The 144,179-nt window shown below is 41.4% G+C and overlaps 2 protein-coding genes and 1 non-coding gene across 7 annotated transcripts; 2 read left to right on the top strand and 1 right to left on the bottom strand.

Moving 5' to 3' along the window:
- The first annotated feature begins 25,529 nt into the window (after positions 1-25,529).
- Positions 25,530-86,222, top strand: LOC148016579 (uncharacterized). Of its 5 annotated transcripts, none has more exons than XM_087664534.1 (3): positions 25,530-25,781; positions 26,102-26,220; positions 85,834-86,222. In XM_087664534.1, the coding sequence occupies exons 1-3, from the start codon at positions 25,636-25,638 to the stop codon at positions 85,875-85,877; spliced, it is 309 nt and encodes a 102-aa protein (XP_087520660.1). In that variant the 5' UTR covers positions 25,530-25,635; the 3' UTR covers positions 85,878-86,222. The 5 variants fall into 5 exon arrangements, with proteins under 5 accessions (XP_087520660.1, XP_087520661.1, XP_087520664.1 ...); XM_087664535.1 differs by lacking the exon at positions 85,834-86,222 and adding an exon at positions 84,816-85,176; XM_087664538.1 differs by lacking the exon at positions 85,834-86,222 and adding an exon at positions 57,593-57,627 and having other exon boundaries at positions 25,531-25,781.
- Positions 86,223-92,062: 5,840 nt separating this feature from the next.
- Positions 92,063-92,135, top strand: TRNAA-AGC (transfer RNA alanine (anticodon AGC)). The gene has a single exon. It is a non-coding gene; the product is annotated as a tRNA-Ala (tRNA).
- A 5,641-nt stretch (positions 92,136-97,776) lies between these two features.
- LOC148016577 (DNA ligase-like protein) lies at positions 97,777-105,049 on the bottom strand. The gene is made up of 12 exons (XM_087664616.1): positions 104,113-105,049; positions 103,958-104,012; positions 103,761-103,860; positions 101,000-101,216; positions 100,803-100,901; positions 100,649-100,708; positions 100,404-100,537; positions 99,675-100,284; positions 99,443-99,548; positions 99,298-99,359; positions 99,042-99,185; positions 97,777-98,406 (listed from the first exon to the last, which is right to left on the bottom strand). The coding sequence occupies exons 1-12, from the start codon at positions 104,800-104,802 to the stop codon at positions 98,128-98,130; spliced, it is 2,556 nt and encodes an 851-aa protein (XP_087520742.1). The 5' UTR covers positions 104,803-105,049; the 3' UTR covers positions 97,777-98,127.
- Positions 105,050-144,179: the final 39,130 nt, after the last annotated feature.

The raw sequence follows: 144,179 nt of genomic DNA, 5'->3' as shown, positions 1-144,179 counted from the left end.
GGAGGAGCTCAGCACGCTGGCAGAGAGAGAGTGCATGCGCACACCCGGACAAGCAGGGTTCAAACGGGCATTTTCTACCATAGACCACATCTTCACTCTCCGTTGTCTGATCGACCAGACACGAGTGAAGAAACATAGATTGTACTGTTGCTTTGTGGATTTCCGCAAAGCCTTTGACATGGTTCCGAGAGAGAGGCTTTTCAGACGCCTACTTGATCTGGGGATGGATGATGACATGATGTGGGGTATTTATGCACTATATGAGGGGGTTACTGGCAGAGTCAGATGTCCAGGAGGTATATCAGATCCCCTTGTGAGCACCATTGGTGTGAAACAAGGATGCCCACTCTCACCGACTCTATTTGGGCTATACATTGATGAGATAGCAGAGTTTATTCAACAGCGACCCGGTGGAGGTATAGATCTCAGTGGAGCCATAGTTCATATCTTATTATATGCAGATGACATTGTGTTGGTCTCAGACTCATCTCAGGGATTACAGCAGCATTTATTAGCATTGGATGATTTTTGCATACAGAGAGGCATAACAATGAACCTTGGTAAAACCAAGGTTCTTATATTCCATACATCAGCTCACATACACAGACAGAGTATTTTCATGGCAGCAGGAGGGAGTATTGAGGTCACTGGATCATATGTATATTTGGGAGTCACCTTTACAGCAACTTCAGGGACTTTCTCAATGACACAGGCAGCTCGTGACTGCCTCACTAGAGGATACTCAGTATTGGCTCTTATGGAGCGACAGTGTCATCAGGCACATTTCCAGGAGCCCCGCACCAAGGGGTGGCTCTTTGATACTCTAGTCACTCCAGCACTGATGTATGGAGCAGCTATATGGGGGCCAGGCCTTGCCGATTATGTATGGACATTGATGGAGAGACCTCAGGTGATCATGATATCTAGATTGATTCGCAGCAAGGCCTCAGTCCCACATGACATTGTGCGAGTAGAGCTTGCCACACCGCCCATGCTAGTCGAGGCATTATTTCAGACAGTCTGCTTCCTACACAGATTTCAGGATATGGACAGAGATCGCATTGCATACAGAGCATATATGGCATCTCAAGAGATGGCTCGAGCAGGGGATACCACATCATGGTATGCACAGACTAGAGCTTGGTTTGACAGACATGGGCTGGACATTGATAGACTCCCACCTCTTATATATGATTCTCAGGCTCCCACTTACACCCTCTCTCTCTTTGAGAGGAACAGAGTCATCAGACAGGAGATATGGCATATTTATATACAGAGGACATGGGTCAGCCCTGCACAGCCACCACTGCCATCGAAGATGGCACATTATTATACACAGTTCCTGAGCATATCAGAGCAGGGATTCATAGAGATTCCGAGATATATGCAGATCTATATGCCACATCGATTGAGAGTTCTTATTGGACAGCTCAGGGTATCATCACATCAGCTTATGATTGAGAGTGGCAGAGCCAGTGGCATCCCACGGGAGGAGAGGATATGCCCCCTTTGCAGATCAGAGGTGGAGAGTGAGGAGCATTTTGTTCTCAGATGCTCGACATACTCAGAGTTGAGATCTAGATACACATTGAGCAGCTCACTTTAGGGATGCATGACTGATATGGATCAAAGATCATTTGGCCGTTTTCTGGGAGAGGCATGGCACATCAGAGAGCAGAGCACACAGCGGGTCCCAGTCAGAGAGGGGCCCACCCAGACGACTATTACACGGTTCTTTCAGACAGACAGAGTGAGAGCTACTGTATCAGCCTCCAGCCAGACCTCCGGGCTCACACTACAGCAGGCTGAGGACCAGCGTACCCGACGCCGCACGAGGATCCGTGGGTTTCGGACCCCACAGCCACACCGACAGGAGATCCGGAGGATTCTTGATCTACATCGACAGCAGACTGAGATCCGACGACACTCGACACATTGGATCTCAAATCTCCAGTTTGCTCTTTCTCCACCGCCGATGTACCACATCCTGCATCCAGGAGGGATCACCTGCTATTAGCGACTTCGACGACTGCTACTATATCCCAGGATAGTATATCTCCCTGCATCTGTTACATATACACATCGCACCACTTTATCACAGCCGACAGTTGTTCCCCTATCACAGCCGACATTTGTTCCCCTTTTGTAGCCATTATCTAGAGTACCAGAGCTACATACACACATACACATACACGACACTTATCACACTCACAGCACCGTATTTTCAGTTTCCAGTTTTTAGCTTTTCATTCAGCACTTTTATTTTGGATAGCTGGACCTCATCAGTTGTATCACAGTTTGTCTCATAGGCCAGTTTTGGTCTTTAGAAGATGTTAATATAACTTTCTTTCTTTCTTTCTTTCTCTCTCTCTCTCTCTCTCTCTCTCTCTCTCTCTCTAAAAGCAAGAAAGCAAGTGCCAAAAGCTAGCACACACAAGAATAGCTTGTTCCATTCTTTCTCAACCTTTTTATACAAGTTTTTAGGGTTAGTGTTTCCCCCTCCCCTTTCGACATTCTAGCACTCTTTTTGGCCAAGTGACCGGTCACTCCTCCATGCATGCATCTAGAGCTATTGATATACATGCCTTTAACTCCAATGCTACACATTTATCAATACAATTTTCTCGAGAGGCAGCCCCAATCTCTTTGCATCCTTCAAAATCATGATAAAAATCAAAAATTTAAACAAATTTGTGGTTCTTCCAAGATCTTAATTTCTTCATGTCTTCACATTGTTAACATTTTACCCCTCCTCCTAGTCGAGTGCCAATACCATGGCACTCATGTCATAGTAACAGAATGTAGGGATGGCTGGGTGGATTGATGAAGAGATCTTGATGGAAATGGGTTCTTTGATGGTGCTAGAGAGAGGTGCAATTGGTGGTGTTCTACTAGTGATGATGAAGAAGGGAATGGTTGCCACCAAAGGTGTAGGAGGTTGTGGAAAGCAAAAGATGTTGGCCATTGATCTTTATGGTTTTTATGTAGTGTGGGGTATGCTGCTATGCCACTAGGATCAGGGTCGAGTTCAAAGTATACTCAAAACATTGTTCCACACTTGACGACCGAGTTGGTATAGGGTTGGGCGTGGCACTAACCTAGGGTGACAAGTCGAGCATGCTCAAGTTGTCTTGCCCTTGATGTGCCTTGAGGTTATGCAATGGGGGCAGGGGCTAGATGATGGACCCCTAGGTTTAGTGAGTGTGTCATTGTGCTACATGACATTGTGCGAGCAGAGCTTGCCACACCGCCCATGCTAGTCGAGGCATTATTTCAGATAGTCTGCTTCCTACACAGATTTCAGGATATGGACAGAGATCGCATTGCATACAGAGCATATATGGCATCTCAGGAGATGGCTCGAGCGGGGGATACCACATCATGGTATGCACAGAATAGAGCTTGGTTTGACAGACATGGGCTGGACACTGATAGACTCCCACCTCTTCTATATGATACTCAGGCTCCCACTTACACCCTCTCTCTCTCTCAGAGGAACAGAGTCATCAGACAGGAGATATGGCATATTTATATATAGAGGACATGGGTCAGCCCTGCACAGCCACCACTGCCATCGAAGATGGCACATTATTATACACAGTTCCTGAGCATATCAGAGCAGGGATTCATAGAGATTCTGAGATATATGCAGATCTATATGCCACATCGATTGAGAGTTCTTATTGGATAGCTCAGGGTATCATCACATCAGCTTATGATTGAGAGTGGCAGAGCCAGTGGCATCCCACGAGAGGAGAGGATATGCCCCCTTTGCAGATCAGAGGTGGAGAGTGAGGAGCATTTTGTTCTCAGATGCCCGGCATACTCAGAGTTGAGATCTAGATACACATTGAGCAGCTCACTTCAGGGATATATGACTGATATGGATCAGAGATCATTTGGCCGTTTTCTGGGAGAGGCATGGCACATCAGAGAGCAGAGCACACAGCGGGTCCCAGTCAGAGAGGGGCCCACCCAGATGACTATTACACGGTTCTTTCAGACAGACAGAGTGAGAGCTACTGTATCAGCCTCCAGCCAGACCTCCGGGCTCACACTACAGCAGGCTGAGGACCAGCGTACCCGACGCCGCACGAGGATCCGTGGGTTTCGGACCCCACAGCCACACCGACAGGAGATCCGGAGGATTCTTGATCTACATCGACAGCAGACTGAGATCCGACGACACTCGACACATTGGATCTCAGATCTCCAGTTTGCTCTTTCTCCACCGCCAATGTACCACATCCTGCATCCAGGAGGGATCACCTGCTATTAGCGACTTCGACGACTGCTACTACATCCCAGGATAGTATATCTCCCTGCATCTATTACATATACACATCGCACCACTTTATCACAGCCGACAGTTGTTCCCTTATCACAGCCGACATTTGCTCCCCTTTTGTAGCCATTATCTGGAGTACCAGAGCTACATACGCACATACACATACACGACACTTATCACACTCACAACACCGTATTTTCAGTTTCCAGTTTTTAGCTTTTCATTCAGCACTTTTATTTTGGATAGCTGGACCTCATCAGTTGTATCACAGTTTGTCTCATAGGCCAGTTTTGGTCTTTAGAAGACGTTAATATAACTTTCTCTCTCTCTCTCTCTCTCTCTCTCTCTCTCTCTCTCTCTCTCTCTCTCTCTCTCTCTCTCTCTCTCTCTCTCTCTCTCTCTCTCTCTCTCTCTCTCTCTCACACACACACACACACATAAATTTGACATGTATTTCCACAACTTAGAGACCAACCTAAGCACATGTTGGAGCCATCCTTTATTAAGCATATACATTTTTAATGAGCTACATAGCTGGAGGCACAACTCTGGAAAGAAGGGGTGGGTGCAAATTCGAAATTTGTTGTCCATCATATCTTGTGAAAGTTCCATGTAGTAAGAGGGAAGAAGGAGTGCCCTTGAGGTGTAGCCTATCATTTCACCTTGGTCTATACGTTCATTTATATCAAAGAAAAGTAGCAATAGCCTCTCCTCATATGGTGTGGTGGGTTGTCGAAGCAATGTGATGAGGAGGCAAAGGTAGTTGCATGTGGTTATGAAGGAAGGATCTCAACTATTTGTAAATTCCCTCACAAAGTACGAAAGATGGAATGAGATCAAATTGCTAGAATAAATCTTTTCTTTTTACTAGCTGCTTTCACATTTGGAATCTTTGAAAAGTTATATATGTGAGGTGCCTCCTCCAACAGACCCAGAGAAGTCCTCTTAGTAGTCGACCGAAATTCATATCCATGCACATCACCATCTAGTCTCCCCATGGGAATCCTATGACTTAGTTAAACATGGGAATCTCAGTTCTACTTCACAGGGGAAGCGTGGACAAGTCACCCCTAATAGCAATCCAATGCCCACCTAAGAAAGACCACTTTGTAATCAATCAAAGGCAAGAGTGAGGTTAACACCGCACTTGGTTCAAAGAGAGTGAGAGATGGGGGAGAGTGTAACTCGATCCCCCTACCCATAAGGTAAAATCTCAACTCTGGACCCCTAAAATGGTGTTGAACCTAGTAACTAATCCTACCGATTTTGGGAGGGTCACGATTTAAGCAGATTTATCTAGTGTTGAAAAGTTACCCAACTTATCGGGACCACTCTTTGGTTGGTTCTGAGTACTCTCTGGTTGTTGCTACTTTTCCTAATGTGTTGTAGTGATGATCTTGACCATATATCTAGCCTTGATGACTAGCTCTGCTATTTGTGCCTACAACTGTTGCAGTTGCCTTATCTAGTTTTCCATTTGGCTATGTAGTTTAAGCAAAAGAGTCAGGTCAATTGATGGAAGCTCTTCTACTTTCTCTTTTCCTCTTTTGGAGTTGCCCTCTCCTTTTTTTAATCAAGATATTGCCCAAATTGCTTGTGCAAGGACTCTTCAAAGGAGAGCCTTATAACTTGATGACATTCTTATTACTCCCTTCTTAGTTTTTCATGTCTTTCTTGTTCCCTTCTATCATACTCCTCTTTGTATTTTTTGAGGGCTTTTTCTAGTAGTATTTTTTCTTTTTCCTCCTCATCCTCTTCCCTTTGTCTTTTTCATTGCTTTGGCAACCCTCCTGATTCCTTTTGCTATTGTTCCTTTTCTGGCTCTTGTAGGCTTGGTGCTGGAAGATGGACAATGTTGGATCTTGCTTATAATCCCATGTGAGTAGCTATGGGTGGGATAGAGCACACCCATAATTAATGATAGTATTCTTAGCTTCCATGCGATTTAGCTTGCTAGATGTCTCTCATGAGTAGACATTATGGGTCTTAGTTAGGGATTCTATGACGTAGTCGATCCATAATGCATTCAAATCTTACTTTGTATCCATATTGAATTAGAGTTTAAAGGCCTTTAATTCTAGGTAGAAATAGAAGATGTAGCTTCATAGAACAAGAAGTGGATGGGGCTAGTTGTTGCTCTGAGCTAAGTTTCTAATTCACATGTTGATCTTAGTTATCAAAATAATTGGTAATGATACACTAGTGTCTTGATGTTGTTTGTGGTTTGGAATTGGACATAGCCCATTTCATACATGTTTACAGTAATTCCAAAATTGGCACACTATTGGGCAATGAAAATGGTCCTATCCTTGTTAAGGGTATCTTTGACAAGGACAGGCTTGTTCCATGTTTGTGGTTGTTCTACATCTTGCAAGACCAAAGAAGTTCTTGTGAGTTCTTTAAAAATTCTTGAGATGGTCAGTTCTTATTCGAAGTTCTTCAAAAATTCAACTTCCCAATTACATTAATACTTGGGTACCATTGCATGAAGAATTTTGAAATTCTTGCCTATTTTCTTACAATCATTACAATAAATTGGTACTTGGTTGGGAGCCCTGGTTGTTGGGCTTGACAAATTGCTTTATTTAGTTAGGAACTTGATTTCTAGATATTGCAAAGATTTTAAGATCTTAGTATCTTTGGTGGGTTGAATGAGGGAGGAGATGGCCATGTGGTGACACCTATGAGGTTGGGAAAGGTGACAGGCTAGTGGAGCAATCAATTGTGATGCCTTATTTGACTATTTTACCTGTATTTGAGTTGTCGTGGCCCTCATCCAAGTCATCAAGGCTTACCATCCAATTTGTGTGCCTCTCATTTGATTCCACTCATCCGATTCTACTTGAACCGATTCTACTCTTATTGATTAAAGAAAAAGCAAGACCATGGCAAATGCCTTATTGCCATCCAAATGAAATCAAGGCCTTATGGCCTTTGAAGATTCAACCCTCAGCATGGCCATCCAAATAAACCATGTAGCCTTAATGGCCTTAGAAGATCTGGCCCTCAACTCATCGTGATCTTTTAAGGCCAATCCGATGGGCCCTAGTGGTCTAGTTGGCAACATGGAAGCCAAGTAGCCAAATTATCATTGGCAAGTATAACAGAGCCAAGTGGCAATCAAAAGGAGAGGGGAGGGGGAGAAGGGGGTTGATTGACTTAAGCCACCCAAGGCATTTTAGGCTTATGCATGGCTTTATTGACCATAGCAAATCAATTGTGAGATAAAAGGCCTATTGGCCCACTCCTCTAGTTTAATTTAGTTGGAAACTTAAGTCTTTTTAAGCCTATAGCCTTTTGTGAAAGGTTGATCCAAACTCATGATGGTCAAAGGCTTGAAGCCTTATTGGCATGGAAGGCTCAATTTGTTTCTAAGTCCATTGGCCCTCTCCCAGAAGCCAACACGGCCAATATTGTCATTCTTAGGTCTACTTGTTCAACTAACGAGAATTGGTAATGAGGAAGGATTAAGGCCCTACAAGACCAAGTTAATGTCCAGGGCCTTAATGGCTCAAATGCAGAAACTGGAGGCCTAACCAAGGTGTAGTGATTATGTGTGCCAAGAAGGTGGAGCCTTTGTTGCCACAATGTACCTTTGCTTCCTTTGTTATATTATCTCACCTCTTCCCTTTTTCTTTCATGTGCTTCAATCTCACACAAGCCAAATTCTAGGTCCCTGTGACAAGAAAACAGATTAAATATGCAAAGTGTAACCTTTCATTCATAATGGAGAAGCTTTGGAGTTATAGGGCTATGCAAACCCCATGCTTGGACTTGCAAGCAGGCCTCTATCTTTCCCACAAGGTATTGAATAGAGACTAAAATTTTAGAATTTTTAATGGTTATTCTTGTCTAAGTTTTATTCCTAAGGTTGTATTAACTCTGTAATCTACTTCAAATCAAAATTTTCAACCAAAATTCTTCAAAAATTCTCACATTCCATCCTTCCTTCTCTATTTCACACCTATTTCGAGCTCCACTCCTAATCCGTTTCGGAGTCCATAACCCTATTCCATTTTGAATAATGCTTCTATTTCGATGCACGACAAAGAGAATATTTGTCTTCACGGATGATTCTGTTGTGTTCCGACAATGGAACCAAAATGTCAAAGCTTTCATGAGCTCAACTGCCAGACTTGGTAAAACACTTATTGTGTCAAATGCTTTATTTGACAGCTACCTCTGATATAGCCTACACATCCTCTGAACTCATTGATTTATCAATTCTTCTCCCAAACCACACAAAAGTAAGAACAAACAAATTGACAAGGGTGTAGTGAACTCACCACCTTACTTTCTCCTCAACGTTGTGAAGTAGAGGCTTGATGGTAGCTCCACAATCCATGCAATGGTACTTAATTTGCAACCTCTACTCCATGGCTACCAATTTGATCCACAAGCACTCAGTCCATGAGAGGAAATGTGAAAAAGAAGAAAGACCACTGGATCCCTTCTCTAGTGTGCCTCTCATCCAAGAAGGGGAGGAAGAGAAGAGTGTGTGCAAAGAAGGAGCTTCACCTCTCAAGTCCCTCCCTCTCTTCCTCACTCTCCCTCACTCTCAAGATGGAGCACAAGTAGATATAATAGGAGTAAGAAGAAGAAGCATATTCATGAGTTTGCACACTACAAGAATGAGCTTATCCCATCTATTGCATGATTATCCACCTTGAAACACATGCCTCATGAGTTCCAATCATGCAAAAACTAGTGCATGTCCAAAATCCTGCTCACCAAACCAAGGAACCCAATCTCTTAAGAGCCACAAACTTGGCTAACCCAAAGCATGACATACCTCAAGTGGCTCATTAAACCTTCATTGAGCCCCACACGCAGTTCTAGGGTCACCAACCAAAGTATGATAAGAAGTATCATAATTTAGTACCCAACGAAGGGGCATGATTGCGAGTATTGCACCAATGACCATGAGTAGTTCCCCCTAGATGACCTCTAGTAGATGCAAATGGAATGCTTAGATTCAACCGCCTGATGAAGGGTTGAGAAGAATTCTACGTGATTGAGTAGGATCAGTGTAAAATCAAGTCACTCAGGCCAACACTAATGTGGTTACTCAAGATGAAGCATAGCCTTAGAGCTATCCATTGCAACACTCACAAGTTGGTTCCGTGAAGGTAGGAGTATGTCACCTCCATATTGAGGAAAAAGACTCTATCCACCATCTTGAGCCACCTAAAGGATAATTGCTATGCGTCTTGTTGGAAATGTCAAAAACTTACTTACTAGGAGTAACTAGCAAAGGGGGGAAGTTTGTTTTGATATAATAAGAGGTGCTAATTTAAATTGCAACACCCTCACTTAGAGTGCAAGCTGCATGCCATTAAATCCCCTCAAGAATACACACGAGGGCCATTCTAGTTGCTCTATTAAGGTTCATACAATAGTCAAGGGAACTTGATTCACACCAAGATGCATGACTAGGGACTTCCCCCACTGTGTTAAGGTAGTGTTGACACTGGAATAGTACTTGATTGATTCTTGCACTCATCAAAGGCCATGCACTTGAAGCTTGTGTGATTGCTAGCCACAATCCACATGTGAAGAGAGCTTAATGACATACTAGGACCTAATAGAAATCGAACAACGTGAATAAATTTGGCACTCTTGAGACTTGGATAGTGTCTAGATAAGGGCATACCTTTAGGTCATTGCATCTACCTCTTGCCAAGTCGTGCTCCTTGTCATCCTTACTCCTCTAGAAGCACCATATGATCATATTTTCCACTTTCTTATATGAAAAGTCAACCTTAGCTTGTGAATCATTTGAAAGACATGGAATGAGCAAGAAACCTCCCTAGTCATTGTAATCACTTGAACCTTGTACTTAGAGACCCAATAGTTTAACCCCATATTCACCTTGTTTTGAGGCAAAGTGAGCTCGATTTACTATCTTAGGCTTAACAAGAAGTCTGTTGTAGCTTGTTAAAGGATCCTTAGAAGTATTGATACAAACAAAATTTTTGAGAACAAGCTTAAATTGTGCCACCATTTTGAAAATATTACTATTCGGGCTTTTTTTTTTTTTAACAACCTCATGAGACCATCAGGGGTAATCAATGGGCATCATCACATCAATAGTCTACATCTAAAGGTAACAACTCATCTGGATCCATGCACTACTTAAACATTCTACATGAGAGCCAAAGCATGTTAGGCCTTGAGGTTCATCCCCACAAGAGCTACCAATACATGAAATAAAGTCACACAAAACATTGCTAAGGATACTTAGAGGCTTATTGCACGATATAATCCATCCCAAAACTTCTCAACTTTTCTTCAAAAAACTTGTGCAAGTAGTGTTTGTGTGAGACTAGATACATTGTCTTAAGAGAGGTTGAGTACCATAAAATTTGTATACTTAAGATATTGAAAGACCAGGATCCTCATTGTGGGAAGTGTTGTGATGTGAAGGGAGAAGCTCAAGTGAGAGCATGAGCAAGCAAAAGCAATGGAAGAGTGAGCTATGGAAAATGGAGCAAGAGAGCAAGAGAGAGAGACTCATGATGTGGGAACTCCAATGGTCAACATATATGACCGGCCTTTCCTTATTCAAATTCCACTAAAAGAATAAAGAATGAAGTGACAGTGATGGGCCCACCACCTGTAGTGTACAAGTGTGAGAGCGGAATTTTGGTGCCGAAAAGTGCTTAAAAATAGCAAAAAATTATGAATATCAAGGGAAAAATATTCACTGTCAAAGGCGGCGGCTCGATCTAGGACGATTTTAAGCGCCAAAGTGCTTTAAAGGCGCCCGAGCGACACTTGTTGATTTTTCATAATTTTTCAGACAGTCGTGCGGGTTGACATGAGCTACTGGCCAATGCGGGATGCCAAGCCGGACGCCCAGGAATTTTCAGAGCTCAATTCGGAGTCCGGACGGGGAAATGGCCAAGGAAACGGTCAAGATATGAAGAGGTGGACACTTGGGAGGCCAAATTTGAGCATGCCTTTTGAGTTTGGACCTCCCCCAAAAATTTTATGCACCTTATGAAGCAAAAAACGTGGAGAGAGAATGAAGAGGAATGAAAAAACGTGATCAACAGAGGGCACCGTTTTTTTCGCCATGGAGGATGGAGAGGCAACTTGCCTGCTACAAACAACCCCCCCAATGGATTATGGGGCTTCATTCCCTCCTGAATGCTGACTCTATCGCCGCCCTTCGCCCGTCAATTGATGGCCTGAATGCTGAGATAGAAATCTAGTCTTTCTCTCTCCTCCCTCTCTCTCTTCTAAGGGGGAATTCATGCGGAAAGAAGAAGGAAGAAGAAAGAATGATGGAGGCTTGTCCGGCATGGATCAGATTGCTCCACGGGCTGGAAATGATGATTGGTGATTGTGCTGGACATGAAGTGCTGCTGGTTTCCAAATCTACAGCCATGGACATGAAACCCGAAACACGCAAATAAGCGGTAATTTAAAATTTTCAAAGGAAATTTGAGCTTTTATGGCTTTTGATTGATGAAATGCTGTTCATGTGGGATAAAAATTGTTTATGTTACTGTTTTCTATGAGTTCTTGCTGGTCATAATCAAAAAATCAGAAAAATATGCATTTTATGGTTCAAAATAGTATGCTAAAACACGTAAGACATGAAAAAACAAGGAAAAATGATGGTTTTTTGCATAAAAATGAGAAAGTAAATAGGAACATCAACTAAACTTTCATTTTTCTGCAAGAAGGAACTAAGGGCCACAGCCCATAACCTATTTTGAATTTTCAGTAATTAAATAATGCATAAAAATAAGGGAAAATACAAGAAAATGGTGGAAAAACCCTAAAAAATAGGGGAAAAATATATTTTGGGTTTCGAAAAATAAGGATAAATAAGAGCAATGTTTGTGAATGTTTGTGGGGACCGAAGCATGAGGATTTGCCTTAGTTCAACCCCACCTTCTTGTTCTAGTGTGGTTTTTTCCGCTTTCTACACATAAAATGATGTCAAAATACCCTATAAACCTATCCAATGATGCACTATTTAAACGGGGAAGGGTAGAGGAGTTGAAATATGTCTAAATGCCGTGTGAAATGATGGAAAAGTTGTTGATTTCTATGCATAGCATTTAGGACGGAGGATAATTAAACTTAAGAGCTTAGTAGCACGAGGATCACCTCGGTGCTAGGCCCATGCAACGAAGCACGAACGGCAGTTGGAAACCATTAAAAGGATGTTTTTGCACTTGTGCACGATACTGTTTTACTAAATGTTTGAGCACTAGGCATCCACCAAATTCATGGAGCATGAAAGAGAATTTAAAAGTATCAGTGATCAGCTCCTGGACATGCATTGCAATTGGTTTATGAGGACATGACCTACGTTGAGAGGCAGTGAGATACCCATGCTGTAGGCTAGTCGTGGGATCCTAAAGGGGAAATCAAGTAAGGACAATGGTACATTCCTGGACACGCTTATTGGGTACCTTGAGCGACCTTTGTGCGAAATGTCTAAATGTTGAGCGACGCATCGAGGGGCCAATCCCCAAGGTGTAGGAGAGTCGCAGAGGGTTGACGGCATTTAGCCGTAGGAGGAACCCCATGTGTATGTGATTCGAGCCTTTTGACTATGTGAAAGGGACTCCCTCTGAGGAGTAATATTGGGTGAGAGAAGAGTGGACTACAAACGACGTATTACAAACGCAATGTTTAGGAAGGTAGAGATTTTGATAGATGCTCCTGGCCGCGAGGCCGAGGGGTTGTCTTGTGCGTAGTGACGAGGCCCGGCTAGTGCATGAGCCAGTGCCGGCCCGTTTTTTGGTCCATCAGTGGTGCATCTGCCGGGAGCTGCCGATAAGTGGCGGTCTCCGAATCTTGGTCTCATAAGGGACCTGTTAGTTTTATTGGTCGATAGCCGCCTTGAAGCGGTGGATATCAAGTTAGTCTGATAAAACTTATTTCACAAACTTAGGATCCAACTTATTACGCTTGTTCTTGGGAACATGGTAGAAAGCCTCACAAAAAAAGACACGTAAATGAGCATATGATAGGTTTTCCAAACCATACCTTCATTGCAACCTAATAATCAAGAGCAATGCATCGGGATCAATTAATCAAATGTACATCAATAGTAACTATCTTAGCCCAAAAGTGTTGTGGTAAGCATGCTCGGCTAAGCATACTATAGCCAAGAAAAACTTAGTTCACAAACTTAGGATCCAACTTATTACGCTTGTTCTTGGGAACATGGTAGAAAGCCTCACAAAAAAAGACACGTAAATGAGCATATGATAGGTTTTCCAAACCATACCTTCATTGCAACCTAATAATCAAGAGCAATGCATCGGGATCAATTAATCAAATGTACATCAATAGTAACTATCTTAGCCCAAAGGTGTTGTGGTAAGCATGCTCGGCTAAGCATACTATGGATTTGCTCCTAAATCATCATATTCATACATTCAACCATACCATTCTAGGGTGGGGTGTGTAGGGCAATTAACTAACACTTATTATCCCTCTCATCACAAAACTACTCAAAGGCTTTAGATACATACTCACCACCATTGTCAAATCATAGGCATTTCAGCCTTTTCTTAGACTGAATCTCAACAAGAGCAAGCTAATGCTAAAATGTAGCCAATAATTTTGACTTTTTCTTGATAGGATATGCACAGACCTTATGTGAGTATTCATTAATGAAAGTAATAAAATACTTTACACCATCTAATGACTTGCATGGCATATGTCCACAAACATCAAAATGAACAAGAGCGAGAGGCTCACCCATGTGTGTAATGCTAGACTTCTTATGCAAACTACAAGTCTGCTTGCCATAAAGACAATGATCACAAGAATCAAAACACTTATATTCAAGGGGCCAAAGATACTACAAACGAGTAAACATTTTCATTTCCTTGAGTGACATGTGCCCAAGGCAAGAATGCCATAACGATACATGTGGTATTGTAGCCACTACTAAAACATGGTCAATAAACCTGGATACAAGTAAGGGATAAAGAGTGCAAACTTGGGACCTCATGCCAGGATATGATTCCCACGGGTAAACTTCAACGAGGAATCACCAGAAGAGATAACATAACTGGTATCATCTAACTGTCTAGAAAAAGGTAGGCTTTTAGTCAAAGCCAAAACATGGTGTACATTATGCAAAGTAAACATACTTCCTGAAGAAAACTGTAGTTGGACATCCCCAATACCAACAATATCTAATGCCAAGTCATTGTCCAATTTGACAAATCCCATCATGCTATGTCAGGAGTGGAACCACTCTCAATGAGGAGAAACATAAAATGATGCCCCTAAATCAGTCTGCCAACACCAATCATAGGTAGACAAGGCATTAGTCAATTGTGAAACATCACGAGAAGAAGTTCCAAGTATGTAATCATCATTAGAATCGCTTTGTACGACATGAATCTCTTCTATCTTGACACTAGACTTGCTAGGAACAATGTTGCAATCCAATCTCTTCTTGTACTTTACCCTTTCCCTTTTCCTTGCATTTGTCATCACACTTTTTATGGCACTATGGTTGAATATGGCCCTACTTCCCACAATAATGACAAGTCAATGTGGACTTTAGCCATGGGACTTTCTATGAGACTATCCACATGAATAAGAATGACACTTCAGAGAGTCTGTCCCACAACAATCATTACTACTTTTACCATTATTGCCTTTGATTATCAAAGCACGAGAACTACATAAAGTATCAATATTCTTTCTATTAACCTCTTCATTCAAGAGTGTACTTCTATATCCTGCAATTTCAACCCATCGATATGCATATTTGTAGATATAGTTGTACACAATGTATCCTGTAACTCAAGTAATGTAGCCAATAAGAATAGTGGAGGAAGATTATCCTTAAATTCAATCCCCCATGAAGACAAGTGGCTAAAAATAGAATGAAACTCATTTAAGTGCGTGGACATGGAAGTCCCCTCCATAAGAAGGTCCATGAGTTGCTTCAGCCAATACATCTACGAGGCAAGGCTTTGCTTATCATAAACATTACGAAACTTATCCAATAACTGTCAAGTAGTCTACTCTTTAGAGACAACATTATAGCAGATGTGCTTAGGGAGTGACAAATGATTATAGATCTACATAACTCATCCAATTTCAGTTTAGTCCAATCCTCTAGATCAAAATGTTTGGCTTGACACCCTCATGTCTCGATGGCTTAATCTACAATTTCTACACTAGAACTTGCCAGGTTTGTGCTTTCCAATAGCCATAGTTTGTGCCATCCAACTTCTCAATGTTAAAGATAGCACTATCATTTGATCCACTAGCCATAATGCAATAAATAAAAGCATAGTCCAAGAAAAATAGGCTGTTGTAAATGACAACAAAATAGAACTGACAAACTCAATGTGTTAGAGAGAGATACATTCGAGAGGGATAACTATCATGTATATAGTAGGTCTTGAGATAACGGAAGAGAATTACTAGATACACAATTGATTGAGTAAGTATACAGAAGCTCAATACATATCCAATCAGGATGGATACATCACTGACAACAACCTAACAAAGATAGGTACCAACTCAAAGCATGAATCAAATCATCTCACTAGGCAACAACTCCATCCAAATAGCATCGAGAGAGCATAGACATAACTCAACCAAGTCCCAAAATCTCACTAAAGTAAGCTCAATTGCATAAACCTAAAGCTCTGGTCAAATGCAAAATAGCTAACTAGCTCAAGTGATTCCCATTGGAACAAAACCAAGTATAAAATGAGCAATGCAAGCTCAAAACATCAAGTACATGGCCATCCAAAATCCCAAATACATCAAGCGTAGAACTAGGAGCATAAAACCCAATAATATCTTCAAGCCCGTAATGTCAATGATCACTATAGCAACTAGCCAAAGCTCCAATACAGGTAACCGAGCTCAAATGTGAAGCTCAATATATTCCATAAGCATATTCAGGTGCATAGCATCAATGTCATACATCAATATATCTATTAGAGCACCCAAATAGCATCAAATGGCATAAGGCGTACTTTTTCTTGTGTAAAAGCTTGTTGCCCTGTTCATTACATCAATGAATGCCTCTGCATAACCTGAGCTATTACACTCAAAATAGCCCACAAAGCATCTCAAGACATCGCCCAAGCATCCTTGAAGAATTCAAGCACCAAAGAAGCATCAAACAAAGCATGTATAGGTGTCAAACATCGAGAATAGGCTGTTCTAGACCTATGAACAACAAGTTTGCTATTTTATATGATAGATAATAGAGGCTTATGAGCTCTAATCAATGTCCAAACTCATGCCAAAGGTTTTGAAAACAATGCCAAGTGATTGCCCAAGGCCGTGAGCAAGTGTCACAAGTTGGAGATGACGTTCGACTAGATCAGTGATGGGGTAGCAGCAACAAGCACAAATCATGCTACAATTGCTATCCTTATTGTTGTCTCTGCTAAAGCAAATGGTCACTATGGAGCCTCAAACAGGGCTCAGCCAAGCCTAAGGAAGCCCTGACACAAGCGCAAGAAGGCCAGAAGAGGAGCATCAATGGTTACCTTTGAATTTAAAGCCATGGTTGTCACGAATGAAGAGCTAAAGCTTTGCAAATCTGGGCTAAAGTAAATTGAAGAGAAACTCCTCAAACCACTGCTTTGATACCAGTTAAAGGGAGAAGCCTAAGTAAGTACGAGTAAGTGGAAGCAATGGAGAAGTGAGCTATGGTGGATAGAGTGAGAGAGCTAGAGAGACTCAAGGTGTGAAAACTCCAATAGTCACCATGTGTGATTGGTCTTCCCTTATTAAAATATCATTGAAAGAATAAAGAATGAAGTGACAGTGATGGGTGCCCACCACCTATAGTGTACACATGTGCAAGTACTATCAGTGTAGTAATATATGGGTGGCATAGGCACAGGTGCCTTTACCCCCAACATGATGAACCCTTCCAAGCTTCAAGGGATTACTTGAGTTAAAGGCATTCAAACTAGCTTGGGTTGTTATCACAATAGATCCAAATTATGAATGAAAAATCTAGGATATCTAGCTAATTAAGACATTGATACATGGTCTAGGCTATGGCATGCCATCTCCTTCTAACATCAAGTAAAAATCATTGGTATAAGGATTGTGATTGTGGCAACATAGTATTATGCTCACCTAGGTCATGAACTTGTGAGTTATCATAACCCCTTCAAACTCATTATGAAACTAAGGCATGCTAGGATGATCATATGACACTAGACACATCAATAGCCAAGGGTTAATTGGTTCATTTAGCACCAAGTAAGAACCCTGGAAAAAGGGAACTCATTGGACTCACATTATCAATAAAGAGGGAAATTCCATAGGTAAAATGACTATTTTGCAAGTGAAATCTGTATGCATCAGGCAAAACCCATGACTAGAGTCATACTCAAAGCTAGGCTTATTAGAACAATCTAGTAGGAATCGGCAATTACTTGCATGCCAACAAACACTCCAAAAACCCTAGGGTAGAATAGCACCTAAAAAAATGCAAGCCTAGCGAGGTTGCACTTCTGTGAATATTACTTGACTATGGCCAAAGGAACCATGCTCAAACTAAGGGAGTGCATTGTGCTTAGAATTGAGGTTAGAGACCGCATTGCATAAGACACACAACGCACAAGTGATTGGAAAGTGGAAAGCTTGATTGAGCACGAGTTGCACTTAGGGCACTTGAACTATGACTAAACGTATTTGTTAATAAAAGAAAAATATTGGTTGTACATACTCTCATTGTCACAAGACTTTGGTAATAAGCTACAAACTCCATTATTTCATACTAGCAAAATAGTAACAAGGAGACAACAAACCGAGGTGAAACGAGCATAGACACAACAAGGACTTACATGCCACCAAGAGCACTTAAAGAAACACAAGGCAAGTAAGAGAACTTCCAAATAAGTAGGCTAGAAAGCAAATGCACCTAGCAATAAGTCTTGAACAAAAAGACAGGGTAAAAAGGAGGGAAGCCCATACATAATAGCTAAAAACATAGACCATAGAAATCAAAGGGGCCATGCTAGTCATCAAGGGCAACTAGGCCACGTAGGAGCACCAACACACCAACACGAAATGAATCAACTCAACGACTCTAGTCTTGAATGCAACAAGAGTAGCATTGCACAAAGAGTCATAATTTTAATACACAATCCACCTCTAGTCTTGAATGCAACAAGAGTAAAATTGCACAAAGAGTCATAATTCTAATACACAATCCACACTTAATAGTGTAGCTAGGAGTTCAAGGATCTGAATTCAAAAGATCAACGTTATAGAGCTAGACCCAGAAGATGATGAGGTAATACCTCTTGCCTATCTTAGGGTCAAGCTTACTGCAAAAAGAGAGCATTTGTTGACACTCTCATTGATGAAGGAGTTGACTTTAATATTTTGAGTTATGATGGCATGGATGGAAATAGGCCAACAATGAGAGCTTACACTGACCAATGCAATCCTCGAGCCTTGTGGAGGAAAACATACTCTCTCTTAGGAAAGTGTAGAATTCTCACAATTATCAAAACCAAAAGCCTGCCCACCTTATTCCATGTAATCCCGAACCATGAGGACGTAGGAAAGGAACTACTTATGGGTAGAGCTTTCAGGCAAGCAACAAAATGCGAGGTTTATTATGTAATGCAATAGATACATTTGATGCTCTTGAATGTGAGGATAATTACAACTTTCAACAAGGGTGATCTTGCTAATCCTCCATAAGGAAAAGACAAGGAGTAAATCCTTGACTCAAAAGAGATATTGACTAGTGAGAGAAGAAGGGATACACTTGAGGAGTTTCTTCGAGCACAATGATGAAAGAGAGAGAACCTAGCAACATGATCCTTCTTTAGATGAAAATTTTAGAGAATGATACCAATGATACAAGATGGACTTACAAAACTCAGAGGAGACCACAAAAAAGGCCCAAACCTTGTTGGTAAAGATTTTGGTGGAGAGTTAGTATGCGATGATGGGTTCCATGATCCCTCTTGCTTACTCAAGGGTACTATGTAGGAAATCATTGGTTATGGCTACCTAGACCACCTGCAAGACACCACATATAAGTGCCTCCTCAACGAAAGAAAAACAAACCTAAACATAAAACAAAGCCTAAAAAGAAACAGTTGAAGGAGGCAATGCTAACTATGATCCTAAGGACAAGCCTTCCATAAATTGTTAGCAACTAAGCACGAACATCTGCCCTAGCACCCATAATTAACATGCCTAATGAAGGGGATATAGTTGAAAGGCTCAACTCTTCAAAGCAAGAGGCAATTGAATCACTACATCCTAGCAATATTGCTCACATGAGAAAGCCTCACAAGGAGAGAAAGGAAAAATTGTTCCCTAATGGGCAATCCAATGGTACAATTGCCAAACCAAAAAAAAGGTACATAATCTCCTAAGTCTACACCTTCATTGTCCAAGAGAAAAAAAATAAAGCAAAAGAAACAACAACAAACATTTGCTATTGCAGAAACTACAAAAATTGAATCCAAGGAAAAGAGTGAGAAGGCAATAGGCTTGACCCACAACCAATCTATAGGCATATCAATTCACGCTTCTCCCAAAAGCACTAAACTTGTGAATGCTTCAGAAAGTTCCAAACATTTCAAGCAACAGGTGCTTCCAGTTATTGCAAATAAAACTAAATCCATGATGTCCAATCAAGTGTGGAAATAAAATAGTCGCAACCATTATTTGTGACTACACTTGTCATGTCTAATAAGGAACAAGACATGGTGGCCACACAAGCTTTGGATAAATAAAATAATCTTGAAGCATAAGAAATCCTACACTTCTTCAATCTGTCCCATCTTGACTTGAACCTCCTACCAAGCTAAAGCTCAAAGTAACTATCAAAATCCAATAGGAAATGGCAGTAGAGCAAACATGCTTAGAAAATATGAATGCCATTGAGTGTCTCACAGAATTGGATGTTAGGCTGAAGTTGCTCACATGCATCTACATCCATGTTGAAATGAGTATGCTACCTAGAGAACATGAGGAATACCCAAAATATCTACTAACTTGGGAGAAGCAATAACATCTTAGTAAGCATTACGATGGGCTTCTAAGACAATCTTCTACGGCACATCTCAGACAAGGAAGTCGAAGAGTGCCACTTAATAATTGCGTTCAACAAATTGCTTTGTCAGCATGACGTGTTTGAGATTGAGGAATTCAAACAACAAGTTGAGAGCAAGATCATGCTCCATATACAAGTCTCCCTACATTAACATGCTCTTAACTGTTCCCTCTTTCTAAGGGCAAGGCACAATACAATGAGAAGACAAGTGTCAATAAATGGTGGTAGTTCTAATATTAGCCAAGACTAAATCTCCAATATACCTTGGCTTGAGTCCCACAAACCACTTCATTATTACTTTTTCAAACATCAATTGGGTTATCCCACTTTAAGAGCCTCCTTGGGTCTCTTAATCTTGTCGTATTCTTCTCACCGAGGGTGGAAAGTCCTTTTGTACTATATTGTATTTCAAAATAAATAATAATTTTAAATAATAAAAGAAAAATATGCATGCATAAACACGGCACCACACCTAGGGGTCCTTAAGTTAGGTATGCTCGGTGGCCTAGGTCGACCTGTTAACCCTCTAGCCCCTCTTTCTATTCCTCCGCGTAAGCTTAGGGCACGTTAAAGGCGAGGCACATCAAGAAAACCTTGGTTTTAGGCTTGCCTCCCTGAATCACCTACACAAGATCCTCTATTCTTTTCCAGTCTCTCCCAGCTCTACGACGACAAAATAGGAAGCACAACAACTAGTAAGTCATTTAGACATCACTTAATGTTGCACTCCTATTGAGCATTGTAATCTCTATTCATTAAATGGAACCTCCGCGATCATATCCACAAATGTGAGCCCCATTGGCTACATACTACTTCGAGGTTTTTCTCATGATGCCCCATTGACTTCTCTATCCCTTAGAAACAATGATATTACTTCCCATCACCTACCCATCAACAAACAATTGGTGCCCTACTTCATTGACAAACAACAAACAGAAGCCATCATGTTGTCTTCTAGCTATGTAATAGCCTATGTAAGCATGTGCACTCACATAATAATCACACCATAAGCTATACACATATTGGGTCCTTAAGTGTGGGACGACGCTTTGGATTTAGCCTTGAGTTCGACTCATCTCCCAATCCACACATATGTCTTGTGTATGCAAACAATTTGACACTCCCTTAGGGAGAGAGTACAAGAGGTCTGCCCTTGTAGGTACAAGCAAATGTAGTGGCTTGCAACGTCTACGTTGAGCCAACATCCTTTGTGGTGCCCAGCTTCAACTAGTCCATTTGATTCCAAAAGGTCTCCCACCAAGAGATCCTAACTCTATGAGTTGCATTGAATCCATATTACCACTTTCTGCTTGATATCCAACGTGCAAAACAATATCAAATTCCACAATAATCTTGCAATGACCTCAATGTCCAAATCAAGCTCCAACGACAACCACTACTTCCTTCCCAACGATCCCATAATATCCATGACATTCTTCATCTTCAATACAAGCTAAAGCATGTTATCTCTGACAAAGAGTACCATGGGACTAGCACTCATCTAGGGGGGGGGGGGGGGGGGTAATGTTAGCTATAAGATGGAATGTAATAAGACGACAAAGCAAATTGGCAAAGACAGGCAATGGAATAAAAAATAAAGAGAAATGCAAATCAAGCAAAAGGACAAGTGTATATAATTTTTGATCAAAGCCCACACTCATATAGTTAATTGTAATATTATTTTGAAAGCTGGGTGTAGCATCGTGCAAGTTGTAATATTTTCTACCAATTACAAAGATCCGTAGCTCACCAAGAGTGTGCACACAAGCTTTCATTCACTTTCATAACGATAAATTTAGTCTAGATATGTATGCATAAACTAGGAAAGACCGGCCAAGAGCCAAACAAGAGGGATGGGAGGCCAACTTAAGTGGAAGCCCAAACTCAAAACCTCATGTATAAAAATCACAAAGTGAATGGATAAGTTCATTATTGTGGCGTGCAAACTTGTGAGCATGCTTTTTCTTCTTGCTTCTATTCTACCTACTTGTGCTCCGCTTGGAGAGTGAGGGAGAGTTAGAGTGTGAGAGTGAGGGACTTGAGAGGTGAAGCTCCTTCTTTGCATGTGCTCTTCTCTTCTTACCCTTCTTGGGTGAGGGGCGGATTGGAGGAGGGATTTAGTGGTCTTTCTTCTTTTTCACAATTCCCCTTATGGATTGGGTGTTTGTGGATTAGATTAGGAGCTATGGAGTAGAGGTTGCAGATCAAGTATCATTGAATGGATTGTGGAGCCATCATCAAGCCTTTGCTTCACGGCATCAAGGAAAAGATAAGGCAATGAGTTCACTATATCCTCGTTGGTTAGTTTGTTTGTGCTTTCGTGTGGTTTGGGAGAAGAATGGATAGATCGATGAGTTCAGAGGATGTGTAGGCTATGTGAGAGGTAGTTGTTGCCAAATCGAATGTAGCGCTTGAAACAATAAGTGTTTTGTCAAGTCCAACAATTGAGCTTATGAAAGCTTCGATAATAAGCTAAGTTTAGGAGAGGCATTTTGATATTGGATTGTGTCTTTACACTCACAACCATTATTAAGGAGTGTAGATTCCATGGGAGATAGATGGATTGTTGCTTTGTGAATTTCTATTAAGCTTTTGATACGAAAAAAAGAGCCATATCAATGCACATGTTATATGGGAGTACCCATTTGGGGCATTTTGGCATTGTATAAGAGGGTGGCTTGCAAAGCACAAGACATGAGGGCCTTTCTTTCACTCCACCATTGAAATAGGGATGTTCTTTGCTATTTGGATAATATTAATGAGATGAGATATATAACTATATCTCTAATGGAGGGGATAGAGGAGCCTTGCTCAAAAGTATTTGGATACCCCTCTTGCCCCCTCTTGCTATATGCAGACGATATTGTATTTATAAATGACTCTCCACAAGAGCTAGATAGTATAATCTTATACACATGAGAATGGGCTTTCAATCAACCTTAGTAAAAACAAAGGCTATGGTTTTTAACATCACATCACAATGGGTTAGAAAGTTAGCACATAATCTCCTTATGGGCAAGGATTAAACATATTTCCAATTCACTAAATCAAATGCCTTCTCCGCATTATTTATAGTAATGTTGCCATTTGGTTCAAGGCTTTGGCCCATTCAAAAGCCATGAGCACATTGCAAACATTGTCAAAATCAGAGTTCTTCCTTTGATGTGAACGTGCACTAATGTGGATTTATATGTATTTTCAAAATTGGAGCTAATCTTTTTAGCGAATGCTTTTGTGAACATCTTATACAACACTCCTAAAAGGGAGATAGGCCTACAATGCTTGAGTTGTGTGTATTGTCCCTATTTGGGGATTGGGATAATGATGCTTTGACTCCACAATCGTAGAAGGAATCCTTACTATTAGTATTTATTAATGAAAGCAATTAGATTGTCTTGCATCTTGGGCCATAAATATAGCATTTCTATCCCTATTCGGGGATGGGGTAATGATGCTTGGACTCCATAATTCTAGAAGGAATCCTTCCTATTAGTATTTATTAATGAAAGCAATTAGATAGTCTTGCATCTTGGGCCATAAATATAGCATTGCTTCAACTATAATACCATCAAAGTCAGGCGATTTCCTTTTTCCCTTGTTTCTTGAGAGCTCTCTCTAACTCAATTGTAGTGAAGTTCTTCGATAGGCATAATGAATGGTTGTATGCTTCAAGTTTTCTTCTGTCACCTATGTTAATCACATATGTCACTTTGTTGATAGAGAGAACAAAAACAATCTTTGCCTAATTTAGACATTACAAATTTATCTATTATCCAAATGCTATGCCATTTTGGAGTGCTATTAAGCATTCTCTCATTCTTTTTTTCTTCAGCTATTGATGAAGTTTGGAGAGATAAACTGGCTATCATTGAGTGGTCTTTTGTTGAAGACGATAAAATTGTCAACTTCTCTCACAAGGGAAACTTGTCTTATCAGTTGAGCATGACATTGATCTTTAATTTCATCCTCTTGTAGCCTTCTACCTTTGACTAGGATGGGCAATCATTTAAAAACATATTTAGTCCCTTAGTGCCCAAATGGTGCCTTCCATCATATAGTTTTAGTTATTTTGGATGTAATGTCAAGCATCAAGTACCAACCATTTGTGTGTACCGACTAGCCTCTACAATTCAAAAGAGCAAAGTGCGAGAACTGTAGGAAGGCGGTTTGAAATTATGTAGTTGTAGTTTAATTGGGTTTCAATCACTATAACCAACCATTCACTTGCCTTAGTGGTATACCATTAGTCTAGTTGGGCCTAATAGCCTAGGCGAGTTATAAATTGAAGGTCAATTGGACTTCAAATTGGTGTAGGTAGTTCTTAACATCCACCAACCTGTGGCATTCTACGATTTCTTGCCAAGCTAATAGCTCCTCTCCTTGTAACTTGGTAGCATTGGTTGAAGCATTTGTGTCATCCATGATCGTATTAAAATCTCCACCAATCAGAGCTTTATCAGGATGTAGGTCACGGAGGGCATCCCATAGCAACTTCCTTAATCTAGGCTTGTTGTAGTTGTAAATATTGACCAAATCAAGTGTATCTTCTTCCAAATCCATTTGCATTGCTAAAATTCTATTGACATGAGAGTTTGAACTAAAGCATTGGATTTTTGCATGTTTGGGCAAGTGTGAGACACCCCAATTCATTTCCTACCATACCTCTTACAAAACAAGTGTACTCCCCAAGCAAGAATGTTTTGCCATTCAATGAGTGAAGCTTGTGCTCTTGGATTGGAACCGTGTCAACATTACTTTGTGTGATCCATCTCCAAAAGTCCGTCTTGGCATCACTATCCATTCCTTTTACATGTAATGTAGCTATTTAAAATTTTTTTTGGCGACATCATCTTGATCTTTGCTGCTTGCATTTCACTTCTCAAAACATCTGTCATTCCTTCAAAACTAATTGAAAAAATTTACCCGACGTCATAGGGTTGGCTTGTTTATAACTATTTGGGAAAATTTTACCTTGCGTTATAAGGTCTTAATGTTTCGCTTTCTTTTCAACAATGGGGATATTATTGATGGCATGTAATTGTCAAAGTAGCGGTACTTATGTTTCGACGGAAGCAAAGTCTCGCTAGGTAACATTCCAAGGGCAAACAACTAATTAACTAAGGTGGCTTTCATACTTTGTAGTTAGTTGAAGCGAAGTCTCTCTGGGCAACATTCCCAGGGCAAACAATTAATTGAAGGTGACGGTTTCTTTGAAGTAAGGTTTGAAGAATATTAGACGTTTCGTAGTATAATGTGATTTCAGGGTTTAGGCTCGCAAGGTTTTGGGATGGCGCGTGCCTCTTCGTCCACCCTGCTCAGGGCCGCCATGGCTTCTTGCTACCGGCCCGTCTGCCGTCATCCTCCCATCCACAGGAACCTGTTATCTCAACCGTCGTCACCGGACTCGCGCAGGCTCTTCTCTCAAATCTGCCGGTACATTTTTCATGCGTGCAACGGTTTTGTCTTCTCTTTATCGTTCTTCATCTTCGCGACAGTTTGAGAACAAGGCTGTGCATTGCTCTTTATCTAATTTTTATCATCCTTCACCTGTGCGACAGCAAGCTGTGTGCACAATAATTTGTACTATATTTGTTGTTCTTCATCTATGCGACTGTTTGAAGGACGAGCTTGCATAATCACTTGCCCTTTATCTACAGTTGGGAGGATGAGCGTGTGCATGATCATCTGCTCTTTATCTATTATCTTGTTTTGTTACCGGCTGACTCCTCAGTGATGTCCGATTTGTCTGGTAGCCTGCGAGGAGCCATTGCTTGCTTGGACTCCGTTCTACCAATGCACAGTGCAAAAGCGGAAGCTTTATTTGTATCCAAACTGTGCTCGGGAGCTCTTCACAGTCCCTTTTTGCTCCAAGGTTAGTGCTGTTTGTACGGTTATAATGTTTTAATGTAACTTGCAGAGATTCTGGGGCTGATTTACAGAATGCACATAAAAGTTTATTTTGCTAAGTGAACATGGAATTTATTGCTAGGGCAAATGTGTTGTTACGACTGTCAAGGGGAAAAGAACAAACAAACATATATCAGGGTTTTTTTGACTTTATCTGAGCTAAAGTGGATTCTAATGATGTGCACTTGATAGCTTACCTTTGCAAGGTTCGCAAAATTTGACATTGGAAATCTCTTTGAAGATTTTGTTTGTGTCGTGTTTGAATAGCCAAGAATGTAGAGTGTACACAGCACAACCAAGTGTTGATGAGGATGAGTTTAGTGCATAGTTATGGGAAATGCAAAAAATAGAAACAGAACTAGAAATGGGAACGGAGACGGAAATGGCAAAAATTTGGACTTTTGAGGAGTTTCTAGTAACTATAGGGATGTGAAAGGTAGAAACAGAATCGTAAACACAAATAGAAATGGAAACGCTGAAACAGCAAAAAAGGTGGAGTTTTGGGCCATTTCCAATAACTATGGTTTAGTGCTTGCTTAAAGCCATTAGATATTTTGTGCAAATGGTAGACCTCTCACTCAAATCCTTCTTCATTAAACCCGAAGGCAAGCTACATGGGCTTTCTCATACCAATCCCCTTCAAGGATGGTTGAAGCACATGCTTGTCAAAATAGGGTTCAACAATGAAAGTGCGAGGATACGCTGTAATAGATTGCACAAGCACAAGAGATAAGAGAAACACTATGAAGAAAGAACATTGCTAAAGAACTCAAAATGGAGATGCTCGCAGCTTGGAAAATGGAATTCACATACCAAGACAAGAGATAGTAGAGAATCAATTGCGAATTAGTAGCTGTGGGCATGGGCCCCTCTCTCCAATGAAACCTGCGATAATAGTGTATGCACAAGTGATAGGAGGGAGCACTTGGCTAATAAATAGGCCACAAATATGCATAGGTTGGCTAGCCCCAAATAGTGTCAAAAGATGACGTGCCAGCGAGACAGTAGGGTTGGTGGGGAGGAACACGGAGTGAACTCGGCAAACATGGAGAAGAGAAGAGAAGAGAGAAGAATCTCTGACGAATGGAAGGATGAAGTTCTGAATCATGGAGTGAATGTGATACAAGGGAACAAGGGTGCTGTAGCGCTGTAGCACAAGGAAGATGATGATGACAACCATGAACCATGAACCGCAATGTTCTCCTAAAGGGGTGTGAGGGTAGTGGAGAGGTTGGAGAGAAGAGGTAACGGATTGAATGAATCAGCCGTCGAGAATGAATAAGAGAGTGGCTTATAAATAGGCACAATCAGTCTAGGATGGTGCCCCTTTTTGGGGCTGCAAACCCTAAACGCAAAATGCAGAAACGCAAAAAGCGGCTGAAGGGTTTCTCGACAAATAGGGCCCATAATACAGGTTGGTCAGCCATAAAATATTGGTGCCTAAAATAATGGCAGCCACTTTGGCAATAATGCATAACAACCCATGAAAAAATAACCCAAACTCACACATACACCCTCGCTTAGATAATGGGTGATCTGGAACAATACAATATATAATGAAAATGAGAATGACTCATCATAGTACATATAACAATGACCACGAGAATTGACCATGGATACCCAAGAAATGGGTGATCAAGCCACCATGAAGGTGCCTTGCAGAGAACTTGATGTCACTGCCGATCGTACCAGCTCTTCAAAACAAAAAGTAGTCATAGCAGTGCTTTATTCTTGTTAACACCTTTGTAGTAGCATATGAAACTAGCCTTCTCTCTTGGAGAGAGTGGTAACGACTTGAATGGCATAGGTAATGTTAGATTGTAGTTTGGTATCGGTGCTCCTTTTGTACTTCATGATGTACAATATGTCTTGACTTTGATTAAAAACCTTATTTCAACTAGATAGTTGGATGATGACACCTATTCGGTCTATTGACCATATTTTGGTTGTGATCAATCTTCCACATATCTTTATGGCATCATTGCATGGGATAGATGTATTTGAAAGGAATGAAAGTATTGACCCATTTGTAGTATCTTCTACCCTTGGATTACTCTTGCTTTAATTCACGTGATCATTGTGTGTATGGTAGGAAGATTCATAATTTGCATTAGAAGTCTGGTTTTACACAGTGGGTGAGCCCCATGCCTTATCAATCCCAAGGACTCATAGTTACCAGGAACGGGGAACGGGAACGGGAACGGGACCCCCTGGAACGGGGGGAACGCCCAAAGCGAGGGAACGGGAACGGAGGGAACGGTATATATATATATATATATCCTCTAGAGAGAGAGTCAACACTAGTCTTAGAATCTAGAGAGACAGATCATATCTATTATCAACCATGAATTATAATTCATGAAATTAGACTCTAGAGACATAATAATCAAGTTTCAACTTTCAACAATAATAAAGATTCAAAACATTGTAACCAACAATGGATTGTCGCATTCATAATTCAACACTGTAATCAACAATGTTGCATAAGTCCAACTGGCAACAAGTGTGCATTGCAAAAACACAAAATATGCACTAAACAGTAAACTTTAAAGCCTAAATAGTAAAGATCCAAGTTACAAGAGCTCCAATTTCCAAGTCAATACTCTAAAGTTCCAAAAGGCTAGCTACTAAGTGCTCTGATTCATGGAAGATGGCTCCACTGTGCCTGAATGCTCATCCTGTTGAACAACATCCTGCCCATCATCATCACCATCATCATCATCGTCATCTTTTTCCCAACATATAAAAGAATCAGCCTTTGCAACTGATGTACGAGCTAGCAAGCGAAGATTGGAGCTCACATAAACTAGGTAATTCGTCTTCATTGTACCAAGACGATTTCTCTTCTTTGAGTGAATGTGATTGAAGGAGCTCCATAGTTGCTCTAAACAAGAAGAGCTAATTGTTTGGCTAAGAATACGAATAGCCAAACTCTGCAACTCTGGAGCTTCTGCCCCATAGTCCTCCCACCATAAGGCAGCCCCAATATTTGTCCTGTCCTCTAGTGCATCCTCTGTACCAAACATCCCTAATGTTTGTCGATATACAGAGAGCTGATTTTTAATTTTGCGTTGCATTTCATGGCTAGGATAAAGCCTTGCAAGCAATGTGTTCCAAGCCTTGACCACTTCAAGGTCTCTTTCTTGCATTTTTCCTTGAAACTCAGGATCAAGCACATATGCTACAGCATGCATAGGAGAGTCATACTCATTCCATCTGCTGATGCATAACTCCTTGATTTGCTCATACCTATCTGCATTTGGTTCCAAACTCTCCAACCTCTCAATCATGCGATCCATACCTTCATAGATCTTCCCAATGCATGGATCCATGCCATCTGCAAGCCTCAACATGTGCATAATAGGATCAACCATTTGGTTGGTGCGATTAACCTCATCCCAAAAATCTCTATCAGAAACATATGCATTACATAACACAGCAGTAGCAGTGGCAGCCCCAGTCCAATTTTCATACTCATCACTAGCAAATAGCTCCCTAATTGCATCTTTGCAATAGTGCAATCGACCAAGCATAAGAAAGTTATATGCAAATCGTGTATCCGAGTATTTAAGAAGTTCTTTGTCACTTCTCTTGCGAAACTCAGCATGCAAGTACTGATGATTACATATAAATGTGATAATCTTGTTGCCTTTCGCAACAAGAGATGCAATCCATGGAAAGTCCCCAATATCCTTTAACAAGTTATTCAAGCAATGCGCCATGCATGGACTAAAGGTGATATGTGGATACATTGCCATTAAAATGTTTCCTGCTGCCCTGTTTGTAGGTTCACCATCTGCCACAAACTGCACTACATTTTCTGCCCCAACAGCCTGCACTGCCTCGCACCACTCGGATGCCAATACATCTGCACTCTTTCCAGTCTCTGAAGCATCATGACTACCAATGAAGTATACATCTCCACGAGAATATGCAACAATACCATGTATGGACCTATGGCGTGTGTCACTCCATCCATCTGCTATCAATGTCACTCCATTTCTTACCCATTGATTGCGAATATTTGCTGTTGCAATCTCTATGGCTACTTTCTTCTTTTGAAGCAATGTAGTCCTGATAGTTTCTGATGAAGGGGGCTTATATGTGGGTCCATACTCTGCAATCTTTGTCACCATATTTAAAAAATAAGGTGACCTGGCTGATTTGAATGCAATATGGTCATGGTAAAAAAAGCGTGCCACTGTTGCATCTGTTTCCTCTTTTTTCTTTGGTTCCCATGAAGTGTGCAATGAACTCTGTTTAGCACCACGACCTGTTGCCATTGATGGCCCACGAGAAGGCTGCGTAGCCACTAATCCTGGTGGTCTTCTGCATGAAGCACCATGCCCTGCTGGTCTTGGAGTCCATGTTGTTGGATCCACTGCTATATTTGGCGTCCTCCTGGCATGTGAATTCCCCATAGATGTGGCTATGCGGTCAAGTAACTCCTGCCTTTTCTCAATTGATACATTGGTGCAAAAACGCACCTCTTTCCCTTCCTCATGTAGAAGATGGGCTCTCACTTTATCAGCCCCACTAGTGCGAGCATAAGGGCAAAGTTTGCATTTCCAAGGGCGAGCCCCTCCACCTCTCAATGGCACCCCTGCATCTACCTCATCCCACCATGACCAAGTAGTGCTTCGACTTCGTCCAGTTGTTGACGAAGTACCTGCTGAGGATGATGAAGATCCCATAGATGTCAATGCTGCCATCTATATAGAAGTGACAAATAATCAGTAAACTGTAAACTTCAATGAAATTAGTAATTACAGAAATTTGCAGCCAACATTTCAACATCCATGCGTCAAAGTTCAATGAAATTGCAAAAATTTCAACCAAGGTCCAAAGTGTATCGTGTGCCGCACGCGACGTAGCCGGGAGACTCAGAGGCAGGTGGGAGAGTCAAAGCCGAGCAGCCTGCAGGCGGAGGAGTAGGAGCAGGCGGGGCAGGTGCACGGAGCAGGCGGAGGAGCAGGAGCAGGAGTAGGCGGGGTAGGTGCACGGAGCAGGCGGAGGAGCAGGAGCAGGCGGAGGAGCACGAGCAGGCGGGGCAGGCGACAAGCGCAGGCGCAGGGGACAGGCGCAGGCGCAGGGAACAGGGGACAGGGCCCAGGCGCACGCGACAGGCGCACCTGGAGGGTTGCATACCCTCCACCTGGAGGTGGGAATGGTCACACGACTTCTAAATGTGTGTTGAGAGGAGGACCTGAGGAGCTCAGCTTGTCAAACCCAACTCTTCTCCGTGCGCCTGACTATCATTGCTTGTGTGTGTTGATATTATCTATAGAGGGTCACAAAATTCATTGTTTGTTTATGTACATATTTACGAATCCATGTCACTTCATGAGGATAAAAACCAATTGTAGAACTCTAGATTATACTGGAGTGTAGCATACACATCCAGTACTCGTGGCAGCTTACTCAATAACGATAGATATTTTGCAACATCGAGTAGCATGGCACCTTGTCCGAGTCTACTGGCAATATGTAACTCCTCCTCAGTGAGAACCTTATCCGCTAGAGAGTTCTCTTGGCTAGTTCCAGCTAAGTCCGTACCCCAAATGGCAGTCAGCACTTGAAAGGAAGTTGGTACCACATAGGTTGGGTCTCTTTGAGATCGCCATTTGGCCAATTGCTCCTCTAAGTCTGTCATAATTTGGGCTCCTAGTTCGGCCATTGTAACACGGTTTTCAAACCAACGTTTTTCGAATTGACTTCGACCCTCTGATTGTCGCTTTAGTTGCTCTATCTCTAAGATATTTGATTGGCAGAGCACGTCATTGAATGTTACAGTTAAGCGTAGTTCGTTGGCTTTCTCGTCAGAGGTGAGTCGCATGCGTACATGTAGGAGCTTGTCATAGTGCTCGTCAAGATGTTCTTGCTCTTCCCAGGATAGGAGAAATGACAAGTATTCTTCAAGCTACTCCTTAGGAAATGCGTCTATGTCTGCAAGGACATAGACACGTGCGAACACTTTGAGCTTAGCATCCAACTCAGTTAAGCATTCTGCAACACTTCTATGTTCAACGAGGGCTTGCTTGGTTGCTATCTCATGCAAGGTTCTAGGAGTTTCCCTAGGCTTTAGCATAGCCGGGGGCTCATGCCTAGATGAGCAAGATTGGTCAACGCTAGGGTTGCTTATGCTCTCGGGGTTTCCATGTTTCCCCTGAGGCCTTGCTGTTATTGTGTCATGGTTCTCCTTAGATGTGACCGGTATAGTCTTGTCACCTTGTTGTGACAGTGTTGTATCCACTCTTGATTGGTCAATGTGAGTTCTGTTGTCGGTGGATTGAGTGTTGCAAGCAACTGTTGATGGTAATGGTTGCTTTGATTTTTCAGGACACACGAATGTGTCTGAGGTTTCATCGCTATTAGGAGAGACATCAATGGGTTCCTTGGTGGATGGACTCAATGCTTTATTCGTCAGCTCTCCCAGCGCTTTTGCTCTCAATGTTCTTGGGGTCCACAACCACTTGTAACTGCTATTGTTTTCGCTATTTTCTCCTTTTTTTCTTGGTCAATGAAGGTGCATAACTTAAGGACTCAGGACCTTGAACTAGGTCAGCCGTTGATGTGCTTGGTTGGGCCTCAACTTTCCCCTTCTCTGGTGTGTCCTCATGGGACATAGCTGCGCCAATCAACAATTATAGCAAGCATAAAATTCACATAAATTGAAAATGCAAATGTTACCACTTACTTAATCTTGGACAATGGATAGTTTGTTGGTCCCAAAAATTAATGCCCCTTGTAGTATTTCTTTATCTTTTATTGCAAATGGGTGGAGTACATTGAGATTCTTCAATCTCCTTCTCTCTCCAAGTGTCTCTTGCTGTTATAAATGACCATCAAGCCCTCAAACTGATTTTGCCTCTTGGTTTGCTTAGGAATTGGCCTTCAATTGTGCTCCTTGTGTGACAAATGCAACCCTCATGTTTGTTGGTTGGATGGCTTGAATCTCTTGAAACTACCCCAATTTCAATGATTGAAATTCAAGTTTCTAGGCTTTCAATTTTTGAGCACGCTTATTGAGGTGGCTGTTAAACCCTAATTTTTGCTCTATAAATTAAGGTTTATAGTAGAGATTCACTAAAATCTCCATCTCCAATGGTTGAATCTTCTGGAAATCATTGAGGAAGGATGAATCATGAGAGAGAATGTTGAGTAGAGAGAAAATTTAGACTTCGATCACAAGCTAATGGAAGAAATCAAGTATTGCCTTGTCTACACAGTCATCAAAGTTGTCCACTAATGGAGCACACCTAATATGATGTTTCTTGGCTGAAACAATCATCAAATGGCTGTCATCTTTTGCTATAGTATCTCTTGGACATGTCAGCAACTCCTAGAGGGTCTTCTATTGGCTAAAAATGGCTTGTAAACTATTATAGTAGCAATAGTAGTTTCCTCTCTCTCCCTTTCTGTGCTTGCACAAGGCTGAAATGATTGAGTCTCCAAAAACGTTTTTCCCACTTGTACGGGCAAGTTTTGCCAAGTGGCTTCTTGTGAACTATTATAGCAACAATGGTAGCTTTCTCTCTCTCCCTCTCTCTCTCTCTCTCTCTCTGTGTGCGTGCTTGCATAAGATTGGAATGACCCTCTCTTAGCCTCCAAAGCATTTTTCCCAATTGCATGGGTTTTGCAATAGGAATTGATTGAAATCCTTTTCTTTGGTAATACATACAGCTGGAAAAAGTTGAGGGAGTTGAAAAATGGCTAGAGAATGAAAGAGAATGCTGAACAGAGAGAAAATTCAGACTTCCATCGTGAGAAAGTGAAAGAAAGCAGTTGTGTTGTCTAGATAGCCATGAAAGCTGTCTCCAATGATGTAACACACGGAATATAATGTTGTTTGCTTGAAATAGCCGTCAAATTGTTGTCACCCACTACTGTAGTCTCTTCAGGGCATGCCAGCTCCTAGAGGGTCTCTTGTTGGTTAGAAATGACTTGTCAACTGTTGTAGCAGCTATGGCAGCCTTCTCTTTGTCTCTCTCAGCTTGCACAAGGTTGGAATGACCCTCTCTCTCGCTTTCTTCCGGTCTAAAAATTTTCTTTTTCATTTGCATGAGCAAGTTTTGCCAAGTGGTAGTCTTCTAATCCCATTTTTCAGCATTATCGAGCTTATTAATTCTGAAAACAATAAATTTGTCAAGGCCCAAATTTGAGAGCGGATACCATCTAGTACCTTTCAGGCATAACTTATTATAACTTTTGCCTTTGGCACCAATTGATATCTCAAGGTCTTGGGCCTCCCATTGTGGAATAATTAACTTGCACCTCACATGTGCAAGTTACATTAGCACTTTTGATTAACTTTTAATCAAATGCTAAGTAAAGCAATAAAATTTCACGCCCTCATGATATTTAGCTCGGATTTTTAAAGGTAGATTCAACTCGTAAGTTAAGCTACTTATCTTCCTAGTAATCTAGAAAGAATCATAATATCTTGAAGATAATTTATAACACTTGTCGGTAGTCATTCAATTAGAATCCTTTGGGACTTTAAAGGTAAAGCTACATGCCCTCTTGGAGCTCTTGATGTTGGTTAGTATAAAATGTAGCACGATCTTGGGCCATTTTAATGCTTTTCCTTGCAAGTGTCAACATTTCTTGTATTTCGTACAAAAAGTCAACCATGGACTGCATTTTTACTTTCTTAAGCTTGAGGGCAATCGGTGGTTTTGACTCATAACCAAACATAAGTAGAAACATGCAATAATTGGTAGCTGAATGCTTAATACTGTTATAAGTAAACTCAATCTGAGGAAGATAACACTCCCAATCAAACTATCTATGGGGGATATATGTTCGCAACATATTCTTCATAGTTTGATTTGTTTCCTCGGTCTCAAGATGCTTAGAGGATGATATGGACAATCTAGTTTCCAATATTTGGAAAATTGTTTGCCAGAAATGGCAAGTGAATTTAGAATCTCGGTCACTGACTATTTCATTGTGTAAATCATAAAGTTTGTAAAGATGTTCAACAAAGAGACTAGCCAATCCGTAGCCTTTTACGGTCTTCTATGTAGAAATGAATTGAGCCATTTTCATCAATCGGACGAGTACAACCCATGTTGCATCATGATCTCAATTTATATGGTTTAATCCTATTACAAAATCCATAGAAATTCTTCTCCTCTTTCTATTGGGAATTTGTAAAGGATGTATGATCTCGCTTATTTGTGTCCTTTGGCTTTATCAAGTTGATACCACTGTGGACATCATGTACATAAGACTCAGTTATAGTCTTGATGTGTGGTCAATAAAAGTAGCCAGTAACTAAGTCCGATGTATGCGGGGTTGTCTGGTGCTTTGTCGTGTCATGGTAATCGTATAAAATTTTCTTACGGATATCTTGATCATTAGGCACACACACTTTGCCTTGTTTAAAAGGTAACCAGTTACAAGTGGAATACATTTCCGCTATCTTTCTCTTAGTAGTCAACTTTGGGGTGCCCAAACTACCAAAGATTTCGGGGCTACTAGGTCCCTGTTGAGCTAATTGCCAGATCTTATCAATGTGAAGATCATTTTGACAATGCTCTTTGAGAGAGATAGAAATCAGTTAAAATTTTAAAGATTGACAAGACATTAACTTTGGGAATCTGACTAAGGACATCAGTAACCATATTAGTTGCGCCCTTTTGATAACGAATCTCAAAGTCAAATTTTTGCATAAGCTCCGTCCATCTCATCTTATATCCACGGAGATCAAGTTGACACAAGTGTTTTAATGAATGGTGGTCAGTTTAAATGATGAACCAGGCATCGTATAAATAATGGTGCTATATTTTAAGCATATGAATGAATGTCAATAGTCCCTTCTCTTAGATGGTGTAATGTGTTTGGGCATCGATGAACTTATGACTCTCAAATGCAATAGATTGGCTGTCCTAATAAAGAATAGCATCCATAGCATAATCATCTATATCCGTATGAATCTCAAAAGATTTATTTGGATAGATAATTTGTAACATTAGTGTAGTGGTAACCAGTCGTTTCAATGTTTGAAAATATTGATCGAGCTGACTAGTCAAAAGAATTAGCAGACTAACGTGCTTTTTCTTGCTTCGGATACCCTTAAGCAAATGTGTTAAGGGTTCAACAATATTAACATAGTCTTTAATGGTTTTTTGAAAAAAACCTAATAAACCTTTTAAAGATTTTACTTATTTTATGATCTTCAGAATAGGCCAATCAAGCACTACTCAAACCTTTTGAAGATAAATTTGAATGCCATCAATTGAGATGACATGTTCTAGATACAATAGCTTTGTACAAAAAAATTTACACTTGGATAGTTTTGCAAACAATTGCTTACTTTAAGAGATGCAAGGCGATATGTTAGCAGATTAGTCAGCTCAGGGTGAGTCTGTGCTGCAGAGGTTACAACATTTTTGTAGTATTTTTACATGCATTTTCTGGTGCCCTTTTTAGGGCTAGGGAGCATTTAATGCTCCCCCCATTTTATGCCTATATATTGCCGGGCTCCTACTTCTCTTCTGTACTACAGCCATCATTTGTGGATTCTTCTGAGGAGAGAGGAGCCGGTGCCAGGGTGCCCACACAGCCAGTGACTCACTGTTGTATGCTGCTGTCTTGTGTTCGATATGGATTCCGATCCCGATTCTCCATCCAAGACGAAGTCCAAGGCACGGAAGGGATCCTCTTCTTCGGATCGTGGGAAGGGTTTAGTGGCCCCTTCCTCAGCTGCTTTCTAGTGGTGGTGATGCGGCCATCCCTCACGACTCTCTAGTGCCACAAAGAGAGTGTGAGAGGGTCGTGAGATGGGGCAACCGTGCCTCATCTATATGTCTATACATATGCACAGGATCCAGAGAGGGACTTCCCTGACGCATCGACCGAAGTCTGGCATGTACAAATCCTGGAGCTAGGATTGCCATCCAGGTTCATGATGGGCTGGTTACTTGACAGAGAGTGGGAGGCTTTCGTCTGGAGCTCACATGAGGGGACACTTTGGCGGTTTTGGCCGAAGGTAGGGATTCCATAGTCGCATGTTCATAGACATGTTTGGCAGATTGGTCTTGTATATTTAGAGTGACATAGGTGACATAACACAGAGAGCTGCTATGATCGACATCGATGTTAGATACTCTTGGAGGCATCTTGGTGGTGGGCTGGCCACTCATGGCCACTCACTGCTTGGATATCCATGGTTCTTCTGGTGGTTCTATGTTGTATAGTTTATGATACCCCATCATTGTTCTATTGTATTGTATCAGATCACCCTTGATCTGAGAGAGGGTGTTAGTAGATTAGTCAGCTCAGGGTGAGTCTGTGCTGCAGAGGCTATAGCATTTTTGTAGTATTTTTACTGGCATTTTCTGGTGCCCTTTTTAAGGCTAGGAAGCATTAAATGCTGGCCAACTGCATTTAATGCTCCCCCCATTTTATGCCTATATATTACCGGGCTCCTACTTCTCTTCTGTATTACAGCCATCATTTGTGGATTCTTTTGAGGAGAGAGGAGCCGGTGCGAGGGTGCCCACACAGCTAGTGACTCACTGTTGTATGCTAGTGTCTCGTGTTCGATATGGATTCCGTTTCCCAGGCATACATCTGAGTTCTCATCTGTATTTTGTGTTTATTCTTTCTCGTCTTGTGTTTCAACAGTTTATTTCAGCATGTTGTTTATGCTTCCATTGCTGCACCACTTCTGACAATGTAAATGGCTTGCATACTCTTTTAATGACTTACTATAAATAAGTATGTTGTCGAGGGAAACAACCATCCACCTTCCAAGATACGGATGAAATTAATTATTCGTTATTTATTGGAAAGTTACAGGAGGGAAAACGACTATCCACCTTTCGAGATATGGATGAAATAAATTATTCATTATTTATTGAAAAGTTACAGGAGCATTAGTTAATTCAAAAGGTAGGATAAAAAGTTGAAAGTATCCATAATGTTTCCAAAATATAGTTTTCAAGACATCTTATGAAGCTATCCATATGTGATGGTAATCGGACCTAAGATCGATCCTGGTGAAATATGACGCACCACAAAGTCAATTAAGGTCATCCATTTGAGATAACGGATGCTTATTTTTGATGTTTACCTTTCACCTTTGTACGCAGCATAGAAGTGCATTGTGCCATCCTTTTTAGTGAGAAGGACAAGTGTGTCCTGTGGAGATTTACTCAATTCAAGAAAATCCTTGGCTAGGTAATCATGAAATTGCCTAGTTGTCTCATCCTCCACTTTCAGGCTAGATCGATAAGGTTGCTGAGAGATGTGATAGCTATCGGGCAACGTCTTGATTCTATGGTCTAATATACTGTGAGATGGTGGAAGTCCGTAAGGTAATTTGGACTAAAAGACATTAGCGTACTCGTGTAGAATTAAATCCAAATATTTACTCATGTTTGAATTTACATCAACATTACTATTTAAAAAAATTGAATTATATTGTAAATCAAGATTGAACTTTTTCAATAAAATAAACATAAGTAACAACATTTGGATATGAAAAATATCTACTAAATTCCAAAGCTTATCTTATGTACATTAGTTTTGGTGATGTTGGATAGTGAATGACCCTCAATCACATGATTATGACCATCAAGTTCAAAAGACATTATATGAGTCTTATAGTGAATGTACAAATGAATATTTACATTGACATGGTGAAGGCTCATTGGTTGAAAGCCCTAGAGCTCATGGTATTGTTGGATCAAAAGATCCAAGCTTGGCACCATTTGATCCCAACAATCCACAGTGGGGCCCTTTGCATAGGGGACATGATAAGCTTAGTTAGCGGGTATAATGTGGAAATGCAATTTTTACATCAATTGAGAAGAAAGGAAATTGTGAGCAGAACCATTATCGTACCAAATTGTAACTTCTTGGCCATTAGTATAATTGATGATCTTAAAAGGTCATGTGGGTCAAATATAGATTCATTTATGGAACAACCATTACAACTACTTGCATTAACAAAACAATCTCTTAATAAACATTAAAAAGAAATACTTTGGAGCTTCTACAAGATTTACTGAAGCCTTTGAAGTACACTTTGCCTTCTAATTCTGAGAGCTTTCTCTATTACCATGATAGTGCCCTGTCTAATGGTAGGTAAAGCACTGTGAGTTACTTTGCGGTTACTCTCCTTTTTCTTATACAACTTCGAAGGCGATTGATGAGTTGCTGTCGGGATAGAAGGTTTCTTTGGCTTGAAGGTGGAGATAGTTCGATGGGAATGTGAAGATATGCTAGGGTTTGCATTATGGAAACACAACATGTACGACCGAGATTGAAATATAGACTTAGACAAAGACAAGTAAAACTCAAACCCTAAACTTTAAACGTCGAAACTCAAAACTCAAACTTAGAGATAACTAGGTTGATAAGTGCAGCTAAGTAAAGGAGTATGAAATTCCATATGCAATTTTTACATGTTTGTTATGTAACAGTTTTAGTGATGGTGTTTAGACATGTGACTACATCGTTCGTTTGCGAGATAATAGCATGATGTTGCATTGTGACTATAATACAGGATGTGCACATTGTTATTGTTTCAATGATGCTTTCACATTCTGTTGCCCAAGATGATTCAAAATTTTCTGTGTTGTACCAAGTTGTAGCAAAGGCTTTTAATGATGTTTTCTACAAGCCATAGTTTTTCTTTTTCTAGAAGTCTTGAGGGATTCCCTGTGACTTTGTTTTTGCATAGCGTCCATTGATATTGATGAGAACAATATGTTTTTATCATAAAACTATACTACACTTGTTTATGAAAACAACATGCTATACTTCGTAATTACAAATTTTAAACAATAATAGTACTTCAAAAACAAAAAAACTAAATGAAATGAGAAATATAGTTGTCAGGTACGAAAGGTACGATACGGTACGGTATGATAAAATAGGATACTAAATGGTACCTTAAGATTTTATAAGGTACGGTACGATATTAGTACGATACGGGATTGGATTGGATTGGATTTTTGAGGAAGAAAGGTATGATACGGTACCCATAGTTGTCAGGTACGATACGGTACGGTATGATAAAATGCAGTACTAAATGGTACCTTAAGATTTTATAAGGTACATTATGATATTAGTACGAAAAAAAACTTGATTATTTTGGACTAAAGATAATAGAATAGATATTTCAAGTCTAAATAGCAATGCTATTAGAGTACATAAGATGAGTACTTGAGGGTAACATGCCAAAACCTAATGCTTCATGGGCAACATACGCTACTGCTACCTATAACTTATAACTACATAGATGGGAGTGGATACATCATACATGCATGCTTATACAAATTAGAGAAGTGTGGGCTTGAGAGACAGAAGGTTGAGAGAAATTGTTTGAATCTCAAATAACCTAATCTCATGGGAGAATCATATTAATATAAGGAGCATTTAGCTAGTCCCAAAGTGTAGTTCGAATGGGAAAGATGTATCCATTAAGTTGGTACCTTATGGTACTAATACGTAAGATACGGTACCTAAAGTATGGTATAGTATGAAACCTTTTGTACATGGTATTAGTGCAACTATGGTTGAGAGAGAGAGAGGCGAGAGAGAGAGAGAGAGAGAGAGAGAGAGAGAGAGAGACAGAGAGAGGCTTGGGGAAGAGAAATAAGAAAGCAAGAAGAAAAAAAAAGAAAGGAGAAAGAAAAAAAGAAAGTTGTAGGCTTGAAGGAGAGTGGCAAAAAAGTGCTTATTTTTTCGTACTAAATCGTATGGATACATACCGTACCATACCATACGGATCGCAATGTACGGATTAGTCTGTACTATGTACGAAGACAACCTTGGAGAAAACATGCTATATAGCATGTTGAAGAGTTGGCATAAATCTTTTCGTAATTAAATAATTATGGGAGAAGGTGCCATTCCCACGTCCATTCAAAATATTTGGTTTGTTGAAGTTTTACATTTTCGTTTTTTTTAGTACATTCAAAAGTTTGTTACGCTTTCGTTTTTGCCATACGTTCAAAAGATCGTTAACAATAAAAGTGCTTCAAAAAGTTAAAAAAGAAAACTAATTGAAATGAGAAAACATTCTATATAGCATGTCGAAGAGTTGACACAAATTTCTTTAATTAAATAATTATGGGAGAAGGTGCATTCCCTTGTCCATTCAAAATATCTGGTTTGTTGAAGTTTTATGTTTTCGTTTTTTCCAGTACGTTCAAAAGTTTGTTACACTTTCGTTTTTGCCATACGTTCAAAAGATCGTTTTCTTTCATTTTAGTTTTACTACTATTTAACTAATCCTGAAATGAACGAATGACGAAGATTTGAATCTTACCTTTTGTCTTGCGAACGCAATGATCGAGGAACTGACGTACGCATCTCCACACACTTGTGTATGACCTTTCTCTCTCCTCAAATAAGAGACTAATTTCGTAATGGAGAGAATGGCCCATACTACTTAACTCTCCCCTTGATATAGGCTTAAGGCTTCCCAACGTTTAAAGCTTTTCTTTAAGCTTTTTAAAGCTTTTGTAGTTTACAAACTTGAAAAGCCTAAAAGCTTTCAAATATTTAAGCTTTTCTTTAATTTTGGTTGTACGTTTATTTTTTCATTCTTTAATTAAAAAAAAAAACCAAAACGTCACATAGCTGCACTTGTAAACACAAAGAGAAGAAACTTTGAAGTGAATGAATGGTGTAAATGAATGTAAGAGTGTATAGAATGCCCAAGGGCAGAGCAATGCAATGTCGGAGAGTGACGTTCATGGGAGATGGATCCCAAGTGCAGTAACCACTAAGTGAAGACGAGAGAGTGCTAAATAATGAAGGGCAGCAAGCTGGTCACCAAAACATAGTAGTTGGAGGCTGAAATTTGGTAAATGCAGAAGTCTACCACTAGAGAAGGCTGAAAATTGGTCATCGAAGATAGAGAACTGTTAGGTGACAATAAGAGAGGCATGTGTTGATATAGGCGGCCTGCTGGATAACAAAAATGCAAGTATTGTAGTAGTCGCCCGACACCCAAGGGGAGAGATGGAAGCAGCTTGTTGCGGGGCATTAAATGCTGAAAATGTAGGCTGATGAAGTGCTATGATGAGGTGGCAAATAATGACATACTAGCGAGACAGTAGGTTTTGCGGGGAGGAACACAGAGTGAACTCGGCAAACACTGAGAATAGAAGGGAAGAGAGAAGAAAATTTGATAAATGGAATGATGAAGACCTGAATCATGGAGTGAATGTGATACAAGGGAACAGGGGTGCCGTAGCACAAGGAAGATGATGAAGACAGCCATGAATCATGAACTGCAATCATAGTTGCACTCGTACGTAGTACGAACTGGTTCGTACTATACTTTTCGTACCGTACCGTACCGTACGAATTCGTACAAAAAAACAAGCACTTTTTTTTGTGTGTGGTTGTTGTTGTTGTTGGTGGTTTGGGTTGTTGACTGTTGTTGTGGTGGTGGTGATTTTGTAGCCTTCTTTGATCAACCAAGAAAGGGGGTTGAAGCTTGATTAGACTCCTCATACATGTTTTGTTATGATTTATCCTAGAGTCAAAGGCCATACATAAGGTATTTAAGCAGTTGTAAACGTTTCTAATTGATGTCCCATCATTTTTCACTATATGTTAGTGTCATCAATAAATAAATTCAGCACTATTTGAGAATCATCAAGTAGCTTAATCCTACCACGACGGACGGGTACCAACCAGGTTACACTAATCGTCAACGTTCCTGCTGGCGATTACGGTGGGACTAAGTCCCGCTTTAATCTTTCTGGTCACAGCCTGTGTTCCCATGTGACCTTACAGGGGGTGATTAATTACACCCATACCCAGCGCTCCTGCCGACATGCCGTGTTCCCAGCTGCTTCGTTCTTCGCGCCATCTCTACCTTATAGAGATCATTGACTTCTGTTTTATTTTGTAATCAGGGAAGTACCCCAACTTTGTACGCAAACTTCTTATATTTGCTTTCCAATTCGAGTGTATTGATGGAGGGGAAAGAGAGAGAGGGGGTAATCAAAGGCTCTAGTTCCGGGGACCACCCTATGGTAGATCCCCATGAAACAGAAATACAAGAAAAGCAATGGGAAGAATTTGCAATGGGAAGAATTTTTTGCCACACGAGAACAATTTGATGATAATCAAAGGCTCTAGTTCCGGGGACCACCCTATGGTAGATCCCCATGAAACAGAAAGACAAGAAAAGCAATGGGAAGAATTTTTTGCCACACGAGAACAATTTGATGATCTAACTGCTCGTGTGCAAGCACAGGGGGTTCAAATGGAATTTCTAACTCAAACACTCATCGAAATAAAATCTCAATTAACCTTATTACTAGAAAGGGATAAAAATAAGGTAGAAACCTCGGATATTCCATCTTCATCGAAAGATTTAGATGTGACTATGCGAGATCCTAGGGAACCCCACCAAAAGCTGAGGGATAACCTAGTGTTAAAATATATGAAACCCCCTCAGTTTCACGGGGAGGAAAAAGACAGAAATAAAGACACTATCTTTAATTTTCTCCAAAAATGGGAGGATTTGCACAAACTTAAAAATACTCCACCACATCTCCAAGCACTGGAGGCCAATTTAACTTTGGGGCCAAAGGCATATAAATGGTGGCGAACTTTAAAGGAGGCAAATAAAATACTTGAAACTTGGGCTCAATTTGAATCGGTCTTTTTGAAAGAATTCCTTCTTGAAAATGAAATGGAAAGAAATTGGGAAGATTGGGATTATGTCAGACAAAAGGGAAGACCCCTGCTGACATATCTGGAGGAGTATCGTGAGATAATCCTCAAATTGGAAGGAATAGATGAATTTCAAAAGACAAGAGGATTCATTAGGGGACTAGATAAGGCCTGTAAAAAGGAAGTGAAAAGGAGTTCACCTAAGACGGTTGAAGAGGCAATTAAATAAATTTGCATTAATCAATGAAGATAGTACGCGTCTAGGTACACTCACTAGTCTCACTGATACGGAGCCCAAGACTAAGGAATTTGAAACCTCAAAATTTGTAGGCAAATTTAAAAGGAAAATGCAATTTCTTAAGGGCAAGAAACAACCCTTTGAAAAGAAACAATATGTAAGGCCAAAGTTAAGTCAAGATGACTTTGATAAGGCCAAAAAAAAAAGGCTGTGTTTCAATTGCCTATCCCCTAACCATGCTGCCTGTAAATGCCCTCAAAGGAAAAAGGGGGAAGATAAAGGAAAGGATAAGGACAAGGGCAAGGGAAAAGAAAAACAAATCCATGTAGGGCAGACCCTGGAATTAAAGGGGCATGGAAAGTATAAATCTTTAGAGGTCTTGCACAAGGATGTACAACACATGTTGTATGTCAACTTCTATGTGGCAGCCTACCTTTAGGCCACATGATTTAGTTAGAGTGCATGGATTGATAGCTGGAAAGAGGGTTAAGAGTTATGATTGATGACTCTACTGTGAGAGTGCGCAGCGAAAGAAGAACACGAACACAGAGGAGAGGAGAGAGGAAGCAGAGAATGAAGGAAGAAAGTCTGCACTGACTGAGATGAATGCTGAATACACTGGAATGGACAGAACAGTCCCTGCACGCAGCCCGGAGCGTCAGTGAGGGAACCAGGACAGACTGGAAGCAGAGGCAGCACCAATGCCGGAGACGGAGACGGAGGGAGCAGTGCTGAACCTGCAGAGCATGAATGAATGAATACTGGACTGACTGGGGGGGCAGCTATAAATAGCCCCCAGCCAGAAAACTGGCCGACCAGCTAAACTGGCCGACCTGGCCAGATCTGGCCGACTATGGCCAGATCTGGTCCGACTGGCCAGTTCTGGTCCGACTGACCAGAACTGGTCCGACTGCCCAAAATAATGGGCAGTCACCCCAAAAACAGCCCAGATCTGGGCTGTAAAATGCCCAGGGCTACATGCTGCCTAAAGCAGCCTGAAAACACACTGACAGAGCTCCTCTGTCTCCTGTCAGACTCTGACAGGAGCTCACAACCAGGAGATGACAGACTGAGACTAAATAAGAGCAGGCTAACACCCCCTCTCAACTCCTGGGAGAGTCTGAAGACCCAAGAACCGCATGTGATGAAGCAAAGAAGCCTGAGGCAAAGGCTTCGTAAAGAGATCAGCTGCATTGGCCGCCGTAGGACAATAGACCACCACCAGCTCCGAATCCACGATCCGCTCTCGAACATAGTGATACTGAACCTCAATGTGCTTCGTACGAGCATGAAACACCGGGTTCTTGGCCAGAGCAAGAGCACTCTGGTTATCCACGCGCAGCTCCGTAGGTCCGGTCTGGGAAAAGCCAATCTCCGCGAGTAAGCGACGGAGCCAAACTGCCTCCATAGCGGTCGAACATAGGGCCCGATACTCAGCCTCTGTAGAAGAAAGTGCCACAGTAGGCTGCTTCTTGCTGCTCCAAGAGACAGCACCAGATCCAAGGGTGAAAGCATAACCTGTAGTGGATCGTCGAGAATCCACATCACCTGCCCAATCAGAATCACTCCATCCAGAAAGGGTAATCCCATCTCCATACATGATCCCAAAGGATCGAGTCCCCTGCAAATAGCGAAGAACCCACAAGGCCGCCTGCCAGTGATCCTGGGTAGGAGTCTGCATAAAGGAAGACAATAAAGCCACCACAAAGGAGATATCCGGCCGAGTGTGAAGCAGCCAGATAAGAGAGCCGACAAGGCACCTGTAACGGGTGGGATCGGTAAGAGGAACTCCAGCTGTCAAAAGCTTGGACTCAGGGTCCATAGGGCATGAGATAGGCCGACACTCAGCCATATCAAACTCCGAAAGAAGCTCGGAGATGTACCTGTGCTGCGAGATAAAAATGCCCTGTGCCATCTGATAGATCTCCAGACCTAGAAAGAAGTGAAGGATCCCTAGATCCGTCATGTCAAACTCCTGCTGTAGAATGGACCGAGTATGCTCCACCTGCTGAGTGTCGCTCCCTGTAATGATAAGATCATCCACATACAAGATGAGGAACACCGAAAGAGAATCCACAACCCGTAAGTAGAGGTTGGGATCATAAGCGGAGCGCGCAAAGCCACTCTGTAGAAAGAAGCGGTCAATCCGTTGGTACCAAGCACGAGGAGCCTGCTTTAGGCCATAAAGAGCCTTCCGCAGCCTGTAGACATGATCCTCCTTCCCCTGCACAAGAAAACCAGGAGGCTGTGAAACATAAATCTCCTCCTCAAGAACGCCATTCAGAAAAGCAGACTTGACGTCCATCTGATAGACAGGCCAACGGTGATGAGCAGCAAGAGCCAAAAGCACTCGGATGGTGGACATCCTAGCTGTAGGAGCAAAAGTCTCAAAGTAATCCAACCCTGCACGCTGGGCAAAACCCTTGGCAACAAGCCTAGCTTTATGCTTGTCCAAGGAGCCATCTGCAAGATATTTGGTCTTAAAGACCCATTTCACACCAATCACCTTCCGTTTCGCGGGACGCGGAACAAGCTCCCACGTATGGTTTCGCTCGATGGAGTCGAGCTCGGCCTGCATAGCCTGTCTCCAAATATCCTGTGCAAGAGCCTCCTCCACAGTGGAAGGCTCGGAATCCTGAAGAATCTGTGACATAAGAGCATAGTTCACACATAGTGAACTGTCCCGCTGGGCCTGTAAACGGGCTGATCAACGAGGACCTGTAGAAGGATCATAAGCGGAGCGCGCAAAGCCACTCTGTAGAAAGAAGCGGTCAATCCGCTGGTACCAAGCACGAGGAGCCTGCTTTAGGCCATAAAGAGCCTTCCGCAGCCTGTAGACATGATCCTCCTTCCCCTGCACAAGAAAACCAGGAGGCTGTGAAACATAAATCTCCTCCTCAAGAACGCCATTCAGAAAAGCAAACTTGACGTCCATCTGATAGACAGGCCAACGGTGATGAGCAGCAAGAGCCAAAAGCACTCGGATGGTGGACATCCTAGCTGTAGGAGCAAAAGTCTCAAAGTAATCCAACCCTGCACGCTGGGCAAAACCCTTGGCAACAAGCCTAGCTTTATGCTTGTCCAAGGAGCCATCTGCAAGATATTTGGTCTTAAAGACCCATTTCACACCAATCACCTTCCGTTTCGCGGGACGCGGAACAAGCTCCCACGTATGGTTTCGCTCGATGGAGTCGAGCTCGGCCTGCATAGCCTGTCTCCAAATATCCTGTGCAAGAGCCTCCTCCACAGTGGAAGGCTCGGAATCCTGAAGAATCTGTGACATAAGAGCATAGTTCACACATAGTGAACTGTCCCGCTGGGCCTGTAAACGGGCTGATCGACGAGGACCTGTAGAAGAAGCAGGAAAATGAGTAACACCTGAATCCTGCATGAGCCGGCGATACCATAAAGGAATCCTGGGAGACTCCTTCTGTGAGGGAGACCGGGGGGTCTCCGGAACCTGTAAAGCACCCAAATCGGAGAGGGACTCCCCCTCACCGAGTGAAGGTAAATCCTCCGCATCTGAAGAAGGCTGTATATCCCGTGAAGATTCCGAAGAGGCGGTAGAAGAGCTCGTAGAAGACGAAGGCACATCCACCAAAGGGGAAAGGGAAGCCGAAGGAGGAGGAATAGGGGGGGTGCTAAGGGTGATCCTGGAAGGAAGTGAAGGGAGAGAAGGTGGGGGGGGTCCGTCGATGATGAAGAAACATCGGAAATAGAACCATCAATCGGATCCTCAGAGGCCGAAGCCTCATCAAAGATCACATCCCTGCTCACCGCAACCTGCCGCGTCGTCGGGTCGTAGAGCCGATATCCCTTCGTGGTACTATAACCAACGAAGATAAGCTTTCGCGACTTAGAGTCGAACTTCGTCTTCCTCTTCTTCTTGTCCACATGGACAAAAGCATCGCACCCAAAGATGCGAAAATGGGACACGGAAGGCTTCTTTCCGAAGAAAGCCTCATATGGAGTCATGTCCTGTAACGCCGAAGTCGGAGAGCGGTTGCGTATATGCACCACTGTAGCCACCGCCTCACCCCAAAGGAAATGAGGAAGACTCCTATGCTCCAGCATAGATCGGGCCATCTCAATCATGGTCCGATTCGCACGCTCCACCACACCATTCTCTGATGGTGTGTTCGGATGGGAATACTCCACTCGAATACCATGATCCCTGCAAAACTGAGAGAAAAGGTGAGAAGTGAACTCTCCACCGTGATCAGCTCGAACACCGTGGACTTTGGAAGTTGTTTGGGTCTCCACAAACACCTGCCACTCACAGAAACGGAAGTACGCCTCGCTCTTGTACTCCAAGAAATAAGGCCACACACAACGACTAAAGTCGTCCACAATCAGCATCAAATACTTGGCCTTCCCAAGGGAGGCCGTGGCCATAGGTCCGCAAAGGTCGGTATGAACCAACTCAAGCGGTGAAGTAGCCCTCCTAGAAGCAACCTGCGGGTGAGGCTGCCTGTGCTGCTTGCCCCTCAAGCAGCTAGGGCACAAAGTGTGAAGAGGAGGGAAATCAGGAAGTCCCTCCACCATCTTCCTCCTAGAATCCCGGCGAAGAGAATCGAGGTTCAAATGACCATACCGAGCATGCCAGAGCAGCCCAAGCTCATGGGAAGTCCGCGCAGCCAAGGCTGTGAGCGTATAAAGCCCACCCTCCTGTGTACCTGACCAAAGGGCATCACCTGTAGAAGCATCCTCCACTGTGACTGCATCCTAAGTAAAAATGACGCGGGTACCTAACTGAGTAAGACCATGCACAGATAATAGGTTAAAACCCAAATCAGGCACATAGAGAACTTTGGCGGAGGAAGACCGCCTGTCAGAAAACATAGGTAAAGTCCCCACTCCATGAACAGGAACTGTAGAATTGTCACCAATGGTGACTATACCCCCTCTGGAACGAAGATCCTGAAGCCAATCCTGACGGAAGGTCATATGTGAAGATGCTCCACTGTCGACGAGCCAAGGCTTCTCCTGAGTGGTAGAAGCTAGGGCAGTGTCTTCCTCAACAAAGAGATGCACAAACGCAGATTCTGTTGTGGCTGGGGCCGCCTTCGAGTCCTTCTCCTTAGGCTTCAAATGGGGATACTTCTGCCAACACTTCTCCTCGGGATGAGTGCCCTTCCCACAATGGGGACACTTGGGCTTCTTCTCCTTCGCATCCTTCTTATCTTCCTCCTTCTTGTCCTTGGACTTCTCCTTCTTTTGTTTCTTCTTCTTGCCACCACCTGTGGCAGCCGTAAATGCCTTGGTGGAGCCACTGGCTCCCACCTCTTTGAGTCGCTCGTCATGCTCCAAGACAAGCGGGGAAAGCTCCTCCCATAGGAGAGTCTCACGGGTTCTCGTAGTGATGAGGCTGGTGTAGAAGACATCATATCGGGGTGATGGCAGCTGAGTCAACAGAATCATCGCCATATCCTCAGACGATATCAGACGACCAAGAGAGGCTAGCTCGCCTCGCATATCCTCCATCTTCGTGATGTGCTCCTTCATGGAAGAAGAACCATCAAGACTGAGCATCCGCAACTTCTTCTCCAGGGAAATCTTGTGGGCAAATGTCTTGTGCTGATACAAAGACGCAAGCTTTGTCCATACTTCCGCCGCGGTCTTTAACCTGTGAACATGTACAAGAACAGAATCATGGAGACTCATAAAAAGAAAGGAACGGGCTCGAGAGTTGAGCCTATCCCATAAGGCTGCACGGTCCATAGAGGTGCCATCGGACGAATCCACGGGGGGTCGGTCGATGGGCGAAGAAACAAGATCCCACAGATCAAAGGTATCAAGGATGCAAGCCACCTTGCATGACCTTAGGGAATAGTTGGAACCATCCAACTTGTCTTCCTTCGGAAAGGAAGGGAGAATCGGCACCTGGATAGAGGGAATCAAGGAAGGCATCCGCACAGTTGATGCAGTCTTCACTGAAGAAACCTTCGCAGTAGATGGAACCCTCTGAGATGCATGGACTGAAGAAGGACGAGTGCGAGGAGGGTCTTCCCGATGACGAACTTCACGATAGTCCCGCCTCCGCTCAGAGGAATGATGAGAAAGAAGCTCATCCTCTGAGTCTTCAAAGCCTGAAAACTGGTAAGACATCTTCCAATCTGCAAAAATACCAAGAAAGTTGTGCCGCTGACGAAATAGGACCAACAGTGTGGTCACCAACCACCAAGATGCAGGCAGAGAGTGCCTACAACCACCTAGATCTGCAAAACGCAAATAGATCTGATGCAGAACACTAGAATCGAGACCACCAGCACCGGGAACTTGCCCAGACAGAGGTCGCCTGCAGGATAGAAGCAGCCGGGGTAGAAGCGACCTGCAAAACAGCAAAACGCAAGCTGGAGGAGGGTCGCCCTGCAGCAGAAGAGGTCGCCTGGCAGCAAACGCAGGGTTGCTGCATCACTGGATGACGTGGCAGCCCCTGTGTACAGCAAACGCAGGCTGTACAGCCTTCTGATGCAGTCGCCTGGCTGGGATGGACCTGTTGGCAGCCGCCTGAAGGAATCGCCTGGCTGTTGTGGAACTGTGGGCAGCAGCAGTAAGGTATTTCTCTCGTCCTCCGTGCTCTCAATCAGGCGATGATACCATGTGAGAGTGCGCAGCGAAAGAAGAACACGAACACAGAGGAGAGGAGAGAGGAAGCAGAGAATGAAGGAAGAAAGTCTGCACTGACTGAGATGAATGCTGAATACACTGGAATGGACAGAACAGTCCCTGCACGCAGCCCGGAGCGTCAGTGAGGGAGCCAGGACAGACTGGAAGCAGAGGCAGCACCAATGCCGGAGACGGAGACGGAGGGAGCAGTGCTGAACCTGCAGAGCATGAATGAATGAATACTGGACTGACTGGGGGGGCAGCTATAAATAGCCCCCAGCCAGAAAACTGGCCGACCAGCTAAACTGGCCGACCTGGCCAGATCTGGCCGACTATGGCCAGATCTGGTCCGACTGGCCAGTTCTGGTCCGACTGACCAGAACTGGTCCGACTGCCCAAAATAATGGGCAGTCACCCCAAAAACAGCCCAGATCTGGGCTGTAAAATGCCCAGGGCTACATGCTGCCTAAAGCAGCCTGAAAACACACTGACAGAGCTCCTCTGTCTCCTGTCAGACTCTGATAGGAGCTCACAACCAGGAGATGACAGACTGAGACTAAATAAGAGCAGGCTAACATCTACTACCCACAATTTCATAAATTATGCACTTGTAAAAAAATTGAAACTTCCCCAACAAAAGAGTGGGCATCAATATGTTGTTCGTATGATGCAAAGTCAGGATAATAAAATATGGGATACAATGGTATCCAATTTGGAAATTGAGATCCAAGGATATAAATATAAACTTGATTTCCAAATTATGAATATGGAAAGAGCCGATATTGCTTTAGGGAGGGAGTGGCTATGGGGATTGGAACCATCCTTAAAACGTAGTTATCATCATAATACACTGGAATTTGAAAGGGATGGTAAGACTTTTGTGATTCAAGGTGAACATGAAGTATCTGATAACCCTTTGTTGTGTTCCACTAAAGTTTAGAAGCTGATAAAGAAGGAAGCTTGTGAGGTATATATGTTATGGTCTCTTCCTGTACAAAATACTTTAACTTTCTGTAATATAAAGCAACAATTTTCTTATGTTTGTGAGTTGAATGTAAGTAATGAATTAAATGGTTTGTTAGATGAATTTAAAGATGTGTTTCCTTCTGATTTACCAAGTGGCCTTCCACCAGATAGGGGTGATGTAAATCACCCAATTGACACAGATAGGGATACACATCCTATTTCTAAACCCACCTGATAAGTTAAGTGAAACACCGCACCAAGAAGTTGAAAGACAAATTAAAGATTATCTTGATAAAGGGTTTATACAACCCAGCAGTTCACCTTGGGCTTCGCCAATTTTATTGGTAAAGAAAAAAGACGGTTCTATGCGACTTTGTGTTGATTATAGAGCACTTAATAAGATAACGGTGAATAATACATTTCCTATGCCCAGAATGGAAGATCTTTTTGATCAATTACAAGGGGCAAAATTCTTCTCAAAGATAGACTTAAGATCAGGCTATCACCAAGTAAGAATTAAGGCACAGGATGTTCCTAAGACAGCATTTCGTACTAGATATGGGCATTATGATTTTTTGGTGATGTCTTTTGGCCTCACTAATGCACCAGCTATTTTTATGAAGCTGATGAATAGTGTGTTATGGCCCTATCTAGGACACTTTGTAGTAGTCTTCTTGGATGATATCTTGATCTTTAGTAAATCAAAAGAAGAACATTTGGAACACTTACGATTAGTATTCCAATTGTTAAGAACACATTCCCTTTATGCGAAGAAAACTAAATGTGAATTCTTCCCACAAGAGGTCAAATATTTGGGGCATATTATCTCGAAAGAGGGAATCAAGATAGATCCAGAAAAAGTAAGGGCAATTATTGAATGGCCATCTCCAAGGAACCTGGAAGAGTTGTAGATCTTCCTAGGTTTATTTGGATTTTATCGTAGATTCATTCGGGATTATGCCAAAATAGCTGTTCCAATGACAGACCAACTTAAAGGGAAAGGGAAAAGCTTTAATTGGGGAACAAACCAAAATGAAAGTTTTCAAAAACTTAAGGTAGCTATTGCTACAGCTCCAGTACTATTAATTGTGGATCCCAATAAACCATTTGCGGTTGAAGCCGATGCCAGTGATAAAGCAATAGGCGCGGTCTTATTACAAGAAGGTCGACCATTTGCTTTTGAAAGCAAGAAATTAGACTGTGCAAAACATAATTATTCTGTTTATGAGAGGGAGCTGTATGCAATAGTATATGCAATGAAGAAATGGAGGCACTATCTGTACGGTGTCAAACTCTTGATGTTGTCGGATCATGAAAGCATTAAGTGGCTTAATGACCAACCGAATCTACAAGGGCGTAAAGCCAGATGGGCCAAACTCCTTCAAGAGTTCGACTACTAAATAAGGTATAGAAGGGGGAAGTACAATATAGTGGCTGATGCACTCAGCAGAATGCCCATCATAAATGAATTGAGTTTTACTCAGTTCACTTCTGATTTACTTGAATCTTTGAAAGGGATATGCCAGGTTGATTCGGTATATTCTAACATATGGGAAGCAATAAATAATGGGGATCCAAATGGAAGAGCCTCCAGAGAGGAAGGAATATCTGAGGATGTTCATCAAGGAAATGGAGCATCAGGGGTTGCTCAAATGAGATTCAAGTGGAAGAATTTTACCATTGATAATGGTTATTTACTCTACAAGGGTAGGGTATGTGTCCAGAAAGATGAAGAAATAAGGCAACCGAATCTACAAGGGCGTAAAGCCAGATGGGCCGAACTCCTTCAAGAGTTCGACTACTAAATAAGGTATAGAAGGGGGAAGTACAATATAGTGGCTGATGCACTCAGCAGAATGCCCATCATAAATGAATTGAGTTTTACTTAGTTCACTTCTGATTTACTTGAATCTTTGAAAGGGAAATGCTAGGTTGATTCGGCATATTCTAACATATGGGAAGCAATAAATAATGGGGATCCAAATAGAAGAGCCTCCAGAGAGGAAGGAATATCTGAGGATGTTCATCAAGGAAATGGAGCATCAGGGGTTGCTCAAATGAGATTGAAGTGGAAGAATTTTACCATTGATAATGGTTATTTACTCTACAAGGGTAGGGTATGTGTCCAGAAAGATGAAGAAATAAGGCACCAGATACTCTTTGAGTGTCATGATACCCCTAGTGCGGGACATCCAGGAGTTAATAAGACTTATAGTCTTATTAAAAGGCAGTTCTATTGGCCTGGAATGAATAAGGACGTCCTTGACTATGTGGTCAAATGTAATAAATGCCAGGTTAATAAAGCTGAAAGATTGAAAATGGGAGGACTTCTCCACCCATTAGAGATTCCTTCGGGAAAATGGGAGAGTATCTCCATGGACTTTATTGTTGCGTTAGCGAGAACACAGAGGGGTCACGACTCTGTGTGGGTGATTGTGGATAGGTTAACCAAAACGGCTAGGCTTATTCCAACTTTAATTGATGTTAAAACACAAGAATTGGCTAGATTGTTCGTAGAGAACATATACCGATTGTATGGCTTTCCGACAAATATAGTTTCTGATCGAGATAGAAAATTTGATCCTCATGCAGTAGGACTGCATAAGGAAAAGGTTCAGGCAGCCAAGGACTTTTTGGAGGATATGAATAATATGTTAAAATTTGCTTAAGAAAATATTAAGAAAGCTCAAAATCGAGCTAAAGCTTATGTAGATCCTCATCGAAGAGACATCTCCTTTGAAGAAGGAGAATTGGTCTATCTTAAGGTGCCTGAACAAACTAAAACTATGAAAACGGAATGATGTGCAAAGCTTTCACCTAGGTATTGTGGTCCTTTCATAATACTTAAAAGGGTGGGAGAACATGCTTACAAGCTCCAACTACTTGCTGGTAGTAAAACACATCCAGTTTTTCATATAAGTAAGTTAAGGAAGAAGCTGGGTGATTTGGATAATCTAATCTTAAATGATAACATTGAGGAGCTATTAGATGACCAATCTAATCCACATGAACCAGAAAGAATATTAAATGTTCGTAATAGACGAACAAGGAATACTATTTATCAAGAATGTTTGGTCAAATGGAAATATTGTTCAGAAGAAAGCTCAACATGGGAGTGAGTAAGTACTTTAAGGAAAAGGTTTCCCAATTTACAGTTGGACCTTCCAAGTATCGTTTTCGAGGACGAAACCGATTCTTAAGGGGAAGGAAATGTTACATTAACAAATGTAACTTATGGGAGACAAGCGCGAGGGATGACCGTCTGGGGGGGCCTTGGGCACTCGAACGGGGTCAAGGGGAGTCTAGAGAGTAAGTGGGTCTAAGAATAGTAGGACTCACCTGAAGCGGACGGCTAGCAGATGGAACTAGGAAGAGGAGCCAACACTCTTCTAGGCGAGGTTGGGAGATGAAAGAAAGTATCACTCGTGCCATTTTGATTCACGAATAGATGGGCCGTTGTTAGAAGTTTGTCTACGAGCTACATTATAACTTGCTTGTCCATAGCAATTTTGGTTGATTTCCCCATTGACTAAGATTATTTGTCACCATAGATACACATTTAACTTTATCTCACATGTGCACAATTTAAGTGCTATAACTTAGGTGTCTAAAAAATATTTAAGTTATAAATTCACGTGTTTGTAATAGACTTATGAAAAATATTACTACAGAAGGGTAGTGAAACCCTAAAAAGCATGGATTTATTGCAATTTATAGCTAGCAATGATATCATAAAGTAAATGATAAATAGAAAATAACACTTCACCAATTCGGGCTAGATTGCCTACATGGAACTAAGATGAGCTGACACCCGATTGGCTCCAAAATGTCGGTGTTCCTTTTGATATTTATTTTCATAGTAATTTAAAACACCTGTTGTATAACTAAGAATTGACCAAGCGAATTCTCCAACAACATTTGGAATAATAAGCTATCCTTCATAACTAGCAACCACTAAGTTCAATTGGCCTCTTGTTTGATGTGTATTCGAGCACATATTGAGTCAAGAACACTTGTATTTAGCTCTCCAATGACTGGTTATACTAAGCTCCAAATTTCACTTGGATTATAAGCAGATGCGGACACAAATTGGTCTTGAATACTTGCAAGCAAGTCTTAAATGACTAGCAGCATCAAGCCTCAAATTGCTCCTAGTTGTTGCATGCAAATCAGCCCACTTATAGACCCTGAATCTCACCTATTCTGTTGTCTATTTACCAAGCTTGCATCGGCAATCTTTCTCAATCACAAAGGCATGCATGCATGTATTCCAATGTTGCCATGCGAACCCTAGTCCTTGTTGATTACACATCAAGATATACAAATCAATAACCATAACATAATAAGGTTTAAATTTGGGGCTCGAATCTTCAATTTTTATTGCTAGTTTAGTATGCATTTAACATAGATGAGGGAGAATGAACCAGCCAAGGATAGAAAATTCTGATATCCAATGCTTGAGATAATGACTATTAGTAATTATTTCCAAATTGCCCCTTGATTTGAAGCACATTCAAGGAGAAATTGGGTTTTCTCTTATATGTAAGCCAACTTGATTGTAGATGAACAATCTTTTTTAGATTTGTTGTTATCATTAGATTTTCAATAAATCTTTATTATACATGGTTAAGATTTGAAGACACGCTTCTTTCCAAAATAATTGAGAAACCCCAATTTTTGTAAAAATTGAGAGTTGTATCAGGAAATTATGATTGAGAGAATTTAGATTTTTTAAGGAAGGAGAGATGAGGAATAAATTAAAGAAAATCCTTTGACTTTTCAATAGAGATATACTTGCACAACGATCACCTTGCTATGCAAGCCCCAAAAAATTGTTGTAGATCGAGTCTTTTGGTGTCTTTGATGGCTTAACTACTCTCTTTGAACTCGTCACTCAATTGTTCATCCTTAGATCTGCCCGAAACAACCCAAAATGGGAGAAAAAGAGCCCAACATGAATGATACATTCGTATGCAGCCCAAAACTGATCCAAAGTACACATTTGATAGATTTCCATTTTTATTCGGCCTTCACATACAAGTTCAATCTGCATAGTGCTTTGGTCCTTCCCTCATTAAAATAACATTAAGTGGTATCCAAGCTCAATTTTAAAATTCTAACCTCTTTGATCTTGAAAGCGTTGAAACTTTTGTCAAATCTTAGTTTAGGATTTTAAATCATTTAAATCTTTAATCTGTACGCTCAGTTCAAAATATTAATATATTTAAATATCTAATTTCCATGACACCAAAAGTCATTTCCAAGGAAAGATTTAATATTTCTAACCAAGATCTATCTTAGAAATTCCATTAGTAGTTATTTATAATAACTTTTGCAATGTATCCCACTACCAAAGCTAGGATCTTTTGTCATTGTGACACACATTCAACTTAATCTCATCTATATCTCTTAGATGTACATAACTTAGTGTCTAGAGAGCATTAAGTTAAAAAAATTCATATCCACGTGAGATCTGTCGTAAGGATATAATTTTTTTCCTTGATGCTGTTTCTATACTTGAGGTGTGTACTTGTGCGATTAAGTTAAATGCTTGCCATGGGGATGGACAATCCTAGCTTAGGCAGTGGGGAACATTGGTGGGAGTTGTGATTGACAAGTGCCAATGGGATATATAGGTCAGATCTTGGTCAACGACATTGAATTTTCCCTCGGAAATGACTTTTGGTACCATGGGGATTAAGGATTTAAATGATTAAATGTCTTAAACTAAGGTTTGTGGAAAGTTTCAACACTTCTAGTTTGAAAGAGGTTAAAAATTTAAAATTGAGATTGGACACCATATAATGCTTTGAGTGTATCTTTCATGTTGAGCTGTTTTTCGACCACTTTGGGTTGTTTGGGTCAGATTTGAGGGTGGAGAAGTGAGTGTTGGGCTGAGAGAGATTGCTAAGTAATCAAGGATAATATAATACTTTTTGGGGCTAGGACAACAAGGCAATTGTCGAGGAAGTATTTCTTCACAAGAAGGTTACAGAACATTTTCTAATTTCTTGCTCATCTTTTCTCCCTTAGCGGATCTAAATTTTCTCAATCTGAATTTGCTAGTATAACTTTGAATTTTTGCAAAAATTAGCATTTCTTAGTTGTCTCAAGAAGGCTAACATCAAAACTCAGCCATGCAACAAGGGGATTTGTTGGAAATTCGAGAAACTACAGTAGATCTGAGAAGGATTGCTCATCTACAGCAAAGATGACTCGCATGTAAGTATAGAAGGCTGAATTGCAGGATTCTCTGTCTCTTGCCTTTTTCTCTCTCATATATGCTTATGCATGTGCCATTTGATAAAGGAAATCGGAGACTTGCCTCACATTTGAACTTGATTATATTATTGTTGTTGATTTGCTGATTTCAATGTGTAACTGGTAAAGATTAGGGTTTGCATGCTGACATTGGAATATCTACATGCATGTCTATGTGATCGGAGAATGATAATGATGCAAATTTAGTCAATGGACAACATAATTGGTGAGATTTTGGGACTATAGGTGGGTTGATTTGCATGCGGTAGCAAAGGGAAAATTTAGACTTGATGTTGGTGGTCATTTGGGATCTGCATGCAAGTGTGTTCAAGGTCTAATTTATGGCTTGCACGTGTTTGTAATCTAGGGATAATTTGGGGTTTGTTGAAGTTGGTCAATGGAAACTTGCATGCAAGTGCTCAATATCCAATATGTGCTTCAGATACGCATTCGATCAAGGGACATCTAAATTTTGTGATTGTTGGTTATGGGAGACAACCTATTATTTCAAATGGTGCAGGAGAGAAGAATTAGCTTGGATAAATTTTTATTATACAACATGCATTTGGAATAAATGTGAAAAGAAACACTGCAAAGGACCAACGTTTTGGGGCCAATGGGCTCATCTCAATTTTCTCGATGACAATCTAGGCTAAAGTGGTTTAATTTTGATTTATTTTTATTTCATGCCTTTATTACTTGATATATATTGCTGTAAATAAATGCATCTTAGGGTTCTACTATTTTGTAAAAAGCAAAGCTGGTTCCAAGCAATCAATGCACTAGTTGACCAGCCCAATCTTAATGTACCAAACATACTAGGAGCAATGGATGTATCATGAAACACGCCTATTTGCAACTGGGGGCCATTTCGATGTGATGATATGTTGGGATATTTTTCTCCACCAGCCAATCAAGGATAGATTTACGAATGCATTCCATGCATTCGTAGTTGCGGGCCAAGTATGTTTGTGCCATACATTCCAAAAGTACTAGTACCATGATCAACCAAAGCATGTAAGATGATCCACCGTCATGGTATCTTGGATGTCCCACCTTTGGATGCATATCTTGCTATCCAAAAAGCATAGTGATTGCATTGCCAACATTCCCGTGTAGAGAAACTACATTATTCCGTACAGTTTTCCTTTTTCATTCCCATTTTTGGTTTCAATTTCCAACCCTAGAAAGGCTTTCTTGGGTCTTTCGAGAGAGTCGGAGCGATGTACGAGAGACTGCAGTGGGCAAGACTCGAGATAGGTCGTTCCTATATATATACGACACATCTCCATTTTCAGTATCTCACCACCCTCACTTCTTTTGAGACTTTTGTCTCCTCTCTCTCCTCTCTCCTTCCATCATCTTTTTCAGGCGCACTGTCTACTCTTCATCAGGCTTGCGTTTGGAGTCCCAACTTGGCATCAGCTTCTCCACCCTGGTAACAGTACATCTCAGCCTGGCGTCAACGTCGCCACTTGGTGACAGCTTCCTCCTTCTCCAAGAGTCATCTCCACCTTGCGTTTGATTGTTTGGGCGGTTTTTTCTTCTTTATGCATCTTCATCCACTAGTAGACGTCATCATCAGAGTTTGATGAATCTTGCGTTTACAACTTGGCTGCTCCCTTTATTAGGTTTTACACTTCCCAACTGACATCATCATCATCAGAGACTGTTGACATTTGCGTTTTCAGTTTTTGGCTCTTTCGTCTTTCTTCGGTGTCACTCTCCAACAGCTGAGGTTAGTCTTTAGGCTTGCATTTGGAGACTTAGAGGCTCCTCACTCTTCGACAGCAATCTCCTTGCTCCATACATCACTTCTTCATTCTTGTGTTGCAGATTCAAAGGCTTCTTTGGCAGTCTCCCTGCTCTAGGTGACACCTCATCATCCGTGTTTGCAAACTCAGAGGCTTCTTTGGTAGTCTCCTTGCTCTAGGGCATCCTTTTTGCTATGGCACCCTTGTATCAAATTCACTTCATTATTTCATTCATTCATATGAGTTTCTCTTCTTTTCTCCTCTCACTGTTTGCTGTACACACTGTGTTTCTCCTTGCAAACCCTATTGTCTCTTTGGTTGCTCATTCATTTCTTGACATGGTATTAGAGCATACTTGTTTTTGTTGACACAGTATTAGAGCCAGAGGCGCTCAGTGGGCTGCGAAGATCCTCTGCATCAATGAAGGCAAAGACAAGTTGCAAGTTCGGCATCACCATCTAAATTCCTTACCATTTCTGTTGTCTCTGAGAGATATCCATCTTCTCCCTTCCACCCTCCCTTTTACAGGTTGGCAGTACAGTATCATGGCATCTCCTCCACGCAATAAGACACATCCGATTCGCACTAAGTTCTCATGAGTAGACGGAGGCATTAAGCCCTCACGAGGCGATAAGTCCTCCTGGAGACCCCTACACCGCGTGGAGGTTTTCCCTACTCATTTTCGGGTCTAGTGGCTCCCATGGCCCACGTCTCTTCTACAACCCTCTTTTTGTGCTTCTTTTTGGGCTTGAGAGGGGGTGTAGAGAAACCACATCATCTTGTATAGTTTCTCTTCATTCCCATTTTTGGTTTTAGTTTCTAGCCCCAAAAAGGCTTTCTAGGGTCTTCCGAGAGAGTCAGAGCGCCTACAAGAGACTTTAGTGGGCGAGACTTGAGACAAGTTGTGCCTATATATATACGACACATCCCCCATTTTCGATATCTCACCACCCTCACTTCTTTTGAGACTTTCGTCTCTCCTCTTCTCTCTCCTTCCATCATTGTCTTCAAGCGCCCAGTCTACTTTGCATCAGATTTGCGTTTGGAGTCCATTCCCAACGTGGTGTTGGCTTCTCCACCTGGGCGACAACACATCTCAGTCTTGCATCAACATCCCCACCTTCGCGATGGCTTTCTCCCCCTCTAGGTGTGTCTTTTGATTGTCTGGGTGGTTTTTACTTCATCAGGTGTCTTCATCCATAAGCAAGCATCATCATCAGAGTTAGTTGGATCTTGCGTTTTGCATCCTAGTTGCTCCGTTCTTTAGACGTTACACTTCCCAGTTGCTGTCATCATCATTGTAGACTAGTGATATTTATGTTTTCAGTTTCTGGCTCTTCTGTCTTCTTCGGCGTCACTCTCCAGCAGAAGCTGGCATTAGTCTTCAGGCCTACGTTTGCAGACTCAGAGGCTCCTCACCCTTCGACGGCTATCTTCTTGCTCCAAGCATCACCTCTTCATCCCTGCGTTACAGATTGAGAGGCTTCTTTGGCAGTCTCTCCACGCGACACCTCAATCATCCTTGCGTTTGTAGACTCAGAGGCTTCTTCGGCAATCTCCTTGATCCAAGGCATCCTTTGTGCTATGGCACCCTTGTATCAAATTCACTTCATTATTTCATTCATTCATATGAGTTTCTCTTCTTTTCTCCTCTTAGTGTTTGTCGTACAGATTGTGTTTCTCCGTGCAAACCCTATTCTCTCTCTAGTTGCTCAATCATTTCTTGACATGGTATCAAAGCATACCTGTTTTTCTTGACATCCCATGCATCAAAATCCTTTTCTTCTTGTTGCTTTTCAGCATGCCTTTGCATTGAAGTTCCAACTTCATCTACAAAACCAACATTTACAGCACGCTGCGCATGCTGAAAGCCTTTACCAAGATTAGACATTGCATTGTTTCCATTGTCTTTCAATGAGGCATCACCATAGTACATTCTTGACTGCTTGAAGAATACATGCTTGCTGAATTTTACCATAGCTGTGAATAATTTCAACAAATTTCTTGCACTTTTGGTTTGCAATTAGGTGGGTCCCAGACACTTGCTTGAGAGAGTTGATGCTTTCTGGTGATGGAACTATGAAACTAGTCTTCCCTTTTATAGAAGGGTGGTGAAACCCTAAAATGCACAGATTTACAGCAGCCTATAGCATGCAATAAATTTATAAAATGATAAATAGAAAATTTAACAGTTTGCCACTTAGGGCCCCAAAACATTGGCACCTTTTGTGGTATTTCTTTTCACATTAATTCCAAAACATCTGTTTTACAATTAATAATTGATCAAACCGATTCTCCAACAATATTCAAAATAATAAGTTGTCCTTTGTAACTAGCTAACCACCAAGTTCAATTCACTCCCTTGATTTGTCATGCATTCTAGTACAAATTAGGTCAATAATACTTTCATGTAGGTCTTCAATGACCAATTGCATGAAGCCCCAAACTTCCCACTTAATGGTGCCAACCTCCCTTGAAGTAATCAAAGAAGAATAGAAACTGTTGTAGGAGGGTGGTAGTTGTGCCAGAATAGTGACAACCATGCTCTTAAAGAGATCACCTTTCTTGCGTTGAGAATCTCGATTTGCAATTGTTGGAGTTTGTTTATGTGATTCTTCATTGATTCGGAGTTGTAAGGATCCAAGGTTCACATTTGCACTTCTAGAGACACCCACTTTAGTAGCATTGTACTATTATATAGTTGTCCCAAGTGTAGCCATATTTGTTTGGCACCCATCATATGCTTCACATAAGCAACGACAACCAGCTTACAAGCGAGGAAGGCGAACAAGTGAATGTGAACATTCAACTTGTCCTAATGTGCTTGGCCCTTCTACAATTGTGCTTGCTCAAATTGAGAAAGGGTGTAAGGATATTTGGCCATTGGAATAGTCAATGGATTCAGTCACGAGGTTTGCCAAATGGTAAGATCTTGTCGGACCATTTCCCTCTACAGCTTGAGATGCTTGCACAACCCATTGCACCTTTTAAGCAATTTCTGGATAGACTCCCTTTGCGTTTCAACTCGTCTTATTTGAAGCATTCAATCTTTTAGGGCTATATGCAGCAATTGATTGATAGATTCTTATTGGACTTCTTCTCTCAAGGCACTGCTTCGTTTGAACGATTCCTCTCCAATGTGCAGCGGGTTGTTCGGCAGTATGGGATCCATCATGGCTCTCTTTGTCGGCGGCGTCGACGAGTAGCGGAGGACCTGCTGGCTTTGGTTCGTTCTCTGCTGGTGGACACTCCAGAGGATGTAACAGTACAATTACTGACCCAAATCAAGCTGACCAGGAGGGGAAACTCTGCCCAAGTCTGAATCTTCTGGTTGGAGTGCAGAATTGACCATTTCAGCCTGCTGTAATTACTGGTTCAGACCTGTTCTGAAACATGTTTACAACTCATACTGTTCCCTGTACTGTTCAGCTCACTCTAATTACTGGTTCAGACCTGTTCTGACACCTATTCTCAGCTCATATTGTTCCCTGCACTCATATTGTTCCCTGCACTGTCCTGCATCATCTGGGCCAAGTGCCCCTTGATTCTGGCATCAATTGGGCTCTGAATTAACCTCTGAACAGTCCAAAATCCGCACTGATTTAGTGCTGTTTCAGACACCTGCTTGGTGAGATTACCACCCTCACCTATTCCTGCTTGTGGGCAGCAAACAACTGCTCCTGTTCCTGAAGAAAGGAGGCTCTTGCCTCATGCAAAAACAGCATATTCCACACAGCTGTACTTTCTTCAGGCCCTTGATTTTGAGGCATAACCATACTGTCAGGGAGAGAGAGAGAGAGTAGGAAGCAAGCCAGCCCTCTGTGCACCATAGACAAGGTAAACCAGCTCTCAAGAGCTCTCCATTTGCAGCAATTCATCTCCCTTTCACAAAAAATGAGCCCCCCATGCATTGAAACTCGTTTTTGTGCTGCCCTCCCTCTCTCTTTTGGGAATTTATGCCCAAATTGTGATACATGGCATACATGTAACAATTTTCCTGTTTAAACCTTTCGGTCTAAAATTCTCCATCCTCGGTTCAAAATTCGACCTCGGCACAGACCAGAGGATTAATCCTCGTACAAAAACGAAGATAATGACGCGAACAGATTCTGGGGTCCAAAAATAGTAACTCCCTAAATTTTAGGAGTTGCTTCCATTGCATCCCACTAGTCTTCTGACCATCTTTGCAGACTATAGCTACATCCAAATTTGTAATGTAGCTCAACTGAAAGTGAATTTCCACTGATGACCCCACATGGACTAATCTCTTGAAGATTTGTCCATCTTCACTTTGAACTAGTCTCTTCCAGGCTAGTTCTTCAACACACTTGTCCATATACACTTTCACAAGTCTCTTCCAGACTTGTCAATCTACAGTGCCAACAGTCTCTTCCAGACTTATACTGGACCTTAACTGTCCAGTCTTGACTCACTAGACATTCCTGTCCGATTCACATACTGGCCATGCAACTTAGGCGTTTAGATTTCAAGAGGGATCCTTCCAAAAAGAAAAACCAGATAAAATATGTAATAAAGAAATCAACAAAAAGGTAATAGTTGTCACAGTCTTGTGACACATACCATCACCATGCCCATGCCTGATCAATCCATACTCACGTTTGAAACCATTGTGCATACTTTTCGCATGCATAGTGGTCATTCTAGGATTAATTCCCAAGTGTACTTTGCTCCCCCACCCTATTCACCATATCTCCCCTACCTACATTATCCTTCGTACAACATTAGCACTCTTGTTGCTATAGCCAAGAATGCCTTCACGGATAAGAATTGTTTCAACGAGTCAAATTTCACCACTTGGTCGAAACTCTATGCAACAAATGCTTGAATCTTGGGGTCTTTGGGACCTAGTCGTTGTTCTTGAGCCTATGCCAGACCCTCTAACTAACCTTGAGCACATCCATCAATGGAGAGCCTGCAATGCCACAACCAATGTTGAGCTTATGTAGGGTTTGCTTCTTGATTTTCACTCTCAATTAGAGCATTTTCCCCTTGAGATTCTAGTGTGAAGGAAGAGCACTCTAGCATAGTGCTGTAGCCATCCTTTCGCATCAAACAAAGATGTGTTAATGGAGGTTTAAAATATTTATAATTATGTTTGGTTATTCAAAATCACTCTCTTTTATCAATAATGATTGGTCTTGTGCAATTGTGGGTGTGATACGGGTTTGGTTTTGTGTGAAAGTTGAGTGTAAATGCAATTCTTTGGTGGGAGGGAAAGTGTGACTATGCATAAAGAAGCACAACCATAATTTTGGGAAAAGACCTACCAAAGCTATTATTATGGGATAGTAGTTGTTGACGAGCCAGGCCTACACTGCACCTTAATAACTATAAGTTTATCTTTACAATTGCAAAGCTAGATTAAATTCCAAATCTACTAGTGCTAGACTTAAATTTTCAACTAAGACATCTAAGTGTTCGAGTCATCTCATCGAGCGCAATGCGACATGAGATCAGACTTCACGTGTAAATCTCAACTTTGAGCTCTAGGAGTTTTCCATTAAAGAAGGGGATAATCTAAAAGTCAAATTGGCCAAATATAAGCCATTACTCGCCGACTTCGCCATTGTTGGCTCACCAAAGTAAGACAATAATCAAGTTACGTTTTTCTTAAACAAACTACTTGAAAAATACTTCCATTTCATTCAGCACATCATCTCCTTGCCCTGATTGCCGATCCTCTATGAGTTCGAGTATTATATCTTGCGTTATGCGATGCTATACGATTAAGTCCACAAGAAGTCTTTCACATACTCTTATTCAAGGAGAGGTTCGGTTGCCTCTTCTTCGCAAGGGGAACCAGAGTTAGCAAGAACTCTCAAGATGCTAAGGCACCCCAAGACAAGGGTGATACCATTTCTTAGACGGAAATAAAGAAACAAAATCCATCTAGCAACAATTCCCTAAGAAAAATAGGTTTTGCACATTGCCAAAGATTGGGCCATATGGACAAGCAGTGCCATACCAGGGCCCAGTGTCTTCCTCCTAAGAAACCTCAAGGGACCTCTGCAACTACCTCCACTCTTACTAGACAATCCAATGGGGCTACACCTCCTACTGGTGCCCCATCTACTACTCCTAGTATACTTGCTACTAGACATGTGGCACATAGACAGCCTCTACAGCCCATATCTTTCACTACTCATCCATTGCACTATTTGCATACCAAGGGTTTCCTTCTACACCCCACCCTAGGCACCCTTGCCCACCTTGTCATGCATCTCATTGGCAATAACTTGTGCTGATGGTCACACACATTGGTGACTACATCCTTAGGCTAGTATCTCCCGAGGACTCTTTGGCACCCTAGGTTAGTCTAACATCCCTCTAGGTCTTTAGTCTTCTACTGCATTCACTCGTACACATACACCCATTGTACATCTTTCATTTAGCTTTATTTTTCTATTTTGTTTTGCTTTGGAGCATCTCATCACTAACCTTTTTTTGGCAAATTTTGATCTCTCTTGCAAGATTGTGTATCTCAATGTTGGGATAATAAGTAGGTTTGCATCGGTCCTTCTTGAGCTGGAAACATGGGATGTGCACCATTCCTTTCATAGTTTCATCTTCCTAGTAGATTTGCTCTTCTACCAGCATGGGGGCTTTCCCTCTCGAGGTGGATCGTGCAACATCTCTCTTGATGCATGGCAGTGCCTTCTACCTTGCTCTTCCAATCGAGGCGTTTTATCCTCATCTTTATATCTCATCACGGTTCTCGGTACCACATGAAGATTGACATCAAGCTCCTCTTTCTCTTTCAACCTCAATATCTAGGGTTAAGTGGGATTCCTGCCCTTTCTTAGAATTTTATAGGGTTTGGTATTTGTCTTCGACATCGTCCTCCGTTCCTTGTACCTTGCATTGCATGATCATCATCATCCTTTTACTAGGGCGCTTGGGCAAGTAACAACTTCCCCACGAGGGATACTATCCAAGTGGCACCTACTGCATGCACGTTCTCATCATATAGCACACCACTCTATGCATCTCATTGTGCAGAGTATACCTCCACACATGGGCCGGTCCTGAGCTATCTCCAATGACGGTTCTTCATCACCTTACCACCACCTCACCATACTTCATCACCCTTTCCCTCAACATCAACACCCTCAGGTTGTTGGGTTAGCTTGTTTGGTTTCTGATGTGTTGGATCTAACCATCCCTTTTGGTTTTTCTCATGAGGCACACTTACAAACCATATATATTCTCACCTTTACAAAAAAAAATTCAATGCGGTTTCATTTGCCTTTGCAAGACTTGATAGGCCATTGGGCAACCAACAAGCACCTTTTGTCCAATACCCTATCCTCTCTCAGGTGACTACTTGGACTTCTTTGGTAAGATAATCATTGCCTTTGTAGTCTTAGTAGGCCACTCAACAATTGACGTGCACCCTTTGTCTAATGTTATAGCTACTTTGGGGTGGAACGCATTGGGGTAAAATGAGGCTTAAGGTTTTCTTCTAGGCGCTTCTTGGTTCCAATTTTAGGCATAAGAGGGGGTGTTGAGCTAAAAACTCATTACCCATTGATAAGTTCTTTAAACAGCCCCAAAACAGTAAATTACCAAAAGTTTCATTAAACAAGGAGTGGTTCTAGAGAGTTTCCATGTCCCACAGGCAAAACCCAAATTTGGGAGGATCTTTTTGTATCTACAAATGGACACGCTGCCCACCATTGTCTTGCAGGTTTCGGCAATCAGCCACCTTCCACTAGCTGTCCAGCCCCCAATGACTATTGCTACCCGATCTACTTTATCGCCTCGCCTCCCACTATTGCTAGTGATCAGCTACCATCAGCTTTAGCATATTGTTTTTGTGATTTCGACACTTTTCTTCATCAGTCTTTGCTCCAATTGGTAGCTGTTGCACTCGGAATCTTGGGTTGATGACACACATCGACACCTCCCTCAATCCACTCCTACGACAACCACTGACTGTTAGACAACTCTACCCTTGAGATTGTGTGAATTCTCTCATTCATTAACAACATTGATTCATTCACTTTAGAGTTCTCTTTCTTCTTCGTTTGTGCTTGTGTTTTTGCGTTTTTGTATTTAGGGTTTGTGGTTATTGCGTCATTGTCTGAGTTATTGTGTATTAATTGTGTTCGTACATTCTATGTGTTCTCAGTGCAAAGCCTAGCGTACCTTTATAGAAGCTAGATTCTTATTGAGCTAAAGTATGAAACCATGCTCTTGCAAAATCATCTTTAGTTAAAGGACAAGCTAAGCAAAGGAAAGAGAAGAAACAGTATGGAGGGCCCTTCGAGCTGTTTTTTATTGCCACACACATTTGCTTTTGTGGGTCACCCATCCCCCACCATCTCCTCTAGTGGTTCCCTTGTATCCCCTATCTATTTCAAGAGAGGGATAAACTTGGAGACGCGGCTATGGATTTCTCGGCCCTCTGTTTCAAAGGGGGATTCTGAGAATCGTGAGGACATTATTCGAGGATTGCAATCTTCTGCAAGCCTGCATTAAAGAGCTGCTGTAAATGCAGTCAAAACAGTCCCTAGATCGCTCTTACGCGCTGTCCAAGAGAGTAGAATGGATGCTCCCTTATCTCAGGGCACTAGAACTAGGCATGCAACACATGATGTAGTGGGGCCCATCTGGCTAATTTTATGCAAGTACATAATTGTGATGAGCATGTTTCACGGGGATGTGAAATTTTTGAGATGCTTTAATCTTACTAGTAACATTTGATTAATTTAATAATCAAATCTGCAAGGTTGTAAGGCACATGTGATGCACATGGCAATTATTTCATAGTAATAGGCCAAGGATCCCGAGAAGTAAGTGGATATCAAAGGCAAAGTTCTAACAAGTTATGCCAACTTGGCTTTGATTGTCAGTTGGTGTCAATTTTGAACCTTGGACACTTAATTGGCCGTTAAGTGTTAGTGATGATGCTAGGAATTAATTAATACCAGTTTAGGGGTCAATTGAGGATGGGGACCACTAAAGGTTGCAAATGGCCTAGCCAATTTAATTATGAATGGGCTACAAATTAATTTAATGTCTAGAAATTGTTGGAGAATGGGATTAGAAGGCCACCATTGGGCAAAAATATCCATGCAATGGGAGAGAAGGCTGTAATGGGATGGTAGAGGCTGATTCAGTTCATTCAGTTGGGGGAGAGAGAGAGAGAGAGAGAGTGGCTGATCAGTTTTTAGCCCTGATTTCAGCCAATGGAGGCTGAGGACAGCAGCCTAGAGGCCAAAGCAAGCAAGCATCAACATTTACGAGGCCATCAGCTATTGGCAATAGCATTTAGAGGGAGGTGACAGCATTTTTGGCCTCTCTAGGCAATAGACAATAGGCTTCGGGCTGATCCAGGCAGGGCAGCAGCCATTTCAAGGGCTGCTTTGCGAAGAAATTTTGGAATTTCTCTCTCTATAGGCCTCTAACACTTCTCAGCAAATCTTAGCATTTCTCAATCATTCACAGTAGATCTCGTTCAAATTTGGTGAACAACAAAGGAATTCCTGCTGTTAACCCTAATTTATAGCAAAAATTAGGGTTTAGCAGCGACTTTGGGACCAGTGCCATCAGTCAAAGGCATTGCACATTGAAATCAACACTTGAAATTTAAGGAATTGTTAGGGATTTCAAATGCCAACCCATCCCATGTGATTTGGGGCATCATTTGACCAATTGATGGTTCCATGTGTACAAGTCTTGGGTGAAAGTCAAGTGGCAATTGACCTGAATTGTTTATTGATGAGTTGTACAGCAAGGGGCTTTTGGATAAGTAGAGGTTATTGTGAAATCTTAGCTTGTACTCCATCCATTAGTAATTCAAGTTAAAGAAATATGCAAGGTGCACCATTTTTTGGGGCCAACAAGGGGTCCATGTCCAAGATTATGATAGTAATATGTGCATATCAGTTTGTGTTCATTTGTTTATTGCTGTAATGAAGTGCTTGATCGGGTTTTACCACCCTATCCGCAAAGGTTGGCTAGTTTGGGCATGTGTCCATGAGCTCACTGCTAGATCATGATGAGTTGTCTTCCTTGGATGAAGCTCATCAAGATGTACACCGGATGCCGGCCATGTAGGAAGAGTTAGACTCTATTACCACTAACCCTACATGGGATCTTTTGCATTTAGGTAAGAAGGCCGTAGGCACCAAATGAGTTTTTAAACTCAAAAGGTTGATGGCATTGTTGACAAGTACAAAGCGTGGCTGGTAGCAAAAGCATATGCATAGAAGATGGGTATACATTATGAGAGAACTTTTGCTCCTACATCTTGTATGAGTACGGTGAGATGTGTGATTGGTATGGCTGTAAATTATAGCTAGGAAGTACATTAGTTGGACATTAAGACTGCATTTTTGAATGGGGATCTATATGAGGTTGTTATGTTGGACAATCTCTAAGTTTTGTGATAAGGGAAAAGAGCACATAGTTTGCAAGCTGCATAAGGCTCTTTATGGTCTCAATCAGGCTCCTTGTGCATGGTATTTCTAAAATTGATGCTTATTTGGTCAACAAAGGTGTAACGTGTCCACTAGTATCATCCAGGACACGTCTTAGTAGTCCATCGGAAAGGATGTCTAGAAAACTCCGCCCGGCACTCCCATGGAATGTTACGGGTTTTGCGATATAGGTCTTCTCGCTTCTGCCACGTAGCGGAAGTATCTTGGCCGTTCCCACTTAGGATCGACCGGAATTAGGGTTTTCCTGATTGGTCAATAGCTAACAGCTACTAGCATCAGACCCGAGCGAACTACTTTACGCAGAAACGCGAGGTCCGAAGCGGAATCACGCTGCACTTGGTTCAAGGAGAATGGGAAACGAGAGGGATGCAAAGCTCAACCTCTCTGCCATAAGGCATAGTTCCATTCCGTTCCCCTAAAACAGCGTAAATTGGGTAAGACGTAACTCTAGGTTATCGCTCTCGTTATTCGTTTTGATGATGATGATCATCCTGCTGTTCTTCGAGATTTTTGAGAAAAGTTGCCGGCTAACCGGGATCACCCAACCGTAGGACGGACCCATGGTCCATCCTCCGTACTTTCCTCGGTTTGTTTTAGTTATGTAATTATCTAACACATTAATTTAACATATAACAATCAGCTTCTTTAATTAATCCTGTTAAGCACTGGTTCCTTCACGTAATCTTATCACGTGACATAGAAAAACAATATCAAACAAATTCTTTATTATCATTTCATCATGTTATCTTTGAAATACAAGGAGTTCCGCCCGTAGGCTTGTCCATAATCCGCCCGAAGGCTATCCAGTAATCCCCAGGGATCACTATTCCAAGCTTCCGCCCGTAAACTAGTATGCGGGCCTCGAGATCCAATCTTGAGTCACGTTAGCCTCTTGTGCAGGTCCTGGAAGGCGAGGGATTTACGGCCAGAGCCCCCCCTGGCACCCAAGCGTCCTCCTACTCCAAGTAGAGCTCAACGGAAAGACCTCTCGCGGCCGGTTCGGTTCATGTTCCCGGCGCGGTCAACAACCCCCTTGGTTAGGGTCAGGCAGGCAGTCGGGGGTAACTGAAGCTGCCTCTCCCTTCAGGCCTTCAACCTGAAGCATTAGATATCTTTTCATCCTTTAGTTCTTTGAGCAAACAATGCAAACAGTGCTTTCTAAACTGTTACAAGCACAATCAATTCCAGTGGTCGTTTATTTGGCCAATTGCTAAGGAGTGAATCTTTCTCTCCGAATGCATCCAGCACTTGATTCGGGATCAATTGCGACTTGGTAAGATCCCGAAGGGTTTGTTTGTTAACCCTATATCCTTGGGTTAGGGCCGTACCCTACTAACCCAACTTAACCAATACCTTAAGTTCTATTGGTAGTAAATATGTTATTCCAATTTACTAATTGGTCTTTTGCTTCCAAGCAAATATCTAATCCTCGTATCTTGGTTACTTTACCCAAGAAAGGTACTATATCACGACGATTATTTCTCCTCTTGCAAGATAAACTTGCGTAAGAATCTGCCAATCTCATTCCGAGGAATTGGCCATTCCCTTTTGATCAAATCACAAGATCATGCGATTTTGCAACCTATTGCGCGAGTGTCGCATAAAAATCATGGGACTATTTTACCCATCGAATGGCGTTGTCTAATCACGAAATCATGATTAGATAGGGAACATGGTTAGGGAATCTTCATAACAATCCATTCCTGATTGCACTAGGTCGATATTGTCGGTCCTAAAGGTCCAAATCCAAATTGGGTTTCATTCTTTTAGCGAGCGATCCTTAGGGTAAAAACCCTAGATCGTTTCTCGCAAGTGTGTCCTATTTTCGCTACATTTCGTGAATGTGGGCAGGTCTTTAGGGTATGAGAGTTTCAGCTTTGGTAATAAGAGCGATTAGGTCACGTCCTCAATGTGCTAAACCCTAGTTAGCTCTTTGGGATATGTTGCATTGATTTAACCCTTCTTGAACGAGTTGCTTGCGGTTTAGGTGTTTTTAGGGTAAACCAATTTACTTATCAATTCTTGAAGGTATTTACGATTCCCTTCTCGTAACCTCATGATTCATTTCCTACGTTTGAGTATATTTACAAACCCTACTTTTCTGGTTAATACCAATGCATATGCTAAGTTACGACATAACTTCTATTGATGCATTTAAGATTCATGCTACTAAGCGATAGGGTTTTATGTGAACCAAGCAACCTTTTTCTAACTTCTTTTCTAAATGAGATTTTCGTATGCTGAATAAGCATTGTACAACCTTTCGTAACTATTTACGTAGTTGATTGAGATTTAAGCCAATTGACTAGATTTTAATCTATTTTACGCAGTTTTAAAAACCATTTCCATGCCTTGTAAATTCCTACGGATTATTAGCGACCTTCTTTTAATGAATCATTTCGAAGGAAAGATGCCTAATAATGCGACATATGATTTATTCTTTCCCATGCATAATCGAAAGTGTACATTAGTAATTTCAATTTTATAAAGATGGGCATTAGTTAATCTAAATTCGTTACTTTGTAATGCATTTAAAAAAAAAAAACCACTTGCTAGGAATGCATAGAGATCTTATGCTCTTCTTTTTCATTCGTTTAATACAAATGACCGATTCTTTGATCGTAAGTCATTTCCTTTAACTTAGCCAAGGTACTTCAATTGAAAAAAAGTGCATCCTAATTCCATAAATGATCCATGCCTAATTCGAAATATTACGACATTAACCAAAATGAGGAAGAAAAACCTGGACTTGTGGTGAAATGTCCACATGGATGTTAGGAGATGAGATCCTCCTGCGCAACGCCTTGTGCCTTTTTAGGGGCCATCGCGAATTCGACCTTTTTACGTTGGCCGACCGCAGACTTATGATCTTGGCCAGTCTTCTTCGCACGCAAAACTCCCTTTGTGATTCTGCTTCCTTGATCAATTTCATCGTCTTTTGGAATCGAGCTTTAGAAGGCCTTAAAGCTGCCTCCTCGAAGTAGGGAATGGATTTAAAAGACTTGAAATGGAAGGCTTTTAAAAGGAAACCGGGGTTGTAAAAAGGATTTGTGGAATTGCTAGGGAAAGGCCTTTAATACCTGGCTAGTGGGCTTATGGGGGATGCAAGGGGAAAAAGGTTAATTCCCAAGGATGCAAGGGAAAGGCCTTAATTCCGAGGGTGTAAAAACTGCTTTGTAGGACCAATGAAAAAGGGGTTTTTAATCTTGGCTATTGCGGATCCACAAGAAGGGGAAAAGAGAACCCGGCTATGGTGTCTTTTGGGGAAACCAAGGGCCGAAAGGATTTAATTTCCGGGGGATATAAGGGGAGAAAAAGGCCTTAAACTTCAAGGGAAAAGGAGCATAAAAGATCGCTTTGGGAAGGAAAATAAAAGGGGATTTTTAAAGATCCCAGGGTAACAAGAACCCGCTTGAGAGGGCAATAGGGAAGGGGGTTTAGAACCTTGGCTAATGGGAGCTTGTGGGGGAATCCAAGGGGGGAAAAAGGGGCTTAATTTTCGGGGTACATGGGCTTTTAAAGGGTTTGGATGGACCCCCACGAAAATGGGGTTTAAATCCCGGGGATGGAAAGGGGGTATAAAAACCCTCTAGAGGAGGGCTTAAGAAAGCCCACAGGAAGGGGGGCTTAGATCCCTCCCCTTAGAAGCTTCCAAGAAGCTTCTTGGAAGCTTCTGTGGTCTCAATATTCACGTGGGGAGAGGGGATGGCTATAGTCGACAACTGTTGGTGGGCAGGAGACGAAATATGGGAGCAGCGGATCTTCAGGAGATTCCTCCTCCCTCTCGGCCAGCAAAGCAGCGCAGCTCTCTTCTCTCCTCACGCCCAGTAGCATTACGCTCTCCTCCCTCACGGCTAGCAGCCGATGATTAAGTGGGATTAAAGTAAATTTATGAGCCCAGATCCGAGGAAATCACGGGATGTCAAAGACAAAAGTTGTTATAAGTTATGCTACACAGATACTTGGTGGTATCTAGTATCAATTGTTGGCCTAGGTCATTCATTTGGCCATAAGTGTTAGTTGGTGACACTAGATATGTGGTATTTAATGGTACCTAATGCCAATCAATGGTCAAAGATGGTGCAAAGACACTCGGGAATGGAAGTTGCCTAGCCAATTTAATTATTAGCCAGTCAAATTAATTTTCAAGGCATCGAAATAATTATTAGATTAATTTTCAGTATTTAAAGACTGAAAATTAATATTTAATTATAAATAATGTTGGAAAAACTATTTGGGAAAGCTGCCACTTGTGAAAAATGCCCATGCAAGTCTGAGAAACGTCTTTAAAGGTTGGAGAGAGGCATTTTTAGTGCATTTAGCATACAAGAGAGAGGGAGGAGAGGCTACTGGTCTTATTTACAGCCATTGGATGAACTTTTGAGACAGCCAAGGGTAAGAGAAGTCCAATCCAACAACAGGTAACAACATCTACAAGTTGTTGAGATGGGGCAACAGTAGTAAATGATTGATTTTCTTCAGTTCTTTGCATCTACAAGCTATTGTGGTAGGGCAGCAACTGCATTTGATTGATTTTCAGTCATTCTTTGCAACAAAACTCCTAGCCATTTCACAGGCTTGCTCTGAAGATCTGAGCATTTGAAGGCTGAGAAATTGCAAATTTCTCTGCTGTAAACCCTAATTTATAGCAAAAATTAGGGTTTACCAGCAGCCTCAGGAAGCGTGTCAGAAATTGGAAGCTCCAAGACTTGGAATTTTCAGGGCTGAAGGTGAATTTCAGCTAAATTCAGGTGGAGGACTAGCCAACCATTGAATTTAGGGCATTTCCATTGTCCATGAAGTGGGTGAAGGCCAATTAAGTGCTTGAATCACAGAGCAAATCAAATTAAAGACTTGCTGGTCACTTTGGACAGCAAGGTGATTTTGGATTGCAAAGAGAATCAGGAGAATTCCATTGTAAATCAACTTTTTCTTCAATAATGCTAAAGAAATACTTGAAGGGGCGCCAATTTTGGGGCCAATGGGGTGTGCATTGTCCAAGATTAATAGGTAAATTTGTATTTTCAGATTTGCATTAACTGTTTGCTGTTGTAATTAAGTTATAATCAGGGATTTATAACCCTATCCAAGGAGGAAGGCTGGTTACAGTGAGTTGTATATATGCATTGCCAAACTTGCCATTTTGTACCTCAACATCATGTCAATATTGTTATACATGGGTTTATGCATATTACCAGCCATACTTGGATACATTGGGCCTTGCATATCACGCATTGGTTGCTGCATAAGATAAAGAGTTGTACCATATATTCCCATATGCGGCCCTTGACCCACCATAGCATAGAAACTAATACCACCACCAAAGTAACTTGGTTGTCCTATGATTGCATACTTGTCTAATTGCCCAAAAAGCATTGGATTGGCACTTCCAAGTTGGCCTTACATATGCATCAATTGCCCCATTGACATCATTTGCTTATGCTCACTATCCACATTTAAAACATCATGCTACTATATTGGGTCTTCCTTTAGTGCATCTTGTTGTCTCAAAGCTCTTGAAGACAATTTTCTCTTCTTGCCTTTGCTACCCTCTTCTAAGGGTACAAAAAATGCATGAATTGAGAATCATTTATCAATTGTATAAACATTTGAGCTACTATCCTCAATTGATCTTCTAAGGGTACAAAAAATGCATGAATTGAGAATCATTTGCCAATTGTATAAACATTTGAGCTACTATCCTCAATTGATCTTTAAATTGGTCATCAAATTCCTCTTTCTCTTGTTGATCATTAGCTTCTTAAGGCCTAGAAAGACTCACATTTTGATCTAAACCAAGTTCCAAGATTCAACTTTGTATTTTTCCCAACACTTCGTAATTTTCAGATCGAAAGGCATCATCCCATCTCACTATCTGAAGACATTCATGTTATAATACTCAACTGAATACAATTTCAGCAATAGAGCAAAGCTTTTGACCTTCAATCAGGTGTCTCAAGTCCACCAACTTGAATTATTGACAGAATCCTGGCGATAGAACTATGAAACCAGCCTTCCTCTTCGTATAGGGTGGTAAAACTTGATCAAGCACTTAGTTATAGCAAGTAACAAATTTATAAAACTGAAATGCACACTTTACATTATAATCCTAGACATTGGACACCCTGTTGGCCCCAAAACTAGTGTCCCTTGCGATGTTTCTTTTGCTTTTATTCAAAATGGATGGAGTACAATTGAGATCCTCTGACCTTCTCTGCTAATCCAAGTGCCTCTTGTTGTCAAAATTGACCACCAAGCCTCCAAATCAATTTGTTTGTTGGTTTACTTATGGATTGGAATTTACCTTGCTCCTTGAAAGACAAATTCAACCCCAAATCTGATATTGGTTGGCTGGTCTCTTGAAGCTTCATGACATTCCTCAGTTTCAGCTATTGAAATTTAAGTCATAGGTCCTTAATTCTGAGTATGCATCTTAAGGCGGCTGTCAAAACTCTAATGTCGGCTGTAAATTAGGGTTTACAGCAAAGATTGACTAAAATCTTTTTCTTTTGTCACGAGGACGTGAAAATTTGATACTTTGCTTGTGTTTAATTGACATTTGATTAAAAGATTAATCAAATGTGCAATTAAAAGATGCACATGTGAGGTGCAAGCTACTTTTTCACAGTTGAAGGCCCAAGGACCGTGTGAAAAAGATGGGTGTCAAAGGCAAAAGTTGTAACAAGTTACACTTGTTAGATTCTAGGTGAATTTTGGTATCAGTTTGCCCTTAGGACCATTAATTGGCCATAAAGTGTCCGTGGTGACACTAGGGACTAGGCATTAATTAATGGATTAATGCTTGTCCAAGGGTCAATTAATGCATGGGACCACTTTGGGTTGCAAATGGCCTAGCCAATTAATTTTTGGATGGGCAAGGTCAATTTTTTGGGCATGGATTAAGGGTTGAATTAATTTTCAGAATTAATTAATTCTAAAAATCAATTAAATGGCTGGAAATTGCTGAAAATGGATTAAGAAAGCTGCCACTTGGCAAAACTTTCCCATGCAAGTGGGGAAAAGGCTGAATAGGGCTGAAGGGAGAGGGAAATCTCGTTTTTCCATTTTGGACCTGTTGGAAAGAGGTGTTGGATTGTTGTTGCCAGCTTTTGGGGCCATTTCCTAGCCATTGGAGACCATTTTGGTGATGGAGATTGCATATTCTTGACCTTGGGAAGCTGGCAATTGCTGCTGATACACTTTCTCCTGAAGATCACAGCCTCTGATGCTCCTATTGTTGTTGGTGCATCCGTTTGGGGCTGGTACAGCAGGGCAGCAGCTGATTTTGATCAGTTCTTCGCGACAAATCTCAGAATTTTCTCTCTCTACAGCATTCTCTCATCTCCTTCAGCCTATTCTCAGCCATTTTTGGTGGGCTGATCTGTAATTTTTGTAGTAAACACTAATTTACAGCAGAAATTAGGGTTTAGCAGCCACCTTGGGATCCATGCCAGAGATTGAAGGCTCAAGGGACTGAAATCAGCAGCTGATAATTGAAGATTATCAAGGGAATTTAGAAGCCAGCCCATCCCAAATTGATTTGGGGCAGCATTTGGCCAACCAAGGGTCAAATTGAAGAAGAAGTCTTGGGTGAATCAAGGGGCAAATGACCCAAAAGGTTTACTGGCCATTTATGACAGCAAGAGCAATTAGTTAGCAGGAGGAGATTGAAGAATCTCAAGTTGTACTCCTTCCAATTGAATGAAAGCTAAAGAAATACCACAAGGGGCACCAATTTTGGGGCCAATAGGGTGTCTACTATCCAAGAATGTTATGGTAAAGTGTGTATTTCATTTTATGTGCATTTATTTATTGCTGTAATTAACTCTTAAATTAGGTTATTACCACCCATTTCAAGAAGGAAGGCTGGCTTCATCTTTGATGGCTAAATTTTTGAAAAAATATTGAGATAACTTGAGAGATGGTTGGGAGATGAGAGAGAATGCTAATGAAAGAGAGATTTCAGAGTTTTGTCGCGGGAAACATTAAAAAACTGCTACTGCTGTGCTCAACAGCCATAGAAGCTATCACCTATAGGTTAGGACCACCAAAAAGTCCGATGCCCCCTCCTATTTGTTGTCACCTGCACCAAAAGAATCTTGGGTTGCTGTCACTTGCTCTTAGAGGGCTCTAAATTGTTATCACATGCTGTAGGACTTATCCTTGGTAGTTGCAAATCACATCAGCAGTCTCTCTTTGCTCTCTAACATCCTCCTCCTCACTCTATGAATCCATACTGGACCACGAGCTGAGCAAGTGGACAGAGCAACACCAACATTAGGCGGCAGGACAAGCAGGGTTTAGGAGGGGGTTCTGCACCCTTGACCATATCCTTACACTGAGCGCCATCATAGAGGAGAGCAGAGCACATGGAAGACGGGTGTACTGCTGCTTCGTGGACTTCCGCAAGGCCTTTGACACAGTCCCACGAGCGAGGCTCACGCAGAGACTACAAGAATTGGAGGTCCCAACCGAAATGCGATGGGGGATACTGGCACTATACGAATCGGTAACGGGCTGAGTTCGGGCATCGGGAGGGCTGTCAAAGGAGATAACCAGCACCATCGAAGTCAAGCAGGGATGCCCACTCTCACCCACCCTATTTGGCCTCTACATTGATGAGATCTCAGAGTACATAGATAGATTGGGCGAGGAGGGATCGAGCCTGGGAGGGACACTGATACCCATCTTACTATATGCGGACGACATAGTCCTCATCTCCAGCACACCCAAAGGGCTACAGCGCCAACTGGATGCATTACAGGCCTTCCGCCAAGACAAAGACCTAACTGTGAACCTGGGGAAAACCAAGGTCATGGTGTTCAACACGTCAACCCAATGGCTCCGACGGTCGGTACCCCCCTTCACATACGGCAGAGAGACCGTGGACGTGATCCAAAGATACGTCTATCTGGGGATTACGTTCTCTGGACGGAGATTTACCCTGAGAAAAGCAACAGTAGATAGACTAAACCGAGGCTATGCAGCCCTCGGGTCAATGGAGAACCAATATGCCCGCATACAGTTCCAGGAACCTCAGACAAAGCTTTGGCTTTTTGACACCTTGGTCACACCAGCCCTCCTGTATGGGGCTCCCATATGGGGGTCCAGTCTTTGCCACACGCGGAGGGCCCCACAGGATCAGCCACTGTCTAAGGAGGAGGCCACCTACGAGGGATGGGAGCAGATGGAGAGACCCTTAGTACTTATGATCTCACGGATGATCCGAAGCAAGCCCTCCGTACCACACGAGATCATCCGCGCAGAGCTGGGGGCACCACCCCTCGTGGTTGAGGCCCTCTTCCAGAGAGTGACCTTCTTGCACCGAATATGGGACCTGCCCCGGCACCGATACCCTAGACTCGCCCTGGAGTCATCCAAACAGCTAGCAACACAAGGGGACACTGAGTGCTGGTATGCCCGAACAGAGACCTGGCTACGGCTCCATGGCTTGCACATGGACCACCTCCCCCCACTACAATACAGCCTAAACTGCCCACACCAAGAGCTCAGCCGAGAGGAGGCGAATCGCATCATCAGAATGGATATCATCCAGACAGACACAGCCAGGATATGGGTGACCCCCACGTCGGAACTAGGAACCAAGAAGGCTTTCTACCGAGAGCACTTCCTACACATCTCCCCGGATGGCTTCATCACCCGCCCAAGCTACATGGACACACACCTGTCTCACGGGGTCAGAAGTGCCATCGGACAGATCCGCACGTCCTCACACCAACTATGGGTCGAAACGGGCAGATACGGGGCCAACCCCCTTCCCCCAGAAGACCGAATCTGTCAGCTCTACCATCTCGAGCCAGAGACAGAGAAACACTATATCTGTAGATGCCCAGTGTACTACGAAATCCGGGGACGCTTCCACTGCCTATTCAACGAAGGATTCGGACCACTCTCCAAGGTGATGGAATTCAAAGATCAGAGATGCCTGGGGCTCTTTCTACTGGAAGTACGACGCCACAGAGACCACCTCCTATGAACCACAGAGCAAAGACAAGGAGCCACCAACCAATGCACACTCAACGAATTCTACCAAATACCAGCTACCCTTCCCACCACCGAGCCCCCACCAGCCCAACCGGCCTCTCGACCCCGGGAGACCACCTTAGAAATAGCCACAGCGAGAGGCAAAGCCCGGCGCCCACGCCCCGCCGGCCCCCGTTCCCGCAGAAGACACATGTCGAAGATACAAGGGATACTACACCGCCATCAGAGGGCCCTGCCCCGCCGCTTTAGTCTCTCCATGTTAGACCGACCCATGCGGGACATCCTAGGATGAACACTCCAGAAGCAGTTCCACACCGCACTGGGAGTACCTCTAGATTGTATCTAGTCTAGATATCATTTTGTACCTACTCAATTTAGTTCAACATAGCATAAATGTTAGCTTCACTGGGACTTTTGAAATCTCCTAGACATTTTGTATGCAACATTTTGGTCTCATAGGCCAACTTGGCGTGTTGTAGACATTAATATAACTTTCTTTTTTCTTTCTCACAATGGTTGGAATGGACTTACACCAACGCTTAAAAACGTTTTTCCCACTTGCATGGGTAAGTTTTACTAAATGGTAGCCTTCTAATCCCATTTTTCAACATTATTCAGATTATAAAATTAATTTTTAGAATATTAATTCTAAAAGTTAATTTAATAATTATTCTAGTGCTCAAAAGAATTCATTTTGCTAGCCAATTTGTTTTCCAAGTATCCATTAGCAGTTATTGACCCTTAGATCAGTATTAATTAATTAAATAATCCCTAGTATCTAATGCCACCACCCACATTAATATTCTATAAATCGGTCTATGCCAAAATTTGACATCGGATACCACCTAGTACCTATTAGGCATAGCTTATTACAACTTTTACCTTTGACACTTGTTGTATCCTTGGGATCCTTGGCATGCTACTATGAAATAATTGCTATGTGCATCACATGTGATGAACAACCTTACACATTTGATTAATAATTTAATCAAATGTTATCAACAAGATTAAAGCATTTGAAAATTTCACGACCCCGTGACATCCCCTTTGAAATATAATTCTCTAAAAGAGATGGAAGGTACGAGGGAACCACTAGAGCAAATGGGGGGGGACATGATGGAACTTGTAGATAAATGGTGCACAATCGAGAATAGGTGTAGTAATTAAAAATTGCCTTCGAGGACCTTGCACAATGGAAGGGGAATGGAGCATAGATAGTCCCCTTTTTTGCCAACCTATTACAAGAGTGGCTCATGTGGAAGAATCCTCGATAAAGACAACGAGCTTGGTGAAGACAGTGTGGGTCCCGAGTCTAGGAAGGTTGTGAACTAAGAGAAGAGGGCCGAAGATTGAAACATGTAGGGCCTTAGAAACGAAGGTTGATGGACGTTCAAACAATAGAGGCAAGGTGTCAACACTACTAATAGGCATTGAAGATAGGTCACTATTAGTGATGATACCCTCTAATGGAGGGAGATCCTGCTACAAATCACATGGAGGAGTCGTATGACTCGATGCACCACTGTTAATAAGCCAAGGTTGCTCAGACGATGAGATAGTCAAAGAAGGCTCTTCGACATGATAAATGTGTCGAAACATTGACTCGGTGGTAATAATGGGTGACAAAGTAGAGATAGACAAAAGCTCCAATGTAGATCCACCCTTCATTCCTAGATAAAGATGAGGATATTTTTTGCATTTTTCCTCAGTGTGCGAGGTTTTTCCACAATAAGGACACATGGGATATCCTTGATGCTTTTTCACAAAATCTATTTAGAGTTAGAAAATGACTTCAACTTCTTTATCTTCCCTTTGTTCTGCTTGGCTTATCCTATACTTGGAGATAAGCGGCATAAGCATAGTCATGTGCATGGGCTCCACAAGAATCTATCTCATTATGACATGTGTCTTGCTCAAGCACCAATGGGACTTCCCAAGTGAGAGTCTCTCGGCTATGAGACGTGAGAAGACTGGTGTAGAACACATTATATATCGGCGATGGAAGATGTGAGAGAAGTGTGATGCTGCCTTGTTCCAAAACGTAAGGTTTTGGGGTCAATGCAAATGTGTAATATAGTTTGGAAGGCGCCCTGTCAGGGATCTGTACGGATAGCATGCTTCTCTTCAAAATCTCCAGCTCCCATGCATGGCTCTGATACCATGTGAGAGTGTGCAATGGAAAGAGGAAAGTGAACACATAGAGGAGACAAAGAGAGAATGCAAGAGAGAGAAGGAACGATGTGACTGTAATGGCTAAAGGTACAAGATTGCAACAATCAGCCCCAACAAGCATCTCTACACGGTAGCAGGGAGATGAGAGAATGAGAGCAATCGGTCGATCTCGAAGGATCAATGATGGATAATAAGAGTGGGAGGGTGGGCCGCCGATATATAGGCAAACTAGGGCCGCGACTGGTAGTAAAGTCGCAAGTTCCAAACCATGGGCACCCAAGATAGTCAAAAGTGTCCAAAAAGAAGTTCATTAATGTGCCCTCCATCTAAAGTGCCTAAAGCATATAAAATCAGAGACAAAAACAATGTTAGAGCTACTCGTGTCCTCGTCTGACTCAGATTGAGGCTCACATGCAAGAGATGACCACACAAGACACACTTGTTTGTCAACAATTATAACTTTTGCCTTTGGCACCAACTAATATTTTGAGATCTTAGGTCCCACACTATGAAATAATTAACTTGCACCTCACATGTGCAAGTCAAATCAGCACATTTGATTAACTTTTAATCAAATGCTAAGCAAAGCAATAAAATTTCATGTCCTCATGATAGTTACCGTCTTATAGAAAAACACAAAGATGGGAGCAGAAGTGGAGTGTAGTGAGTAACAATCAACATAGTGGACCCTCTACAAAAAGCAAAACACAAAATTGTGCATATAATCAGACCAGCAAATTGCTGCTCTTTTATGCATTTCTTGTGACTTTTGGCACACTTACTTTATTTTCTGTACACTTCATTTTTTTCAAAATGGTTAGCTGCTCTCTTATGCATTTCTTGTGACTTCTTGAGTTTGTGCTTCATACTTTGAGCATACTTAATTGCCTCAAAGAGGCTATCGTTTGTATGCAGAATAGGTGGAACCTTCTTACCACCTTCAATGACCTCAAACAGAGCCTTGCCAATGAAGCCATGCACGGTGTTTTTACAAGCAAACTCCATAGAAATTGTTTCCACATTGACTTATTTGAGATATAACACTTAAGTAATTTGAGAACAGAATAATTTGCCTCTTTTGACTGGCCATCTATTCATGGATGAAACAAAGATGAGAACTTCAAAGAAGTGCCCGCATTCTCAAAAGCCATCTCGGAAACAAACTTGTCATTCCTGGATCTCTATCACTGATGCTGCATTGTGGCATACCATGATACACTGTGGGTGTCCTAGGAAGATCAAAGATGAAATCCATAGCTTTGCTCTCCCACAAGATAGAATGCAGCTGCTAGATCATGGGACCTCCAGAGGGCAACATGATGATGAATGACAACAGCCACAGCTGGAAGATGATCTCAGCAACAACGGCAGATTGCTAGGGCAGTAGTAGAAGGTTATGATGAGAGGGCCAGTCTGGGGCTGATGAAGGTTGGGCAGCAAGACTCTTGATGATGGAGATGGCTGATGGCAAAGGCTGATAGTGGCTGGGTGTGGTTAAGGATGATTTGCAGATATTCTGGATGACAGAATGGTCACATACTAGTACCCTTTGTAGAACTATTTAATGCGTATGTCCTACTGAAAATTTTTGAGTTTTGTATTAAATTCAAGTTTGAGAACTTTGTCAGGCTGTATGAGAGCTGAAAGAAATTAGCAAAGAATGTGAGATTAAGTTGTATACTAATTTTGAGTTAGCTTAACAGCTGGGATGAAAGCATAAAATATACAACAGAAATTGCAGTGTAAACATAGCATGCACAGCATAAATTGCAGTACAAACAAGAGATGCGCACACAAGTTTTGACAATGATATCCTGTGAGAGTACATGGTAGTGAGAAATTAATATTGCATAGAAGAATGAAGGTGGTGAGGTAAATAACATAGGAAAAGAAGATCGAATACAATGATCACCTCCTTCAACTTCAGTGCTGCATAGGAACACATTTCTAGGTAGGAACCATGCAAAACGTTTTGTACTTATGAACGCTTTTTTTGGGTCCATTGTTGTTAAAAAATAAAAGATAAAAATTATTTCTGGACCTTACTTTGGAACTCCTACATGCTATAGCTTATACATAAGAGTGTGTTAGATTTGTAAGTAGTTACCTAGCATTTAAATGTTCAATTGATGATGGTGATTGGCTTGATCATGACTCGTGGTTCATTGATTAGTCATGAGTATTGTATTCTATAATTCATACACCTTACAAGTTACTGCCCAATGTTCTTGGAAGCTAATTTAGAAAGCAATGTTTCATAAGTCGAACTCATCGTGCTTTATTTGCATATTCCTAAGTACTGTGGTACTTCAATATCAACTGTTTATTATATCTGTACAAGACTTGTTTCTTACCATTTCCTTTGTGTTGTTAAATCGTTTCCTACGTATGAAACCTGTTTCTTAAACCTGGCTACATTATCCTGCTTAAGGTGAAATCTGGAGTGGCAGTAAGGATGTGGATGATGAAATATGATAATGAAGAAAATTGCACAATCATTGCATGCATAGATATAAAAAGGCGGGCAAATTGGGCAATCTATGCGTAACATGGGTGGGTGGACGAGAAAGTGTACACAGTTCATAATTGAGCTCATTGTGAGCATACTTTTCTTCTGGCTGGTAGCCCTTATTTGGAATAGAAGACGCCCTTTTAGTGAATTTAACTTCTTAGCTGCTTGTATGGAGATTCCATACTTTTTTGTAGCTGGTTTACTGTGGATCTGTTCGCTCTTAATTATCACACATTGATATCATTCTGGTCCAAAACTAGTTTGTACATGCAATTGTAAAGTGAGTTCTAATATGTTGGTTATGTTTTACTTTACAGTTAATGCTTGAGCAATATAATCTGGTATGTGAGGTTTCATCGTCAATGCTGCAATGTGATTATTCCTGTGCTTTGGCAGGATTGTCTTTGCAGGGACCTTGACAAAGAGTAAACTGATTTTATCACTATTCCCAGCTGTTATTGCCAATGCTGGCAGCCTAGGGAATCATGGCTGTGTTTATCATGATCACTCTTTGTGAATGAAGGCTGGAAATAATCTGATGTCATTTGTTGATGTATGCCATGAGTTGGAAAACGTGTACTGTGTTGCATTTTTCTTGATGGCAGTCTGACAACCTTTTCCTGCTAGAGTACTTTTGGATCAAACTCATCCTTGGATGCAAGTTTATATAAGTGGGACATTAAGTTCAGTTATATAACCTCATAAAGTCATTATTTATTTCCCAGGTGTCGTTACATGACCTGTATAACTGTCTTTTCTTTCTGAAGTTTCATATTGACATTCTGCAAACTTCTTCCAGCATTGTAGTCTGCTGCATATATTTCTGTCAGACTATTTTCAAGAATGATGATTGGTTAAAATGGTGTCATGCAGTTCAGATATCAGGAAGCTTGACAGTTGAGTTCTCAGCTGTTGAATTTTCATTTGTGAATTGTAGGCATGGCTTATACTGCATTTGCTGTTCTTACCAGATGCACCTGATGGCCCGTGAAAACTTGTGGAATACGTGCTTGGAGGCTTCCGTTTTAAAGGGCTGGTGTGATCTAAACGAAGTATGAGAAATGAAAATGTGCTGGGTCTCAATACATCATTTTCACCTTGATTCTTTCAAATTTACTGTCCCCTCTAGATATTTCTGATCCAACATGTGCAGAAATTCAAGTCTTAAGCATGTAACAAATTCGTTTTTGGTACACTACGATGGCCACAAAATCTGGAGTGGTAATTCAAAGTCTTTGGATAATATTGTACCCAATGGAGGGCACTTAATGCATTTCAAGCTTGTAATTTCTGTGGTCTGCAGTAATTGACAAAGAGTAAACTGATTTTATCACTTGTTTTCCTTGTTCTGCAAATATATTGAGATGTTATTGTACTGTCTTGGTTTTATTATGAAACTGGTATCTTTTCATATACGCTTGACTATGCTAGGTTTGTTGCTCTGGGTTTTTGGATGAGCCAGGGTTTCAAATGAATGGGATGGGGCCTCAATAACATGCCGTTTGGCAAAGCTGCAAAAGATCGTAATCTAAACGTAGGCACTGGTTAGTATACTTAACCTGCAAAAGACTTCTCAAGTAAAGCTGGAGGCGTAGTCTGTACAGAACATCAGTCAAAACACCTTTAGATACAGCTGCAGCTCGTGGCAAAACAGTTGGCTAACATTCACGCCATTTTTATCTGATAGCATTGGCTCTCTGCAAGGACCTATTCAATTAGCTGGAGCATGTTCTGTGATCCAAGTGATGCCACTGCAATGGCTTGCAGTGATGCTGCAACAACAAGATGAGAACAAGCAGTTGCCAAGGTGTGAGAATCTGCAAGAACATGTGATTTGCATCTCTTTACTCGTATCGATTGACTGTGTGTACCTAGTCACGCAACCTCAATATATTCTATTAATGTGCAATGCCACAAGTAACGTGTGACATGAATGAGGACAAGGCTTGGTCTCTCTTGAAAGATTTATTGAAATTAAGGACCTATCAATCACATACAAGAGGCATCTTGTTATGCTTACGTTTCTCTCTCCCCTCTGGTCTTCACGCGGGTTGCTGCTTTACATAGCCATTGGGCTGGATTGGAAAATATTGGTAACGTGGGCATGATATGATCTATGTGAGTACATTTGCATACAGTACGTATCCATTGTTTTGTTTTCTTAGTAGTGTTGTATTTTTCTCGAAATGTTGCTTTTGCTGCGTTTCTTGATATAACCCTAGTCGTATCTGGGCAGCTTACAAAATAATTGTTTTTCTCACCTTATTTCATTTAAACTGCAGAGTTTTCAATTCTACCACTTATAAACCTGCCCATCTCTCTCTCTCTCTCTCTCTCGACGGCCGCTGCTGCTGTGAATGCGTGTGTTGATTGCATTTCCATACATTGATGCACACACGTGTGCATTGTGTTTGCATATACTGTTGTCTTTAAGCTCTCCTGTGAACTCCACCTAGAACTTTGCACTTATCCTACTTGTCCATTTAGACATTACGATTTACACCCTGCCATGCTTGTGTACATACACGTGCATGCACTGTTTAATGTGTTTATCCATTTTTCTTTGATGTATTTGTCTTGCATGCATGAGGTGTCAAAGGATAGCAATCTCTCTCTCTCTCTCGCGTGACACTAGCTCTCTCATAGTGTTACCATTTAATTTATGTTTCCTTCTGATTTTGAAATAGTTCACACCATTGGGCTGCTTTAATTTGCTCTTTCATAGGCTTTATGTTTTCTTCCATGCTTTTTTCTTTCTTTGACCTCGTCCTCACATTAGCATAACTCTTTTTCCATGCTTCTCTCTCCTACTATGTAAGCACATATTCTATCATGGCTTTTGTTAAACATGCACTATAGCTCCTCTTACATTGTCTTTGTTGAAAATCTTACATATCATTTTCTCTTGGCATTCTTTCACACAATCTCATATGCATCAACTAACTTCATTACAAGTACTCACCCTTAGATTTGCAACATAATAGGAGGGCTTGAATATAAAATAAAACAATCTCAAATAATAGTCCTAGTTGAATAAATTTCATCTTTGGTAAAATCTTTAAGGTATTTTGGTTCTTCCTACATCATTCCAAACTACAAACTATATCAAAAAGTGTACTTGGTAGAATGAAGATGCCACAATTTTGTTCTCTCCCAAAGCCACAAATTATATCAAAAGAATATAGGATGGTGTCACAGGTATAAAATATGTATAATGGCACTTGGTAGAAGATAATATCAAAACATACTAGAGGTATTCCTTGTTGAGTTGTGGAGTAGATTGTGAGAAAATAATATGGTTTTGCCTTTGACCTCTGTTATTAAGGCCATTGAAGAAAGAACACAAGTCTTCCTTCAAAGCTTGTTTGACATTGACTTTATGTGTAATTAGTGCAATAGGGTTGTGATTATGATTATCATGTAATTTCCACATGCACCTCTATCCATCACATGTCTAACCATACATTGGTATGTACTTGTATCAATGTTTGAATTTGTGTTTTGTGTTTTGCCTTATAATTATTGGAGCCTTTGTTGCAAAATCTTGCCAAGGTAATGTTTGAGGACTACACCTTGTTTGTTGTGTTTAGTATTTGTTGAGGTAGTAGCTAGTTAAGAATGCATTTCTAGAAGTTGCTTTGTTTTCTCTTTTTGATAATGTTATGCAACTCCTTTTCTACTTGCACCATAATTTTATTCTTCTGATTGGACTCTTTTATGTGGTAGTGCACATTCTTGCATGTGACTTTTCTCAATGATGCGTCTCTTTCTCCCTCCCATGATTTGAGCAATGAGGCAAGCTTGGTGCATCCCGATGTGAGTATGCTTAGTACAAGTGATCTTGTCATGTGATTTTGCATTACATAGTGTAATGGGACTACACTACTTGCACATGTGAGTCTTGTCGTTACCCCACTTGTATCCATGGTTGTCCAAATAGTGCATTGCACCTTGTAATGCATTTGAAGCAATAGGTCACCAGTGATGTGAGTTTGAAGTTAATGCCCAAGGGTGTGATCCCAATGAAGCGTGGATGTAATCCTTGAATTGAGTGATGTGAGTGAACTTATGCCTTCTTGTGATGCAATTTGATGGATGTCTACCTTTAATGTGGCACACCTATTCTTTCTAGGTATTGTGAGTTTTGCTTAAAATCTCTAATTGTAACTATGGAGCTTTGTGCATGAGGCTAAGTGCACCATCACATAGTATGGAAAATTTGGACACTAGCTTCAGCTCAATTTCTACATGGTTTATAGCAAGCAAGAACAAGGAACAAGGAAGTCCAACTTGTCCTAACAAACACAAACCAAAGTTTCATATCATAAGTAACTATAGCAATACACATGAACATGGGGATTTGTTGTTGCATTGCATGGTAGAAAAATATTGCTCTCGTTACAATACATCACTGTAAACTTCCATGCAACCTGATGGCTCTACTTCGCTAGGTAGAGAGGAGTGGGTGGATACAAGATCCTAAGCTAAGAAAAACAAATGAAACTCAACATAAAGAACTATAAGAATATAGATGTAGGCATGGCTTTGTTGCTACTATGTATACTTGCTCTATGCTTGCATGAGAGCAAATGCCACTACAATCACAATGCATTATTGTGGACTTCAAGCCTTATCCTCTCCTTCACTAGGTAGAGAGAAGCATTGATGCGGATGGGATGTTGCCACTTGGTCTAGTCTAGGACCGTTTGTCATCATCGGCAAAGATATGCTAACTATGCATTACTAAGCATCACCTTGGTTGTATTGTCGATATCACAAACCTAAGGCACAACAAAACAAAGAAAGAAATTTCAAGAATACATTGCAAGCAATCGGGATATCTGGATCTAAAGCACAAAAAAACAAGTGAAGGATTTATGGAACATCAATATGTGAAGAGGAAGAGGTCATGAGGGGTTTATGATATGACTAAGCATATAAACATTACATTTGTATTTGTATTTGTTAGAAACAACTCATCACGAGAAGTCATGTTATTTGAGCATTCAATATGTATTATCCATTGTGTATGATTACCTCGAATATACATTTTTATATAATTGACTCATATCGCAAATTCCAACACTCTGAGTGACATCTCTCTCTCCATATGACTAGCCTTTCAAAATAATTGCATTTTCAATGTTATATTGAATGGTGCATGATAAAATGTAACAAGTACGCAGAGGTGTGTTGGAGCATTGATGTTTTGTTCTCCAAAGTAACGGCTATTTTGATTCCCAAAAGCAAGGGCTCCTTTTTCTCCATCTTCACTAATAAGAAACAAAAATAAGCTCAATTGTACTCAAAAGCATATGTAACTTCGCCACGCCATTGCATCAATGTAAAAGCATATGTCCTAATAGAAATCACTTACAAATTGGAATTTTGTAAACCTCAAGAATATGGTTGTAAAAAGGTTAGGTCAAAAATCTTGGAGACCTTGACGATATAGTTGTAAGAAGGTTAGTTGGGAAACTAGCATCCTAGTGGGGCCAAGTTAAATGCTCAATGTGTGATAAGGCAAAGGTACCAAGGAATAGAAGACTCCATAGTAAAAGAAATTTTTTACACACATGAAACTCGTCAATAATTCTATTCAATTAACAACCAAAACTTGTCCATTGGTTCATTTGAGTATATCTTAAGTTCCAAGCCTAGTTTCATTACTTTGTCAATCACATTGCATTGAAATATGTTGTTTCTTATGTAAGGTTGGTAAAAGAAACATAAGTACAATCTGTGCAACCAAGTAATGAAATGCAATCCCAAGAATGGGCACCTTGCATGAGTACATGCAACCCTTTTGCATTCAAGGGTTTTGTACATTAATCTATCTTGCATTGGTGATAGAATTATAAGGATGATCTTTGCAACAGAGTAACAAAATGTAATACTAGGAGTTGATACCTTGCATGAGTATATGTAACCTTTATGCATCCAAGAGTTTGAACATTGAGGACTTGGATGAGCAACAATGGATTTGAAATTGTCCACAAATATAAAACCATGAGGGGTATACTTGAAGGCTTTTGCAAACTATTCCATGTGGAATGGCATGCTTTCGCATTATATAGTCCTACCCTCCATGGCAACATGTGTTGCCTCATACATTCTTTAAGGCTCTTCAAACATTGAGCATGTTTATAGTGTTATTGAAAACCATTGTTGGTTCAAATATTGAAGACAACCTTGACACATGTTAAGAAAAATACTCTCTGACAAGTTCTAAAAAATCTAGTGCAAGGCAAAGTCATCGATGATATTTAAGATGTTCAATATAAAGCAAGCCTTTGTCTTGGAGCACAGGCATAAGCATCCAACCCAATAATGAGGTTTAAACTTTTGGTAATTTGGGAGAGAGTTGTAGCTGATGATGTAAGCCACTATTCAACCCCAGAATTGTAATTGAAGCTTTGGTGTGTGAGAGCACATGCCTTTTAATACTAACCCAAATGGAAATAATATAACTTGGCCATTAAATCTAGGTAGAAATCATGGACCTTATAATACGTTAGTTGTCAGCCTTACTTTGTATATCTCTATAGTTAAGATGGATATCCTAAACATAACCCTTTGATGGCTTGCACCACACGATCTACAAAGGTATCCTTAGGAGTAAGATTCACAAAGGATTCCGAATCTACATGGAATGGGAGTCATTTGAAGTTTTTTGTTAGATAAGCATGAGAAGGATAAGTCATTAACTCCAAAGAATTGGGATTTCACTTAAAGAAAATGGTCGAGCCACTCGATCTTAAAGCGTTGATGATATGATATGGGGGAAGAAAACATCCTGCTACTTTGCTTGTGCAAAATTACACATCTTACTCCATTGCTTATGAGAACATGCCACAGCACTCCCGCGAGGTTTCGAATGAATAATCACCATTAGCACGTGCTGGTGCTGGTAGTGTTTAATTCATGCGTGCTAGTCGCAATTTAAGCTTGAAATATTTGAGAATTCCTATACTCGAGTAGAGCATGAACTCTAATTTTTTGGCTCTTACTCCTCACTCATTCACTAGCAATTTGTCGGACACTATTCAACGCAGTTTCCACAGACTCCAAAATCAATGCCATAATTTTCTGATCTTTTTTTCTTAATACTCTTCATTTATTTTCAAAAAACTGTCTAATTGATTGTGCGCTTGCATTCATCAACCGGGGATGTAGCTCAGATGGTAGAGCGCTCGCTTAGCATGCGAGAGGTACGGGGATCGATACCCCGCATCTCCATATTCAACCCTGAGCGATGCCTGTCCATTAGCACTTTAAGACTTTGCAACGCCGCCGTACCATTTTTATATTGAAAAGGAGAATGACGAATATGGCTTCTAATGAAAATTAGATGACACAAATAGGTACATATTCAGGAAATGACCCACCCCTTATAAACCCGTTCATCCATAAGTGGCTCTACTTGATAAAATGATCAAAATGCTCCTATTTCCTTTAATTATAAACACGGACTGTGGGATTTTGAAAACCACCTAAGGAGTGTTGAATTTGTAAAAATCACCTTCCCATTGAGTGCAATTTATAAACTAGGCATGCCAATTCGAAGACATAAGTCCATCTTCCTCCCCTGGTGGCCAATTCGAAGACATAAGTCCATCTTCCTCCCCTGGTGACTAACCTTGGTAGTCTATCCCATTGAGTGCAATTTATAAACTAGGCATGCAAATTCGAGGACATAAGTCCATCTCCTCCCCTAGTGACTTGCCTTGGTAGTCTGTCTATCTATGATTTCTAGACAAATCACTTCTTGGACCTTTTTGGCCTACCCCCAAGTCCTTACCAAAGTCAAGAAATATAACTTGGGGAAAAACTTTTTTTAAATAGTGCGAATAATTGTATTATTGAGAAAGAAAATAATTAATTAATTAAAACATCTTTCAATGCAATGAGCTCAGCATTAAGCCAAGCAACTTCTTCAAAAAAGGCCTAAAAATCAAGTGGATAGACCTGAGAGAATATAATACAACTAAACAATCATAGAGAAACATTAGGCTCTCATCTCAGGGGTTTTATGTAGGCCTCTCTTAAAGACAACATCATTCCTCCTTTGTTAAATGAACTCAAGAGCAATCCCTGTAGGTAATAAGTTTCTAGCTAGAGTCATAAGACTACATTTATATCCAAAAAAGGCAATAATAATTCCAAAGTCCTTTCTATGATTGACTCTAACTAGCAACTCACTTGTCTTTCTCCAAATTGGTGCAATGTGAAGGCAATCCCAAAAAAGATGCTTTTCAGGGTAAAAGGGACGTGTGTTTGGCAAGGGTGCCCCTCAACAAAGGGAGTTTTTTCAAAGCAAGTGCCATGTGAAAACATTGTCTAAAGAAAGGGGTGACCTTCAGATGTGCTTAAGCCTTCTTTTCCAATTTTATAATCTGGCTACCATAAGATTTTCTTCCATCTTGTTTGCACGCAACTGTAGGTGTTGGGCCCTTGAAATCCCTTGTGCTCTTACATACCCATAATGGTTTCCCAAAGGGAGCCATGAGGTGCTTGGGATCTTAATAGCTGGTAAGTCGGGAGATCCTATTGTGCCCTGTCAATCAAGCTCAGGCCATGAGGGACCTTTGAACTCAAACAAGAACCACATGGTGTCAAGAGGAAAAAAAGCAATATTCAAGATTCTATGTTGAAGATCTGTAGCATTGGAGTTAGGGTGATGAGGACGATTTGGTTGCAGCATGCTTACATGGATTAAGTAAGGAATACCGGTCATTCATTACCAACACCCTAGTGAGAGAGAATATCACTGATCACATTCCCCTATTGATCAATGAGGAAACGAGATTGATCTAGGAAGGTGTCATTGCATGCACAAGTATGCATTGGTTGTAGATGGCTATGGTGGTAATGCAAGAGGCCAAGGTCATGGAGGCTACAGTGACCACATAACCAACCACTAAATTAGTATGAAAACTATCAAAATAGATGTGGATATGTAAGAGATAGAGGGAGCAACAAATACCCTATTGGGAGCCATGTACAAGGAAGGAAATCCGAGTATCACAACTCTTGTGGTATTGTAGGGCATTATTCATGTGAATCTAGAAGAAAATGGACTAATATACACTTGGGGAAGATCCCCCCAAAATAACTATGCTTGCACTTCAACACGCATGGTTGTATGGTCTTGGATATGAAAAACAATATGCATATGGTCCCCCACAGAAAAAGGTTGGTCAAGCTGAGTGCAAGTATGCCTTAAGAGAAGAGGGATAATTTAGCCATGCTTATTGGGGAAATTTCAAACATTGAGATGTGGCATAAGCACATAGGCCACGTTGATTTTTAGCAATTGGTTAGTCTTCCAAAGTTAGGAATTAATACATGTGTGCCATTGTTCAAGGTTGCAAGCTTGTTATGCATTTGTGGTGCATTATACACTAACAACATCCTAACCAAGTATGAGTGAGATGAAAGACTATGCCTCCTTTGTGGATGATTTTTCTAGGAAGATCAAGGTGTATCTCTTGAGGGAAAAGTTAAAAGTATTTGAGAAGTTCAAGCTCTTTCATAACATGTTTAAGCGTGAGAATGGGCATTGCATTATTATCATCCATTTGAATGGAGGAAGAAATGTGGCTAATGAATGAATGTATATGGTATTTTGACTCACAGGAAATAAAGATAGATTTCGTGTCTACACATCACATCAAAATGGCATGGCCAAACGGAAGAACAAGAGTATTGTTGAATGAAATTAACATGCCAGTGACACTTTTGGGCAAAGGCAATACAATGTGTAGTCTACACTATGAATATGATGATACCCACAGTGGCAATACATAACGACTCTATAGGAGATGTAAACAAAGATTGGCCAAATGTGCCTCATTTTAAAGATTTTGGATGCATTCGCAATGTTCACTGTTCCTAATGAGAAGAGGGAGAAGCTAAATCACAAGGTTAAGAGATGTGCTTTGGTTGGATATGTAGAAGTAAATGGCTATAGGTGGTACAATCCAATCACTTGTAAGCTTTGCATTAGTAGCAATGTAGTATTCAATGAGTCGAGCTATTGGTACAATCCGTTTATGACTACTCATGATGCATTCATTATTATGGATGTCCAAAAGGAATCCACTTATGATTACTAATGGTTGACAAATACATCTAGGCTATTATATCTGTGACAAGGTACTACGACAGACAAATTTTTCAAAATTAATTTTTATATATTTTTATGTCTTGAAGTCCCATGGGTTTGCGTGAGAACGCCCTCGTTTCCATCTTTCGACACGCGTGTCACATTCGTTCCGTCGTCCATCATGCATTTGCTTCTTGACACTGCAAATTTTTCTTACCTTCCCAGTGGCAATCAAGTGCAAAGACACCTTGAGCATGTTTCCATTAACTCGTGTGATTTCTTTAAAATCATATTCTCTTCTTCCAGGTTGGAAACCTACTAACAAACATCAACATTCTTCCCATGGGCTTGACACATAAGACATGTAGAATTTTAAATTATTGGAGCTTAGATAGCCCCATGCAACACGTGTATAATTGAGAGATGTCACTTTCTTATTGCCAAACTAATACTTTTGGTTTGCCAAAGGCAAAGGAGGGGGTTTGAATTTTGAATTTTCTTTTAAGAAAAATGTGAAGGAATTTGATTATAAGTTTTTTTAATAGAAAAGGAATGGAGCATTGAAAAATGCAACATGAGACAAGAGTAATGATACTCTTGTGCACTTGTCCTCTTAAGGATTTTCTTTTTAACATACTCTCTCTCTCTCTCTCTCTCTCTCTCTCTCTCTTCCCACCCAAAAAAAAAACACTTTATGGTGGTGGAATGGTTAGTGCAAGTGTTTCCAAATTTCAATCTTGAATCCACAAGGGTTCAAAGCTTGGAATTGTGTGATATGCCTTAAAGGCATCTTGGGACTTTCATTACTAAAAAAACCCTATTATCCTCCTCCTCCTTTGTGTGCGTCTCCCTCCCGCCCCCCCCCCCCCCCCCCCCCCAAAAAAACAAACAAACAAACAAACCCTTACCCTAGTTTGCACGACAACTCATAATCTCATCACATCTCCCTATGGTGCAAGGGTAGCACCTAGGGGAGAGGGTTAGGCGTAACCTCTTGTCTCGAACCAAGATGTACCCTTCATGTAATATGTTGTGAAATGCTTTCTCAAGAGTGTTCATAATACCACCCAAGTTGGAGTTGAAAATTGCTCTCATCATTTCACCCTATAGAATGTCTAAAATATGTTATAGTAATACAAAATTGAAAGATATTCTAAGCAATTATCAACATGTCATTCATGATCAAAATAAAAGTATGCATTGTATAGTTGGATAGCCTAAGGTAAGGGGGCTAATTTTAAAACACTAGTGATAAAATACTTTCTTAAACATGGCCAAAAGCTAGTAATAAAACATTATCCAATCAACTATAACTCTTCCACACTTGCAAAACAATTATTAGGAACAATGATGAGGAGCATTTTTGTAACCATGAGCTCCCATTTGATTCATCATTACCATTTCTTATTTTTCAAGGTCCATGTGAGAAATAGTAGATTCAATATAGGAGCAACTAGTGATGGCTTGAGCTAACATCTATATTGGAGGTCTACTTGCACCCCAGGTTGCAACAATAGTCCAAAGAGCAACGAATTTGTTAAGCATGGGAAACATCGAGTGAGAAAACCTCGTTTGTTCCACAAACCACCCTAATGCCAATTATTTGATCCCTCCAAGCTCAATGTGCTAATTTCAATATCACTTCAAGCTCACATTTAAAAACAAAGAAGTAATGCAACTCAACAAAAGCTATCAAATTGTGTTTGAACAGAAGCAGTGTAGCCAGTCCAATAACTGAATTTTCCCAAGGGCTGTGAAACTACTTGTCCTCACTCTCTCCCATAGCTATTAGTGTGGCACTTGTATGGATGGGCAGGACCCTAAATGCTCATGGCAAGGCATGAAGACCCCACACTTGAGCGTGTAGGAAAATGTCGGATAGATACCAGTTGGTGCCTTGCCATAGGCTCAATCGGTTAACCTTTTTTAATATTTTAAACCCTTCCATGTCCATTGATGTACATGCGGGCAAGTGTGGAGGTGGGGCTCCTAGCATGGTAATTCCGGTTCAAATTCAAGGGGAGATTGTGGTGATGGAATCACAAGATTTGACAACTTGCAATCTAATGATTATGGCGGCCAACCAAACGACGACAATGGCAGATGGCAACCGCAGCCCTTTATGTGACTCCTCATGATGCCTTCTTTCTCATGACATGATAGTCTCCCCTCCACCACTCCCTCCTCTATGAACCCCTTTAGAAATGTATGGCATGGTACTTGGCTCATGTACTGCAAGCATTTTCATAACAACCCTCTGGTCATGCCTTCCCTCCCTTGAGATGGTCACCTCCCCTCCACTATCACTGGGGCTCCCCATTTGATGCGGCTGTGAACTTAACTTTTGTTCATTACAAGCCAATGGTGGAAGCCAACTAAATTCAACTTGGAGGGAAAAGCAAAAAAACAACAGTGTGGAAAGCTCTCAGCCATAGCAAGTTGGTGAGGCCATTGGCATCAATTGGCATGGCAAAACGTGCATTGTGTTATGTTCATGCATAGCAATCAAGGAGAGAAAGGTCCATCCCACCATAGGCTCAAAGGAAAGCGAGTCAAGATCCATCCTGTGAGCTTGTCCCCACACACGATCTCTTTACTCAAGACATTTGGATCCAAGGGCAACAAATGATAGCAACATGTGTCTCATTTGCACGTATTTGCAACAGGTTTGACCAAGATGCATCGACATCACAACCGTATAACGACGCTCAAGTAACTACTGTAGGTTGGAAATGAACTCCTACATATAGTACACCTCAAGTAACTACTGTTAACCCGCAAATGACTATCACCCCATGATGAAATTCATACAACGGCACCGAATAAAAAATTCGGGAGTCCCAGTAACACAACGGCAATTAACCGGGTTTGAAAATTTAAGGGGGTAAAAAGAATATGACCTCAACAATGCCTCTTGGCAAGGCCTTCGTATCAGCACATTTGCCTCAGAATATACAAGAGCTAGCTGGACAAATTGCGCAAGCCCAAAACAATTTCGGAAGAGATGGGGCTTGCAGATGTAATTTCTGTCTATTACAGCCATCAGACTGCGTTCTGGAGTGTAACTAAGTTGGCGGCAAGTAGCTGGCTCGCTTAAGATTCAAAGTACATGAGTTACAGGAATCAACCCACTCGAGAAGCTCGAGTAGTAGGTTTCATGGGTCTGAATGCTGCAAAGATGGGGGTGTTAAGGGTTGGGCTGTGAGGCCCAGCCGGCTGGGAACTCTTGCTCTGCTGGGCTGGTTCCATATCTGTGGTTTGACGTTTCAAAATCTCAAACAGGGAAGGACCCAACCTTGAAGCTTTTGCGGGTTTCTGGCTACTTCTGGCCCTTCCTGCTGGACTTCTCTCAGCGAGGCCCTTTCTCAAGCCTTGAGAAGGGTCCACATTTTCTTTGACTTCCTGTCAATCACAAACAGGTAATCAGATTGCAAGAAATAACACTCGATAGACACGATAAGGTTTAAGACATTCTCATGTAGGAAAGGGGCTTCTTTGCCTTGTTTCTCCCCATAGTGTTCAACATCATAAGCTTCTCAGGAGGCACCACATCCCTAGGTGCATACCAGCAGCCCCATGCCCCCAACCACACCTAGCTAGATGTGGTCCCTCCCTCACTTCTTTGCCTTGTTTCTCCCCATAGTGTTCAACATCATAAGCTTCTCAGGAGGCACCACATCCCTAGGTGCATACCAGCAGCCCCATGCCCCCAACCACACCTAGCTAGATGTGGTCCCTCCCTCACAAAAGCTCGCAATGTTGTCTTAATTCACAATGTGAGAATTTAGGAAAACTTCCCCTCCATGTAAAAGGAGGTATTATCATCACTCTGATTAACAGCTCTCATTCATATCCAAGAATCAGACAATTTTGCATTTACCAGGACAAAAGTCTCCACATAAATGTGGTACTGCTTCTGAAGACAAACAATAAAGAAAGCATAGGCCATCTCCACTTAACTCACAAGCCAATTGCTTAAAAATCTAAGTGCCTAACTTCTGACCAAACACATGCAAACTGCACATGAAGCTTACTACCTCCGGTCTATCCCCGTTTGACAGACTGTGACTGCTGTTGCTGTCATCCCTTCCAAATATAAATGACCTCACCCCAGACCCGCCAGAGCTTTGCCTTTGTGCTGACTGCACAGATGGGCTGGGTGTTTTCCTCAGAAAAGATGACTGCACAGATGGCCAAAGGAAACATAGTCATTATATTTAAGAGTCAGCTAGATTGCTTTTGCAGAAGCTTCCATTCAAGCTCAAACACATATAGGGAATTAGAATTACCAACCTTTGAACTCAAGCTAGAATTACTATTTGAGCTTACACCAAAGAATCGGGTTTCCCCAGTACCTGAAACACAAGCAGACAAGTTTGGGCTGCTAGCACAAATTAATGTAACAAGAGGAAAAAGTGAGGGAAATATGAGCACTGACCAAGCTTAGATTTCTTCAGTGTAGGGACATTCACTTTATTGATTAGCACAAGCACTTCTCTTGAACTTTCATCATCTGCAGGTAGAATTATTTCTTCTTGTTCCTCCTTCAAATATTGGACAAAAGACACTGATTCAGAAACTAAGATACATGGGGCAGACAAAAGGCCATCAAGTCATCACAGTGCTTGATGCAATTTGCATTCCTACAATCAGCCAAAGTTCACACTTACTGATTCCTGAAGAAACCGCTGACGCAGCAATGTTTGTTCAGCCTCATCATCATCAGATGACTCATGCATCTCATCCACTTCTATGGAATCTTTAAATGGTTGCACTTCACCTGGGGAACCTCCACCACCCAATGGTTCAAGTTCCTGGCTATTGCCCAAGAGTCTGTGTGCCTCTGCTCCGGATTGAGTTTCATCCACCTCTTTCAGTGTGCAACCCCCCTCATCCTCATCATCACTATCACCATCATCATTATCATTCTCATCATCGAGGCATTCAAATCCCCTTTTTCTGTTTTCCCTTGGTTTCCATCCAGTTTTTAGTCTCAAAAGAATGTCATCAGTCAATGCATCATCTTGCTGCTCCAACCATTTACGATGCAGCTCTGCACGCTTATGTTTGTCTTGTGTCCCTTCATTGTTATCTTGAACTACCATATCCTTAAGATCTTCACCATCATCTGGCTCATCATCATCTCCTGGAACAAGGTCACCTTCATCTTCATCCTCTGCCTCATCATCTATCAAGGCTCTTACACTAGGGCGAGCAGGCAGTCTGGCACTGTCTGGAACAACTGGATCTGAGTCTTTGTTGACATCTTCATCAACCCAACTACAGGAAAAAGCACAAAATGTGTATTTTAAGGAAAGAACAAGGGCTGTTTATCATGTTGATGTTGTCTTCTGACAAATAAATAACAGACTGTTTATCTGTGTGCTAATAACACTTACTGTTCAAAGTCATCAAGAGTTTCAGTATCAAGTTGCAGATTAACATTATTCAACTCCTCTTCTTCAGGGCAAGTAACTCCAGCAGCCTCACCAGGTTCATCTTCATGGTCAACCTGGGATTGGTAGCATAGATCCTGCCAAAAACATGCAATGTATCAGTTGTTGTGTTCATGAAAGATTTTAGTAAAGCAAATCAGACTCCACCCATATTGATGCACACAAAACATCCTCCATTCAGGCCTTGCCTGTGTATCTTCCAGAGGAGCTCGAAAAGCAGATCCCCTCCCAGATAAGATGCTAGCAATCTGCACATTTAATGGCAGGTTGTAAGCATGCAAGAGAAGCCAAACATTGTTAGATATATGCTCTCTCAACATATTGATAAGAGCAGCAGTTTACAGCATCAGATTTATGCTGTCCCATAGGCTCTTTTGAGGTGCTCTGATTATTGACTTCTTCCACTGCATTCTCCTGCACATTCTGAGCTTTCTCCTGGACCTATAAGCCACAAAAAGAACATGAACCAGAAAGTACAAAAACTTGAGGGTAAGCTAGCATTAAAGAACTAGTAGAACCACAGGTTAAAATACACTTACACAAACATAATGATGGGACATCGGGCTTTCACTGATATCACCACTCAAGTTTTCACTATCCTTGATCTCAGTTGCCATTTCCTGTACATCAATGTCTGTTTTGACAAAATCACCATGCAAATCGGCTAAGGCATCTTTGCATTCTGAGGGAGCCTCCACTTCATCTGATTGAGCAACATCTACACGTTCCTCACATAGGATAGGTGTGTTTTCAAACCTGTGCAAAAAAACTATGGATCAATAGAATATTCAGCTTTGAAAGCAGTCAAGGCACAATGCAGTCAACTTCCACAATAGTTTGAATGGTTGTTTGCATTTGATTTCAAAAATGAGACATCAAATATTCCTTATAGAACAAAAGCAAATTTAGATTACATAGCAAATGGAGGTTTCTGACTGAAGTACAGCCATCAACAAACTTGAGTTTCTTTGTCCAGTCATCTTAGGACCCCAAACCTTAGAAGAAGGTGAAAGAGGCCTTTACATAAAGTTCAAATGTGGCCCCAAGAATACCATGACATTACAACACAGAAATGAGTGGCAAACAGACAACTGCAAGGCATCATGTTGTATGTATCCTCCAATTGGTAAAACAACTATGCAGCCTAATATGGCACTGAATCTTTTCAATATTTGCAGTTTAGTTGTTTTTCTTCATGATTCTAAAAGGCTCTGCTTGCATACATGTTGAAAGCAGTGTATTGTCTTTACAAGCACACATTACAGGATAAAAGTCACAAATTCTAACTCTAATGTTGTATCTTTGTGTGTTAAGCTAGGTTACCTAAGTTGTAAACAGTGACCAGTAAACACAAGTAGAACTTATGACAGATGTTAAGGAATGTTTTAACTTAAATGTCAAAAAAGCATTGATAACTAGAGCTTGAACCACTTAGTACTTTTCAACATCAGTAAAGCAATTCAGATTCAGACTACAACAACTTTTTGATAAACCATTCTACTTATGAGAGCATGCTACTCCAACATAATTTGTTGTGCTCACATTTGCTGTAAGAAACATCCACCATCATCCTGGATGTTGGACTGGTTAGCACCTCAATTTTAGTGGGAAGCATGACTGTCCACATCAAACTAGTCATCTCACAGGAACTTCTAATTCTACAGCCAGGACAAACTCCTCTGGGTGAGCGGGTCAATCACGCACTATTCAAACTGGGGAGACATGCAGCTACAACAGACTGTTTCAGATTAAGAGAATCACTTCTCTTCAGCATTGTCACCTTTGGTCCTCCTCTCCTTGACCCCCTTCAGAGGGCATTCACACCAACTAGTGATGGACATTTTTCAGATTGTGGGCCATTGCTTTGAGCTTTAGAGTTTTGCAGTTCAAGACAGTTAGATGGAGAGGTTCGTCCTAAACAAGGCACGAGCATATTCCATGGGTAAAGTTGGCAAAACAACCATACAACATAATATGGATTGAATCATTCAGTCCTTATTGGTCAGTTGCTACTATTGTGGTTCTAAAGCCTCCATTTGAAAATAATAACTAAGGCAGTAAATTGCCTTGAAGCACACGTTACAGAACCAATGTCATAAGTACAAACTTCTTGCACCTCCGTGTCATATCTTTATGAGTAAAAGGAGCTTATATAGCCCGCAAACAGTGACCAATAAGCATTGCATATTTCATGGTAGAGCTGAGGGATCATTGCCCTCTGAAATCAGAATCAGTAGAGCATTGCTGATTAGAGCTTGAATCACATAGTAGATTCAAGGCAGTGGGTCAACCAGTTCAGACAGTAGCTCTTGTAGACTATTCCAACTCAAGAAGCATGCTGCTCTGACATACTTTGTTCTGCTGGAGGAGAAAACAAACCACCATCTGCCTTGAGGTTGTGGAGTACCAGTTTCAAATGCAGTAGACTGAAGCATCACCCGTCATTGAGTCATATCTCAAAGAGGTCCAGGTGAACTATCTTACATGGCTGATCTGACTGGTCAGACTCACTGGGTCAACCCAGCAGCAAAACTGGTCAGACAGACAGATAGGTCAACTATCACCATGGCCTAATAGAGGCATCCTCTCCTCTTCAACATCATCCGTCCTCATCATCCTCTTCTTGACCTTTTCAAGAAAACATTTGCCCTCACCAGTACCAAGCTGTGTTGAGATCGTTGTTCATGACTTTGAGCTTGACATATTCACAGTTAAGGATACTAGAGACTGAATAGAGGTCAATCCCCGACAGGACAGTGAGCATACTTCATATGAGTCAGTGGACAAGCAGATAAGAGCAGGTAAGGGCTGCCAGATGGAGGGACTAGCACCATTGGGGTAATATATGAGTAGGAGGATCTTTTCCACCTTAGGATTTTCTTATTATCAGGAGAAGAGATGTCGTATCAACCTTTGGTGGGTATAAGCTCTGAAAAAGTTCCAGCGAATCTACTCTAATGCTTTTTATTGAGCTTGATTGACCACAAAAGTTGCCAAACAATTCGCCCATTACAACTTGCCAACAAGTACACAGATCAACAAAAAATTTGCATCCATAGTCAAAATGTGTCTGAAACACAACATTCGGTCAAACTACTACTGCTAGGGCACACTTCACATGTGTATTTCCTAAAGCTTAAGAAGCCCACGCAGCACCTTTCTTTGAAAATCTTGAGGCAGAAGCACAACAACACAATGACAAAACTTGCCATAATGCGGAATTTCTTAGACACAAGCAAGGAGTGCAGTCCCAATTTCAATATTGGATGAAGATCAAAACACATTTTCAACAGAATAAACCTTTGCACAAGCTGCATTTTCCGCATTCGAATTTTTTCCAGGACAGATGAGATTGATTTTCCCATTGCTTGCTGAGGTTTGAATGCAACATTTGAAGACTCTGAAGTAGAGAACTGCAAGGTCAGGAATAAAATTTTGACAGAAACAACACAGGAAGATAAACAAGGATGCATGAAGAGGCAAGCAAATGCAAAGACCTCGAAGAAGCCGTTGAGATTGAGCATGCATTTCTTCCAATTCAGCCACCTTTGCCTGAAAATAGGTGATTGGACCAAGTAAAGCACATCAAAACTCAAGGCTGGACGGAAAGAAATATGTTGGACAAGAGAATTTCAGATGTTCGTACACTGACCTTTTTCTTGCCGGACCTTCCTGATACTTCCTTTTCGCTTGGGGCTGCAGGAGGAGTGCTTGTTACATCTGATTCATTGAGTTTTAACTTGACAGACATTTTCTTTTCTTTCCCAAGGAGATTTAGGATAGCTGCCTCATCATCCTCGTCTATCTCATCCTCTGAATCACTGTCCTCGGCACTATCCTCGTCTTTCTCATCAGCGATTCCACCTTCTTCACCATCAGAAAGATCATCCAGCGGCTTTTGAAACAATTTGGCCCGTTCCAATGTAGCGGCTTCCTCATCTCCCTCCTGTTCTTCATTCTCGTCAAGAAATTCACTCGAATGGTCTGTATGCAAGGTATCTCCATCCTCTCGCTCTTCATCCTTATCAAGAAATTCACTGCCATGGACCTGATGCAAGGAATCATCGGAGATTTCGGTGTCTTCTGTTCCGCATCCGGTTGAACGCTCTGTTGGAAAGAGATCGGTTCCGATGGGAGAGGATGCTGGTTCGGCAGAGCTACTGAAGCTGAAGGCAGGCGTGAGCAAGGGTTTTGGGCTAACGTCTGCGACGGAGGGGGCCGCAGAGATGGTGCGGGAACCTGCCTTCTTGAGCCTTCTGAGGAATTTCGGGCGGGGAGGGGATGCTTCCTGCTGCGAGGCGAGGAGGAAGTCATCGTCGTCGCTGTCGATACCTGCGGCCATGACTCCTCCGGCTCGATTCGATTCAAGGATCACAGCAGCACAAGGAAAGGAGAGGGGATCTTCTGCAAACACATGGCTGCCGCAACCTCTGTTAGATCTTTTGTTGGAGGGAAGCAGACCATCGAAAGCTTCGTGAGTGCTGCTGCTGACGAAACAGAACCGGCAGTTCTCAAAAAATGGCGCCAAATGCAGTTTACCTCTCTTTCTTTTCAACTTTCAAAGCACCAACCTCTTAATCATGTTTGGCAACGCTAAGCCGCCAACCAAGTTGAAAAGAAAGAGAGGCAAACTGCATTTGCCAATAGAATTTGCAAAACCACCCTCTTAATACACACATAATTAATACAGACATAATGGATACACTAGAGTTTCCAACGCTCGGCTGGCAACGAAGGAGCAAACCATTTCTCTTCTTTTTTTTTCCTCTCTTATTTCTAGTTTTTTTTCCTCTCTCCCCACTTTCCTATGTCTAAATTTTTTCTCTCTCTACCTTTTATTTTAGTTTATTTTCTCTCCTTGTTCTCCCCCCCCTTCTCTCTCTCTCTCTTTCGCTCTCTCTCTTCTTTTTTCTTTTTTTCTTTTTTATTTTAAATTTTATATTTTCTCTCTCTATAATTTTCTCTCTCTCCTTTCCCCCTCTTTGTTTGCATTTTATTTGAGTTTATTCTCTCTCTCTCTCTCTCTCTCTCTCCTTTTTTTCTTTCTCTCTCTTCATTTTGTCCTTAATTTTTTATTTTCTCTCTCTTTTAAGTTTTATATTTTATCTCTCTATAGCTCTCTCTCTTTTTCTTCTTCTTCTTCTCTCTCTGTCTCCTTTTCTTGTTTTTCTTTTCTCTTTCCCTCTCTCTCTCTCTCTCAAATTTTATCATTCCTCTCTATAATTCTCTCTTTGTTCCCCCCTCTCTCTTTCTCTCTCTCTCTCCTTTTTTCTTCTCCCTCCCTCCATCCTCTCTTTTCTTTCTCTCTCTCCTCTTTTTTCATTTTTATTCTCTCTCTTAAATTTTATATTTCCTCTCTCTATAGTTCTCTCTCTCTCTCTCTCTCTCTCTCTCTCTCTCTCTCTCTCTGTGTGCATGCCCACACTGGTAAGGGTTAAGCAACATCCAATCACTAAGTGTGCTATGTGCCTAAATCACACATTGTGAACTCCAACCCCATTGTAAGCTTTTTGACAAAGAAATTGCATACCTAGCTAGAGTTGGTCAAGAGCAAGGGGCTATCAACCCTCATATTTTATTGTAAATTATGATAGCCTCATGAGCTTTTGTAAGGGAGGAACTATGTACACAACTAAGAGCAATCAAGGGTAGGGAGCCTCACAATAACATCATGAGCTTTTGCAAGGGAGGGACCACATGCCTAGTTAGATGTAAGTATGGGCAAGGGGTTGCCAACCCCCACACATAACTATACAGTACGACAATATCAGGAACTTCTACTTGGGAGGCACCACATAGCTAGCTAGATATGTGATGACTCCTAAGAAGAAGCCCATGATGTTGAACATTATAGGGATTTTATAAGGGAAAGGACCCCATTTTCCCACATGGGAAAATTTCAATAACTTCTTTTGATAGGAGGTTGTGCACTCTAATAAACTATTTGCATATACTACTAAAATATAAAACACTTATTATTTGAAAGATATTTACAACATTGTTAATATGTGGGTGGATAAAAACCAAACTTGAGAAACTTTAAAAATACTTACAATGTCTGTTTTTTCTTTGAGAAACTTAAAAATAAATGTGCATACTCAATAGTAAGGTAAAACTATTTGCAACCCTTATACAAGACACCAATCTCTCGAAAACTCGGTGCACTTTTGGATTGTTAACCTAATACTCCTATATTCTTCCTTAGCCAAGACCACAATTTAATAAACTAAATGAGCCAAATCATCGAAACAATCACCTAGGTCATGCAGCTTGATTTTCAGATTCCAAATCTTTTTGTATGTTTGCACCTCCAATAACATGCCTAATTTTTAACAAAGAAGGACACTTTATACCTCACCTAGCAAAGCTTGCTTCTAAATGACATGATCGTGAAGACCATCATTGTCCAACCATCTCTAAACCCTGGCAAGTCTCTCTCATAGTTTTACATGCCCAAAATAAGTGAAAGACATTCTCGTGTTCTCATAAGCAAAATCAACCCATGATTCAAGATTGGTATCCATTTACATAATCCATCCCTTGCAAGTAACTTTATCTTGATTAAAATCCATAAAACAAGGCTATTATTAAGAAAAGGAGTATATTTCCAAGTAGCTAAAGCAAGGTTCCTGCATTTCTTGAGATCTAGAGAGTTGGAAGGAACCACGTTGCATGTCTTGCTACTTGAAAGATTCTCACTTTTCCCAAATGTGTTGAATCCCATGTAACTCAATTTGAATCATAGTTGCAACCTTAGAGAGGTGGATTGGTCCTCCTTAAGTCTATAGAAGAGTAAGAAACTTGAAATTTTTCTAAACTTTTGAATACATTCAAACAAAATATCTTATTCCAAATTGTGCATGTGCATGCACACATGCACACATAAACACTTTGTGTGTGCGTGTGTGTTTTATAAGAAAAGTGAAGATTGAATCAAGAAAATGACAAGAGGAGGTACAAAAGGAAATCAAAATAAGGAAGGAAGCAAGCAAGCAAAGTATGAGACACGTTATCTTTTCATTAGTTAATGAAGCTACATTTCAAAAGAATATTGCATTCCATGCACATTTAGGAGGCATTCTTAACGAATGGCATGAAGAAACACAAAAGGAACTAAATGATGGATACTGCCAAAGATGTTTAGAGATGTGCATACTAGGGACCAAAATAAGGCCAATTCTAGAGGAAAAAGGGTTCGATTGGATGATATTATGGAAAGCCATCGAGCAAGGAAAGATCAGGCAACTTTGGAGTTGGAAAGCATGCAAGGCAAGGTCTAAGCATTAAATAATTTTAGAACATGCCACGTGAGGTCTAGATTCTACTGCAACCATGCGAGAGGCCAATTTGCTAAATAAAAGCCATAGAAATATCAGACAAAGGATGATATTGCTCATGTAAAAAATATATGAGGGCCATCTACAAAGCGATCGTATGAATCTTGACATCCAACACGGCAATACCACCCAGATACATTGGCATGGTAACATGCTGCCAAGAGACCCATACCTAACCCAAATGATTTCCTCGCTTTTTCCATAGCATAAAACCAATGGATTGCATGAATTCTTGCAATAAATTCTATCTCCAAGGGAGCAAATATAAGAAATAAGAGATCATACTTATCATCAATATCTATGCAATTGCACATGTAAAGGCTAGCCTTGATATTTCTAATACATGAACTTAACATGAATGTGTGAAGACATCTAATCAAGCAATGCATGAGAAGTCATGTGTAATATTTCCACAGAATAAAAGTTAGTTGATTAGTGTTAACCGTCAGACAAACAAGGTGGAAAATCTAGAAAATCTAAAGCGGAGGACAAAGGCCAATGCAAAAGTGAAACGGAAGATGAAGTCGCGCCAAGAAAAATATGGAAGCACAAGAAATACAGAAAAGTCCTAAATAAAGGAAAAATGCGCACAAGGAAAAGTGCAAGTCAATACTTTTGTAAAAGAGCGCAAGCGCATCATGATTTAATTTAAGGAGCGTCGGGCTCTCACCCATGCAAATTGTAAATGTAGACGGGCGGTGGAAAGGAAGCTAGGAAGATAGAAGGACAATGAGAAAAAGGGCCTAGGCCATGGCCGGCCATGTAAAAAAGGGGACAAGGGGATGACTGCCCAAAAGGGATTTAGGGTTTTGTATATAAAGTTGAAAAGTGAATGAGAAGCTCATTCTTGTGTGTGGCCAAAAGTGGCTCTCCTCTTCTTCTTCTTCTTTTTGTTCTTGCTTGCTTGAGCTTGTGCTTGAGAGAGGGAGTGTGAGAGTGTGAGGGAGCGAGTGTGTGAGGGTGAGGGACCGGGGAGGAGAACGTGGAGCTTGCTTGAAGCTTGCACTTGGATCGTGGAGCTACCGGAGTGCACGGGAGAGGAGGTAACTCGATCAGCATGGAGGTAAGCTCACTACACCCGTAGATATGGATGGCGCGTCGGCTATGTGAGAGGTAGCCATTAGTGCTTGGCTTGGAACGCTTGAAACAATAAGCGGTCCGTGGGTCTTGGCGGTTAAGTGAAAGCTCCCACATTTTGGTTCTGTTGCCGAAACCAATGGATTCAAGCCTTGAGCGCTAGCGCGCTTCGAATCGAGCATTGAAGTAGGGTTTTCCCCTAACCGGTGCTTGAGGTAGATAGGTAGGAAGCGAGGGAGTTTGAAGAGATATTCGATCTCCTTAGCAAGTAGGTTTTTGTTGTTTTGGACTTGGGAAAGCATGATGGAGTAGTGTAGGTATTTTTCGTATAATTTTTTATTGCATTTAGGAAGGATAGGAGCAAAACATTGGAGCAAACATTAGGGTTTTCTATTGTTGTATAACAGGCTGAAACAGGGAAATAGGGGTACAGATTCAGATTTCTGACTGGAAGAGTATGAGGGATTAATTTCTGAGGTTACAGAAGGCTGGGATGAGAGCCAGGGAGAGAGCGATCGAGAGAGAGAGAGAGAGAGAGAGAGCAGCGGGGAGACCTCTGAAGTGCCGATCGATTCGAGTGCCACAGTGATTCCAGGTAAGTCTGGCATTTCCTTGTAGTGTTTTGTACCTATTTGGAAGGCGCTGGATGATTCCGTGGAGTAGGCGTTGACGTTGAGGCATCACGCGCAACCCGCAGGCCGTCATCCGCACCGTCAAACCAGTCTGTCCGATTCCCAGAATTGGACCATTCAATTTCGGGGTCGGACCGTCCGACTCCTAGAATTGGACCACCCTGTCCGATCCGATTCCCAGAATCGGACCACTACGAGAATCGAACCTAGTCTCAAAATCGAATACTCGGACTTCGAAAATCGGATCACTTTTCCAATCCGAGTCCCAGAATCAGACCACCTTTGCCTGTTTGATCGGACACTCGGACCTTAGAAATCGGACATAAGGAATCGGAGGCTCAGAATCGGACGCCTGTCAAAATCAGACGTGGCCAAAATTGGACCACTGGGCCAATTGGACCAACCCAAAATTGGACGTCCGATTCTGATAATCGGACTCTTGAAGATCGAACATCTGATAATCGGACAGAAAACTGCCAAAATCAGATAGGTATCTAGAACACAAATTTTAACGCATCTAAACCCTGAAATTGACCCCAAAGACTACGTATAGCTAAAGGCACATCACAGATCCATCACTGGGCTGAAACTTAGAGCAAGTAGTTCAAAATTTGGCTATAAATGATCCTCCAAATTGCGCATGGTGTTTATCGTAACGGCCCTACGGGCCAGGAGGGGACTGCCCCCCCCCCCCCAGACCCCCACAAAGGGGGCTCTGCCCCCTCCACACCTCTCCCAAGTAGATTAGGTCCTAGTGTAGTAATGGCTCTACACAAGCATAGATCTTCACTTACAAAGCAGCAAACAGAAGCCCACACCCAAACAAAGACAAAAAGAGACCCTAGAACCTCAACAGGCCAATCTAGCCATCCAGGGCAAAAAGGCCACACCATGAGAACACAATGACATTGTGTTCAGACAGTGTCTAGTCAAAGCAAAATGCAACATCAACAAGCTACAAATGCGAAGATGACTAGACATGACACTCTTGACAAGAGATGTACCTTGAGCAGCATTGCACAGACGACCCAAGACATCGATGGAGAATCCACATCTGGTCGTGCAGTTGGGGACTCAAGGGCATTTATCAGAAGGCTTAAATTTACAAACCAAGACCTGGAAGATGACGACATAGTACCATCTGCTTATCTTAGGGTCAAACTCACCGCGAAAAGAGAGCATACTATTGATGCTCTGATTAATGAAGGAACAGATTTTAATATCTTGACCTATGAATCATGGACCCTACTAGGCCAACCAAAGCTCACACCGACTAATGCAACTCTTAGCCCTTACGAGGGACACCTACATGCACTCATAGGGAAGTGCAAAATCCTTGTCACAATTGAAACTAAAAGCTTGCTTATCGTATTTCATAATCCTCCAAATAGTGCTAATTACGGAAAGGAAACCCTCTTAGGAAGACCCTTCAAAAGGGCAAGCAAGTGTGAGGCCGACTATGTAGCACAGAGGATACACCTGACACTACCAAGTGTGAGGATAGTCACAATCTTTAGCAAGGTTGACCTCATCGAACCTCGAGGGAAAGGCAAGGAAGATGATGACATAACAGTCAAGCCTACTAACAAGAACAAGGGCTTGTTGGAAGAATTGATACAAGCACAGGTCGAACAACGAGAACCAGCGAGTGAGGCCATGCCTGAAACAAGAAGGTCAAGAGACAATGCCAAGGACGGGCTTTGGACTTACAAATATCGTAGAAGACCCTAGAAGAAGCCCAAACCTTATAGACGAAGGCATCGATGGAGGGTCAACACAACGCCACGATGGATATCCAAAGCATTGCTACGTGCTCAAGGGTATTACGTAGGTAACTGATGGATTTGGGTGCCAAAACCCCGTGCTAAACCTCCCTTGTCGACTAAAGGCCAGATCGTATCACAAGCAAAGAAGCATAGGAGGAGATCTAAACGAAAAACCAGTCTTGAGTCAACAACAGTGGAGTGACTGAGCCCCTCATGGCCGAAATCAAGAAACCAAACGAGACTCGTTGGAGGGTAGATCCTCAACCTAGCGTGCTTGACAAGCAGATATCAGATGTAATCGTTGAAGATACGCAAAAGCCGCTAGTGCCCAAGGAGCCTTTGATTCCCCAAGAGGATAGCAAGCATCATAGGCATAACATTGCCCATGGCAAGGTTAAATGCTCAACAAAGCAAATAGCAAAATCATCTAACAGCCACGAGCAAATCTCCCAGCCAGTGTCAAAGCCACTTAGGAGTCCCAAGTCTCCTACACCCTCTCCCCCTAAACAGACACAGGAAGCACAACAGTCATCAAGTGCGGCTACTCAATCCCAATCTCTATCTACATTAGAGCTTCCAAATGTCCAAGAGGTAGGACACGACACCACCCTTAGCTCTTAACCTAAGGATATGTCAGTACAGTCCACCGTGGCTAGCTCAACCGATACTCGATTTACGCAAGTGAATGCTCTAAGGGCAACAAAAGACACGATCACTTCCAATCAACCTAAGGACTTGACACCGCAATTCACCAATAATAACAAGTCCACTGAACTAGCTGCTACTACTTCCAATCAGGGATCACAGCAGTCACAGCCCTTGGCCATGACAATGCCCCTTGCGGAACATGTCCTTAGTAGTTCACCTGTGGAGGAGGTATCGCAACCAACTTTATTGACAACTCTAGCACTTCCAAAGCGCCTGAATTCTATGTTGGAGGAGTTAAACAGAAGGGAAGAGCTAGACTCTCTGAAAAGGGAGGCAGTTGTACCCTCACAACCTAGCGAGGCTATTCGGCAGGCCACGGCTATGTCCCATAAGGACACACTAAAGAAAGAGAATGCTGAGGTCCAACCAAGCACATCAATGGTTGACCTAGTCCAGGGTCCTAAGTCGTTGAGAGATACACCTTCATTGACCAAGAAAAAGAGGAAAAAATAGCGAAAACAATAGCACTTACAGGTGGTTGTGGACCCCAAGAACATTGGCACCAAGAGCGTTGGAGAGCAGAGGAATAAAGCATCGAGTCCACCCACCAATGACCCCATTGATAACTCTCCTAATAGCGGTCAAACCTCAGACACATCCATGTGCTTTGAAAAATCAAAGCAGTCGTTACCATCAACGGTTACTTGCAACACTCAATCCATCGACAACAAAACTCGCATTGACCAATCAAGAGTGGACACAACGCTGTCACAACAGGGTGACAAATTTATACCAGTCACATCCAAGGAGAACCATGATGCAATAACAAAGCCTCAGGAGAGACATGGAAACCCCAAGAGCATAAGAAATCCTAGCGTTGACCAATCTTGCTCGTCTAGGCTTGAGCCCCCAGCTATGCTAAAGCCTAGGCAAACTCCTAGAACCTTGCATGAGATAGCAATCGAGTAAGCCCTCATTGAACATAGAAGTGTCGCAGAATGCTTAACCGAGTTGGATGCCAAGCTCAAAGTGTTCGCACGTGTCTATGTCCTGACAGACATGGGCGCATTCCCTAAAGAGCAACTTGAAGGATACTTGCCATTTCCCTTATCTTAGGAAGAGCAAGAACATCTTGATGAGCACTATAACAGGCTCCTGTATGAACGCATGCGACTCATCTCTAACGAGGAAACCGACGAACTACCCTTAACTGTAACATTCAATGATGTGCTATGCCAACCAAATCTCTTAGAGATAGAGCAACTAAAGCGACAATTAGAGGGTCAAGTCAATTTGAACAACGTTCTAGAGCTAAGGCAACGATTTCTTCAAGCCGTTTATAATATGGCTCAACACCCTCACAAGATTCCCCAACCACCTTGCATGGAAAAGAGCTTGCCAAAATGGCAAGATCTCGACCCACTGGCCACAAGTCTACATCCTTGATCCAAAGACCAAAGATGGGTCACTTGCCCTGATCTGCTTCTCTCCTCATTCGGATAGTTGAGATGCTGCCACTTGCTCCAGCTTTCCCGTCAAAGACACAATTGCCACTTGCATCCTTGAGTTGTTTTTTAAACTCGAATTGAAGTTATCTCCCCCCATCATTCCTAGGCAAGTAGATTTAGTGGTGCTTCAACTAGGGTCTGAGCCGTGTCCCATTCTATGCCTCGCATTGTACCCAATAAGAATTGTTTTTCCCCCAACAAACTACTATGCATCAAATGTGCATACAGCTCCGAGCCTCTCACAATGAGACTAGCGGTGCCACTATAGAGATCGGTGACTAGTGTTGGGGTTGTTGTGCTCGGGGATATCACGATGGGGGTCAACTCAATGTGGAGCAACATGACATATGTCATCATGATACTATTTTAGGTGATGGTTCTTCTCTCCTACTTCCATGAGCACTCCACTCCGAGCAAGAGTTACTCTAATATCAAGTGTAATGCACATGCACTCAATCACTCACTTGAAAAGACACATAAAGGTAACACAATATGTGAGAACAAGGTATATTCTTGTATTATTCAATGAAAAAAGTGGTATGACATAGGCACATCCTAGGATTACACCCTCGTGATGCCGCACATGTGAGGGTTCACCATTAGGTATAGGGAATCACATGTAGATTGGAAACTAAGTAGGGCTCAGAGTCACTATTATTCCCTATATAGGTGTCATGATGGTCTAGCCCTTGGAATCCCCATGTGGGGCACTCCCACGACCCCATCCAGGCTCCCGAAGAGCACTAGACTTGTCGGGCTGCATCAAAACATCACCAACTCAACACAATATGGCACGCACAAGAGAACTTAAAAGATACACGAGTTTGCAAATATATCCCATCTTGAGGGCATGAGCTCATATTCGTAGTAAGAGAGTATGTACAAGGTAAGTTGGAGGCATAGCAAGGGACCATGTCATGGGTGAGGGTGGAGCTATCAATGTGTCTCACACACGGCTTGACACCATGGGGTGAGGGAGATAAAGGTACTCCCTCGTATACACCTCTCCTTGAAAAAACTCAATGTCCGTATTGAGTAGGGAGGCACAACTCATTGCCATCATAAAATCAACTTTGACTCGGCTTTATATTTAGTTTCAGGGGTCTTAATGCACCTCACTATCAAGGTGGTCAGTGTCTGTCTACTAGGTGTCATGCCCACTAACTCTATACAAATATGGAACATGGACTTTTCAAGACTATAAATACGTCCAACCCATTGACTTAATTTACAAACGTGGAATGGAATATGACTATGTGAGCTAGAACACACTTTCAACTTTATTTGTGTAGCTCAACCATCCACTTGTTGACCATATTTACAAGCACAGAGTGGAGGGTAACCCGATTAGAGCACATTGTGCACCCATGCTCCAACATAGGGCCCCACAATTTGAGTGCACCAAAACTGCCTGCAGACTAGGACTCAACACCAAGCTTTCACTTTGAATGCCCAGGCCAAAATGCAAGGGTCCATGCAATGACACCTTGCAAGAGGAGGCCCGCCTTCGTCATATTTGTCAATTCGCTCTGCTAATGAAGAAAACAACATGCAACCACCTTAGGGTAGCCACATGCTGCATAGTGTGAGAGGTGCGCTTTGCCTTGGACGTAGCTCCCCTTGAAAAGAGTTGGGCCTTAGTTGCTCAAATATTCCTTGGAGCATGCCTTGTTGAAGCTTTATGGAACTTCTTACTTTTCTTTCCCTTGGTGGTTTGAATTTTCATTGGCATGCCCTTCTTAGCTTTACTCTTAGTGCTGTTGAAGGCATGGATCTAACTTGAAGCACCTTTAGGTTGCGACCACTTGACTTGCTAGGTTGGAGCATGCTGATTGGCCCTTCTTGCAAGGTCCATTTCACTCACATCAAGAATCCTCCCCCACTTTGTACCACTTAACTTAAAGAAACATGGAGTCGTCTTCGACTGGACTAAGTTGCATAGGGAGCACACGAGGTAGGAACAAACCACACTATAGGTCTAAAAGCTACATGCCATTTGGCCCACTGAGAGAGATCCATGTCCCCCACATCAAGTACCCTTGCCCTCTTTGTGTCGCATACATTTGGAGAGATAGGATGAGAGTACTAGAGTGGTGGGCTAGAGCATCTAGACAATGCACGATGACTTGATGGGTTGCATCAAAATATTGCACTTGTAAAGTGAGGGCCATTTCCCTCGCAATAGTCACCTTTGGGCCTCTGTTGCTGAGATCCATCCTTGTCATGCACAAGAAGAAAAGGTAGGCTTCAAATTCATCTGTACATGCCATGCCCACTTGAACAATTAGGCCCTCAATGTCCACAGATCACACTCTATGGTCCATGTGGAAGTTAGACGAGTCCGATTCATAGCATTAGACCTTCTAGCTTGCATTGCAAGGGCCATGTCCCCTGCCGTATTCACTTTGAAATGTCCTTCAAAGGCTTGGTTGAACAAGAAGGCATCCAAACTCTTGAGCAACCCTGGGTAATGGGTCACCACACCTCACTTTGCTCCATGAATGGGCAACCACATGCCTAGATTCATCTTGATTATGCTAATGAGAGCTAAGCCTTCACACCTTGGCCTCTCTTTCACTGCTTACTCCATGATGAGCCATATCCACTTGGAATACTCTGGAGGGTGGAGCCTCCTTGCCTCCACCTTGGTTCAATCTCCTACCCATCTGACTACTTTGATTTCCCCCAATGGGTTGCATCCCTTTGGCCCAGAGACCAAAATGGGCTTGATTGCACACATGGGCTTTCTTGACTTGTGCACCTCCCTGAAATTCGCCTTCATGTTGAGCATGGGCCCCATCTTGTCCCACAACTTAGCCACTTGGTTTCCATTCTCAAAGATCCATTCACCATGGTTGGCGGACCACACTCGGAGCACCCCAGCACTCCCAATCATATTGTCGAGTGAGGGCCTATTGCCCTCTAAATTAGTCACTACTCCGCATGTATACTTGTTACATGAGGGCCTTTCACCCTCACAATGAGCCATTCAAGCACAAGTGGTTGACTCCTCGTCAAGCTCGTAGCAGCACAACCTCACTTCTTTGTAGAAGCTAACCCATTGTCGCGTATTCGTTGACTCAAATGTTGGTGGCATCAGAATCGACTCCTTTGTCTCATCCTCCACCCTTGTGTGATAGACAATGGATTCTCAGATTTCCAAAAATTTCCTTCTCTTTAAGAAGCCCTTCCTAGCTCCCATCTTCTCACCTCTACCTTCCTCTCCATCACGCTCTTCTTCAACCCACTTGACCATTTGTTTATACTTGTAGCTACACGAGTCTTCCACATCTCTCTTTTTTGCTGACACATAGTCATCTTCATCCTCCTATGCTGTCAAGTACTCATCATCTACATTCATTTATCCTCCCAACACAAGGAGTCATCCACACACCCCTCTCTGCTTGACTCTTCAATACACACAGTCATCCTTTTATCCTCCTAGCTTAATGAGTCTTCCACATTCTCTTCTCTACTCAACTCATCATTCACGGCCTGTTCATTTATACTCACGACTCCACGAGTCTCATCAATAGGGTTGCCTATTTGTTTATCCTCCCAATGCAAGGAGTCATCCACACACGCATCTCTACTCAACTCTTTAACATACACAAACATTCATTTATCCTCTTGGCTCAAGGAGTATTCTGCGCACACATCACTACTCAATTCTTCAACATACACGGCATGTTCATTTATACTAGTGGCACCATGAGTCTTATCAATAGGGTTGCCCATTTGTTTATCCTCCGAGTGCAAGGAGTCATCCACACACACATCACCACTCACTTCATTCTCTTCACACGATTCATCAACAGCAGCATCAACACAAGGCATATATGGTCCTAGTTCATTTAAGCTCGTTGGGCTGAACGAGAACTCCAACACATCTACACCAACACACATCAACTCGTCATTCATTTCCAACTCAACATTTGGCCCATTGGCCACATTAGTGTAGAAATCATCATGTGGTCCCAGTTCATTTAGGCCTGTTGGGCTGGACCATCTGTCTCTAGCCTCCACACCATCTCGCATCATTGCTTCATTCCTCTCCAACTCAACATTTGGCCCATTGGTCTCATTAGCACAAGGATGAACACATGGTCCCAGTTCTTTTAGGCTTGTTGGGCCAGACGAGTTCTTGTCCACTTCCACTCCTTCACTTTTCGCTTCTATCCACTCCAACATATGGGGCATACTACCCCAAATGACTTATTCTGCTCAATCAAATGGGACTCGGCCGCACTCGCCTCATCCACTTCTTGTGTCACGACCCCATCAAACACACATTTTGACTCACAAGCCACCTTAAGCGTAGTTTTTTCTTTTGACTTCAACACAACACTTGCATTCTACTTTACTTTGGCTCCCTTAGCCTCAACATGCACTTGACTTGAACTTGGCACCTTTGTCGCATTACACATCAAATCATTCTTTTGCATTCCCACTGGACTTAGTTTTCCACTTGGCACTTGGCCCCCTGCACACTTAGAAGTACACGACCCGGTTTGTTTAGACTCACCCTAGATGCACGAGTTCTTCTTAGCCATATCAACATGAGAAGCACTCTTGGCATTGGCACCCTTCCCCACTACACTCTACTTCATCTCCTTTTCAACCACTTGCATCAAACTCCTAAGTTGGGCTCTCAAGGCCCTTCCCCTTTCTGCTCCTGAATCCTCGAATTCATCTTTTGAATCCTCACTCTCTTCATCAGACTCATATTCACTGTCCTCTTTCAACACTTTCTTCACCTTTGTTAACTGAATTTCTGCTAAGGCCCTCAAGGCATTCCCCATCATAGCATTGGCACTATGCCCTTTCTCCTCTTTGTCACTTGACTTCTCATCACTTGACTCCTCTTCATTCGACTCCTCTCTCCACTCTCATCATCAAAATTAGGGATCAAACTCGGCTCTCTTCTCATGGTTAGCATAGGCTATCTCGACAGTGTCATCACTTTTCTCAACTCTATGGTGCATTCACATGACTAGGCATAGGCCATCTCAGTGGCAACTTCACTTCTGGCTCGCATCTCTTCTTCACCTCCATCATGTTTCCTCTCACATCACTATCTTCTTTCTTCACCCTTGACATTCCACTAGTCTCAATAGACGCATCAAAATCCAAAGTAATTCTTCTCTTCAACTCATTCTCCACATCAAGGGCATCCCACTCACCCACACTCAACAACATCTCTCCAACCCAATCTTCAATCTCCTCATTCGTCTCTCTCAACTTCATCTTCAACTCATCTTGTCTTTCTTCAATCATCTTCATCTTTTTCTCAAACTCATTTATCACTCAGGGAGGGGCACTTGCCCCATTTTCACACATATACTCCATCTTATCCTTCAAACCTCACGGATCATTTTTGTACAAAATCTCTATATTATCAATTCTCAACTTGAAAACGGTTATCCTTGAAGCTTTCTCAACACGCATAAGCACAAACTCTCCAATACAAGGGTTTGCGCATGCCACCCGGTGAGGATGGCTTGGATACCAAGTGTGATGGTCTAGCTCTTGAAGAGCACTAGACCTACCACATTGCATCGCAACATTACCAACTCAACACAACACGAAATGAACTCAACATGACATGGCATGCACGAGAGAACTCAAAGAAGGCACGTGAGTTTGCAAAATGGTCCATCTTGAGGGCAGGAGCTCATATTCATAGCAAGAGAGTATGTACAAGGTAATGCAGAGGCATAGTGAGGGACCATGTCATGAGTGAGGGTGGAGCTATCAACACACAATGCACATGACTTGACACCATGGGATTAGGGAGCTAGAGGTACTCCCTTATAGGTGTTTTGCAAGCAATGCCATGGTATAACTACAAAGTCCTTACACTCACCCCCACATAATGGATTGTTGTCCCTCAACAACCTAGGGGTACTGTGTATTGACTCTTTTCGGGGTCTTAATACAACTTTCTCTATCAAGCAGGTCACTGAATGCTACCGGTCTAGGACTCAAGGTATTAGTGAGGTCTTAATACAACCTTTTCTATCAAGCTGGTCAGTGTCTACTGCACTACGACTTGGGGGTCTTAACACAGCTTTTCTTATCAAGTTGGTCAATGTTTGCCCATCTAGACTCAAGTTCTATTTTTGTTATCATTCTAGTCCACCCTTGACTCAATTACATGTGAGGAATGAAGGCTTTGCAAGTCCTATGGTAAGCTAAGTGATGACTCAAGGTACCTTGGAAGTATTATTGGCATTCTCCTTGAGCCGGGTAGCAAAGGCCTCATTGCCGCATTCGCGGGCCTCTAGTTCCAAAATCCAAGTGGCTTCTTTGAGAGGGGACCCTTTCCACTTGGTGAGGTACTCAGGGTAACCTTTGTGTTCACGGTGCAAAAGGATTGCTTCTACTTTGAAGGGGCCATAGGAATGAAGCAATGGAATGTGCCACCCCACATTGGGTGTCAAGGTAGAACTGACACAGAAGGCGTGCATGGAATGCAGATGCTTTCTAGCATGTCAAGCTTGTAGGTGACATCATTCATAACCTAGTTGATGTAGTAAGGTCTATAATATTAATGTTGAACTTGCGTACATCGTGTTTAGAACACGTAGCATAAGCCTGTTGAAAGGTATGCCAAGAAGACACCATCGCATCACAACATGCACCCTCCACATCATGTTGCGTCACAAGGCCATTATGCCTCTTAGATATCCCCCCCACACCATGGATTGCTCACATCATGCATAATGTGTTGGTCTAACTCGCACTTGGGTAACTTGGCGCTTGGAGTTGCGGATCATGCCATAGACTACTTTCGGGCTCATAAGTATCCAATTTCAACCATCTTGGACCACAACGCCACAATGGTGACATAGGTCAATCCCACCTCTCCCCATGAGTCTCAACTCCATTGAGTCATGTCAACTTGAACTCAGAGTAGGCAGCCCAGCTACCTTGACCAAACAGAGAACCTTGCATGCCATGAGGCAAAAACTATGGTTGCTCCATGTGGCATGGCCACCATGGAGGAGGGGGGAGACATGGGTTGCCCAAGCCTCACACTCCCTTCCCTCATACCTATCTCCTCTTGATCGAATTTGAATCCACTCAAATTGAGTTGGTTCCCTACGAAAAAGACCAAGGTTAATCACCCTAAAAGGAGGAATTATGAGGATTCATCAACCATGTGGATGCCTTTGGCACAGATTACTCTAGAGCCGAGGCAACGATTTCTTTGAGCCATTTGTAATATGACTCAATACCCTCACAAGATTCCCCAACCACCTTGCGCATAGAAGAGCTTGCCCAAAATGGCCAAATCTCAACCTACTGGCCACAAGTCCATCCTTGATCCAAAGACCAAAGATGGGTCGCTTGCCCTAATTTTCTTCTCTTCTTATTCAAATAGTTGAGGTGCTGCCACATGCTCTAGCTTTTGTGTCAAAGACACGACTAAATCATCCACAGTTCTTCCAAACACAGCTCCGTGTTGCCTCTTGGCTCATCCTTCAGCTCAAACATGATCTTCACTCTGCATCCTCCAACTAGTGGTCTCACTCTTTGCCTACTATCTTTATACTCCTGCTAGGTCTGGGAGTTCTTCAGCATCGACCCACAAGGGTTCCAGTTCATAGACTACAAATTTTCCCTCAAGTGCTCATTCACTCCATCAGATTCACCCTATGATCTCCACCATGCTCGCATTGTTTATACTCCCACTAGGTCTAGGATTCTTACACAACTCTTCATTTCCTCTACACTACCCTTTTCACCACTTCCCTCAACACCAACATTGCTCTTCATCTTCACACACTCGCACAGTTGTTCCTTTACCCTCCCGATGCAAGGGGCATTCCTCAATATCCTACAAGACCATTCCTTTATTTATACTCACGGCTTAATGAGTCTTCCTCAACACAACGTGCATTCATTTCTTTACCCTCTTAGTGCAAGGAGCCTTCCTCAACACAACATAAGGCCGTTCCTTTATACTCATGGCTTCACGAGTCTTTGTCACATCCTTCACTGCTTGCAGTCATTCCTTTACCCTCCTAGTGCAAGGAGCCTTCCTCGTCACAAGTCAAGGCCATTCTTTTACACTTGTGGCTCAACAAGTCTTCCACGCACACTGCTTGCTCTCTTCATTCTACATCGCCATTCCTTTATACTCCTAGCTCAAGGAATCTTCCTCAACACACATCAAGGTCTTTTCTTTATACTCGTGGATGAATGATTCTTCCACACACACACTTTTACTCTCTTCATTTTGCATGGCCATTCCTTTATACTCTTGGCTCAAGGAGTCTTCCCCAATAAGAACATTTCTCTCTTCATTCAACTCCATACCAGGTATACCATAGACAAATGGTCCCATTTCATTTATGCTCACTGGGCTGAATGAGCACTCCCTAGACTTCTCATCTTTGCTTTTCTCTCCAATCCACTCCAAACATGGGGCAAATCTACCCACAATGGTGCTCGCCTGATTCTTTGAAGGGGATCCGGCCTCACTCGCCTCCTCCACCACTTCTATCACCACATCACCAAACACATATCTTGGTCCCTTAGCCACTTTCAACATTGCCTTCACTTTAGGCTTCTCCACGCTCTCCTCATTTTTCTTCACACATTTTGGCCCACAAGCCATCTTCACCATTGTATCAACCTCTAGCTTCATCATTGTCTCCATGCTCTTCTTCGAGACCACATGTGTCTCAATATGCTTCGTCTCGACCTCCACTTTCTTCTTAACCACTTCACCTCCACTTCCCATCTTCTTCATCGCATCCATCTCAACACACTTCTTAGCTTCACCACAACTCATCTTCAACTCTTTCTTCTCCACAGACCTCTTGCCGTGGATGCTCTTCAACGCACCAAGCATGGTATCTTCAGACTCACCCCAAGTACACAAGTTCTTCTTTCCCTGTCCACCACTTCTCTGCACACTTTTCCCCTTAGCATCTTGACCATTACTTTGCTTCAACGCCCTCTCAAGGGTTTCCATCAAAACACACAATTGAGCACACTAACTCCACCTTCTTTCAACTTCTAAATCACTTGACTCATCTTTAAACTCATCACTAATTGACTCCAAATCCTCCAACATCTTCTTTTCCTTTGTGATTTCAACCTCTGCAAGGACCTTCATGGCCTTATTCATCATCATGTCAACACTAGGCCCATCGATCCTCATCATCCAACTCATCACTTTCACTCTCCTCACTCTCTTCATCATCATTGTAGCTCAAATTCAGCTCACTCAACTTCAAAGGCACGGGCTGCCATAGTGGCATCTTCTTTTAACTCATAACATGACATGAAGTGGGTCGTTCTTATGATGCCCTTGCTTCATCTATCTCCAATCTACTCATCGTCTTCATCACCCCCTCGCACCCACTACTCTCTTCTTCTCGTCCCTATACACAACACCTTTCCCTTTCTCATCACAAGTACCCCATTTGGATAGCACCTACATTGTGTGTGCTCTTCTATCCCGCATCTTCCTCTTCACCTTCTCCGCTGCCATTGCATCCCCTTCAACTGGTATCAGATCTTGATCGACGCAAGTACTTCTTGGCCTTCCCTAACATCTACACGAGGTATGGGAGTTCTTCTCTCACTCAGTTTTCAACTCACAGGTACACAACAGGGTTTCACAAGCTATGGGCAGTCATAGCTCCCACCATTGGAGCTTGTTCACACCATATCTTGCTTGGAGCCTTTGTAGGCTATCTTGGGCTTGCACTAGGCCTTCATTGCCTCATGATTGAGCCCCCTTTGACCTTAGATAGCCTCAGCAACAGTAGCAAAACCCTCTAGCCTAGCAGCGTGATTTGCACCAATTAATGGCAATCCCTAGACAGCTCATCTTCCACTTGTTGATGATCATGGTTGTTTTCTTAAGAATTGTGGCATTCTTGGCAATGATCTTTGGCATGTTTTGAGCCTTGAAGAGGCCTTAGCACTAAGATTGAGCTCCACCTTGACTGTATGTATAGTAGCAGGCCTGGTTATGTCTGCAATTGAAGCTTATTGAAGCATTGGAGCTCTTTCCTATACCGATTCATGCCCATATGCCTATACAATGCTTGCCCAATGTTAATGGATGTATGCCTAATGGATGGTGCTCATTTGTTGCTGATTTGAAGGCCTTAAATTCTTAGTTCATAGGCAGCTCATAATAGGGAACCCTGACACTTATTGTATATGCTTATGGCATTGGTCGTTTATGCCTATGTATGCTCAGTTGGTACCCCCATGCTTGGGAATGTTGAGCCCATGATATGACTTGGTTTTGGAGCTTAGTTTGGCCCTAGATTACCTCTATTTAGTAGTAATTTTTCTACTAATATGAGTAGGTTTGAAGCCATTTAATGCTACGCTCAGGTATGCCTATTGGTCACAGGGTGGTCCTAGCTATTTGGGGTTATGTACTGATGTATTTGGATGATGCCACATGGTTCGCGGAATACTTTTGAGTGAGAAGTAGAGCTCAATTTTATGGTTCACTATCATTTTTTATTTGCAGTTGGCATCCCACTTATGACTGCTTATGCCTAGGCTACCTATGTGGGTTTATGTCTGATGTGGATGCTTTTGGGTTCACGGCTATAGTATGGTAGATGTTTGGGCTTCAAAAGACTTGCATTTGAGGACTTTTGTGGAGCATGTGGATATTCTTTTGGCTTTTTCCATTAAGACCTTGGATGCTATTTGGCCTTTGATGCTCTGATGTTATGGATCCCTGGATGTTTGGTTGATGCAGACATGTATTGAGCAGAGTTGCTTTAATGCCTGTCAATCCCAATCTATAGAAGAAGGTAACATGGGGCCACCACAGGGTAGCTGCACGCTCCTTGATCCAAGAGGTGCATTTTGGTTGTGATGCACTTTCCCTTGAAAAGAGTTGGTGGGCCTTAGTTTCCCAAGTCTTCTATTGAGCACACATGCGAGGGAATGAGTTGAAGGTGGCACGACGTCTCCGAAGAGAAGTCGCATGTTGCCTTGTGTAGAAGGTGAAATTCCATGTTGTAGCACCTCCCACCTACCTCCTTGTCTTGGTGCCCTTGAAGGCACAGATCCAACTTGAAGCTCCAATCTTTCTAGAGGTGCCCTTGGCATGGATCTTCATTGGGGCACACTTCTTCTTTCTCCTCTTCTTTCTAGTGATGCCCTTGAAGGCATAGATCCAACTTGAAGCTCTGATCTTTCTAGCAGTGCCCTCGTTGGCACGGATCTTCATTGTGGCACGCTTCTTCATTCTCCTTTTCTTATTGCCCTTAGTGGCATAGATCTAGCTAGATCAGCACCACTCATCACATCGCATTATTGCAACATGATGCTTTGCTCTTCGTGCAAGGTCCATTTCACTCGCATCCATTATCCTCCCCCATTTTGCACCACAAAACTTTCAACGAGTATGGGGGAGCCCTCTACTAGATTGGGTTTCATGGGGAGCACGTTGGGCAGGATCGAACTACACAACATGCCTAGATGCTGCATGTCATTTGCCCCACTACATGAGATCCATGTCTCCTGCATCAAGTACCCTCACCCTCTTTGTGCTGCATATCTTTGGAGAAATAGGATGAGAGTACCAGGACTAGTGGGCTAGAGCGCCTAGAGGACACACCACGACTCAATGAGAAGCATCAAATTGTTGCGCCTATAGAGTAGGGCCATTTCCCTCACAACAATCACTTTTAGGCCTCTATTGTCTGGATCTATGCTTAACATGCGCAAGAAGAACATGCGGGCTTTAGATGCATCCATTCATGCTACGCCGACTTGAACTTTTAGGCTCTTGGTGGCCAAAGTGAACATTATTTCGGCCCATGCTGAAGCTATTCAATTTCGATTCATAGCATCAAACCTTCTAGCTTGCATCGTGAGGGCCATATTCCCCACTGTAGTCACTTTGAACTGGCCCACAACAACTTTTGAGCAACTAGAGTGGAGGGGTTACCGCACCTCACTTTGCTTTAACCATGGGCCTCAGCATGCCCACATCCATCTTAATTGCATTGATCAAGGCTAGGCCTTCACACCTTGCCCTCTCCTTCCTAGCTTGCTCCGTGACAAGCTAGATCCACTTGGAATAGCCTGGAGGGTGAAGCCTCCTTGCCTCTACCTTGGTTCGATCTCATAGCCACCCGACCACTTTGACTTTCCCAAGTAAATTGCATCCCTTTGGCCCAAAGACCAAAATGGGCTTGATTGCACATGTGGGATTTACAAGTTTATGCTCCTCCTTGAAGTTCATCTTCATGGTGAGTATAGGGCTTGTTTCATCCCATAGCTCTACCACTTGGGTTCCATTCATGAAGATCCAATCATCATGATCAATCCACCCTCGGAGTGCCCCAACACTCCTAATCAACTCACCGTGTGAGGGTCTAACACCCTCGAAATTGGTCTTTGCTCCACATGTCTCGATACATGAGGGTCTTTCACCCTCGAAATCATCCATTTGAGTACAAAGAGTTGGACCTCACTTCATCATTGAAGCTTACCCATTGTTGCCTACTAACCAATTTGGACTTTGGCAGTGTGGGATTCGACCCAGTGGTCTCATCCTTTGCTCCAAGCATAGACATAGGGTTCACTAGTTTCCATGTTTTCTTTCTCTTCCTTGGGCAGCCCTCTTTAGCTCCCATCTTCTCACCACTTTCTTCCACACGTTTGGGTAACTTGGTGCTTGGAGTCACTGGATCACACCACAAACTACTTTCATGCTCACAAATATCCACTTTCAACCATCTTGGACCATGGTGCCATGGGGCAACATGGGTCAATTCCACCTCTTCTCATAAGTCTCAACTCCAATGAGCCATATCAACTTGAACTTGGAGCAGGGGGACTCGGCTACCTCGACCAAATAGAGAACCTTGCATGTCGAGAGGAAAAAATGATGGTTGCTCCATGTGGCATAGCCATGATCATGGAGGAGGGGGGCAAGATGGGGTTGCCCAAGCCTCACACTCCCTTCCATCATAGGTGTTATGAGGGAGTATCTCTGGCTCCCTCACCCCACAGCATTGAGTTGTGCTGCTTCGATGCGTGTTGATAGCTCCAACCCTCTCCTATGAACCATGATGCTCTGTGCCTTTGGCTTGTATTGTATATAGTCCCTCTCTATGAATATGAACTTTTCCCTCAAGATAGGCCATTCTACAAACTTTGGTGTTGTGTTGAGGTGTGCATGTCGAGTTGGGAAGCTGTGCTATAATGGGATGCATCACGGGCTTACGAAATACCTCCTAGGGGTTGAGGATGCACCTCACAGGGGTTTCCAAAGGTCGAACCATTAGATTTTGTATCAGAACCACCCTCACGGGTGGCGTGCACAACCTCTGGTGTTGGAGACCCTGGGCTAAGTTGTGTGGAATGGTGCCATGGGAGACTCTTTTAGAGTTGGTGAAAAGTCTTCTTGAGGATATATACGAAAATAAAAAAGAAGAGTTCTCGATGAGTTTTATGCTTTGGAGTATGACCAGTGAGGTTTGGAGGATAAGTTGAGTTATATGAGTGGAATGAGGAAGTCCCCCCCCCAACCCCCCAAGAGTGTTGAAAGAGTTTGAAGCCAAGGTGAAAACGATTTATGAAAAGCAGAGTGAGTTGAAGACGGAGTTGATGGCCTTGAATGGAAAGATTGAGGAGTTGATTGCTAATGTGTTGGAGATGGGCAAGTGGGATGCCCTTGATGTGGATAGCGTGTTTAGATGAAAGATTGCTTTGGATTTTGATGCTTTGGTTGCCATGGTGGGTGGGATGCCCAGAGAGAAGAATGAGTTGAATGTGATGACACTTTCATATTATATATGAATAAAGAATGGGCGGTCTATGTACATGGATAGGCCCAATGGCCTTTTACCCCAACAAGGAAAATCCTCAATCACATCACACTTATGTGTACTAAGCTTAGCATTATCATCCAAAGATATCAAAATTGGGTTACAATCATCCATACTATATTTTTTGCATCCCCAAAGCATATTGTCTCTATGATAACCATATACTCTTTGGAGTCTTAATTATATATATACCAAGAAAATAGTGCAACTCTCCTAAATGTTTTATTTCAAACTCTTCACATGGTCAATCTATGCCTAACTATTAGCCATGATAATCAAGTCATCTACATTTATACTAACGACCACAATATCCACATCACTCTCACATACATAAAGTGAGTGATTAGCATATCCTTTGTGGAATCTAATGCTAGCAATATATTTTGCAACCCTATCATGCCATGCCCTAGGTGCTTGATTTAGCCCAATTAAGGTCATATGAATCATGCATACATAATCATGATAACTATAATCTACATGACTAGGTGGTTGCTCGATATTACTTTTTAATATCCATCTGATGCATGATCCAACATTTTGATGTAGCCATTGCTCATAATAGCCATTTTAGCTACTAGAGCAAAAGTATTCTCATAATCAATGCCATGAGTCTACACATATCCTCCTTCAGTAATTAACCTTGCCTTATAGTGCTCAACTAATCCATCAGACTTATGCTTTAGTTTGTGAACCTATTTGTAGCCAACACCTTTCTCACCTTCTAGTAAAGGCACCAAATCCTATGTGTCATTTTCTTCATCCATAGCATTATCTTGATTCTCATTAACCATTGCATCCTCAAAATTAATGGGCTTTATATCTTGCAAAGTGTTAGCCATGTATGCATAGTGATATGCTACATAGCTTTCATATGTCAATCATTGCATGGGCATTCTTACTCTAGCTGACTTGCATAGACCAAGATCATTGCCAAGTGCCCTAATATCCTCTTGTGCCTTCCTCACACTATGTGTCTTAATAGATGTAATCTCAAACTCTCCATCTAAGCTTTTCTCAGAACCATCCGAATCCACATTAACTTGAAAGAAACTTGATGATACATCAATCACATAAGAGGTAAGTCCCCAACATCCCCTTTTCATTTTCTTGATATCTATGATGTACTTGATGGAGTGACCTATGATTATAATCTATCACTTCAAGGTCTATCAACAATAAACACATGACTAGGAGACTCTTGTGGCACACTCAATATTTGTGACTATTGACCTATTTTCTACATAGACATACTCTCATGTACATCTACCCCAACTATATCCTACGCATTGCTATACCAATTGCTCATTTCCTTAAAGAAAATATCATTCCTAACTTTCAAATCATGTGTCATAGGGTTATAGCATCTATATCCCTTATGTTCAAGAGAATTCCCACAAATATACAAGTTTTTTTTCTTTGGGATCCAATTTACTATGCAACTCATCAAGAATATGCACATAAGCAATATATCCAGATACTTTCAGTTGTTGGGATAAATTTGGATTTTTATCTATATACTTCTCAAGTGTTATACCATATACAACAATTGTAGGTATCATGTTTATCATGTATACAATATTAGAAACTAGTTCAACCCAATAATAGTGAGGCAAATCTCTTTTAGACATCAATGCTCAAGCCACCTCTACAATATACCTGTTTTCCTCAAGCAACTCCATTTTGTTGTGGAGTATATCTACATGTAAACTATCTTTCATACAATTTTTGAATAGAAATTTGAAAAACTCATTGAAGAAGTACTCTCCCTCTTCATCCGACCCCAGGCATTTAATAAGCAACCTTGACTCCTTATCAATCAAATCTTTAAAGCTTCTAAAGTGAGTGAACAACTCACTTTTCTCATGCATAAAATAAACCCATACTTTTTTAGCATGATCATCAATGAAAGAGACATAATACTTGCAACCACACTCATAGTTGCTCTCTTTGTAGGACCCCACACATCAAAATGTATCAACTCAAGTAGCTTCTTGCATATATGATTTTCATGTGAAAATGCATGCCTTGATTGCTTTCCAAGTTGGCATGTTGCACATAGGTTATGTATCCTATCAACTCTAAAATTCTGTAGATCATCCACAATCTGTTTTGACTGCATATTTTTTTTATGTTGCATATTTATATTGTTGGGATTTGCCAATTCTATGGGCAGTGCCCAATGTTTTAGTTGGTTGGTTTGTAGTGTGAACACAACTATATTAATAAGTTGTATCACTCTTTTAAGAGTTAGTTCTAGAGTTAGCTAAATTAAGTTAAGCTAGGGGTTTGGTCTACCCTAGACCTAAGGTTGTACTTTCACTCTATCACTTTTAGTTGAGCAAGTACAATCTATTGTTTTTAGCTTACACTATCTAATCTCTCTCTCATTTCTTTCTCCTCCATAGCTGGTCTTTCTAACATTCGGTATCATAGCGTCAACCCATCGCGTGGATTCCAAAAGACCACCATCAACTGGCATCACTCTCTACTTATGGTCATGAAGCTCATCAACCCAAGAGAAAAGAAAGAATAGGAGGTGAGCCTTTCAACTCAGTTGCATTGCTACAACTACCTACAATGCCTACTAAGTGCCTGCCTCTAGATCTGCTCCAACCACTAGAAGCTCCAATATCTTCCACCTATCCACCACCACCATTGCCCCTATCTGCCAAATGCATCTAGCTACACTGCCTACAAGCATTGTTCCCTACATAGTCGGCTGCCTTGTTTGCTACCTTGCAATGCCTCCCTACTCCAGATCCTCTATCACCTTACGTATGCCCTCCTTGTGCCAATGCTTCCTAGTTCTATATCTAACAATTCCACCTCTACCATGTGTTCCAGCTCCCATCGCCAGCTAAAGAGTCAACATCCCAGGTAAAGGGCTGCTACCAATTACCTTCAGCCCTTACTCCTAGCCACGAAATTGTCAACATGACGCGACATACATCCCAAGGAGGTTGAAGCAACAAAAAATTGGGGATTCTACTCGGATAGGAGTTCTATACAAATTTCAACACTTGAAGTGTCTGGAATGTGCAATTTCCTCTAGATTTGTACAATAAGTTTGGGGCTTTTGCGACTCCCATATTCGACATGTATCCTACGACACCTTAAAGTTGATGTTTGCTATGGACATACATCCCAAGGTGACATTACATCAAATATTCAAGCTATAAGTATAAATCTTTGAAATTTCTAAGGGTTGTTCTCTGAGATTTGGGGCTTTTGCATTGCATCGCAAAGTGCTGGACATGTGCTACAAAAGCATTATCTTGCTATTTTAACATTGGATGGACAAATTTTTGTAAATTTAAAAATTGCAATGAAAATTTGGGGATTTTTAGCATGAAGTTGTTGCATTTAATGTTGGGCATGCATAGCAAGTTACTCAAAAGATACATAGGCTTTATCATCGATTAACTTATCAATTAGGAGAGCCAGCATACCTCATATACAATCATGCAAGACCTCCAAAGCATCTTGGGATATTTTGGAGTGCATGTTTGTAGCTCGTAATGAAGCCAAAATCTCCTACTTATGGAGAGAACTAGTTAATGCACATATGGATGAGGTGACATCATGATTGACCACCTCACACACTTGCAAGATATCTATGAGTAGGTATTGAACATTAACGAGGTTATTTTTTAATGCAAAAATGGTTAATGTCATTCTAAACTCAATCCTTGAGTCCTACCTTGGTTTCCACACCTCGCCTAAATTTTAATGAGGTATTGAACATTAATGAGGTTATTTTTTATGCAAAAATGGTTAGTGTCACTCTAAACTCAATCCTTGAGTCTTACCTTGTTTTCACACCTCGCTAAATTTATCTTTGAGGGGGGTAGCAACCTCTTACTTTGATGGAGAACTTTGATGGAGTTGGAAGGCCTGTTATTATGAGAGGAGTGGACTCAAAGAAATGTCGCTATGAGGTCAGAGGATGTTGCCATGCTCTCTAAATATGAGAGCAAGGTCAAAGCAAAGCAGTTTGTAAAAAATCAACAAAAAGCTTATTCGAGATAGCAATCAAACAAGGATGCCCAAGAGACAAAAAAGACAAAGAAAAAGGGGAAATTCTACTACTGTAAGAAATCAGGACCTTACATGGATGAATGCAAGAATCAAGCCACTATTAGGATGACACCTCAACAAAATGGAGTGGCTGAAGGAAAGAATTGCATGCTCATGGAGATGACCATATGCATGCTTAAGAGTAAAGTGCTACCACACAAGTTTTGGTTAGAGGGACTTTGATGCACAAATCATATCTCAAATCATGTACCTACAAAGGCACTAAAGTCTATCACACATTTTGAGGCGTGGCATGGCAAGAAACCAAAGGTTGATTACTTTTAAGTATTTGGATGCATAGCTTATGCACATGTACTAAAGAAGTTTCATGGCGAGCTTGATGACAAGGCCATAAAATGCATTTGTATTGGCTATAGTTTGTAAATCAAAGGCTATCATTTGTATGATCCATGCAAGAAGAAAGTGTTTGTCAATAGGGATGTGATCTTTGCTTAAACTACAGCCTTTTGCATGATTGCTTTGAAATGCTAGCCACCTATGACTTGACTGATGTATTTGAAGGCCTTGTACCATTTTCTTTTGGGTTTGAGCATGTTGAAAGTGGCCGAAAAGACTTATTACAACAAGGTGTTGCTACCTTGCATGCTCCTAAACAACAAGGATTTGATGACACTTTGCCTCCAGCAGTGGAACATGTAGTACAACAAGAAAGTGCTATTGTAAATGTAACAAAAATAATCCCAAGATGGCTATTATAGACTCTCTAGGAGAGTAAAATGGATGCTCCCTTACCTCAGTGCACTAGAAGAGCTTCTAGACATGTAGAATATCACATGGGGGGGGGGGGGGGAGGGGGGCCCTCATTTGGCTACTTTTTTAGAAGAAGATGATTCATGTGATGAATATGATGATGCACCTACTTCCTTTGTAAATGTTATGTGGGTGAGTTATCTCTTCAAACATAGCAATATAAACTAAACTTGCATGAAATATTGAATACCAAGGACTGTGGACGTAGATATAATTACTTTAAGATACTTATTCATATAAACCTAGAGCAATGAAAGACAAATAGAGTTAAATCACTATACGCTACATCTTACACACAATGCTTCAACAACATGCTTGAAATGAAACAATTCCAAATAATAAGAGAATTTGACGAAGTACATGTTTATCGTACAACTTTACTCCCTAGCTACACGAGTCAACCTAGTTATCTCTCATTTGTTCTATGTTTTTGTTCTTTTCTCATTTGTTTGTATATGTTTTCTTTCCTTGTTTACATGTGTGTGCATGTGTGTAAATAATTATTATTGTGGTTGTTGTGTATGCCTTTTTTAATATTAAAACAAAAGAGAAAGGGGAAACGATGGGGAGGATAGGGCGCTTTTCTTCTAATTTATGTAAAAAGGGAGGACATTTCTAGAGCAATGGATGTCTATATTAGGTTTTGTTATTTTGAAAATTATTTTTCTCAAAATTAAGGTTTTGTTTAGATGTGTGTGTCTCAAGGTTTTCTTTTGTGTTTGTTTGATTTTTTGCTTTTAAAAAGAATACTAGAGAATGATGAAAGAGCATATAAGCATGGAAATGGACATGCAAAGGGATTGGGTGGCTCCATATAGGTGATCAAGTGCATGCTCACAAATGCATGAAGGGAAATAAAAAAAATGATCACTACACATGAATGCAAGGTATCATGGGAGTTGCATGCAACTTAAATGTGAAACTTTTTGGAAGTAATATCCTTCAAATTACAACTCAGATTAAGAAATGGAACAAAGCTAATATATCTTAATTGTTGAGATAGTTGATATATGGAGAAACTTGAGGGCCATAAAAACTCAAAAGGAGGAAAAATAAGACATTTTCTTGAAGAGGCACAAAAACACCAAAATAACTTAGATTTTTTCAATGATCAATTCATCAATCGGATCCAAGGAGTTGTAAGAAGAAAAATTATCTTGTTTGAAGGGATGAATAAGGCTATATGGTCGATTGTTAAAAATAAGGCAAAAACAAGATATTCACATGCAAAGTTTTAAAAAATTAAAAATGGCATTTGAATGGAGGCTAGTTTTGCATGAAAGGAAAAGAAAAATGATCCATGAGAAGTAATGAGCATTGTGCGAAGGTGGTTTTCCCATTTAAAACCTAAAGGGGGAGTTCATACAGAAAATGGGCTTTAATAACCATATTAATCAAAAGGTCTCTGCACTTAAAAGGTGAACCATTGGACAAAAAAACAATTAATTAAGGAATAATGGGATCTATAGAACCTAAGGAATAGAGAGTACACAACAAATATGAGAAGAGCAGCCAAACAAACTAATACAAATATAGCTATATCCACCAATGTGCTTTCATTGTGAAGGTTAGATGGCAATCTAGATAGATGATAGGCAAAGAGCTTAAAGCTAGCTTTCCTACCAACTTAACTACTCTATTTAGCCCAAAGACTAGACTCACAAAGGTCACCTTTTTGCCATTTGGTCACATAGACCTCATTTGGCATATAAGTTACGATCCACTAGCTCACAGATGGCTTTTACTCATAATGGGGGACTTATAACTTTGAGCACCATGGGTCATCGGTGGCACCTTATGAGGGTGGGGTATTGCGCATATCTAACAAGGTAAGAATAATTTCTATGGAGAGTTATAGTCATCAATGGAAGTATTGTAAAACTCTTAATCTCTCCAATCACTCATTGTGATGTAAGAATAGGCACTCAATCTCCCAATGTGTCACTCGTTGAACATTTCATAGTGAAAGCAAGTTTACACCAAAAAGATACAAACAAACTCTTATGCAAGAGAAAATGTGTGCCATGTGCATAGTTGATGGTGTTGGGGTGAAGGACAATGGTATAGCCAAGCAATCACCCCTTATCTAAGTATACATTGTACAATAATATACAAGTGAAGATAACAAAGAATGAGGGTAGATATACCCACATATCTCTATTGTGTTCTTCTCTCTCTCAATCCTCTTACACTCCATAGCTCTACCTCACCATTGCTTTCCTCTCAACCTATATCAAAGTAGCACTTGATGACCATGGAAGCTCATGCTTAGAATGAGTGCAAGGAGTGAAGCTTTTATGAAGACTAAGGATTTGAGATTCTTCTTTGACATTAATTCTTGCTACATGTACATTTGATAGAAGTACTATTCTCATCATAGGGATCTCCATCTAAGTCAAGCACATTCTTAAGCCATCGAGGCTTGATTTGGAGCTACAATAGCCCATTTTGGGTTTGGTTTGAGCATCCATTAGTGGATGGTATTGAACCAAAGTAGCTTGGTTTTGGATGCTCCAAAGGAGATCTTGGTACATGGGTTTAATGTATGCAAGAATATGGCCTACTTAAGTAGGGGGATAGCTTGTCACTTGGAAAGAGAAGGCATGCTTGTTGCAAGTTGAGGGTTTAGGCAAGGTGGTCAAGATCGGCCTTAAGTAGAGGATTTGTTTTTTTCTATAAAAATAGAAAAGTTGAAATTTTTTATTAGATCTGTGGCTTGATCCACAAAGCCTTCGAGCTTCAAAATGTAGTCATTTACTAGTTGATGTAGATTAGGAGCAAAATAACTCCATTTTGAGAAAAGTTGACTATCATATAAAAATGCCACCCTATGGGCTACGAGAAGCTTCAGAAGCACCCTCCTTACCTATCTAAACTTTTTGCAAGTTTGAAACCTTAGCCAATTGCAACTGTTCAAACTCACACGCGATGATTCTTACTTCTAGTTTTAGATTACACACACATAATTTGACGGATTTTTCATCTTAAAGCACCTCCTATGCTATTTTACGCTCACTTTGTAGATATTATATGGATTGAAATTGACTTTTTGAAGTCAATTTGTATATGTTTGATCTCTAATGGATATTTTATACTAAGAAGAAGGTAGCTAGAATACTTGAAAAATCTTTCACAAGATTCATAGGGCTTTGGGAGGCTTGAAATATCCTATTGTCATCAATTTCATGCTAGTTTGATATTTGGATAGTCGTTGTTTATCTTTGTGGGGCACTCAATTTGCAGTCCATTGGTCTACTTTGGGCTTGCAAGTTGGAGATATCTTGATATTTTTGGTATGCCAACATACTTTTTTTTGTTATGGTTTCTTCAACAAGTTCATAGAATGCATTGTTCAATGTTGAAAAGCTTGGAGAAACAAACTTTTCATATTAGGAAGAGAAAATATACAACATATTGGCCTAGAAGAAGCAAGTTAAACTAACCATGTGTAGTAGGATTAAGCTGAAGGACATGATGCTAGAGTTTTGGAAGGAACTAGATGAGCTAGCATGTTCCACTATTATGATGAGACTCTCAAAGTTTGTGCATTTAATATAAAATATACAGAAGCTAGACATGGTCTATGGAATCATCTCGATAGCTTATATGAAAAAGAAAGTGCAACCTCGCAAGTTCATTGGCTAAAAAACTCATTGATCTCTACATGGAAGAGGGGGCTTTGATGTCCAATCATCTCAATGAATTCAACAATATTTTTTAGCCAAGTGACATCTCAGAAGATTTAATTTCATGATTCAATGAAGTCCATGTTCTTAGTGGCCACCTTGTCTAAGAGTTGGGACACTTTCAGGATAACCATTTGTAACTATGTATCTACAAGTGGCCTTATGTACTATGTATCTACAAGTGGCCTTATGAGTCCCAATATTGAGAGTAGTTTTCTCATGTAGGAGATGAATAGAAAGCACAATGTAGGGTCAAAGAGCTCTAGTGCACTTATGGTGAGAGGAATGTTAAATACAAGGAAGTCTCGTGAAATTGAAAAGTCAAGACGCAAGTCACATAGCAAAAAGGATATAGAATGCTTCTTTTGTAAGAAGAAGAGACACATCAAAAAGGCCTCCTACAAATGGAAGAACAAGCAATGATGGCAAAAAGGAAGAGAAAAGCAAGGCAAAGATAGAGAAAATTAATGCATGTGATAGTGATTATGCTAATGTTTCATATATCCTCTTTGGGTGATACATTCTTTGTTGCCATGAACAATGGCATGTCTCTAAATTGGCTTCTAGATTCTAGAGCATCATTTCATGTACACCACATAAAGAGTGGTTCTCTACTTATGATGCTAAAAAGAGAGGATGCATGTCTCTTAGAAATAACTATGCATGCATCATTGTTGACAATGGGGATATACACTTGTCATTGCCAAATGGATCTTATTTTATCTTGTAGAATGCATGGTACGTTTCAGACTTGACAAAAAGCTTGACCAATATAGCACAACTTGATAAGTATGGTTATAGAGTATTTATTCTATAGAATGTAAGGTATGTTCTAGACTTGACCAAAAGCTTGATCAATATAGAACAACTTGATCATTATAGTTATAAAGTGATCTTTGGTGATTATCTATGGAAGATTATAAGGGATCTCTTGTTGTGGCCAAACGGCCAAAATTGATACTTTGTATCCTTTGCATGTGTCTAGTGTTAAACACGATATTATAGCTATTAGAGTGAATAGCCATCTATTTCTTTATGGCATCATTGTTTGGGACATCTGTTAATCACCAGAATGAAAGCTTTGTGCCGTTTGAACTATCTTCCTTGTCTAAATTTTTTCAATCTTGGTTTTTGTGGGCATCGTCTCTTTAGAAAGCAAACTAAAATGTCATATAAGAGAGGTAATGGGAGTATAATATCAAAATGTCTTGATTTCGCTCATAGTGATTTGTGTGGACCAATACTATGGTTTCATACAATGCAATATCATACTTTGTCACTTTTATAGATGATGCCATAAGGAAGGTTTGGGCTTATCCTCTTTGCAAGAAGAGTGACGTGTTGGATGCACTTTTTTAAAAAAAAAGGCATTTGTAGAGAATCAGTCATGCAAAAAGCTTAAGTGCTTGAGGACTGATAATAGTGGGAAGTACACATTATATGCCTTTATAAAATTTTGTACAAGCCATGGTATCAAGAGAGAATGAATAGCTTTTGACAATCCTACTCGAAATGGTGTGGTGGAGTTTGACCCCTCTATCTGTAAGGCATAATCTTAGCTCCAAATGCTCTAAAATGGTGCTTAGTTAGGATCTAAGATATGACCCTGGAAAGTTATCATTTGGCTTGGTCCTATTTTCCATCAGTTGTTGTAAAAAAGCACTCGACCAATCAGGTCCACCCCTCCATCGAGCACTATTTCATTGGGAAAATTAGCTCATTCTCTTTACATTATATTCTTTAGTTTTTTAGACATGGCATGGTATGCACATTGTTTGACATATACAAATAGCTTTATAAGTTATCCTTATCATTGGGTTCATTTCACATTTTCATTAAATACACATACATAAGAGCAAGTAAATCATTCTTTTTGAAAATTAATGTTTTGATGTTTCTAATATTTACAATGCCAGTTCCACTCATAAAGCCATGATTACAAAAAGATCCATCATGCTAGAGAGCTAGCACCATGCCCATAGCCCTACATCTTGTTTTTCTCAATTCAATAGTGCATGGGCGGTCTAGTCTTCCACATGAAATGTGCTACAACACGTTATTGGTCCATCAGTAACCAAGTAGAACCAAGCTGTATGACTTGTATCATTTATTGGTGTGTGATCTGAATCTCTCCTTCGTTCATTGGCAAGGAAGTGTAATATAGGTAGTACCAATAGATCCACTTTCCACATTCCATTCTATCAACTTTTCCATCACACCTTCATCGACTCAAGATGACCTCAACCATCCTCATTCGCTGCGTGAATGGAGCCTTAAAGGAATCCAATGGCACATGCATATAGGTGATTGATTGGCCAATCCTAAGATCATATTGTTAGGGATGGGGCTTGGTCGATTTTAGATGCACCCAACATTGTACTTGCATGGGTTTTTGACTACTAGCTTCGCACCCCCATGTAATCCCCTATATTGTCTAGTTCTTAGTGATGATCGTTAGGAAAACCTACTCGCATTGTTTCTAGTTTTTTCCAAAGGATGTAGCATTTCTATTTGTTGAAATTCGTTCCTCTTTCTATTCTCACTTTCTAACTAATCACTTTTATTCAACTTACTGCACTCTTTTTCTCATTAAATCTTGCTAGGTTTCTAGCCTTATTCTAATTTTCCTTTTCTAATCTCTTTTGTATTTAGAGGTTATAAAGTATCCGTTGATTGGTAATTTGTTGACAATTAATGTGGCCAATCTATTTATTTAAAAGATGACTTTTTTGTTGTCTTTAAGCTTGATGATTTTTGCAAGCATTTTCTCAAAACAAATCCATGATGATTCCTAAGATGATTTAATGAGTCGTTTTGATGAGGCATTTCTCTATTATCTATTCCCTTAGCAATGATTCTATTTGTGAATTCATCAATGTTTGCTCAACTAATTTTACTAATGTTTGCCTATGTTTCATTTATTGTTTTTAACAATAAATCATAATAGAACCCTAGGCTATGATATTCTAAATAACACTTTCAAAGTGCTTGTAATTTGCATTAAAACTAGCCATGAGTGGGAACAACACATGGACACCAATAAGGTAATATGTTATACAAGCAGAAAGGGGTTATAATCAAGGGTAACTTTTGACACATGTGATGTAGGCTACTATTTTGAGTTCATGTAAGCACCTACATCATCTATGAAACAATTTCTTTGGGCTCTCATTTCATACTTTATTTTGGTATTCTATGTGTTGGTTATTTTAATGACTATTGCAATATTTTGAAATAATGAAGTTAAAATAGAATACTTAATATTTCATGTTAATGAATTAAAAATACCTTTATAGTAACATGCACACACATATAAGACTACCTCCCTTGTGCAAACATTGCTTGACCAAACTATGAGTCTCCTAACCACATTGATAAATGAAACCCTTACATTGAGATAAACCATGTGCTCTCTTGTAGGGAAGGGCTAAAGGGGAGGTAATCACCTTGACTTCATCTCATGTCAATACATCAGCTTTCAATTTGTTGAAGAAGAGGGCACATGGACACTAACACACAATGTGTGTGTGTGTGTGTGTGTGTGTGTGTGTGTGTGTGTGTGTGTGTGTGTGTGTGTGTGTGTGTGCGCGTGTGCGTGTGCGCGTGCGCGTGCGCGTGCGCGTGTGCGTGTGTGTGTAATCAATGTTTCACCCCTGAGGTAACTACGTAGTTACTTTTCTAAGCCTAAGTTTGTGAGGCCCCCATATAAGGAGAAGTCATTTTGATTAGTAGCACATTTACCTAGTAGGTCCCAATTTCAACACCAGATCGTGGCCAAGTGTGGCAAGATATATCTTCATTGCATATTAATGTGTGGATCGTTTTATAAGCTTTAGCCATACTTTTCTATAGTAATTGCAATCATTTACAATTATAAATTTTTTTAATTATCCATATTCTTTGTTTGTTAATTGCTTACCTATTTCCTATACTTTGTTGCATTATCTTTTCTTGCATGGTATTAAAGCATAGGTTGTGATCAAGTAGACTCATGAGAGTTGGAGAGATGGCACAACCTTAGCTTGCTACAAATATACATTCTCATGTTCAACTTTTCTACACATGGGAGTGAAGGGAAGCCTGATGGCATGAACCATGATTGTGAAGATTCAAGATGACGACCATCTTAAGTGCTTAAGAGTTGTGGAATATGATAGAAGGTTTAGATTTGAAGACTGTTTTATACCCAAACCCCAAAAATCCACAAGTTACAATTTAGCCCCAACTTGGATGAAGTGATGGTGTGGGGCAAATGGGATGCAAACTTCCTATATCTAATTGTGATTAACATCAAAATCTCAATCTTTAACTTTGGGACAACATGTTGATACTATTGTAGAAGCATAAATAGTTCTCACACAGCTTAGTATGAAACAAGTGAGACAAGAAAAATCTTGAGAATAAACTAGCTCTTGAGAAGATGTTTCAGAATAAAGCTATTGAAAAGTTTATCACTTGGGTCGGGAGGACTTGAGAGACCAAATGACAACTATTGGAATATCAATTCCAAGCAAAGGTCTTACACAAAGATATTTTTGATGTTGCAAGGAGAGAATGTCTCTTGTTGGGGTAAAAGGCCAAAGGGCAATAATGTTGTCAATTACACTTTGGACAGCACCTACATTGTGTGTGCTCTTCTCTCTCGCATCTTCCTCTTCACCTTCTCCACTGCCATTGCATCCCCTTCAACTGGTATCAGAGCGAGTCTTCTGGAGTGCGATTGGGCTGTGCATACGAGGTATGAGAGCCTACTTCTCACTTAGTTTCAGCCATTCATAAGTACAACAAGGGAGCAAGGGTAGCCATAGCTTCACTCTTTGGAGCTTGTTTCTACTTCCCCTTGACTTCAGCCTTTGTAGGCTTGTGTGGGCATACTCTAGGCCTCCATTGGGACTTGTCTTGCCTCCCCCCACCCTCGTTTTGCACAAAAATGTGATGTTGGAATGATTCAGCATTTTGCACCATTTTTCAAACCGATCTACAGCTCGTGACCATCATTTGAAGCAGCCCCTCATCAATAGGGCACTTGGACCTAGCTTCTCGAGCCCTCCGCAATTGATTTCAACCTTGGCCTTGGTCTTCAAGCTTGGCATTGAGCATTGATGTGATTTACTTTAGATTTGGGATTGTTATACACAGTTTACAGGTAGCCCACACCAATGCTAAATTAGCATTTTATGTTTGGACCACTTTGGCATTGACATTGGTTGCCCAGTTGTTGGTCCCAAATGCTCCCCGAATGCTAGAGAAATATATGCATATGATGTGAGATGCTTTTGGGGCTGAATTTGCTCAGCCATTGACTATTTTACACAGTCCATAGGTAGCCCAAAATAGGGCAGCCCCCCGTCATTACATTTTATGCTTATGCTACATGGTCATTTGATGCATGATTATGCCCGGTTGGTGCCTATACATATGGGAAAGTATGCCTATGGTTTGCCTATGCTTTTGAGCTTGTATTTAGCCATTTTTTGCTCAGTTTTGGACTATTATTTGCTGCTAGAATAAGCAGGGCTGAAGCTATTTTGCTTCCAGTTTGGTTATGCATATCGGTTGCTACTTGGCTTGACATCTTGATGCATTTGGATGATGCCACATTGATGTTTACGCTCCCGGAATCATTTTGATCCAAGATTAGAGCTCAATTTATGGTTTCACTGTCATTTTTTATTTGTAGCTGGCATGATACTTGAGACAGTTCATGTTACATATCACTTGGGTGATCCTTGTACAACCCTCTTTGGGATTGATGTCTGAGGTGGATGCTTTTGGTCTCGACTACAGGATGGTAGATGTTTGGGCTTCGTCTTGACCTTCATTGCAGTATTCCTTTGAGAAATTTGATATTTGGTTGGTTTATCCCTTATGCAACTTGGATGTTATTTGGCCTTTTGATGCTCCAATGATTTTCTTGGATCTCGGATGTTTGTTGGATGCTTCCACATGTATGAGCATTGATTGCTATACTCTTTAGCAAGTGGTTAATCGAGCTTTGATTGCTCAGTGATTCTTGGATCTTTGTGGGTTCTTTTTGGTTGATTAGTGGACTTCCTAGTGCTTGGGCTATAGTTATGGCTTTTTTGCTCCTCTGTTGTCTAGTTTCTATGCTAGTTGGGCTAATGTTGCATGTCCATGTTAGAGAGCAAATGCTATGTATGCTTACCCGTCTATGCACATGGTCTACTATTGTAGAGCCACTTGTATGGATGATGTTGTACAGGTATTTGGGCTTCTCTTAGAGCTTGACCATTGCAGGATCTTATGCCACTTACCGGTCTTGCATTGACTTGGATGCTACTATGTGGTTTGACGTACTGTAGAGTTATGTTTGCCATTATGGTTATTGGTTAATTTCATGGTTGAATACCATATGCTCTTATGACAAATGTCTTATGCTTTACCGTAATGTGGTTGGTTATGTCATGTAGTTGGCTACGACTCTTCTTCATGTGGGAGCTTTTGTATCCTTGGTTGATGCATTTATGTCCTCCCGTCTGTTGAGGTTTCATGAGCCTTTGCAGCATGCTTCTACCACTGATGTACTTGTAGATGATTGTCTTTATGAGCAGGTTCCCTCTATTGGGATAGCCCTCAACTTCTTGAGTTTCGTGGATGCTATGGACAGCCCTATTCATGATAACTTGGATTTCTTGTCGTCTTCTACATGTTCTTCAGTTACATATGTTGTATGCTTCCATTGTGGAAAGCTTGGGCATGTTAAAAGAAAATGTTTTAGACAAATCATTAGAGACGGACTCGACATGAGTAGAGAGTTAGTGATGCAGCAGGTGTTACCACTCTTTCTAGCGGTGAGGTACATGCAGTTACCCATGATGATACAATTGAGCATTTCTTGCTGTCATCTAGTTTCCCTACAGCTTACTTGTTCAATGATCAGGCCTATATCTTTGATTGGCTATTGGATTCTTCAACCTCTTGTCATGTTACCCCTCATAGAGCATGGTTCTCTTCTTATAGGGAGGTTGACATATGTATTGATTTGGGCCTTGAGTAGACTTATGCTATTGTTGGTACAGGGGACATACACCTAGCTTTGCCTGATGGGACTTCTCTTATGCTCCATGATGTATTACATGTTCCTATGCTTAGTAAGAGCTTGATGTCTATCCGTTAGTTGCATGATGCAGGTTACTCTGTTTCTCTTTAGGATAGGTCATGGAAGATCTATCGTGGTTGCTTGATTTCGGCCAAAGGTTCTAGAGTTGGTTCTCATTACCCAGTGCATGTCTCTCATGTGGGAGATTCTATGGTTGCAGCTATCCAGATACCACATGCATTGTTATGGCATTATTGCCTAGGCCATATGCACCACAGAGAGATGGAGATCTAGTCTCGTTTAGACTCATTGATGCCTCCTTTGTCACATGTAGATCTTGATGCTTGCCTTGATTGTTCTTATGGTCCTTGCAAAGCCACTTTGGCTCATGGTGATCATGAGAGGCATGATCCCCTAGATCTTGTCCATTGTGCAATTTATGGACCTATGCCTCCCCAGTCACTTGGTGGAGCTTCGCATGTTGTGACCTTCGTGGATCATGCTACCCACCGTGTTTGGGCTTTTCCCTTGGTACGGATTGAGGATGCCACAATTATGCTTGAGAGGTTTATGGATTCTGCTGGTTGCACGCTTAAGTGCTTGCAGATGGATTATGAGAGTCATGCTATCTCTCTCAGCTTTCAGTCCTATTGTCAGGAGTTTGGTATCGATTTTCTATGCCCACGGTATTACAGGATTGGTATCCTCCTTGGTTATGGAGATGGTGACTTTGAGGCTTATAGGTTATGGGATTTGGATGTCCAACAGGTTATACGCAGCCGTCATGCTATCTTTTATGAGACACAAACATCTCTCAAGCCTCTTGATGCACGTTCAGTGTGCTTTATGGTTGATGCTATAGCCATATGTCAGTCTTCCACTTCGCTGAGGCCACATACTATCTTAAGACCCCATTTGACATGTGCCCGAGATGCTGGCCCTTCTTCTATGATTGACTTTGGAGAGTCTATGTGCTCTTAACTATCTCCTATGCACCACATTGATGCTATTTGGCATTTGATGCTCCAATGTTATGGATCCCTAAATGTTTGGTTGATGCAGACATGTATTGAGCAGAGTTGCTTCATTGTCTGGCAGAGTTTTATTGAGCTATGTGCCATGCTGATGCTACATGCTACTCTGATACTTGTGCATTATAGCCTTGCATCTATGAGTTGTGCTTGCTTCATGAGAAGCATTCTTGGATTGCTCCGCTGTATGGAGGTAGGGGATCACTTGTCTCTTGGATGTCATGGACTCGAGGATGCTTGACTTTTCTTTCGCAGAGGTTCCTGCTTATTGCACAACTCACTTTTCGATTG

Source organism: Lygodium microphyllum, chromosome 23 (genome assembly GCF_053477565.2).
Source record: "Lygodium microphyllum isolate KBCC chromosome 23, Lygodium_microphyllum_v1.1.10, whole genome shotgun sequence".
Taxonomy (NCBI): Eukaryota; Viridiplantae; Streptophyta; class Polypodiopsida; order Schizaeales; family Lygodiaceae; genus Lygodium; species Lygodium microphyllum.
Note: the sequence above shows the minus strand (reverse complement) of the source record. Positions and strands in the feature narration are given on the sequence as shown.

Coding starts and splice junctions, on each gene's coding strand:
- LOC148016579 (XM_087664534.1), top strand. CDS start 25,636: ATGGCGCGTGCCTCTTCGTCCACCCTGCTCAGGGCCGCCATGGCTTCT. Junction 25,782..26,101: donor CTCTTCTCTCAAATCTGCCG/GTACATTTTTCA, acceptor TTTGTCTGGTAG/CCTGCGAGGAGCCATTGCTT. Junction 26,221..85,833: donor CAGTCCCTTTTTGCTCCAAG/GTTAGTGCTGTT, acceptor TGTGAATTGTAG/GCATGGCTTATACTGCATTT.
- LOC148016577 (XM_087664616.1), bottom strand. CDS start 104,802: ATGGCCGCAGGTATCGACAGCGACGACGATGACTTCCTCCTCGCCTCG. Junction 100,709..100,802: donor GACAGCATAAATCTGATGCT/GTAAACTGCTGC, acceptor TTAAATGTGCAG/ATTGCTAGCATCTTATCTGG. Junction 99,549..99,674: donor AGCGGTTTCTTCAGGAATCA/GTAAGTGTGAAC, acceptor CAATATTTGAAG/GAGGAACAAGAAGAAATAAT.